Source organism: Danio rerio, chromosome 23 (genome assembly GCF_049306965.1).
Source record: "Danio rerio strain Tuebingen ecotype United States chromosome 23, GRCz12tu, whole genome shotgun sequence".
Classification (NCBI taxonomy): domain Eukaryota; kingdom Metazoa; phylum Chordata; class Actinopteri; order Cypriniformes; family Danionidae; genus Danio; species Danio rerio.
Genome location: NC_133198.1, coordinates 34,189,217 through 34,333,395, shown reverse-complemented (window position 1 = coordinate 34,333,395; position 144,179 = coordinate 34,189,217). Strand labels below are relative to the sequence as shown.

The following is a 144,179-nucleotide window of genomic DNA, read 5'->3' as shown; positions in this document are numbered from 1 at the left end:
GCGCAGCCTCAGGGAAAGAGACGCTCAGCTCCAGCGCTGCCGCAGTCAAATGCAGAAGCTGCAACAACTCGCAGATGACCAGAATCTTGGAGAGAGAGAGGAACTCTCGCGAAAACTAATTGGCACTCAAAGCAGATTGCAAGATAGTGAACACAGAGTGAAGGTAAAAACATTTAAAAAACTAACTAACTAAGTATAGCAATGTCTTGCTTAATTTGTAAATGAATAATTCCCAGAACAAATCCAGGGAATAAAAGTTACTGTGACCGACGTCCACCAAACGATTTCAGTTTTCCTGGAACATGACATCATTAAACGGTGATACTAAATGGTCTTTAATTATTTTGTGCCATTTAATGTTATAGGTCAGTCATGGTTAATAAAAACAAGCTACAAACATAAATCCTATGAACAATCACTAATCAGTTCACTTCACTGTTATGTGCCAAGTGAAAAAAATAATAATTAATGATTCAGTCTAATATTCAAGAAGAGCCCACGGTTACCTCTTTTGTCATGGTTTCTGTCTGACTTGAGATCGCTGTGCTTCTGTCTCCCACTATCCTGATCCAATTACGCTGTTCCTTCTTCTCGAGATCTCTTTTGATCAGGCCCGTTATCCGTTTTACCTGTGGTTTTAAAAAATTAAAATATACATCTCCTTGCCATTTTGAAAATACAAATATTATTTAGTAAGGCCATTAATTATGTTTCGCTGCTCATTGTGCACAAAACAATCACTAAACATTGAGAGTAATTGTACACATAAGAAAGCCTGAAAATATTATTCAGGGCCAATAAACTTGACTTTTGCTTTAACTTGTACATAATGACCACCGTCATGTGTGTGCGCACGCACACACAATCCACTGCTTTTGCTTGCACTTATTCACACTCTCACAAACACACACACACACACACACACACACACACACACACACACACGTGTGTAGGTATTCACTACGCACAAGTTAATGCCAGTTCCATTCAAATAAATACTGAAATGAATACTGAGCACAAAACATGAACATGGACATTTTTCCGCTAAAGGATCCAGCAAGTTCCAGCTCAAATTAAGCATTGGTCCCGGGGATAAGTAAGCAAGGGTTGAAAATTACAAACTGATCAGTAATGTTTGAACTTAATCTGTTCAATTAGAAGGGTCTATGTAAGTATGCTTTTCTTTATATGTTTCTTAAGCATTTAGTGGATCAGTTTACCATGCAAGTTATCTGGGGATTAATAATAAAAAAAAAAACATCATCTAGATCATTACAAAATTTTCTAGTGATTTTGAACCATTCACACTGATTAAGATGTGAAATGCAAGAAAGAATGTAATTAGCACAGAGTTTTAGACGAAAGCACATACAATTTTTGTCAAAATTCATGTCTTAGTGTGTGTTCTTGTAAAATACAATTAGTTATGTAAACAAAGTAATGAAAAACTGTACAAAAGCACGCACATCCTGCGTGCTCATCCAAAATAACGCAAAAAGTGCAAATTAAATATTAATCAAAGGAGGCTATACCAAAGCTCCAAAAACAAAAATTTATTAAATTAAAAACATAGTTTTTAATTTAAAACACAAAGCATGTAACATTTTAAGCCACATGGCTCTTCATTAGACAGACACTGTCTGATAAAGAGCCGTGTGGCTCGAAACGTTACACACTTTGTGTACATTAGGCATTCACATTAGAAAGTCTAGTTTATTTTTCCACAAGCCAAACTCGAAAAATATGGTGATGCCAAACACGAATCTTATAACTATAAATCATTATATTAGATTATATCTAATATACTGAATCATAATCTATAATCTGTGCTATTTCTAAAATGTCATTGGAGTGAATTTATTCCTTTGAAGTAATTATCATAATAATAATACTAGTAATAAAAATAATAATACATTTTAAATAATAATAATTATAACAATAAGATTTCTTATTATATTTGATTAAATAATTCTCATAAATAAAACAGTTAAAATTTATGCTTTTAAAAATCTAAATTAGAGATCTTTTTTTATTTAGCTTTATGAATGTAAATTATTTGTAGGAAAGCACATTTGTGGGAAAGCACAGTAGGAAACGAATAAAAATTTCTCTTACAAATGATTGTAATAGCCAAGATTAAATGTTGCCCTGACTTTCAAAATGTGGTTTCACACTGAAACACACCAGCCACCAGTAAAGGACTCTGATTAGAGTCATATTCTTGATATATAAATGATGTCCAACAAAGTTTAACATTTTACCATTTTAAGAAGTTCAGAAACTGAAATTCGGTTGACCCATTTAAAACACATACACGAAATATATTTAAGAGCTGTGATTGACTGCAGTTACTGATTATGTTGTTTAACATCAGGAATTGGAGAAGAACATGGAGCTGAGTAGCGGGAGCTTTCAGAGGCAGCTTGCTAATGAGAGGAGGAAAACTCACGATGCACAACAGGAAGTTAAAGCACTGCAGGAGGAGGTCGAGAGACTTTGCACTAAACTAAAGGTGCCGAATACTGTACCCAGAACAGCCACACATACAGTAACATGTGATTATGCAGTATTAGACTTCCATTCATTTATTCACAAACTCATCAAACCTGACCATTTTTTAATGTCTTGCATCAGGAGAAAGAAAGGGAGCTGGATGCCCGAAACATTTACGCTAACAGGATGCACAAAGCTTCTTCCAGGAAAGAAGCAGAGAATGGCAGTAAACGGAAAGGTAGATTTGTTAAAGTCCCATTGCACAGCTGTACCTTCATCTAAGGGCTTTCTTACATGTAAACAGTAAGTCCATAATTACTGCATGCAAACAGGGAGTGACTCCATAACAAACATCTTCCTATTGTAATTATATTCTCTAGCTTTAATTAAAGTGCTCTTTTGGATTAGTTAAATGGCTTTGAGATTTGATTAAGAGTGTTTGTTAGGGCTCTGAAGAAAACAGTATTGTTTTGTGAATGTGTTTGTGTGTAATGTATGTATTTTGTGTTAAAGGCTTTAATATAACCAGCACTAAAGCAGTACAGACAGAGGACAGAACATCCTCATTGGATTTCCCATCGCCACCTCCAGCTCTTACCAATAATCTTCCACCTGATGACCAGACTGATGATTACCTTTCTCTGAAGGCATGTACTTGCAAAATGACTTATAAATCACATTCTTTTTCTTACTTTTTTTTTTTTTTTTACCATTTAATTATTTACTGTCATAAATGGTGTATGTAATTGAATGGAAAGTTTAGCCAGAAATGGCAATTAGTTGTTAATTTACTGAAACTTAGGCCGTCCAAGATGTAGGTGACGTTTTTTTCCCCAAAACATAAATGTATTTTTTTTTTTCTTGAAAGTTAATAAACATATAGAGGGCAAACTAAATGAATTTGTTAGGGTGAGTAAATTAACCAAGTTTTCATTTTGGAGTGAACATGCCTTTAATTGTATCTATTGTAGCTTCAAAAGATTAAGTCATTAAATATGCCAGTGCTGTTAAAATCTTGTGAGCTGCCTTGTTGTCTGTCGCCTTCATATGTAGCTTTAATTGTCAAAAGTGACTGATTTTAATATTGTAATGATTATATTGTAAGGATTATAGTAAATGATTTTATATATATATATATATATATATATATATATATATATATATATATATATATATATATATATATTAGTGCTGTCAATCGATTAAAAAAATTACTAATTAATCGCATTTTTTATTAATTAATCACGATTAACCACATTTAATAGACTGAAACTTGTAATTTTGGCTATTCAAATGTAAAACTAATGTAAACGCAAGACAAAAACTATTTAAATTCAAAATATAATTGTTTATTAGAATTTTTGTTTAACTTGTAACACAGATTTCTTCATGTAAACAGCATACCCACAATAAACCATCAAGTTCCTGGCATGACAGCCATATTTATTAAAGAAATTAAAACACAGGCATGTTAATGCCATTTTAATTTTAAAACAATCAATGGCAATAAAGAAAACATTGATTTCTAAGTTGGATACTAAATGGACTGCAAAAAATGCCAAACTACAGGCATTGCAAATACGGAAAATGGAAAATTATAATAATAATAATAATAATAATAATAATAAAGTATTGAATACAAACAATTGTACTCATTGTAAAGTTGTATTGTTGTGAGTTGAGAACATTAATTATAAAGTAGAAACAATTTTGCTCGCGCGCGCACACAGACCAGGGCCGTGCACAGGGGGGGTGGCCCGGTGGCTAGAGCCACTGTCCCTTTGCCCTCATTGGCTTAGGTGCTCCTCTCAGGATGCACTTGCTCCTCACTTTGCGATCGCGTTGCAGCACTAGCTTCTTTAAGGGTCTGTGCACGGGTCTGACAGACAGACACACACGCACAACAACACGTCAAACTTACTGAAACGTTGGAGGGCTCATGCAGAAAGGCATTGGAATGTCTTTGACAGCTCGCGACTTCATGTCACTTTCTAAATACATTTACATAAGACACCAATTCTTCGATTTTAATATGATTAAGATAGTACTCTTATTAAAAGTCTACCGTGTATGCAGCGATTTGATTACCTTAAAGAACCACCGAGTCATGAAATGCAGAGGTTTTTCTTTCCGTTCGTCATGCGGTATTAAATTCCATTAAAACAGAAGTCAAAAGTTAAAAATGAAACGCCTGAAATTGCATGAAACTCTGGAGAGCCTGGTGATGCGACATTAATTGTTTTATACTGAAACTTGCATTCAAAAAGGGCTTCCTTGGTCTTATCCATATTTCTTTGCATGTTTACCACATGTCGGCAACTGCATTAATTGCGTTAATTTTTTTTTTTTTACCCCTTAATTATTTCAAATTAATTGCATGCATTAACGCACTAATTTTGACAGCATTAAATCAATACTTAAAATATTTAATCTATATATTTAATCTAATTAAAATATAATTGAGTTAAATAAAATATAATTTTTATTAAAGTATGATTACTGAACAATGAATTCAATGAATACAGTAAACATTAAACCTAAATAATATTGACAAATTTGTTTCTTTGCTATTTTGTATTTTTTCTAGATTTATGTTGCTTTTCTCTAATTTTTTCAGAGCTTACTGCAAAATTCCTGTAATGATGCCTTATGCGATACCTTAAAATTCTGCCTCTTTATAAGGCTCACTTGGTTTTGGAACAGTACACAAATGTTGTGTATTGAGTTAGAAACCTCTGCACACTATAAAATGTCTCAAATTTGATTCCTCATGAAGAAAAAATGCTTTTAATCAAGTTCCTTCTTTTGATTTGTTTCTTTTATTTTTCATGAAAGACTGATTTGTTAGTGCTTAATTTACACCCTCCCGCTCTCTTTCCGTCTCTCTCCTTCTCATCATGTTTTGTTGCCTATCAATCTTTTCGGCGGCTCACATACCCATGAATTTCTTTGTTAATTAATCTCTCAGTAATTTTTTAATTATTGACTTTCAGGTTCAAAAGCCTACTGTGAATCACAGGGTAAAAAAGGTTGGCCTTGAATGTTTTTCTTTCTGTATCCCAGCATGCAGCACGCAGTAGCTCTACACTGTAGTTTATATGCTGGCTCCCGAACCAAATCCTTACATCTATAATTGATGCATGAAGTGCTAACATTTTAACCTCTGCCAGATAGTCTAAATCAACAGAGAACCACTAGTAACCTGGCTGATTAGGTTTACAGCATGAGTGTCCATGATTCTTAAAGATAATTCTCAATCAATCAGGCTTTAAGAGCAGCTTTTAGACACACATTTATTATTGAATCTCTGATAGTGATGTTTAAATAAAGAATCAAAGTCTAGTTTATCCAAAAAGGAAAATAAGTCATCATTTACTCAACCTTCATGTAATTTATGGTTCATAACGTTCTTATTTTTCTGTTTGTGAAACTCTCAAAACAGCAATATATAGCACTGAATGTATTTTACACTTCAATTCAATGGAGATCTCATAAAAAGATGACACATAACTACAAAGTAGATAATTTTCTCTGCAACTGCTGATGATCTGTATTCAGCTATTTTGTGTTAGGCTTGACATCAGTGATTCCGAATGTCATTGATTTTTGTATTTTTAACCAATGCCAAATTCATGAAGGTGACAGAATGCTGACCATTTTCATTTTTGTACAGCCTATCACTTTAAACGCATGCATAACCTTTCAGTTAGATGACCGTTTTGTTATATCATTTTGTACTGTGTTTTTACTCCAGGCTGACCCTTTGTTTGTCATTTATTTTCTTTTTTATAAAACATGTTAGCAGGATCAGCAAAGCAGAGAGCACAGGACGAGAGAATCGAAGGAATGGAAGATTCAAGAGTTTTGGAGAGAAAGGGAGAAAGAAAGACACATGGAATCTGCAAGAGAACAGGAGAAAGAAAAAGAGACACTGCATGAGAGAGAAAGACAAACAGAGCTGCTGAAAGATGTGGAGAGGCAAAGACTAGATCAAGATCTCAGCTCAAATGAGAAGAACTTTAAAGGAAACAGAGGTAGGAATGTAGAAGCCACCATAATTCACTGATAATACAGCTAAAAGCAGAAGCTCAAGTTTACAGTCATGAATAGAATTGATGTTGGTCTATATATTATAGATATTATAATATTTTATGTACATTACAATTCAAAGTTAGGGAGTTGGAAGATTTTTTTAATGATCTTGAAGGACTAATTTTACAGAGAGGGCTCAGGCTAAGTGAGGTGTAGGCTATAGTTCAATTAGGACATTTAAGTAATTTTATAAATGTGCTTTGAGACAAAACAAAGACACTGATATGTTTTAAAATCAGTTGGTGCAAGTTTCTTTAAATTTATTTAAATTAAAACAGCTCAGACTGGTATTTTAGAATGGAACTAGGCTTAACCCTTGTCTGTAAAACCAGGGGTTCATTCTTGTTATATGTTATTTCAAGTAAAAGTGATACTGAAGGTATGTACAAACTGCCGATATTTTCTTACAACAGTAACCTATTGGTTATATATAATGTACAGTTGAAGTCAGAATTATTAGCCCCCTTTGACATTTTTTATTTTTTTATATTTACCAAATTATGTTTAACAGAGCAAGGAAATTGTAACAGTCAGTCTGATAATATTTTGTCTTCTGGAGAAAGTCTTATTTGTCATTCGGCTAGAATAAAACCAGTTTTAATTTTTTCAAAAACCATTTTAAAGTCCAAATTATTAGCCCCTTTAAGCTATATATTTTTCAATAGTCTACAGAACAAACCATCATTATACAATAACTTGCCTAATTACCCTAACATGCCTTGCTAACCTAATTAATCCAGTTAACCCCTTAATTGTCACTAAGCTGTAAAGAAGTAAAATATTATTTACTGTAATTATTGCAAAAATAAGGCGACACAGTGGCGCAGTAGGTAGTGCTGTTGCCTCACAGCAAGAAAGTCGCTGGGTCGAACCTCAGCTCAGTTGGCGTTTCTGTGTGGAGTTTGCATGTTCTTCCTGCATTCGCGTGGGTACCCTCTGGGTGCTCCGGTTTCCCCCACAGTCCAAAGACATGGTACAGTTGAATTGGGTGGGCTAAATTGTCCGTAGTGTATGAGTGTGTGTGTGTGTGTGTGAGCGTGTGTGAATGTTTACCAGAGATGGGTTGCTGCTGGAAGGGCATCCGCTGTGTAAAATGTGCCGGATAAGTTGGCGGTTCATTCCCTGTGGCCACCCCATATTAATAAAGGGGACTAAACCGACAAGAAAATGAATTAATGAATAGCAAAAATTAAACAAATCAGTTATCAGAGATGAGTTATTAAAACTATTATGTTAAGAAATGTGTTGAAAAAACCTTGAGAAATTGAAAAATCTGTGTGTGTGTGTGTTATATATATATATATATCAGGGCTTGAAATGAACCTTTTTGCTTGGTGGCACCGGTGCTCCTAACTTAAAAAATGTAGGCGCATCAGCCAAAATTTAGTCGCACCCACTAATTATAAGCACCTTTACTACAAGATTTATACAAACATATTTATTTCATTTGAAATCAACACTAATCAAACAAGTAAAATATATATATATGCAAGGATGAGGTAAATATGTCTCAACGAAATCGCGTTATCACAAGAAACCACAGCGGAAGGAACCGCTAACTTATCCAGCACATGTTCTACGCAGCGTATGCCCTTTCAGCTGCAGCCCATCTCTGGGAAACATCCATACACACTCATTCACACTCATACATTACGGACAATTTAGCCTACCCAATTCACCTGTACCACATGTCTTTAGACTGTGGGGGAAACCGGAGCACCCGGAGGAAACCCACACGAACATGGGGAGAACATGCAAACTCCACTCAGAAACGCCAACTTACCCAGCTGAGGCTCCAACCAGTGACCCTCTTGCTGTGAGGCGACAGCACAACCTACTGCGCCACCGCGTCGCCCTATATATATATATATATATATATATATATATATATATATATATATATATATATATATATATATATATGTGTGTGTGTGTGTGTGTATATATAAATAAAAGAAAAAGCTAACTGTTATGTAATCTACACTCTGGAATAAATATGGGGGTGGTACTCTCCAAGTGGTTCAAAGAGAACATTTAGTAGTAACTATAAAGGCCTAAAAGCTCATTTTAATACAACACATGTTTAATATGGACTTTTTAGATACAAATGCATATTTTAAATGTACTGACCCAGCTTTAGTACTGTGTCTGAGAGTTTATTGTAATAGACATGGCCAAAATACTCGTTGCACACATTTTGCTGATTTGATGCAGCACAGAAGTTACAGACATCTTTCCAACATCAAAATGCTTTTTTTGATACAAAATGAATTTAAACAGCCTGTTAGGCCTTAAGACACAGGATTAAGTAAATTGAATAGCCTACTATCCTAAAGAAAATCCGCTCTAAATGTAAAACTAAATAACTAAATATATATTTAACAAACTGTTTACTACAAATTTTATGTAATTCTGCTCAAATGGGAATATTGAATCATTGAATATTAATCAAATGATGGCATTATGCTGCTGTGCCGTCAGCCAATCATTGCATAGCTGATCTTGATTTCGAGGATCAATAGATCTGTCCTTCACAACAATCACAAGCACATGCTGCCATTTCAGATCAGTTCATCCAGACATTTTAATCTGATTTGCAAACTTGTTTGAAGAACCAAATTAGCCAGGGATTAGTTATCAAGATTAAAGGTCTAGAGGCTGCCAAATCATTTTAGATAAACATACAAAGAACGTACCCCAGACAGAGAAGTCTTATCATTATGCAAATATTATTATTACAAATTAAAAAAGGTCTCTAATGTAATAAGTTTTAATATACAATTTAGTTCTGTCGAAATCTAAAATGCATTTCCTGTAATTATGAATGTTGAAAGCACTTAATTCTTTTGTGAAAATTATTATCTTTTTTTTTTTAAATCTGCATTGATTAGTCTTTGTTTCTTCTTCAGTAGGCCTAAACAGAGAGGAGGAAGACAGGAGGATTGGCATGTCTGTGTCTCAAAAGGAAGAAGAGATCCAAAAGCAGCGTGAACTGGAAGAGGAGCAACAAAAAGTGAGAAATCGGGAGATCCAGGACTACAATCAGGAGCGCGTGGAAGAAGAACGTCAGCGTAAAGAGCAGCTATTAGCTAAGATGCGTGAGATTGACATTCAAACTCAAGGTCAGGACTCCGACTTCTTTTCAGATGACACAGGAAGTGTTCGCTCTCCTCCGCGATTGTCTGAGCAACGGAACCACAATGGTTTTTTCAAGTTAACAGAGCCAGATGAAAACATAAACACATTTTCAAGCGGAAGAAGAGGAGGCAGTCTCCGAGCTCAGGCACCCAACGAGGATCTTGATCTTGCTTTCGGCAGCTACGCACCTTCTTTTGGTAAGTCCACCCCACGCGCAGGTTTGGGGACACGAAATGCACAAAATCACTCCCCTCGAGAACTTGATGAAGGGCTGGATCTGGGTGGCCTGGTCAAAGAGAGGAAGTCAAACCTCATGCAGCAGCTTTTTGGGGCCACTGCAACTCCACCTCCTTCAGACCCATCCAGCAAGATGGAGATCCTGAGCCCTCCTCTAACAACACAGTTTTCAGGACGCAGGAGGGACACAGACACACCAAATGAACTAAACATCAGTTCTCTCCCCAACAACAGGAGCACTCTACAAGTCTCAGAGAGCCGACCCGCGGTCAGGGCCATTACATCATTTGATGATGATATAGAGGAACTCACACTCTGAATAGTCAACACTCATTTTATAGTCAGTACAAACAGATATACGATAGTCCTCTGATATTTGATTTTCTGCTCCTGCTTTCTGCTCTGATTAAACAATGTTTAGTTTGCTGATACGACTCTTTTGTAACACCCCTGAAAAAATCATGCAAAGGGACCAAAATGAATGCTTGCCATGGCTTGGATGAAGAAAGAACCCACTGGCTGTTTCATTTTTTAACAACAATGAAATAGTTTAATTAGTTTAATCTCTCCATCGTTCACTCAGTGATTTTAGTTCTGGACCACACGTTTGCCCAAACAGACATTTGCACTATGTGCAATAAAATAAATGCACACTTTGCTGTGCATAGTAGCACCAATATAATTCACCAGCATAATGTTTTCGGTCATGCTACTAGCACATTTATAGTGAAACACCTGTACAAAGATGGAGTTTGATGGAGTTAAACGAGTGTGAAACCAGACCCTGAATCTCAGATTGTAGCAACACCCCTGGTGTAAAAGCCCACTCAGTCAAACTGTAAAGGTGCGGTTGCGTTTACCCCTGCTCGGAGAAACTTCGTAAACAAGATCCAGTCATTCTAATAGTAATTGGTGTGACTAAGTTTAGTATGAGGGCTCATGTCAGTTTACCTTTTTGACCAATTGAAACTATTAGTTTTCTTCAAATGTCGCTACACTGGACATTATTTTGCTTGCAAAATCTCGTTTTTGCTAACAGCACCATAAGATAAACGTCCTAACTTAATGCTGTAAGATTGTATGTTCACACCAAAAACAATACAGCTGAGAGATATAAGTAAATCAAAGCAAAAATGAATAAATATTAAATAATGTATCATGTCTAATTAGGAAAGTTTAATAATAATAATCTGATCTGCCCTAATGTAAACAATGCGAGTGGTTCAAATCAAGAATAATCTACATGTATTAAACATCTTGCGTATCTTCTAATTAAGGTAAAACTACCTCAGTGGATTTGAAGAAAGTTATCCAAGTTGGTTTTGAGCATCTAAGGTTTTCCAAAACTTGCATAATATATATATATATATATATATATATATATATATATATATATATATATATATATATATATATATATATATATATTCAAAGGGTAGCTCAAAGGAGTAGGTGTCTTTTTTTCAGTAGAATATTAATGAAGATTTTTTGCTGAAACTATAGTTTTTGGTGATCCATACAATTCAAGTCAAACAGAGGGGCTAATAATTCAGGGGGGTTAATAATTTTGACTTAAACTTGGTTGTGAGTCAGCTTGCTAGATAAAAAAATAAGTGTAAACTACTTTGTTTTGACATGAAACCTTGTTAAAAAGTTGTGTTCTTATGAGATAACAAGTAACAACTAACAGAAAAACAACAACTTTTTGATTGTAATATGCTAATTAGTTGTGAGTGTAAAAATTGCTACATCAGATTTTATTCGACACGTGTATTTTCATCTAACTTTTTTAGAATAATAAAAGCTTTTTGTTAAATTAAGGACATTTTGTCTGCAATTTGGCAATTCGATTATGATTTTAACGTCTTACTCATTTTTATGCAACACTTCAACACAGGGAGATGGAAACCCAGGAGCCAAAGGTTTTAATTATTTTTTTTTTCCTAAATATGTGTGTGTTATTTTGTTTAGGTTTTTTAAAAGACTCCCAGAGTATTGTTAGCCATTGACTAACATATTTTTGCATCACCCAAAATCTAGATATCAGTTAAAAATCTTCTTTAATGTTCTACTGGAGTTAAAAATAACCTTCATCTTGGCCTGATGTTAAGTAAATTAACAGCAAATTTTCATTTTTGTGTGAACTATACCTTTAGGCCAAAAAAAAAAAGATCATCAAGGTCACCATGTGTCAGTTTCTTTTTTTTTTTTTGACAGGAGAAATATTTTGTTTAATAAACATACTTTTAATTGAATGTTGGCTAAGTTATATTCATGGACCATAGATATTTAAAATGGAATATGCATGAGAGACCAGGACATTCTTTCTCCATGTTATTGCTGAGAAACTCCTGCATGTAAATGAGTTATTGTTCAAGTTGAATTCGCATTATCTTTAGTCTTTATCATTTTACAAGAACATGAGCAGAGATACGAGAGGGTGATCTTAGCTATTAGTTGTCACTCTTTCAGTAGTGCTATGACTGTAACAGAGCTTTGCCCTGTTAGAGAGACATGCTGTGGCTTTGGCTGACTCAGGTCTGGGCTTCTTCTCTTCACCAGTCCTCCCACACAGCACTTTTCACTCTCTCTATACCTTCAACTCACTTTAAGTTCAGTAAATGTTAATGTCAGTTATGTGACAAAGGAGAGACAGTCTGGTTTAAAAGATGTTGTCAGATTTATTGTACATAAATGAGCCAAATTACCTCGATACAAGGCACCTACAAAATATCTGAGCAGCTTATTGTGTTAAATTAACAAAACATCTAACCAAAAGCCAGAATAACTAATAATAGATTATGTCTGTGATGCTATAATTACAAATTTCTGGATTTTTAAAGTTTATTTTAATTATGCTTCCGCTAATAATTATGTATTGGATTGATATTTTGCTAATTAACACAGTCATCTTTATATTTGTACCTTTTTTGTCCACCATGTGATATGTTTTGTTTTATTTACTACCCAAAAGGCAATTGGACACATTATTTTGACTGTAATTGTGAGCTAATAGTGTCTTTATCATTTCTCACTTAGTTTTTGTTCTGAAAACATTCATTATTGGGTGGAAATTTCTTTAGCATTCATTTTTTCATTTAAAAACACAGATGAATTTTGATCTCTGATCACATACTTCACTCTGCAAATTGACTCAAATATAAGAATTGATGTTTTTATATCTTCCAGAGCACTGTAAATTGCTATTGTAGCACTAAAATTGTTCATCCCATAGACATTCCAGTGGCTCAATGCTAAGTTTGTGGCTTTATGTACATTTCTTTGTATTTTGTTTAGTCTGTTAAAGTTTTTTTTTTTAATTATGCGTCCGCTAACAATTATGTTTTGGATTGATATTTTGCTAATTAACACAGTCATATTTATATTTTTACCTTTTTTTGTGCACTATGTGATATGTTTTGCTTCATTTCAAACCCAAAAAGCTTGAAGTAATTGGATGCACAATTTCGACTATTATTGTAAGCTAATTCTGTCTTTATTTACCATTTCTCACTTAGTTTTTGTTTTGGCTTTATATACAGTTGAAGTCAGAATTTTTTTTTCTTCTTTCTTTTTTAAAGATTTCCCAAATTATGTTTAACAGAGCAAGGAAATGTTCACAGTATGTCTGATAATATTTTTACTCCTGGAGAAAGTCTTATTTGTTTTATTTCGGCTAAAATAAAAGCAGTTTTAAATTTGTTAATAAACATTTTAAGGTCAAAATTATTAGCCCCTTTAGGCTGTATTTTTTTGATAGTCTACAGAACAAACCATAGTTTTACATTAACTTGCCAATAACTTATCAAATAGGTATTTTTTAGTGTAATAACTAACAGTAAATTACATCTGTTTAAATTATGCTTGCGCTAACAAATACATATTGGATTGATATTTTGCTTATTAACACATTTGTATTTTATTTTTTGTGCACCATGTGATAGAGCTGGGTAATATGGCGAAAATGAAATCTCAATAATCATTTTCCATATTGAATGATAACGACATAAATATTTTGATGTAAGTTGTTGATGCTTCCAGATTTAAAAACAGTATCCCAACAATGCCTGAAGCCACAAAAATTAGAGGGCCCATTACATGGCATAACATATGTTCAACCGATAAATTTTCAGTGGCTGAAAATTCAGTGCATCTCTAATATCAGCACATTTCTAGATTCATGCACATTATTATACATTTCTGTTGTGTGATCTGCTCTTAGATCGATATAGAGTAAAAAGGCCAGAGCTTATCATTGTTATTGACTTAAATTTGATCACGTTTCGATATAATATAATTTATCAGCACATTCTACATTATCTCCTTTGTTTTGCTTTATTTCTAACCCAAAAAGCTATGAAGTGATTTGACACATTATTTTGACTTGAATTGTAAGCTAATACTGTCTTTTTTAATGGGGCATATGAATGTTAGACCACCAATGCAGGGTTGTTCTTGAGATTTTATTAAATAGTCGTGTTATTTTTAGTGTAATAAGCATTACTTGACTAAATTGTAGTTATTAACTCTTTATTTATAAAGCATTTCAGGGTTATTTTTTAATTCTGATAATAAATACTACACGCGTCATGTTTTATATTGTTTCTCATTGTGACTTATAATGAGGATTTCAGATGTCATTTATAGATGAACTGTTTATATCAAATATAAACACATTTTGATTTCAAAGCACTTTTTATATTTTTAAGACATTGACGAATGTGTTCATTTATTTAAATATCATTCCATTGATATTTCAGTGGCTCTGTGTTGAGTTTGTGGCTTTATTTACATTTGTTTTATTTAGACTGTCTCCTGACTTGTATTGTAGAATCTGATGCTCCATGATCATTCAAATACAGTGTTTTTCTGATGCAAGTGTCTTTGTTGCATCTTTCCACAAGTTTTTGAACTCTGGAATAAGCAAGGCCATTAGTCAGCACATAACATTGTGTATCTCCAGAATCACATAGACGTGTGTGTGTGTGTGTGTGGCTCTCTCCATGAACATGGTCTGACATTAACAGGAAATCTCTGATTGTCTTCTCTCAGGTGGCCGCAAGCTTCCAGAGATACAGTACATGTGTGTTGTGAAGCATGGTAGAATGTGGACCATTGTGAAGTTGCTATAGAATGTCCTCCATTGTAAGTCAGTGGCAGAGATGTGGCCATTGTGAGGTCATTGTGGAGGGATGCTATTGTGAGCTTGTGGTCGAATGCTTCTGTGCATTTAACATTTAAATTACAAGAGCGTCACATGTGGCAGTTATATTAGTTATGAATCAGTTATAGCGCTCTTTAAGAACATAGGTCTAGGTCACATTCTACGTGAAGCATCTATCTATCTATCTATCTATCTATCTATCTATCTATCTATCTATCTATCTATCTATCTATCTATCTATCTATCTATCTATCTATCTATCTCTATCTATCTATCTATCCATCTATCTATCTATCTATCTATCTATCTATCTATCTATCTATCTATCTATCTATCTATCTATCTATCTATCTATCTATCTATCTATCTATCTCTATCTTTCTTTCTTTCTTTCTGTATCTGTCGTTCTGTCTATATATGGTTCTATCTATCATTCTGTCGATCTATCATTCTATTTATCATTCAAGCTATCGTTCTATCTATTGTTCTATCTATTGTTCTATCCATTTATCATTCTATCTGTCATTTGGTCTATCATTCTTTTTGTTGTTCTATCTATCTATCTATCTATCTATCTATCTATCTATCTATCTATCTATCTATCTATCTATCTATCTATCTATCTATCTATCTATCTATCTATCTATCTATCTATCTATCTATCTATCTACCTATCTATCTATCTATCTATCTATCTATCTATCTATCTATCTATCTCTATCTATCTTTCTTTCTTTCTCTATCTGTCGTTCTGTCTATATATGGTTCTATCTATCATTCTGTCGATCTATCATTCTATTTATCATTCAAGCTATCGTTCTATCTATTGTTCTATCTATTGTTCTATCCATTTATCATTCTATCTGTCATTTGGTCTATCATTCTTTTTGTTGTTCTATCTATCTATCTATCTATCTATCTATCTATCTATCTATCTATCTATCTATCTATCTATCTATCTATCTATCTATCTATCTATCTATCTCTATCTATCTATCTTTCTTTCTTTCTCTATCTGTCGTTCTGTCTATATATGGTTCTATCTATCATTCTGTCGATCTATCATTCTATTTATCATTCAAGCTATCGTTCTATCTATTGTTCTATCTATTGTTCTATCCATTTATCATTCTATCTGTCATTTGGTCTATCATTCTTTTTGTTGTTCTATCTATCTATCTATCTATCTACCTATCTATCTATCTATCTATCTATCTATCTATCTATCTATCTATCTATCTATCTATCTATCTATCTATCTATCTATCTATCTTTCTTTCTTTCTCTATCTGTCGTTCTGTCTATATATGGTTCTATCTATCATTCTGTCGATCTATCATTCTATTTATCATTCAAGCTATCGTTCTATCTATTGTTCTATCCATTTATCATTCTATCTGTCATTTGGTCTATCATTCTTTTTGTTGTTCTATCTATCTATCTATCTATCTATCTATCTATCTATCTATCTATCTATCTATCTATCTATCTATCTATCTATCTATCTATCTATCTATCTATCTATCTATCCATCCATCTATCTATCTATCTGTCTATCTATCTATCTATTTTTCTATCCATCTATCCATCTATCTATCTATCCATCTATCCATTCATCCATCCATCCATCCATCCATCCATCCATCCATCTATCGTTTTGTCTATTCATCTATTCATCTGTTTTGAAACCTGTTTTAATATCACATTTTGGTATCATAACAGTTTGTAATGACATTATAGTTCCAGGTGAGAATGGAAAACTTTATATATTTTTGACCGTTATATTTATATTTTAGTTGTGAAAATGTTAATATTAATTGTGTTGTTTTAGCATTGTTCAGATACTCTTGTAGTTTTACAATACAGTTTTACACTCAAACGTTTAAGACTACTTCAGACTTTCAGGCAGCTTTTTTCTTGTTATATCTAGTAAATAAGATTTAATTATTTTTTTTTTCATGTTCATTTTAGATTTAATTTTGCTTGTAATTTTTTACAATTTGTTTAATGTCAACAGCTTTTTATTTATTTTATTTTATATATTAATCATGAAAGTTTTTCTTGTCTATGGTTTTATGTTCAATTATATTGTAGTTTATATTATTAATTTGAAGTATTCTAATTTTCCGTTTTGGTATTTTAAGTTTTGCTTGTTTTGTTGTGTGTTTTTGTTTGTTATGATGTTTTTAATATTTATTTTATAATGAATTATATATTAATTTATCATGATAATATTATGATAGTAATTGTGATGATATTTTCTGTATCAGTTTTAAGTATCACTTATATTATCATGTAGTCATTTTTTAAGTTCCAGTTTCATGTTCACTTTAGTTATAGTAATTTCTATTGTATTGTTTCAATGTCTTTGTTTTATTTATTCTAATATATAAAGTCAAATTAAACAGAAATGAGGTTGTTTCTCCTGGTAATTAGCTAAATTATTTAGCTTATTTAGTTAATGTTTATGTATGTGTAACATTAGTGTGTTTAAACAACCTAAAGAAATCACTGCATTAAAGTCATTTTGTTTGTTTATGTATTTAATTTATCTTTGGGTAAACTTTGATCTTGTATATGACCTGTTTATCATGCATCACACTGTGTATTCCAGTTTCTTAATTCTACATTTACTCCCATTGTTGGTATTTATTTATCAGGAGAGAAAATTGTGTAGAGGCATTAACTTAGGTAAGTAAAGGTTTGTTTTTGTTTTTCTCGACATGAAGCACATTTTCTTATGTTAATAAACAGCATTCTGGTTTTCATTGTACAACGCTTGCGTTTGTTTTGAGGCCGTGCATGCGTTTCCCATACAGCCGAGCGTGTGCTGTCAAGCGTCCATTGGTTTGTCGTCACTCAATGCCCCGCTCACGCGGACCTTTAAACCCACCCAATACAAAGCGAGCTCATTTGCATAAAGAAAGCGCGTAACCAATGAGCGCAACCAGTTGAAGAGCTTTCCTAAATTCAAACCAATGCCCGAGCGCGCTATATTAGCATATTTACCTCACAGACCAATCGCTTGAAGGAACGGCGGTTAAATGTGGACCTAACTGACCAATAGACAAAGCCGAGGGTAGAGTCTGAGGTCTGCATAATATTACCATGTTATTACCAGAGGTGTTTTAGATATTGATCCTGTATCCGCTGGTAGTTAAACTCACTCCCTCACCTCACAGGTCCATACCTGCTTTTCTAATTTACTAAACACAAGTGACAGGAAAATTTGTAAAAATGCCCAAGAGGAAGGTAAGTCGGTTTATACTTTAATATCCTCACACATCCTTGATTTTTTTTTGTATGTAGGAATTTGTAAAGAAATAGCGGCTCGCTTTCCAACGAGCTGAACGTGCGCAGCGTCGAGCAGGTAAAGAGAGGATCAAGTTTAAACGCGGTCGGTTCTGATCCGCGCGCGGGATTCTGGAATCCTGAGAACGTTCGATCATCTTTGCGTTTGATCATCGTCACACTTGCCGATTTCCTCCATGATAGTTGGAGCTTTAATACCCCAGTGTCTCTTTCGCCACTTCGTGCGCACTTGTGCTGAATGTCACTTTGCGGTGATGCTTCAGTCGACCTCGCTCGGAATAGCACAACCGAGCGCTCTGCTCGCGTTCAAAACGCCGGAGAGCTCGCTGAGCTCCATTTTCAGATGTACGTTGTCCATTAGCTCACTTTCGTCGATCGATAGAGGTCCCCATTATTTTGTATAGCCATGTTTGAACCGAAAGGCTCTTCCTCCACCCCCATTGCGGAGCAGCAGACCCGTATGTAACCAGCCGAGCGCTCCGTCAGTCACACACTGAACTCCTGCTCCAATACACCGGTGGTAGACAATGCAAAACACTGATGAGCTGGGCAGCAAACAGGACCTAAATAAGGGGCTTATTTAAAAACAAATTTTCGTTTTAAAAATGGTCAAATGATGCGCTATTGATAACCATCTCCAATCCACCGAGCTTCACCATCCACCAGCATCAATGGGGGCGTCGACTGATGTCTGGCAATACAGGGAATCAGTTTGTTCTTCTCAAGTTGGTGGTGATCATAAATGAGAAATGATTGCAGAGAGTCAGTGTACTGTACAGTCCTCGTTCATCAGGCAGATCGGTCTGCTCTGCTCATGATAGAGGCACTGAAACGCGGGTTTCTCTAGGGGGAGTGTTTCTCCAATTAGAGAGACTAAACAAACAATGGACACTTTCCAGGAATGCTGTTCAAAATAAACTTATTGAACACTAAACATCACTACATATATGTATCTATGTATATACAGTGCTCAGCATATATGAGTACACCTCTTGCAAATCTCTCTTTTAAATTAATATTTTTAATAAGAAGCTTTATAATATTATATTTGTGCAAATAACATTAGATTAGTCAGTACTGAAGCCAAATCTAGAGCTTATCAAACAAAATAACTTAGGATGACTGTCCAAAAACTAGTAGAGCCAAATATATATATTATAGAAAAATATTAAATACCAAATTAAAAAAGAGGAAAAATCAAGAGAAGCAAAAAATTAGAAAAATGTAGTTTAGTAATTTTGTGGTTTGTAATTTATTTTTTTAATATTTAGCTTGAATTTAATTGTATTATCTTTCAATTTCTCAATATGTTTGGTAACTAAAATATTATTTTAATAAATATATTTGTTTAAAAAAATCTGTTTTGTTTAAATGCACCAAAATACGCTGCCTATATTAACTGAGAAATGAATAAAAATATTAATTTTCAAAATGGGCTGTACTCAAATTATGCTGAGCACTGTGTGTGTGTGTGTGTGTGTGTGTGTGTGTGTGTGTGTGTGTGTGTGTGTGTGTGTGTGTGTGTGTGTGTGTGTGTGTGTGTGTGTGTGTGTGTGTGTGTGTGTGCACAGTTGAAGTCAGAATTATTAGCTTTTCTAACTGTTTATTCTTTATAAGAAAAAATACTCAAGGGGGACTAATATTATATAGACTTTAAAATGGTGTATTAAAAAACTGATACGGCTTTTATGTCATCCAAAACAAATAAGACTTTCTCTAGAAGAAAATAAGTTATAGGCAATACTGTGACAATCAGCTTGTATACTGTATTAGCTTATGTAAGGTGCTCAGCATAACTGAGTACAGCCCATTTTGAAAATGAATATTTCTTTATCCATTTCTCAGTGAAAATGGGCAATGTATTTTGGTGCATTTAAACAAAACAGACATATTAAACAGATATATTTATTAAAATAATATTTTAGTCATCAAACATATTTAGAAATTGAGAGATAAAACAATTAAAAAGCAAAAAAAATACAAAAAAAGTGACAACCAACAAAATTTCAACTCAATTTTCAATTTTTTTTCCTTCTCTTGATTTTTCCTCTCTTTAATTTTGTATTTAATATTTTTCTATAACATGTAAATTTATTAGCTGTCATTATATAAACTAACTAACTCCCAAATATTGGTTTATAGTTGCTGGCATACTTGTATTTTTAAAAATACTTTTCATAAATTAAAGAACTGCTTAGTTTTTAAATTAATTCATTTGTTTTTACATCCATGAAGTAAATATTTATTTTGTGTTATTTGGTTATAATCAATTGTTTTTTTATTTTTCGCACTGCATTGTAGCTTTTATTTTTATACTGTTTTAATCACTATTATTTGTTTTATTTAACATTTTGTGCTCGTAGGGAGCTTCATGGTACTAAATTATATTTATGCAGAATTGATTTGTCAATGAAAGGAATCATAAATCTCAAATGCTTTGGAGCACAGAAAACACTTGGCATAATTTTTGCTGAAATACAGTAAAAAGATATACCATGTAGGGATGCACCGATATGGATTTTCGATATCGATAACCAATAACTATTTAGATTTGGAGGCTTATAACCAACATATATATATATATATATATATATATATATATATATATATATATATATATATATATATATATATATAAATAGTTCAAAATGTTATATTTTTATACAGTAAACAACTGATTTTATTTTTAAAACTTCATTAAAGATTGAACTGATTTTATGAACTTAATAGCAGAAGAAAGCAATCATATCAAAATTGCAAGGTGAGTGTATAGATATATTCACGATTTCACATAAATCAGCATGCCAAAAATAAATGATTTATTTTTCTTCGCATAGCAAATTAACATGCAATTTGACTGTTGCATAAAAATAATAGGTCAAATAACAAAACAGGATTTAATTTATAAACAAGTAAAATAAATACATTTTAAATAAAATAAAAATGAAAGAACTTACAAACCAGCTCAAATATTCTTGAATAAAACATGTTACAGTAATGTACATATGTAGAAATGTTTATTGTGTCGAAAATGCGTGTTTAGAGGTGTTTTGACAGTTCCGAGCCATAGTACAAACAAAAAGCTAAATATAGATTGTATTACTTTAGATAATGCAACATAAATTCGTCCCAATTGGCATTTTAGTTTCTTTTGAAACCTTAACTGGTTTAACATGGTTACTTACTGAGTTTTTAATGCACAGCAGTACCTCACAAATAAATGACGGCCTTTAAAGGAATAAACAATTTGAGGTATGCTCCATTATAATGCACTGGACAAGTCTAAAGTTATCGGCCTAATTTTGACATCGGATCAATAATGATAACTTTAAAAATAGCATTTATCGACCGTTAACGATATGGCCGCCGATATATCGTGCATCCCTAATACCAAGTATAAATTTGCTTGGAAATAATTTGTATAAGTAAATATTACAAAACAATCAATAAATTTAAGAAATCAGGAACACGTTTTACTCGTAAACTTGTAAAAATAAATTAAGTTGCATTTAAAATGTGCGGTTGATAGCTCAAAAAGGAGCTTTCAGTTTTTGTTTCAGTTTAGTACTCAGGGGATTAGGTGTCACATTTGTTTCCAGTGCAGTCATTTCTGACTTCAAACAACACAATTGTGACAATTTTAGATTTTATTAGGTCTTTTTGACTTCAAATCATGTCTTTTTGTGTGTGTATTTTGTATAAATGTGTTTTAAACAGTTACTGATATTGGCAACTAGTTAATTTGCAGTTGTAGCTGTATCATAATAAATTATGCTGTGTGCATTAGTAATCACAAAAGCAAACAACCATAGCCAAATTACCATAGACCTGTATAATATCTATGATTCTAAAGGTGTTTGATTATATCAATGAAGTCTGACGAGCAAAAGACGCTTAAAACAAACACGGTGTATGAACTGAGGTGAATCAACATTTGCAATGTACACTTTGTTAAATGAAATGACACAAAACAAACACAAAATGGTGTGTAGAAATATCTGTTTGTACAAATTTTGCATGTTGGTTGTGTCTCTACAGTCACCTGAGGGAGCAGAGGCCAAAGACGCCACCAAAGTTACAAAGCATGAGGTAAATTGCCTTTCATACTCATTTCTTTCTCAAATTTAGAACTGATAACGTTCAGTTGCTTTACATTTTTAGTTGATTTAACAATTACTAGTTTGTAATTCACTGTATGACGAAGATAATGCAGGTGAAATCTCTATATTTAAGATATGAATACAAATAATTTATCACACATATTTTTTGTAAATTAAATATTAAAAACTTTCAAGGATTTAAGATCATGATGAACGTTAAACGAGTCATGACTTGTGAGTCTTGTAAGTGGGTAAAATATGATAGGTTGCAAATGATTCAATGAATCATCCATTGAGGGACTTGCTGCCACTTTCTGGTGTTTTATTTTGTGTGTCTGTGTGTGTGTATTTATTTACACATGACAGTCCTAAACCAGCCACAGAACACGCTCATCTAATTGATGTTATCAAAAAAAAAATACACCAAGATATTGAGGTTTAATAATTAACATGGTTTAGCTCCACCATAGTTGATAAACTTTCTGCACTGTTTCTCTTTCTTTTTAGCCCACTCGGAGGTCAGAGCGTCTTTCCTCAGTAAGTGTCTTTACTCATCTTTTCTTACCCTATATGCTGCTTCATTTGCATATTTGCCTTAAGGGTTGGAGAGTAGTGAAAACCCGTTTTAGGAACTGGTTTGTCATAAATAAGAGCATAAAAAATGCTACCAGATGCCCTCTGGCATTTATAATGTCTAGTATTATCCACCGTTTAGATGTGCTTTAACTGAAACTGTTCTTTCAGTTTTAGTCAACTGCTCTGAAACTACTGTAGCTTTATTCTCATTGTGGCCTTTGTGTTATCTGTTATGACACATCCTTCATCTTGTTTTTTTTCGACTTTCAGAAACCAGCTCCACCTAAACCTGAACCAAAAGCCAAAAAGCCAGCTGCCAAGGTAACAGCTCTTCTTGTTTGCTTTTTGTTTTTAACATCTACATTTTTAGCATTTGTTTGCATGTGCTTTGCATGATTGTTATTTTTCCCCCTGCATATACACTGTAAAAACACCAATTAATAAAATATTGGAAGAGCAAAAATAGTTAAACCAATGTTTTAGTTTTCTCGGCAAAGTCAGTGAAAACTGCATAAGAAAGCATTAAATCAGGGGTTGATTTAAAATTTGTAGACATTTAACATTTTGAACACTGACTGAACTAAAAGACGAATCATGCTATATTATATTTGTATACATTACGTTAGAGTCTAGTTTAGATTACTAAAAAAAAGAAAAGTAAACCAAAAGTCTTTGGAATAAGTTAATTAGAATTAGTTAGTTAAAGCTGCTTGATTTTTTTACAGTGTATTAATGAATGTTAAGCATTTGGGGGAGGTTTTGCATTAAATGTAGCTGGTTTAGTATTCAATTCATCTGTATTTTTCTAGCGCTTTTACAATGTAGATTGTGTCAAAGCAGCTTAACATAAAAGATTATAGTAAATTGGAACTGTGTCAGTTTAGTTTAGTTCAGTTCATTGTGGGTTATCTTCACTGCTGTAAGTCCAAACACTGAAGAGTAAATCCATCGATAGTAGTACTTTTGTAAAGAAGGAACTGTTGTGTTTTGAAATTGGTTTGGGACTGACCCCTGTTTGTGCACAGAAGCCATCCAATGATAAAGCGGTAAAGGAGAAGAAGGGCGGAGCCAAAGGAAAGAAAGAGGAGAAAGATTCTGTGCCCACTGCTAATGGAGAGACCAAGCCAGAGGAGGTGCGCAAACTCTTTTTAGTTGCAAATACCATTGTGTATCCTTTTCAGTAAGAGTGAAGGATGGTTTAGAGGTAATAAACCACCATCTGGTCTTAATAGAGGCGAAAAAGAGAAGTAGCTAATTTATATGAAGAATCCCCAAATTAAGTTTGGCCATAATGTGATAATTTATCTTTAAAATGACCATTCAAAAGTTTGAGGTTGGTAAGATTTTTGATATAAAAAAATGCTTTAAAATAGAAATGTTTAGTATGATTTCCCAGTACTGGGTTGCAGCTGGAAGGGCATCCACTGTGTAAAACATGCTGGATAAGTTGGCGGTTCGTTCCACTGTGGCGAACCTTGAAAAATAAAAGGACTAAGCCGAGAACAAAAAATGAATGAATGTTTAGTATGATCATTAACCTTGAAAAATAAAATATGCATCCTTGCTGTATAAAAGATGTAAAGTAAAAAGATATTATATTTTTAATGTCAATTTTAGTTCAATATGTTTTATTTTTTTATTAAATATTATATATTAAAGGGATAGTTCACCCAAAAATGAAAATTCACACTTAAGTGGGTCCAAAGTTTTTTGAAATTCTCTCCTCTGATGAACACAAAACAAGATATTCTGGAGGATTTTGGAGGGAAAAACAGCCAGTGACATCCATAACAGGAACAAAAATACTATGGGAGTCAATGGTTATTTTTGCCAACATTCTTTACACTATCTTGTTTTGTGTTCAACAGAAGAAAGAAACTCAAACAGGTTTGTAAAAAGTGGAGAGTGAGTGACTATCACTGGTGTACTATCACTTTTTCCAAACCTGTTTGATTTTCTTTCTTCTGGTAAACAGTAAATGATGACAGGATTTTCAGTTTTGGGTGAACTAGCGAGCTGAGGCCTTTGACGGCATCGTACATTTTGCATGAATGTCACCAGGGCTCTCTATCCTTCCTCAAAATGTTCTTGGAATCATCCTCCGGGATATAAATTTGTTTTTTCATAGAACATTTGCTGTGTGAACAAGAATGAGAGCGCAGACATGTGAGGTGGGAAAGAATGACCTACATACAGTACAGGCATGTAGTACATTCTGGAAGAGTTGGACTAAAATGACTGGGTGTATGTTGGTGGCATTCATTTATAAATGGGCTGACAGCAAGTTTGGTTATGAGGATATAGTTTTGCTTTAAAAAACAGGTATATTTCTGGTTTATTTTTATTTTTTTTTCACATTGAATGTGTGCCAACAAGCTTGTAACTTCTAGTCTTAAGCCTGAATGTCTGACCTTTAGAATATGTTGATTTTGTTGAATAGTCACAGTTAGTCTTAAAGGGAAAGTTCACCCTGAAATTAATATTTACCCACTATTTAATAGGGCTGCATGATTCTGGCTAAAATAAGACTCACAATTTTTTTATTATTAAAATAAAGATCACAATTATCTCACAATTCTGTAGAAATAAAATAAAGGTTAATATGAGTCGCCGATTATTGTTATTTTTCAAGCATATGGAAAAACAACTATAATAATATTAGGCCTATGTGTGGGTCTAATGTTGGTTAAAATGCTCAGTTTTGTATAGACTTGGAATTGTGGACTTTAATAAACTTTAAATATGTCCTGGTTGTTATTTCACGAAAAAGTGATGACATCAGAATACAACTATTCATAATTCTAGAGTTGAACTATTATGTTTGAAACATCTGCTTGTCGTTTGTCATTGAGAACATTATTAGACCATTTTCTTGACTGATAAAATGAAACACTTGCCATCATCAGATTCCCTCTTGCATTATATTCAACATTATAAAGACTAGAGTACAGATGTGGCTACTGAGTATGCGCTAGTGAATGAATGTGAACACAAGCAGTGCTACAGTACTGCGCAGCACAGCACAAAATGGTCTAACACAAGAAAGACATGACCAGCAGGGGGCAGTTATGTAACATAGTGAACATACTGAACTGATATACTGTAGCAGCCAGAGCATGTGAGCGGAGCTAAGCAATGTGACGCTCCGCTGAGCATTAGACTGTAGCTATACTGACCCAGTAAACATTTATTTTCATGCACAACACTTTGTGTTCGCTACGAATGAAAAAATGTATTAAATGCTTGTCGTAATCATTCTAATGATGCAATATTTTGTGCGTGATCTGACCGCGTCTTCTCCTCAAATTGAAATAGAGGATTTAAATTCCGCCGATAGGGTCTGTCGATGTTGATCCAAAAGTTTGACCATCGCCGCCATGTTTAGCTCGTTCATGGCGTCCTCGAAGGGGTCAGTTTTCGATTCTTGCTTGCTCTGTTTAAGAGATTTGGAGGTCATGTTTAATCAAAGTGATAATTTTACCTAAAAGTGTTCAGATTTTAAGTTCACAAATAAAGTAAATGGGCTTTAAAAAGTTTAAAAAGAAATGTACGGGAGCAACAAACACGTCTTCTCCATTAGCCCACCCAACCGGAAGTCGCTTGTCATAATCACAACTGTAAAATGTGATATGAACGTTTAAATGTTGTGTGCACCGGTTTCACTTTCACTGCCGAGTGCACTCATGTCATGGCTGCCGTTACTCTAAGGGGAAAAAACACTCATGCAAATTATACGTCCCGTACGGCTCCCAAACTGAACGTTATTTACAACTTTATTACCTGTTATTTACAGCCTATGCAGGTTCTGTTAACTAAAGTAGACTTTATTGCACATGTCCTCTCGATAGTAAACAAACGTCAGCTCATGCGTGATTTCACAGCTGCAAATACGTCAATTTATTAAGACAGAACTGTCATTTTTGAGTGATTAACACCTTATAAATAGAGTATGTGAGACATTTTACCACCATTTGGAGGTGTTCATGTTGCTAAGCACCATATATAAAACAATGTATGTAAAACAATGTGAAGACTTGTGCGACTGCCTTTAAGCTTCTCTTCTAACCTTGAATATATAAATGGGCGAAAAATAGAAAATCAGAATTAAGATCATGTGTAGGGTCAAATCGAGATTGTGATAATTTTTCGATTATCGTGCAGCTCTACTATTTACTCAGCCTCAAGTGATTCCAAACCTTTGAGTTTCTTTCTTCTGTTGACCTCAAAGTGACGTTTATTTATAAACTAATTTCGAGAGGATCTCATCCTTATGATTGCTTGAAATTTACGATCCACCAATCAAACAATTCTAAGCCACTATAAATACCCTTAGTTCCATACCATAGTCATCTTCATTTGAAAAATCACCCCTTCCACCCCTACTCCTCCTTTCCTAGATGGCTGACACGATGGCCCAGTGGTTAGCACTGTTGCCTCACAGCAAAAACGTCACTGTTTCTATTCCTTACCAAGCTAGCCGACGTTTCTGTGTGGAGTTTACACATTCTCCCCGTGCTCACCCGTTTGCCAGTTTTTACCCACCATCCAAAAACATGCGACTTAAGTTAATTGGCTAATCCAAATCGGGACTACAGACATGCTCCTAGTACGTACTTATCTCTTAAGATCAATCACTGTCTGTTCATTAGCTACTACAGCAGGGGAATTCTCGAGATCTACCTAAGCTCAAACTCCCCTCTCGCCTTGTAAATGGGAGGGAGCCTCGGGCTCGAGGATCTTATGAGCTCAGGGCTCTCTCCCGGGACAGCATGCCAAACAAGCTTTATAATCAATCATCAGCTAAGTGTGAACTCTTAAAAGAAGTTATTTTGAAGAAAGTTGAAAACAGGTAACCATTGACTTGCATGGTAGGAATAATATATTCTATAGATGCCAGTGGCTACAGGTTTCTCTTCTTCTTTAAAATATCTTTTTTTGTGTGCAATAGAATGAAAGAACTCAAGCAGGTTTGGAACAAATAATGACAGAACTTTCATTTTTGGGGTGAACTTGTTTTCATTTTCCTTTCTAATATTCCTGTAACCATATGAACAAGTAAACATTACTAATCATTATTATGCTAATATGGTTTATATTATTCTGATCGATATCTAATAATCTTTTCCTGTGTCCCACTCCATGACTTCTCAAACCCCTGCACACACATACACACACACACTCACACACACAGATCTGCGTGTCTCGCTCATCTGTCAGTGTGTCATCATGGAGAAGTTCCGCCCCCTCCTTCCTGTCCATCCGCGGGCAGAGTGAGAGTGTTAGAGTAAAGGGTACGAGAGTTTGAAGACTGCAGTGTGTGCTTGTGTGCTTGTCGCCGTACAATCCACATTTATTTTACCCTCCCTAAATGCAAGATTTAATTAAAGGCTTTACATGAGAAAGATTCATTAGATTGTCTGGTAGCCAAGGTTACTGGAATGTTCAGAGCATGTCTAATCATTTTGATATTATGAATCCACTAAAAGATTTTAAAGTGTGTTATTTCATCAACATCAAGCTTCAACGTCTCCCTCATCGTATTCCATCCAAACCGATGAGGCTTTTGTTCATCCTTGGAACACAAAAGTAGATCTTTTCAATGAAATCTGAGAGATATCTGTCCTTCAGGAGAAAGTCTGTTCAACCAAAATGACTTTTTAGAATGCTCATATTAATATAAATAGATCAAAAAAATGTATTCATATCAGGGCCCCAGAAGAACATTTTAAACCTTGGCACTGGGGCCACTAAAATGTTTAATACAAAATTTTAAATTGAGATGGTGCTGTGCCTGTTTTATTAATAAAAGGACCAGTTTTGCCTCTAAAGGCCATCAGGCAGTGTCTGGCTATCAGTTTGTATCTGTTGGCAAGTAATTTTGGTGTGTTGCGCACATCACCTCTTGATGGCCTCATTAGAAAGCATCTACCATCTGTGAAAGGAAGGACTCTGATTGGCTGATCAGTTATGAATCAGAGCACAAAAACAACACAGTCAAGAAGGAACACATAATCCTGGTTGTCATATCCTGATATTTCCTTTAGAAGTATAAATATGAGTGTTTTGTTTTTCATTGTCCAGACGGGATCAGACGCAGCCGCTAGTTCTTGTTGTTAGCTTGATGTGTCCTGGGCTTAAGAAATGCACAAGTAGCTTAAGTTCTATCTATCTAAGATCTATCTATCTATCTATCTCTCTGTCTGTCTGTCTGTCTGTCCGTCCGTCCGTCCGTCCATCTGTCTATTGTTCTATCCATCTATTTATCTATCCGTCCATCTGTCTGTCTATCTGTTTTTCTGTTTATCGTTTTATCTATCTATCTATCTATCTATCTATCTATCTATCTATCTATCTATCTATCTATCTATCTATCTATCTATCTATCTATCTATCTATCTATCTATCTATCTATCTATCTATCTATCTATCTATCTATCTATCTATCTATCTGTCTATCTATCTATAGTCAAGCCCAAAATTATTCATACTTCCTGCGGTATGAATAATGTCTGAATAATGTCCGGCTTGACTGTATACATCTTGTACTTGTAGATCACGACCACAAATATAATAACCTCACTACCACAGTAAAATGTTGGTAACTTATGTTTTTTGAACTTTTTACTGTGTAAGAACAAAATCCTGAAGACATTTAGTACGATAAAAAATGCACAATTGATTTGATTTGTTAACAATTTTTTTTTTTATAAATAATAATATTATTTAGTTTGCTAGTAGTAATAAAAAGAATTCTTCATAATTATCTTGCGTTTCTACTAATGGTTGTCATTGATACCTCTACAGAATTGCCATAGTACAAATTTGTGATTTGTGACAAGAAAAGCTTTCTAACCTGATCATTGGTGCACAGTGTTGTCCGTTAAGCTGATGTCGGTGTTGGTGTAAACTAAATATCGCTGTTTAGTGTCCATGTAAATGATTGTTCCTGTGAGAGTTTGCAAACTGCTGTCTTTTCTGAACAGAGCTCATGACAGTTCAAATAAATGTTTCGTTCAGCTTTGGTGTGATCTCATAGTACACAACAGAATTTCAACTGCTTATTAGATTGGCAAATCTGTAGTGACAACAGCATGACCGCAAACAATCTTTAAGCGCTGTGCACAGACTTTGAAAAATCACAGGACGCCACATGTTGTGTAGCAATGTGGATAGGCAAAATACTACTTTTTGGTAAAGATGACATCACAATACCATGTGACCAGAAGAACTAGGAAAGCTCTGCATGGAACAACAATTTCAGAGTGTGTTCGTTTATTAGCACTATTAAAACAAAAAGTGGTAACTCTGAGACAAATTACCAGTTAGACTCATCAGATATTTGTGAATTCACCATGGTGTCCTGGTGGCTAGTATATCCTGCAGCTCTGTGTTTATCTACAGTGCCAATATTACACTATTTTATTGTATTTTAATCTTTTTATTGGTCTTTTGTGTGACAATAAAAATTAAATATTGAGAGGTAAACAGTAATGTATTGTCCATTATTAATTCCATCCCCTAACCTCTCATTTATTAACTTAAAAAAACAAGAAATACATAAATACCAAATTAAGAAAATTAAATACAAAAGAACATGACATCAGAATAACTGGATACAGAATATAATTATAATAAAATATAATAGAATATAATAAAATAATAATTAAAATAATAACAATGAATAAAAAAAACCCTTCTGATAAAATGGTAAATGTTACAGGTTGACACCACCGGGTGTAATAGGCAGGCCTTTGCTGTAATCAAGAAAGGAATCCTTATAAAAGACTTTATAGAAGTCTTATAAAAGGACTCTAGTGAGCCAGAGAGTGAGCATCTCGGCTTTTCAAGTCTGATACAGTAAAAAATGTCCTTTATCTACTTGTCATGTGTAGGGATAAGTGTGTTTCTAGAATGCTAGAATCGTGGTAAAGTCAAGAACCTTGCTGTCACGGACTGTCAAATCAGGTTAAAGGGATACACCAAAGAGGGCTAACAAAGGATCAGGTTGTATATTGATTTTAAGGGCTTTATTAAATGTATGAAAAACACCTGACCAAAAGATGACCAACTGTGGACATGTCTAAAACATCCAAAACACAAATATTTGCAACGATTGCAAGCAGAGCTCCTATCTGGAAAGAAATTAGCCAACTGAGCATTGGTTAAGTGAGCGCTAAATAATATTTTACACTGCATCAAACCATGTCTAGCACATAATGAAGAGGAATGCACTCGGGCTAAAATGTTATCCAATAAATCCTCTGTCATAGTAATTCCTAGATCTCGCTCTGAAGTATCTTTAAATGTATCAGTTGGATATTACACCATTTTAACTAGTTTTCCTGTTTCCATGTAGACGCAGACATTTCTTAAAAATGGTTTGCATATGGGAAATTTAAGCAATCCGGAAAAGAAAAAAGACAAACACAGTAGTTGTCGTACAGACGTAGCCTTACTGGCTCTGACAGGAAAAAAGCATATATGTGATTAAAAGCCCTAATTCAGCCTGTTAATTATATAACAGTTGTGTTGCTTCAGTAGAAATGGACTAAATGGCTCAAATCTCTTTATATTTTGAATTGTCAGTGTTTTGGGTGAACAGAGTGGAGACAGACATCTCTCAGATTGGATTATAAACAATCTTCATTTGTGTCTAATGGGTTTAGAACAACATGAGGGTGAAGAAATGACCAATTTTTCATTTTAGGGTAAAACTAATAATTGTTATCGGACAGGTTTCCTGAACATTGATGGGTCTTATCAACACAGTCTATCTACAAAACACTGTTATTATAGAAGTCATGTTAAACCACACAGTTTTCATTCATTTTGACTGAATATACAGAAGCATACATGTAAGAATATGAATGCGCTCACATGTTAAAGTGTGTTGCTGAATTGACTGAATCACTGATTTGCAGTTTGAGGTAAGTTTGATTGTGTTTTTCTGGCACTAACTGAGTGGCTTTGGTTCTGTTTGAATTCACATCAGATCATCTAACAGTTTATTAAGTAAAACATATCAGTATCCTCTCCTCTGCTTTAAACTTATATTCTTCATCTATTGTGTTTTTCTCTCTCTCTATGTATAGGAAACTGAGACGCCCAAGACTGAGGCCGAGGGAAAAGAGTGATTGAAGTTGTTTTCTGGAATAACAGAACTTTTTTTTTATTCCTATCGAGTATTTTGTAAAACGCAAACTTTTTTTTAGACTTCCCGTACTAGATTTCCTTAGCTAAAAGTCGACTCACACTCCCCGCAGAAGCACCATCTCCTATATCTGACAGAAGGAGAGATTCATTTCAAGAAAAACCAACAGTTATTCTTGAACAAAAATTTTCACCAGCAGCTCGCCTGCCAAATGCAGCCACTTGGAACATGTCATATCCTATCATGTTAAAAGCATCCGGATCATCATTTTCCACTAGAGAGCATAGCCTGCGCTTCACGGTTTTACGGCTCTGTCTTTGAGTCTTGTTTAATTGAGTATCTTATAAAAAGTGTCAGAGAAAGGGAGCATTTGAGTAGTAACCACTATTTTTTTTTTTTGCTTTTTTGGTAAGAAGCTCCTTTGTAGCATTTTGAGATTCAAGCGTGTTTTAAAATGGCTGAATTAAACATGACCCTTAACAGTGGCAGATTTCCATAGCAATAAACAAGTGGTGCTTTGTGCTAGAAGGTTAGGAAAAAACTACAAGATCCCAGTCTCAGACAAATGTAAAAGTCCACAGAACTGGTTTGAGATATCCTCTCTGTAAAATGTTTTCAAATAAAAAGATGAATAACCGGTCAGTAGACTCTTGTCTTGGATTTTTTATATTTCACAAGTGCTAGACTAGCTTTATTTCAAAGAAACTGGACATTTTCATTAATTTATGATGCACACATGCTTTTATTATGAATATTTCGATCGCCTCACAGCAAGAAGGTTACCGGTTCAAGGGCCAACTGGTTCAGTCGGCATTTCTGTGTGGAGTTTGCATGTTCTCCCTGTGGTCATGTGGGTTTCCCCCGGGTGCTCCAGTCCAAATACATGTGGTACAGGTGGATTGAATACACTAAATTGGCTGTACTGTATGTGTAAATGCAGGAGTGTATGGGTGTTTCCCAGTGGTGGGTTGCAGCTTTAAAGGCATCCGCTGCTTAAAACTTATGCTGGATAGTTGGCGGTTCATTGCACTGTGGCGCGCCCTGAGTAATCAAGAGACTAAGCTGAAAAGAAAATGCATGAAATAATCATAATGTATTATCTATTTAGTAGTGAAAATATAAGGTTAGCTGGCTTTGCTGTAAAACATCAATATTAGTTCATTTCTGAACACATTAAATATGGATACTGTGTTATTATGCACAAAACATAATTACTAAGAATATGTGTAGACAAGGTTATATTTTATTGAAAAGTGTCCTTGTTACACATTAATTATACATTTAATAATTCTGAATATTGGTAATTACCATGGACTTTGTAAAGGTTTAAATGTCAATTGCGTGTAACTATAATTTACTGTTATCATCATAGTAAGTTCATGAAATAAACACATAAAGAAAAATACATCTTAATACCTAAAAGTGGCTAAAGATATACAGAATGCTCATTTAATAGATATTTATGCCATTGTGTTTCAAATTTTGCGGGTAGCACTGTCACTTTACAGCAAGAAGACCTTGGGTAGTAAGACATGCGCTACAAGGGAATTTAACTAAAATTGTCTGTAGTTTATGAGTGTGTGTGTGTGTGTGAATGTGAGAATGTATGGGTGTTTCCCAATACTGAGTAGCATGCACTGCGTACAACATATGCCGGAATAGTTGGCGATTCATTCCGCTGCGGTGACCATTGATAAATGAGGGACCAAGCAGGAGGAAAATTAATGAATGTTTCACATTTTCTCATTTCATTTCAGGTGCACTGCAGACATGGAGCAACATGAAGGAATTAATGAAGGAATTGGGGCAACATGATGGAATTAAGTTGATTTATTAGTTTTTACAAATTTAAGTGGATTGAACAAAATAATTAATTCATCCCTCAAAAAATTCAGGAATTGTGTTGTTTCAACTTGCTTAATAAGTAGTTTGAGCAAGCACTGTAAAACCCAACAGTCAACTTTATCAATTGAAATGAGTGTAGGTTACTCAAAATGTACTGAAAGTTAATTATACTCATTTGAAAAGAGTTTTGAACTCATTACTGCAGCTTAAATGAATTAAGTTCACAGTACTCATATAGATTAGTTTATCCCAAATGTTTGAGTTGCCTTTACTTATTGGGTTTACAGTACTCAGTTGGTTTGAGTTCTCATCATTTATCGGGTTTTACTGTGCTCAAATTGCTTCGTGTACTCAAATGGATTAAGATCGCAGTACTCATTAGGATTAGTGTTTGAACTTAACCCTCTACTGCACGGCGCAACCATATGGTAACATGATACTCATGTTCATTTCGGTGCCACTGTTTCTTTAAGACCAACATATTATTTTTTTGTTGAAAGAGAAGACCTTAGAGTAGCCAATGACGTGCTTTGGTTAAGTCACATGACATCCAGTGTTTTTCTGTAGCGCGATCTCTGACAGACTGGCGTTTTTTGTGAGTAGTTGCTAAATGCAAATGTAAACGTCAATAAAAACAAAGGATCAAATTATGTGAGATCCACAAAAAAAAATCTGAAACATCACCTCCAGTGAGTTATGATGACATATTCACAACTCAAAAATTTTTAATCAAAGTAGTTTTTTGTAAATCGATCAAATGCGTGTGTTACCAAATGGCAACACTGTGCAATAGTGGAGTTTGCAAGCTAGCAAGGTCAGCTGTGATCTTTTAAGTTGTAACAATAACAACATGAATGCAAGTAATATAATGTTGATTTGTCATATGTTTATGATATTTGCATTATGGATAAAATCTAGTTTTAATGGCAATACTACTTTTGAATAGATATCAATACAGGGAACAGTGTATTAGCGAGCACCGCCATGTTCTGTGGTAATTTAAGGAAGAAAAGGACAGAACTGGCTCTCCTGCAGATGAAAGTGAGGAAGAGATGGGTTTTAGTGACCATAAGAATGATGCAGACTGGACATTTGATAGAGACAGTTCAGGTAAGTTAACTCAGATGCAGATAAGACAGGCGTAGTATAGTATAATACAAACATTGCTAGCTAGTAGCTACATTATTCTGATGCATCTGGATATACTAGACTTGTTTTTAATTTGTTATAATATTTACTGGAAAAATATTTATATTTACTGTATGCTGTATATAAGATAATACAACATAAGGATTGTTTTCAATAATATTGAGCAATAAAGAATAGAATAAATGAAATAAGGAAACTTTTAAATTAGAAATTTCTCAGGTAGATCCTGAGTTGGACGTTGTTGCCATATGGCAACATCATAAAGTACCTTAAAAATATATTTATTTACAATTTTTTACAGCACTTCAAGTTAAGCCGTTTTAAGAAAAGAAAAACAGTCAAATATTATTTTTTACAGGTTTATCATAATGTGTGCTGTAGAGGGTTAAATGGTTTTTTGCAATCAGGTGTCCTCAAATGGCTTGAGTTGCCTTAACTTTTTGGGTTTTACAGTGTGTCAAAAAATAATAGCAACATTTGTACCATAGTGAGTTAACTTTGTGGAAAACTCTTGAGGGTCCAGTGTGTTTGGTCTAAAGCTACAAAGGCCTTTCAGTGTAGTTCTTTATACACAGACACATGTGACTCTAAACACAAACATACACACACACACACACACACTAAATACAACTGCTGATGTCAGAAAGTGAAAGGTCAGCAATGCCACTGGAGGCAGGAGCAGAGAGGAGGAAATGAATGCAGTGGCCGTCCTCGTTGGTCTGGACTGCTGTCTGTATTCAGCCACAGCCAATAGTTCAGAAGCCCTACAGTAAACCAAAATAAACCAATATAATAATCACACACAAGCTATTTATTTCTGCTTCTTTTAAGTAAAGTTGGTAAAACTTTAAAATAATGGTCCAATAGTTTATGTATGTACTAACATTCTAAGCATTTATTATAGTTCAACTTTAACTAATGCAGTAGTTAGTAATGCATAGGTTTTTTGAGGATTAGCCATGTGAATAAAGGGTTTTTAATATTTGTTCCATGTTATTCGAGTGCCTTGGACTGATTTTTGCTGTTTATTCTGATGAATCCTTTACCCAAAAAGCACAGACACGTTATTTAAGCTACCCCTGAGCACTTTTTGTTTGATTTTTTACTAATGCATTATTCAGATCTAAAGTTAATTTAGGTTACTGCACAGTTATTCTACTTAAATAACATTAATGTTAAAAAAGATGTGTAAATACTGTAATAAATGTATAACTAATAGTTTGTTCATGTTAGTAAATACATTTAACTAATGGGTCATTATTTTAAAGTGTTACCAAAGAGTTTCAGATGATCTTTACCTGTAAACCCTGTGGAGCTTCTGGTCTTACTGCTTACTAAAACAGTAAAGGCTGTAATGTAAAATTGATTAAAATGTGGGCAAACTTAATCACCAGGTTAAATTTTGTAATTAATTTATTTTTTTAATCCAGCATTTGTTTTGTCTATTTTATCCATATTTGAAGTGGAACAACAGCGGTTTGTAGAGTCTATAATTGGCAAGTAGGTGATAGATGATTTTCATGAACAGAAAAAGCCTAATGAAAAATAAATACTTAAACAGGTATTTTTTATATTTATTATTAAATAAGGAAACGAGTAAAGATCCCATTATTATTATCATCATTATTTAGATTTATTTATAGAAATACTTTATTTAAGAAGTATACATTTGATCCCAGTTTGCTGCATGATTCTGTATTATTTCATTCATTTCATAATGTATAACATCTATAGTGTTTTATTGCGTCACATTTGCACCAGACACTTTCTTACAATCACTCCATACTTCAAAACAACAAAACATTGTGCCTTTATGAAATGTTTCACACAGGGGAGTGGGCCTGACACACCACCTGTAGAAGCATTCTGCTCTCTATAATTTTTTTTTTATTTAAATCCTGCCTCCTTTTTAGCACTTAATTCTCTGAGCACCAGCAGTTCCTTTACAGAATTACTACTTAGAACTTCTTGTGTGTATTGCCTCTTTTTGCTGAATCGCTGAATGCCTCCTCAATTGTAAGTCACTTTGGACAAAATGTAAATGACTAAATGTAAATGTAAATATATATATATATATATATATATATATATATATATATATATATATATATATATATATATATATATATATATATATATATATATATATATACACAGGAGTTTAATGAAACAGAAAATTGTCTTTTTTTCTCAGTGGTAACACTTTTTTTTATTATTATTTTTTAAATATTTTTAAGTCCAAACGTCTGTATACTTGTTTTCCTTAGCTTAATCATAGTAAGAAGTAAAATTTTCTGCACATATAGAGGACAGATTCAGCATTCACCACAGAAAACTTTGAGTCTTTAACTCAGTTTCTCAAGTGTCATCAACTATCCAAATTTATGACTATTTAATCCAAAAAATACCTACTCAGGATACTATTGTCGGTTTTGTTTTAGAGAAGCTTAAGTAATAGCTAATTTATATGCCAATCAACTATTTCAAATTTATTTTTTAAAATGCAATTTTTTGTTTTAAAAGAAAAGAAAAATGTTTTGGGATTACAATGGAATTTCAACCTGCATTTTTTTTAATCCAAACTCTACACTGTAATGAAATCCTGGTTGCCTTAAAAAAGATGAATAAAAAAGCTGAGTCCATTGAACTATTAAATGAAACTATTATGTTAAACTGACTTAAAACAGCTTGCGTAACTTATTAAATTAAGTTGGAACATTATTAACTTAGTTTAATAAGTTACAATCACCCAAAATCATATGCTGTCAGGACTAATTGATCATTTAATTATTTACAGTGTACTTTATCTAACTCCTCCAAAACAGTTGATCCATTTTTTACCGAATTCAAATCAGATCATCTCCAGGCCATGGCAGAAAGCAAATAAACAAGCAAAAACATGATCATATTTTGTACATCAGCAACATATGGCATGATGCCAAACTGAAAAATCTAAGGTTGTATCTCTCTAAAGTTTTAAAGTAAGGCCTACTGAAACCAACCTTCATGTTGTTGCATCAATTTGTTAAAAGCGCCTCCTATTGGTCAACAGTGGCAGACCAGTACATTATATTGGGTGTGATTTATACTCATAACATTTTAATCATTGTCCTGGCTTGCCATGCTTAACTCGGCCATGCCTTAAAGGGATAGTTCACTAAAAATCTAAATTAACTCATCATTTACTCTCCTCAAGAGGTTTCAAATCTTCAGAGGTTTCTTTATTCTTTTGAACACAAAAGAAGATATTTTGCTAGTTTCTGGGACCCATCGACTTCCGTAGTAGGAAAAAATTACTATGGAAGTCAGAGGGCACCAGCTATCAGCAAAATATCTTCTTTTGAAATATAAACCAAATAGGTTTGCAACAAGTCAAGAGAGAGTAAATGATGGTGGGTTGTTCATTTTTGGTGAACTATCAGCTTAATTTCTGCTATATTTATTATTATTTTTAATATCATTAGTTGTAGTAGTAGTAGTAGTAGTAGTAGTAGTTGTAATCGTTGTTGTAGTAATAGTAGTTGTAGTAGTAATAGTTGTAGTAGTAATTGTAGTATTTGTAGTAGTAGTAGTGGTAGTAGTAATAATTGTAGTAGTAGTAGCAGTAATAGTTATAGTAGTAATAGTAATAGTTTTAGTAGTAGTAGTAGCAGTAATAGTTGTAGTTGTAGTAGTAGTAATAGTTGTAGTAGTAGTTGTAGTAGTAGTAGTTATTGTAGTAATAGTAGTAGAAGTACGAGCAGTAATAGTTGTAGTAGTAGTAGTTGTAGTAGAATTTGTAGTAGTAGTAATAGTTGTAGTAGCACTAATAGTTGTAGTAGTAGTAGTATTTGTTGTAGTAGTAGTAGTAGTTGTAGTAGTAGTTGTTGTAGTAGTAATTGTAGTAGTAGTAGTAGTAGTAATAGTTGTAGTAGTAGTTGTTGTAGTAGTAAAAATTGTTGTAGTAGTTGTTGTAGTAGTAATAGTAGTAGTATTAGTAATAGTGGTAGTAGTAGTAGTAGTAGTAGTAGTAGTAGCAGCAGTAGTAATAGTTGTAGTAGTAATAGTACTAGTAATAGTTGTAGTAGTAGAAGCAGTAGTAGTTGTTGCGGTAATGGTAGTAGTAGTAATAACATTAATAGTTGTAGAAGTAATAGTTGCAGTAGTAGAAGTTGTTGTAGTAATAGTAGTACTAGTAGTATTTGTTGTTGTAGTAGTAGTAGTTGTAGTAATAGTAGTAATAGTTGTAGTAGTAGTTGTTGTAATAGTTGTAGTAGTAGTAGTTGAAGCAATAGTTGCAGTAGTAGAAGTCGTAGTAGTACTAGTAATAGTTGTAGTAGTAGTAGTTGTAATAGTTGTAGTAGTAGTAGTTGTAGTAGTTTTTGTAGTTATTGTAGTAGTAATAGTAGCAGTAATAGTTGTAGTAATAGTTGCAGTAGTAGAAGTTGTAGTAGTAGTAGTAGTAGTAATAGTTGTAGTAATAGTGGTAGTAGTAGTATTTGTAGTAGTAGTAGTAGTAGTAGTGGTAGTAATAGTTGTTGTTGTAGTAGTTGTTGTAATAGTTGTTTAGTAGTAGTTGTTGTAGTAGTAATAGTTGTAGCAATAGCTGTAGTAGTTGAAGCAGTAGCAGTAGTTGTGGTAATGGTGGTAGTAGTAGTAGCAGTAATAGTTGTAGTAGTGATAGTTGTAGTAATAGTTGCTGTAGTAGTAGTTGTAGTAGTAGTTGTTGTGGTAATAGTTGTAGTAGTAGTAGTTGAAGTAATAGTTGCAGTAGTAGAAGTTGTAGTGTTAGTAGTAGTAGTAGTATTTGTTGTTGTAGTAGTATTTTTAATAGTTGTAGTAGTAGTAGTTGTAATAGTTGTAGTAGTAGTAGTTGTTGTAGTAGTAATAGTAGTAGTAGTAGCTGTTGTAGTAGTAATAGTAGTAGTAGTTGTTGTAGTAGTAATAGTAGTAGTAGTAGTAGTTGTTGTTGTAGTAATGGTAGTAGTAGCAGTAATAGTTGTAGTAGTAATAGTTGCAGTAGTAGTTGTAGTAGTAGTAGTAGTAGTAGTAGTAGTAGTAGTAGTAGTAGTAGTAGTAGTGATAGTTGTAGCAGCAGTTGTATTTGTTGTACTAGTAGTAGTTGTAGTAGTAGTAGTAATAGTTGTAGTTGTATTAGTAGTAGTAGTAGTGGTTGTTGTAGTAGTAATAATAGTAGTAGTAGTGGTAATAGTTGTAGTAGTAGCAGCAGTAGTAGTAGTTGTAGTAGTAGCAGTAGTAGTAGTTGTAGTAGTTTTTGTAGTTATTGTAGTAGTAATAGTAGTAGTTGTTGTAGTAGTAGTAATATTAGTAATAGTAGTAGTAGTAGCAGTAATAGTAGTAGTATATGTAGTAGTAGTAGTTGTTGTAGTAGTAGTAGTAATAGTTGTAGTAGTAGTAGTAATAGTTTATTAGTTGTAGTAGTAGCAGTACTTGTAAAAGTAGTAGTAGTTGTTGTAGTTGTTGTTGTTGTAGTTGTAGTAGTAGCAGCAATAGTAGTAGTTGTAGTAATAGTTTTAGTAGTTGTTGTAGTTGTAGTAGTATAAATTCATACATTCTGATTATTGTTATAACTATAGGTTATTATTTTAGAAATATAAAAATATATATTATCTTTACATTTAATATTGGATTTTTCCATAATTCAGGAACTGCATACTTTAAATAAAAAGGCAAGTATCCTATGTTTTACTGATTAAGTTATTATAAGTTACCAAATGTAAACTGTTTTTGAATTCCAGTATAATGCTTCTGTTTGTATTATTTATTATGAAAAACCTACAACAACCTTAAATATTCATATGAATTTGCAGCAATCCAAAAAAAGATAGAGCCATCCAAATGTATACGTTTACCCTTCTAACCTTTGACCCATGTTTGGCCTCTGAACTCGCTGTATGAAATGATAGTCCTGACCTCCAGTGGCAAGAAAACTCACTGCACATTACCAATCATAACACAACCTTGAGCCTGTCTTTCATTTTTATAACAATTACTCCAACATATTTTAAGAATGTGTTTCAGGTTTGTATTTTAATTGAGTCTGTATTCAACTGAGTCACGCTTTCAGTGAGTTTCAGCTGTTGTCTCATTTTACCCCTGAAGTTTTAAGCCTACTCAGCATCACACTCCACCAGATCACCACCGTTTCTCTAAAGTGCGATAAGTTGCATCAGTTTTGCTTAAGTAGCCTCAAAGCCCAGGCTGCTATACTCATGTGTTTCTCAAATATCTGACTCCTTTTCTCTTCCACGTTTACTCTTAGTGTCAGTGGTTTAGAAAGTGTTACATCACCGAATGATGTTCACTGTTAATTTGAGGACTTTTCAAGCAAGGGCACCTAGCAGTTTGTTTTAGCTTTATAAATAAAAATCACATATTACATCATAGTCACCCTTGTTAGCTCAAAAGGGGAAGACAAACCTCAAACTCTTTTCTGATGCACAAGATATTGCAGTATGTATACGGTATGCATCATGTGTGATTGAAATGCAATGTCAAGAAGAGACAAATAATAAATATACTTAATTCATTACAGACAAACAGACACTTTATTGACATTATATTCGTTAAATTGAAAAAATACTTAGAATGTGTTTATTATTCTTATAGTAATAACAACATTACAAATAATATGACTTAATTATAATAATGCATTATCAATTATTTAATGATGTGAGATGAGCTTTAATGAAGATGCACACTGAAAAACCCAACAGTCAACTTTATCAAATCAAATGAGTGTAGTTAACTCAAACTTGACTAAAAGTTTTGAACTCGGTGTTGAGAATAATGGGTTAATTAAATACCTCATTACTTCAACTTAAATGGAGTAAAGTTAACAGTACTTGTATAGATTACACTCTAAAAAACATTGAAGTATTTATTTAACCCAATGGTTGAGTTGGGTCATTTTTTAACCTTTATTGGTTTATTTATTTAATAACTCGACCAGTTGGGTTGAAAATGTTGAATTTCAACAGTCAACTGATTTAACGGACAGTATTAATGTGCTTGTGTAATGTTGTTTTTGCTTTATAACACTCATTTAAGCTCTAACACAATATTGTTTTTTTAAATTAGCTCTCTGTGTGGTGTTTTTTCTTGCCGTTTCACCAGAACTTTTTATTATTGATACAAACGCTCGCTTTGTGGCCAATCTATATTAATAAAAACGCTGTGTCTGGAACTTAAAATGTAGTGGAAATAAATAATTTTTAACATTTTTGAAAACTGTTTGTAAATAACAGTCATAATTTTAAAATTAATTGTAGTACTAGTAATAGTAGCATTAGTAATGCCAGAATGGAAAAAAATAACATGTAATCAAAGCAACCCAATGCATTGAGTTAAAAAAACCTAATGCACTGGGTTGAAATAACCCATAGATGGGAAGGTGCTATATAACAACCTATAGTTGAGTTATATATTTAGGTATTTTTAACCCAACTATTTTTACAGTAGTTTTTATTAACTCAAATGGTTTGTTGCAATCGGTTTCCTCAAATGGTTTGAGTTACATTAACTTATTTGGTTTTACAGTACTCAGTTGGTTTGAGTTCTCTTCATTTATTGGGTTTTACTGTGCTCAAGTTGCTTCATTTACTCAAATGGATTAAGTTCACAGTACTCATTAGGATTAGTTTTTGAACTTAAATAGTTTGTTGCAATCAGGGGTCCTCAAATGATTTGAGTTACCTTAACTTTTGGGTTTTACAGTGTTTAATAACAATAGAAAATAAATAATGTAACAAGTGTATTGTTTATAATTAAGTCTATTCATTAATTAATGGATTGTATTGACTAACCCTAAAATACTTTTTAAATTAAGTTAATTTATTTTATTTATTTGTCTTTTTTTTTTTTTTACTTGGTTCTTAAATATCCCTCTAAAATGTTGGGGATTTTGTCAGATTTAACTTCCCTGGTGATTATGTTAGTATAAACACAATACCATAGCAAACAAATAAGCATAAATGGACGTTAAAAAATTGTTTGGTTAATAATATATAATAATAATATTTCCAATACGGTTGGTTAAAAAATAATTGACTATAACTTTACGATAACAACAGAGCTGGTGGTGTTTAGTTAACATCAATAACAAGTTTAAATACATAGTATTTAGATTGGTCAGTCCATAAACTACAGGTCTGCTCCTCCCGTCACTATTTTTACACAAAGCTACAACTCTAAAGGCCTTTTAATGTCAAAAGACTGTCTCATAAACTTATTTACCATATATAAAGCAAACTTGATGGCAAAACTTCCACTGTCTATTTTAAAGGTGAAATTGTACTATGTATACATATTTAATTGCTTTCAGCATAGACACCAAAATAATATCTATATGTGATTGAACAGAATATTGTGGAGAGTGGCTGGAAATGTATTTGCCTAATCTGTATAACTGTGTTGCAAACAACCTTTTAACCAGACTTGAGCACACGTTCAGCATGTTGTTTCTTTAAAATTGATATGCTGTGTGACACGAAAATATAGAAATGAAATCCCAGATGTCCCATTTTGTGTGGTGTTGCCATTAGTCACTGGATTCCAGTAACTTACAAGGTTTAATTCATTACATTCTCCCTGTTTACTACCCTTCCCCCATTTTACTGCCCGCTCGCTTTTGGGAAAGAAATGGAGGACTTCCCAGTCCAAATCGAAAGCTAGAGAGGGGGTGGGTTCCCTGGGAAAGAAATTTGGTTTAGGGATAAAATGAATAGGCTTTTAATCACTTTACAACCACGCGAAAGCTGTGGTAAAATAGGGTGTTTGATAGTATCTGCAGTTGTGAGAAGAACACTGTGTTAGATCCGAGCTTCGCTGCCTGCAAGGTCGACGGACCGACAAACAAAAGGCGCCATTAAGGCTCAGGGCCCAACATTTAGCAAAATAAGCACAGCTAGAATAAATGGTTAAATTAATGGATAAAACGAGCCACCATTGCCTTCTTTTCCCCTTCAGCGTTAGCATCGCAGCCTCCCTGACAGCACAGTGCTGCGCGTACGTACTAAACCCGACTGCTGTATTCCTGCGCAAAGGGGTTGTGCTCTTCAGAGAGAGGAGGGGGGTGTGGAGCGTAAACTGAAATCCAAAATATTCACAAACATCCCTATGGTTCGTTAAACTGCTCGTTTTAGAATCGTCCCGTCTGGTCAACATCAAACGCCCCGCTGCTCGGGATGTTTGTCCGCATCGATGCATGGCATGTTGTGTGTAAGCGAAGACTATTTAGCGCGAGCGCGGAAGGCTCGAGCGACGTGCCGGGACTACTTTCAGTGTGTGTTGGGTGAATGGAGGCGCAGCTCTTCCTGGTGAACAAACACTGACAACTACAGGGCAGCCCAGCGATACCCGCTTCCCAGAACGGCCACACACACCTTCTCCTTCACCCCCTAAACAACCCTAAACATGGCTGCTGAGCGTAAACACGTCGCGCAGTTGAAATCCGGTGAGTAAAAGGCATTTTAAAAGGTGACGCTGGAATATTTTTATATACATCTGCCTTTCCCACAACGTCCTTCTTGAAAGCTAATGTAGCTCATTCTCCCCCATCTCGCAGAACTGTACTTCCTAATAGCCCGATTTTTAGAAGCTGGACCGTGTCAGGACGCAGCAGAGGTGGGTGATTTTGTAATTTAAGATTGTAAACGACATCCCTGGAGAAGATTGAACCGTAATGTGCGATTTTTGTGCTTTTTTCAGACCTTGATACGGGAGGTTCAGCAGAAGGAGGTAAGCAGCGCGAGCCTCACTCGCGTCGCATCTCACTGCGCTGCACTTCAGGCTGTTAATTTAACGCAGATTTCCTATTTATGCTTTAAAAAACAAACTCGAGCCCTAGAATTGAAGCAAACCTATTTAACGCCGTTTTTCCATTACAGCTGTTACCTAAACGGATTGACTGGACTGGCAAAGAACACCCGGGGAGTTACGAAAATTTGGTAAGGGATCCCTATAACAGAGAGAAAACTTTTTAGAGAGCAAAATAAGAAATTGAATTTCCCGCAATTTTTAAATCAGGAAAAAACTTAACCCGAACACATGGGGGAAAACAACCCCAGGCTTAGAAAAGACTGTCAGTAGCTGAACCCAGAGCCCGGCCTGACCTCGGGGATGTGAGTTTGGTCACAGTGGAGTCCACAAGGTGTAAATAGATGTTAAAATTGATGTAGAAATAAAGAGACGTCATGAATGTGCTGCTATAAGGGGAAGGGAGCGAAGGGAGGAGGGACCAGTGCGCCAGAGACTGAAAGCGGGGCGGGATGGAGGCGCTCTGCTCTATGTAATACAACCATAGTACGGGTAAAATACTGCTTTTTTACCTTAGTTTAATACACTTAAACTAAGCTTGTGGAGAAGGAAGCAACAGCGGAGACGTAGAGGATCTTAGGAAGGTAATGGGATTTTTTAAGTGGCCTGACAGTATAAAATTTAGCATTTTTCGGAGGAAATGTTTTCAGTGCTGAGACTTGAAGCTGATTATACAAATGAGAGGTACAGTTAAATGAATACGTATCGATTAATTTATTAATTACGATATTTAGAGAAGTAAACAAACTATTTATTTGACTGTTTAGGTTTTTTAGTAGCTCGCTTTTCGACGTAGAAACAACCATCAGGAAGACGGCTTGATTTCACATTTGAAGTGAGAGATCCCGAAATATCTTATTTTAAAACTTAGTGTGTTTTGATCCAGCCCCTGTTATGGCCGGCCCCCAATATATATCAGTTGCGTAACTAATAGACTCAGCTGTCTGTTAATCGCACATGCTGCTTGTTACTGCTGTATCTCCGTCGTCTCGGACTGCTACATTGTGAAATTCACACACAATGTAGCGATAATCTGTTACATTGTTTTAGCGGTTGTCTCGCGGCTGATCTCGCCACTAGAGTGTATTATAGTGAGTGAATGCATGCATGCGTGTGTGTGTGTGTGTGTGTGTGTGTGTGTGGATAATTTCACTGGCGTGTGAAGATGTTATAAAGCCCGTGCCTGCAGATTGTGGGTTGTAATAACGCACACGAGACTGCCTGATGTTGGCGCTGTCAATTAATTTTTTTTTGTCAGGACTCGTCCCTCGATCAACATGTTAATGAGCTATGCAATCTGCATTAATTATCACAATTCGTAAAGATAATTAACTAATGATGACGATAACAATATTGAATTAAAAAAATAAATATAAATTCATTACGTTCAACATAATCTAAGGATAAATACATATTTAAAAAATATATTTTTTAAATATGCATTTTAATACCAAATAATGTAGTGATTCAGGATAATAATTAATTAACAAAATTGCATATTGATTGATTTTTTAATTAGTGTTTTAACGCGCTTGTTTAACGTTAAACGTGCATGGACATTTTAAATCATTGTCTAAGCGGTGTGTGCACGCGCTCCTTTCTTTGCATCTGGAATGTGTGTGTGCGCGCGTGTGGACCAATGGGACGACGCTAAATGCAATTAAAGTCACATTAATTACTGGCCTGCCGCTGGATCTGCTGAACAGGCTTGATAAAAGATGCCTGGACTGACGCGTTGCGCAGGGGGAGATGAACATTTTACACTGTAGGTTAGATGCATCTCCAGGGAAGATGTGGAAAGATAAAAAGAGTCTTGTAAAACGGCAGTAACACCGTATTTGTTTGACACGAAGTGTCGAATGTAGTCTCATAAATGTTGTAATTATGCTATAACGTAAACTGGTTTTAATGTGCATTGTCTGTCTGGCGTTTAAATGCGTTTAAATTTATTCTTTATTGTATTATTCAATTAATTGTTGTACTTTATTTTAGGGTGACTATTCATTTAACTACGGAGTGTTATTAATTATTTACACATAGCTACTATATGGCTGGGGTTAGAATGCGGGTTAGATTTATGGTTAGTTGCATGCAATTATGCATAATTAATAACATAACAGTAAATACATAGATAGAACATGTGTAACTAACAAGGACACCTTAAAAAGAAGTGTTAATTTTTTTTAATGTACTTTGATTGTTTACAGTTATTAAACGATGATGCTGATCACTTGTATGAAAGGCTTTTTATTCTTACAATGATGTAACAGAATATTAAAAGTGAATTTTGCCATTGTTATTATATTTTTTTCATAGATTAGTCTCAAGACTAACAGCTGTAAAATTTTTGCGTTATAGAATTGTATCTGCTTACTATAGCAATAACAGTAGAGTATGCATTAACACATGCAATAACATTAAGCAAAAGCCTAATTGTATCCATTTTATATTGTATGTCTTATTCTACTGTTGAATAAATAATTTGATACATTGTACTTAATTGTGTGTAAACCTACGTTTAATTGCATCTCTAATTCATTTTTATAGTTAACTATAATTGCCCTACCCTTTAACCAACACAAAACATTTCTATTTAAATTTTAAATTTTTTATTTTTTATTTTTTAACAGAAATCTGTCATTCAATACAAAAATATAAATAAATGAATGCATGGCAACTAACACTCACATGTTCTGATTTAAGGATATAGTCAGGATAAAAATTATACATTGACGATCGGGCGGGTCAAATTTTTCAGTTATGTTCGGTAATATGCTTCAGTGAACCACATTTGTATATTTAATTCAGTTACATCTACTTTATTAACCAAACTTGTTATTATGTTTTCAGTGTTTTGAGGGATATTAAGTGGTTCTCAATGATATGTGCGATATCAAATGAACGGTGACAGGTTTGCTTTCCTGCACCTATTGCGAGCAAGTGTATAATAAAATACAAACTATGCATCTAGTTTTACAGACACCTGGAAACACCTTTTTTAAAGAAAAGGTTTTGTGAACACTTATTCTGTCTGTTGCTGCTTTAAATTTGCCGGTTTCAAAGCAATAAATTTAATATTTTTGGCACAAACATGCATTCACAATAGTATGAACCAATATGGGGTGGTCAAATGTATATTAAAGTTATCTTTTATTTTAATTAATAATATTATTTAAAATACAGATTTGAGCATACTATTTCTTAACTATTAAAGAGCAGACCCCCTCATACATCTTATTTTGATGTCCTTCAGGGGGGATCAAGCAATAATTAGGTTGGTCAGACCCCTCCAAACCCCCCTGTAATTCGCACCATGGATATAGTAATTAAAGACATGCAAAAAGAGGAATCTGCGATCCTAACACTAACCCTGTAAATTAAAGTAAGCTAATAATGTTTAAAAGTTCAGTTAAATTGTAACTATAACAAACTTAAACAAGCACAGTAAAATAAATGTACTCTCCTGATTTTTATGCATACACTATTATTACAAAATCATTAAGTATAATGAATGTTAAATAAACAATATTGATTTCATTTTATAGTGTAAATAGTCCACACTGGTAATTATAAAACTAAAAATTGCACTTGAAATATGAGTGGGATGTTGAATATTTCATGTGCTCAAATGTCACAGATTTAATTCTGTAGTGGAGGAACAGGGCTTTCAGACACTGAGGTTGAATTACAAAATAACCCTATAAAGTTATACATTTAAGTGCATAGTGTATAGTGGCTAACTTGTATTGCCACTGGTATTGCCACAATTGTAAGTTTGGGGTGAGTAGGATTTCTAAATGTTTTAAAATAAGCTTACCCTGCTCACCAAGGCTGCATTTATTTAATCAAAAATACAGTACAGATTGTAAAATTGTGAAATGTTATTGCACAATAAAATAACTGCTCAAAAGTAGTTTATTATTTAATTTAATAATTTATTCCAGTGATTTTGATGGTTAATTTTCAGCTTCATCACTCCAGTCCTCAGAGTCACATGATCCTTCAGAAATGTAATATTAATTATTATTATTATTAATTATGGTAATAGTAATAAAAGCCATAATGACCAGAGTAATCATTTCATTTGAAATCACAAACCATAAGAAAGCAGTTATTTAAAATTTATATTAAAGTTATATTAGGCTAAAATTAAGGTAATAAACTGCCCTAATACTTGTTTCTAATTGTGTGCACAGGTCAAATTGTACAGGCACATTTCTCCAGATCACCTGTTGCAGGTGTGTGAGCGAGTGAGCCCACTTTTAGAGAGAGAAGTGCCAGCCAGCGTACCTGGAGTCAACTCACTTCTGGGAACCGGACGACAGTCAGTGCTGCGTACAAACAAAAGTGAGCATTTCTGTTAGAAGATTAAATGTATTCGGTTTCTATGTTTGAAGGTAATCAGTTTCATTTAATCAAATTATTATGTTGCCTTTTTTTACAGTATTGATACCATAGCTGCTGTAAATGAATAAGATTTTAAGACAAGATGTGTAAAATTGGGATTTTTTTTTATAGTAGACTAACCTTTAATATTTTATGAATGTAATCTAATGAATGAGTTAGAGATCTACAGTAAGCAAGTATATTAAAGAAAGAAGAATGTTAATTGCTGCCTTCAAATTAAAATAGATTTCATAACAATTAAGACTTAAGCACTATCATGAAGACTGTGACTGGCTGTTATGAAATAAAGCAAAAGCGTATAATTACAAATCGCATGACCACCAGTTTGTTTCAGTGTGCCTAGAGGTTCAGCCCCTTCTGCAGTGTATATTTAGCAACATTCCCATGTGTTTGTTGACAGGTTGTAAGCACGTGGTATGGAAGGGGTCGGCCCTCGCAGCTCTGCACTGTGGCAGGCCTCCCGAGCCGCCAGTCATCTTTGGGAGCCCGCCAAATATTGGTAGGTCATCTCTTATTGGTTGTTGTGTTATTGTAGCACACAGCATTCATCCAACTCAGATATTTTTAAATCTGTTTTTTTGTTAAATTGGTTATTGAAATAGAATATAAAATATAACATCTGATAAAAAATTTTTTTAAGTCGGAGCACTTAGTTTAAATATTTAGACTATTTAGATTTGATTGAATTTAAATCTAGTTGTGCTTTGGTTGAAAGTTGGTGTTTGTTATGGATAAACATTTGATATATAATCTGTATAAAACTGTATTTTTAAAATGCTTAAATGGTTATGAAAGAAGTAGTAATTTGTTGGTAAATTGAGAAACTTGTTTATGTGCATTGTATGTTGGAGCTCTCCAAGTGGTATAACACATTCTAAATATTTACTTTGCTTTTATTTGTTCCTTTGTTTGTTATGCTTTTTATTGAATTGAATATTGAAATAAAAAAATTGGGAAAAAATTAGGGATGTCCCGATTTTTTTGCCCTTGAGTCCGAGTTTGATTTTGAGTATCTACCGATAGCGAAACCCAATCTGATACATCTGTAATACATAAAAAAATAAAGAAGAGCGAACAAACAGATTCAGGATGTTTCTTATTTTTATTTAATTCATCTTATTTTAACATTCAACAACTCTTTTAACAAACAGAGCCCTCCTGTGAGGTAGCTTGAACAATCAAGTAATAAATAACATCAATTCTTCTCTTTTGGACTTTAGTGCAACAGTAAATATAAAAAAAAAATTTATATAAAAACAAATAGCACCTCAACTTAAAACACCCCCCGCGCTCCTCAGGTCGTGCATCGTCCTAAAGCAAAACAACTCAACCCTCCCCCAAATAAATATCTTCCTTATAGTAACATCTGTTTTTATTGTTTGTTTAATGTTTTAAGTGGGCCATTAGAAAAATCTGTTGCGTTTAGCCTTGTGTGAATCTATCATTTCATTCATAATGGGACTAAAAAGGTCTTTAAAAGTCTTAAATTTGACCTGATGAAACCTGTAGAAACCCTGTTACTATATTAATTACAATTAATTATGTGTAATTACCTGCAGCTTATCGCGAATAACCCACATTCTAATCTCAAATAGTAAGTACATACTTACTTAATTAATATTACATAGTAGTAAAATAAATAGTTACATGGTAACAAGGACACCTTAATCTAAAATCTAACAAAAAATTATCTACAACGTTTAGCTTAAATATGTAACTAGAAAAATATGCACCATTTGATTTGATTATTGAAATTGCATGTAAAATTAGCTGAGAAAAAGAACTGAAAAAATAAAAATGTTATTTAGAAAAATGTGAACCATTGATTTATGAATTTTTGTTTGATCATTTACAACATTGTTGAAATTGGATGTAAAATATTTGAGAAATGTTATTTAGAACATGTATTTTTTTAAATGTTAATATTACTTTTAAGGAAATGTTTTGTTCCCGTAATTGTTCCTCTTTTTTTAAAGTCTTAAATGTATTTACTCTCATGTTTTGCTTATCTTGTGTCTAAAAGCGGAAACGATACACAGTCGGAGGCTGAATGGCTCTTATCGGTTGGGTCAGCTGGTCCCCACAGCTGTTTACCAACATATGAAGATGCACAAGAGGATTCTGGGACACCTGTCATCTGTATACTGCGTCACCTTCGACCGCACCGGTCGCCGCATCTTCACAGTAAGACATCTACTTTTATCACTCATTCATTTTTGTTTTTATGTAACATGCTTAGATTTTCTTCTGAAATTGAGGATGTTTAAAATATGTGAAGTAATTGTTTTTAAAATGCTGCATGTTTCTGAAGTTGAAGTGATTATGGATGTTTATGCTGGGTGCCCTCTTTGCTGCTTTTTGAGTCCAGTGTTCTGAAGTGTAGCATTACATCAGGTTATGGAATTTTAATTTGTTCGGCATGTTCAGGGTGCTATCAGACGGCCATGGAATGTATTTGAATGGTTAGGCGACAAGGAGAAGATGCTTAGTGTATATTCTTTTATTTTTGAGTTTTAGTTTTTGCTGGTGTTAATTGGATGGATTTAAGAGTTGACTTTAAAATCAGCTTTTCAAAAGAAAAAGTGGGAAATTAATGATTTTTTTTTAAGAGATAAAAATATTCAGAGAATGATTTTGTTTGAAAGCAAGGAAGTGTTGTTCTTTTTTCAAGGACATGGAAAACCTGAAAAGAATTTGACATTTGTGATTTTCAGGAGTGAATTTGATTGAATTTGAATCTAGTCATGCTTAGTTTATTGTTGGTGTTACGACTTTTAAGTTTTTGCTTTAGGGTTTAAAAGGTAATATTTAAGGTGATAACATTTTGTGGTGAGTTGGTGGCAAAATATCAACACGACAACCAAAATACTGCAAAAATAAGTGAATTTATTTACAATAGTGAAAGGTCAAAAAAAGTCAATAAAGTATTATTTACAAGATCTCACAACATAAAATAAATCAAACAATGTAGATAAGGGTGGGGGGAAACAAGATGTAAGTGGCGCCAAATAAATGAAAGCAATATAACAAAACCCCAAATCTTGCTAACATTTACCCTCTAAACTCTCTAATACAAAATAAACAAACATAACATCTTCAGCGTTTTCACGCTATAACTAAACTACTCTGCCAACCAAAAATACTGAGAAAACTTACAGCGGGTGGCGCTCACTTCTAAACTAGTGTGTTTAGACAGTGGAGTTATCTGCGTGATGCAAAGTGTATATATAAATGGGGTTAATATATAAATAATCACTAAACACTGTGTTTTGACACAAATTTGTATGTAATTGATCATTAAAGTGCTGATTTTAGCCATTTTCACATGAAACTGAGCTTTGCAAAGCAACAAATATGTACAACTGGAAAGGGGGCGGTAAATGATGCAATAAACGTTTTATTTCGATTAATGTAATAATCGTTAGAAGCCAAAATTTAAATTGAAACCGAATTTCCATTCATTGCACAGCCCCACTGGTAATCTACTTACCTCTCAGGCCATCGAAGATGTATGAGCAATTCCATGCAAATGTCAACTTTGCCATAAAAAATATATTTTTCGAAGTTTTTAGTAAATGCTTGTATTTTAAGATTCTATAAACATACTCAAAAATGTCTTTGTCAGTGTTTTCAAACTGTTATATTTTTATTTACCAAAGTCACCCAAGTTTCAATGTCACATCTGTCACATCCATAACAAACCTTTTTTTTCCCCATAAGTGAAAAAATTTAAAATAAAATAAAATCAATAATTTTAGTTCTATAGAGAGCCAACTCTTATCCTTTAAGTTAGCAATATTTTTGGGGGGTTGTGCACTTTAATTCACAGAATTTCTATAGCATGTTGTATACTGCAAACTCACTAACCTTTTTGGTCGCATCCATAACGCATGCTTATTTTCCTCATTTAAATTATAAACAATGTTTACAAGCTAATATTTTTCTGATCCCATAACTCTGTGTTAAGTTGTTTTAGAAAACATAAATAGATGTTTCAATATAATGTTAACATATACTTTCTATGTGAAATTACGTTTTTAGATTTTGCTGCACATGTCACATCCATAATGCTAGAATTGCTCTTATGTAGCGTCACCAGAAAATTAGAGATGTTTAGCTGAAACTGTGGTTCTTGGTGATTCATAAGGTGCAAGTTAAAGGCTACATATCCTTCAAGAGTCAAAGGTATATAAATAAATAATAATAAAAAAACAGATAGAAGGAAAACAAAACAAATACCTGTAGCTCCTGATGACATACTGAGGTTCAGCCTGAATAGTATTTACATCATTATAAATTTTAGAGCACAGAATTGACAAGCAAGGTCTTGAGGACCTTTACCAGATGTCAGTCTGAAGAATGATCTTCTTGTCACTTAATAGTAAATAATAGAAAATAATCATTTTCACAAATTGAAAAGACATTAGGGTATCACCAGGAGCAACAATGATTCATTTTGTTTTGCCTGTATCTATTTTTTTGACTCTCCGAAGAGTAAGGTTTTAGTTAAATACTGTAAAATGCTTCACTAAAGAAAATGCTTCTCTAAGAAAGCAACAGTATAATATTTATCTTTGGATTTCATTACATTCTATTAACTCAAGTAGGCCTGTCGCATGAGCTAATATATCAGCTTATTGCGCAATACACTGACATAACCTCAATCCCTTTTTGGTGACACAATATGTATTGTCCAACATGTTTACATAAAGATAAATGTCAGCAACATTTGATCTGATTGCAGACACAGCCTCTGCCATCTCATCTAATCTCTATAGGAGGTGGCAGCTAGCTCAGGTACATCATTTAGAAAAAATACCCTCTGACGGCTGAAGAAATGGTGAATTTTCATGTTTTCCTGAAAACTACTATTGTTTGGAGGAAGCTGTCCATATGAGGTCTGTTTCAGTGCTGCATTCTCGTCCATAAAAAATGACATCAAAACCAATTTACAATAAATTGACATTCTACATCACCAGTGACAGTTTATTTGAGGACATTTCGGAAATCCAACCTGAAGAATGAAAAAGCTTTTGTCTTTTGAAAATAGGGCTGCATGATATTGGAAAAAATGACATTGCAATATTTTCTTTTTCTGCGCTATATTTCGTGATATAAATTACACATAGTAAATGACCTAAATAACTCCACTTGGAAATAATTGAGATTATTTTGTAGGAGAGTACTTCAGCAAAAAAATAATAAACTATTTGGTGAGCATAAATGTAGATGAATACAGTAGAACAAATATAGAATTTAATTACTTTGTGTTTTACGGTTTTAGTCTAACGGCTAAAGTTGGCGGTTCATTCCGCTGTGGCAATCCTAGGTCAATAAAGGGACTGAGCTGAAAAGAAAATGAATGAATGAATGAATGAGCTTAGTAACAGGTCTCAAAAACACATTTAACTGAAATCTCTCACTCTCTTAGGGTTAAACTTTGCGATGGCTCCACTGATCACCTTTTGAACTGTGATTCCTGGTTTTTATAATCCCATCTTGGCATTGTAGATCCTGCAAAGTGACTATTGCAGATTCGCACATTGCGGTATCGATGTTGAAACAGTATATTGCGCAGCTCTACTTAAAAGTGTTTATGCCTATTTGCATTAATTTGCTGTTGTGTAATAATAAAATAGTCAGAAAAATGTACAATAATATTGCTTATCGCAATAATGTCATTCATTCATTTTCTTTTTGGCTTAGTCTTTTTATTAATCTGGAGTCACCACAGCGGAATTGACAGCCAATTTGGGAAACACCCATACATTTTCATTCACACACGCACACTGTGGACAATTTTAGCTTACCCTATTCACCTGTCTTTGGACTTGTGGGGTAAACCGGAGCTCCCAGAGGAAACCCACGTGAACGCAGGGAGAACATGCAAACTCCACACAAAAATGCCAACTGACCCAGCCGAGGCTCGAACCAGCAACCTTCTTGCTGTGAGGCGAGATCGCTATCCACTGCACCACCCACAAAAATGATTTATTCTGCCATATACAACATATATGTTTATTTTAACAATTTATTAGCAAATGTTTAAATTGACATCAACTAAACAGAATATAGCCTTTAGAAACGGTCTTTTATAATTAGTCCGTGCAAAAGTATTATAAACCTTATCACAGAGATTTACCTTTATAATATGGTATTCAGTTCATTTATATTTTATAATAATGCATTTAAAACTGAAGTAAAGAAACAAACCAAGAACTTTTTGTTTTGTTTTGTTTTGTTTTTTGAAGAACATTTGTAACCCCATCACTGTCATCAGTGGCTACCAATTTCCAACATTTTCACAATCCCAATTACAATTAGTCCTGTCACAATAATCAATATATTGACTTATCGTGCAACACTTAGAGAAGATCTCAATATTTTTGCATTATGTATTTATAAATAAATGTATTTACAAATAATGTTAAAGCCATTTTATAATGACATTTACATTCTACCTCACTGGTGTCAAAGTTTATGGACGTTAACTTAATATGACATTTAAAATAATATAGTAGGACGTTTATTGTTTAGGGTGCTTTCACACCTAGATGTTTGTTTTGGAATCTGGTGCATTTACCCACTTAGCATATGTGAAACACACAATTGTGCTCGGATTCACGCTAGAACAATCGATCCTAGACTGCCTGAATGAGGTGGTCTCGGCTCAGTTGAAACAAACTCTGCAGAGGTTTGGTTGTAGTGAGAAAGCAATACAATCCACAACAACCTATATCAAAGCTACATCAAACCTATAACAAACCTATATCTCAGTGTATTATGGTTATGCAATAGAGAACAGAGAATGATAAGTTGATATCATTCCCACCATTTAAAGTGTGTTTGATGTTGAATACGAAAGTGAAAGCATGCAGTCTTACTGAACTATTAAAACATACAGTATATATATCAGTCTATATATTTTTACCACCCTTGACAATTGAAGTGAGGCTATGTATGGTGATGACTATGTCTGTGGGTTTCACTATTCAAAATTTAAGTGCACCTTTTCACCATAAACTAAAATAACAACATATGACAGCTGAGCGAAACCCAGGAAAATAAACCAAACTCTGACCAATGTGAGGAGAGTTTACTCTCACGTGACTTGTTTTAATATTTTTGGTCAAATTGGGTCCATTTCACAATAACATTTTGTGTCCAACAGAAAAAAAACAAACAAACAGGTTTGGAAGTACTCTAGAGTGAGTAAATAATTAGATTTTTTGGGTGAACTAACCCTTTTAGCAGTCAGAAGATATAAACACTGAAGTACAGTGTAGCAAATATAAATCACTTAGTGCTGAAGCTTTAATTAGATGGCATGCCTCATTAAACCGTATACATACAACCGTCTGCCCACACTGTAAGGAGCTTAAAACAATGTCACTAAACTTTTCAGTGTGCTGTAATAAAAAAAAACCATGAGGACGATAGTGTTAATACTGCATGATCCCTCAGTGGACATGACAGTCTTGAATGACCTGTTGAATCTGCTTGCTCCAGATGTTTGAGTGGGTTTGTGGTTTAAAGACTTGTGAAAGCAGCTGTGGTTTTATGTGTTGATCATCAGGGACTTGCCTGTAGGAGAGTTATGTGTTCACACTGTATGTTGTTACTGTGCTGTAAAAATGCGGTTGTGCAGTTCATCATGGAGAGTACATTTATAGAGTACGTTTGTGATTAGTTTACATGGCTTGATGCTGAGGGTAAAACATAAATGAAGACTTGTAAATGTGGTTTGCTCTCGTGTTTTGAAGTGTCTCAGTATCGATTGCTGTTCTGTTCGGATGTGCCTGAGCCATTCATCATGAGCAGAACACGTTTTGCATGCATTCAGATCTGGAAGTGTGTAGTATTAAGGATCATACTTTGCATTTGTCTTTTTGAATACAGTTTTTATCTAATGTGGAGTTTATTTGCCAATGAATGGCAAATAAACCATACATTGGCAAATAAACTGGTTTCCAGTGATGGGTAGCAGCTGGAAGGGCATCCATTGCGTAAAACATATGCAGGATAAGTTGGTGGTTCATTCCGCTGTGGCGACTCTAGATTAATAAAGGGACTAAGCCGAAAAGAAAATGAATGCATGAATGTTTTCTATGTTGTGTATATTAAAGAGTAGTGGCAGACATAACCAATAAGTGAGGTAAGCAGCCGCTTAGGGTCCCAGGGAATTAGGGGCCAATGCCAAGGAAGCTATATTAATCATATAGCTCTTTTATACAATTTAATATCATATATTGTAAAATCTTACTGTAACTGATTTTAATGTTAGTACTTCTTTTCAAAAGTGGGGGCCTTCATGAATAATGGAACGTCTCTTCTGTACTGCACATGCTCGAGATGTGAGCTCTTCAAAGACACTTTGAGTCTGCCAGCAATCAGAGTCGAGCTGAGGTAGAGTGTGCAAGAGTGAGAATTTTGAGAAACTTAAGGGAAAAAAAGTAGAAATAATCAAACAATGATACAAAGCTACTGTACATCCATGATCCTGCTTTCTGGTCAAAACCTGTCAGATGGTGAGCGCGTTGTTAAGAAAGGGCCTGTTTAAATACAATAGCATTTCTTGAAAAAAAACTAATGGCCACCGATTCACAAACAACAATTATTCAATAGTAAGTATATTTATTTAATAACTTTTTTTTTTTTTTTTTTTTTACAGTTTTTTTGCAGTTATTTATGAAAAAAAAAATCTTCAGATAAAGTGAATATCTAAAGAGACTGTTTTGAGTTTCAGTGCAAGAGCCCTATACCTGGAGATGCTTAGAGCCCCCAAATCACTAAGTCCACCCCTGGTTAAGAGTACAATTACATAAAAGCTTAGTATCTGAAAATTCACATTCTCTTTCATCCTTTTTGGATGATCATGTTTCATAAAGGAAGCAAAATCATTTGAGCTTCTGTTAAAAAAAGACTCACATGATCATTTAAATTGACTTATTATTACATTAGTGACCTGAAATAGGGTAATATTTAACACTCATTTTAGGTTAGTGTTTGTTTTTTGGCATTTGTCAGCAATAATTAGTACATTAGTTAATGAACCAACTATAAGCAATATGTTTTCATTTAATTTTATTTATGTTGATAAATTTAAATGTATATTTTGTTAGTTTGTTGTGCACTGACTAGCAGTAACAAATGCAACCTTTGATTTAAGGAACTCATCACTGGGAAACACCCGTACACTCTCCTTCACACACATACGCTACAGGACAATTTTAGCTTACTCAATTCACCTGTCTTGTACCACATGTTTTTGGACTGTGGGGAAACTGGAGCACCCTGAGGTTAACCCACGTAAACACGGGGAGAACATGCAAACTCCACACAGAAATGTTTCCCGACAGCACTACCTACTGCGCCACCGCGTCGTCCTTGAATAAATGAATAATTCAAATTTTGAATAATTCTAATAAACAAATGGCAAGTAATTGTGCAGTGTTACTAAATTTTAAAAACTTTGGAATCGGTAATTTCAGTATCCCGATTCTATATTTATGAAGAGTTTATACATATTCAGCATATAAAAAATATTTCCGAAAGCTCATGTGACACTGAATACTGGTTGAATGAAATATGTTTTAAAATGTTTAAAAATAATCTAGGTTATTTATTTCCCATTTTAATGATGTATCTTGTTGTTACAGATATTGCATTTTATTTGATTAAATCTAGCATTGTTATGAAGAAGTGACTTTTTAACACATTTTTAAAAAATGTTAATACTAAAATAAAGTCATTTTTTAACATCAGTTAATGCTTTTGCAGCACTTATTCACCTTTGTTAATAAATCTTGCCTATTTCAGGCTGCATTTATGTCTACAAACACAACTTTTGATTTTACCTTTACCTTAAAACAAATTAACATTACCTTAAAAATGGCCATAAACAGCAGTGTTCATTGTTAATTCTGATTCAGTTTACAAATAAAGCTCCATTGTATTACTGATTTTTAGAACATTTTATTGCTTTAATGAAAACACTTCTGATGACTCTGTACGCTTTTGTTTATTACATACTAAAATAGCGAGCAGTTTCTAAAATTGTTTCCTAACACTATAGTTTTGACTATTTGAATCAAACAAATTCAACATTGGTAAGCAAAAGAACTCCTTTAAAAACATTTAAAACTCTCAATAAATTTAAAACTAAGCAGCCATTTTACTCAATATAAAATATTAAAAGTGTAATCTGTTAACATCAGTCAATTATAGTCATCATGAGGTAACAGTGAAAAATCCACACAGAGCAGGTAACAATAAACACATAATTTGAACATTTACTAATACACTATGAAACACATTTGTTAGCACTAGTTAGTGCACTGTAAACTAAACCAGTACCTGATTTTAAATTATACTTCTTATTTATTAGATAATGTTACCAAGTAAGACTTTACACATATTGTCACTAAAAAACAATCTTACCGACCACAAACTTTTGCACAGTAGTGAGCGAGTGTCCTTCATAAGTCAGCGCCATCTCTGTATCCTGTTAGGTTATAAATGAGCTTTTCTTCAGCATTGAGCCTCACTGGAAACTAAAGTCTTATTTTCCTGGTGACTAAACAGATATTTTTAGCCTATGAGCCTTCTGATCTCACGTGGACAGATAATGTTTTGACTGTGAGAGAAGAGCAGAGGTCAGAGGCCATTCACTTGTTGTTGCCCTGTAATCACGGTCACAAAACTTCTTCAAGATTCTGTAGGCATGCATGCGTGTTTCCGTTCAGCCTTTTCTCTGACATTATCTTACTCTCAGCCTGTGGCGGGAGCTTTTGTTAAGCGTCCTGTAAGTACCGCGCATATAGGTGTGTGTGTGTTTTGCTGATGTGTGTTTTTGAGCGTTCACTCCTGGGTTCCATTTTACTCTGCAAGTTTTTAATGCTCCAGAAATGGCTGAACAGCAAGGATTACTCCCCCTCTTTCTGCCTCTCCCTCCCTTTTTTCCCTCTATCTCTCTCTCTGTTCTCTTTGTCTTTTCCTCTTTCGATCTTGGTCTGCATTTCTCTTTCGCTCTGCTGCTTTTTTCTCGTTCTCCTGGCGTAGGGGGGTGTGTCTGTGCGCGCATGTCAAAAGAGAAAAAAGTGTTTCTTTTATGGATTTGGCTGCAAGCCACGAATAAAATCATCTCTTTCATATTCCCGAGCCATTAGCTGGTGTGTCATTGGCATTCAGTGTGTGTTTAACAGATCTTCAGGAATTTTTGCTTGTGTTTGTGTGTGTGTGTGTGTGTGTGTGTGTGTGTATGGCATGGGGATTCTTTTTTCTTTGCTCAGTTCAATATGCATGTGTGGCTTGCTAAAGTCAAAGTTATTTAATTCTTGTGTTTCTGAAAACAACTGCAATTTTTTTGTGTTTGCTAAACGGCAAGCTGATTATCTAAAGAGAAAATCGTCTTTCCATCAAGCTGTGAATGAAAGATGGAGCTGAAGTTCCTGTAGGTAGAAAAGCACATGCTTTTTATGGTGCTCTGCTTGTTGTCATGGAAATGCAAAGCCATGGTGCTGCTTTTTTTGTTAGGTAAAAAGCTTTTTTTATTGTAAAGAATTCATGTTGGACTTGCTAGATGAAGATTTAGATGTAAGACCTTTAGAGGTCTTCTTAAGGAGGTATTAGGATGACAAACGATCTTCTATTCTGAAGTTTTGGTTCAGAATTATTATTTTTTAAAATTCTTTTGAAAGTATTTCATGCTCACCAAGGCTGCGTTGTAACTGTGAAAATGTACAGTCAGTTTTTTTGTTACTATTGAAATCTTTTTTTTTTTTGGAAACCTTGATACAACATTTGTCTGTTTAGTGAAAAGTACATTTGAGGAGACCGGAGCTGAATATTTCTAATGTTTTTGAATAATTCCTTACGCTGTTAAATAAAGTATACATATATAAATACATTTCCATTTAATAATATGTTTAATTAATAATTAACTTCTAATTATCTAAATATATTTATTCAATATTTGTATTAATATTTATTAGGGCTGCACAAAATTGAATAATTGTTATATTTTTTCTTTGCAAAATATATTTCAATATAAAAACAATTTTACGAGGGATGTCCCGATCAGGTTTTTTTGCCCTCAAGTCTGAGTCATTTGATTTTGAGTATCTACCGAGACCGAAACCTGATCCGATACAATTATAATATATAAAAAAAGAATAAAGAAGAGCGAACAAACAGATTCAGGATGAAATTTATTTATTATTTACGTCACCTTATTTTAACATTCAACAACTCTGTTACTCTATCAAGTAAGAAATAACATAAATTCTTCACTTTTGAACTGTAGTGCAACAGTAAATATAAAAAGAAATAGCACCTCAACTTAAAACACCTGGCAGGCAATACCAAGTTTTCATATCTCACAGTTTGCTATGGCAATGCTGTCGTCATCAACTTTATAATATAAAAATTCTGCACGCATTGTTGTTTCTGTGTCTGTCAAGAAAGAGGTCTAACTCTGTGCCTCCGCATAACTATAGATGTGTTTAAAATAATGAAGGTGTGTGTGTGTGTGTGTGTGTGTGTGTGTATATATATATTCTGATTCCAATAGTCTTTAATATAATGATTTTTTTACATTTATCAATTATTTACAAATTTGTTTTTAAACCGTAATCACATTTTAAAGTGTTTAACTTTCATAATGATGACAAGCATTGCATTAGTAAAGCTGTATAAGACTATTTTATTTATTAGAAACATTGTGTACAAGACCATTTTTATGAAAAGCGTCTAATTTTTATGTCTGATCTGAACTCAATTAATGCCCGAAATTATATACAGTGCCTAAAGATCTATTTTAGCAAAAACATTATTGAATATCTATGTTTTGCAAATCATAAAATCTGAAAGGAAAGGAAAGTGTTTTGAGGGGAAAGTAGTCATTACTGTTGAATCATTTATTCATCTAATTGTCTTTATTTGATCTAGTTGCAGTTTGATATATTGTGCAGTGACAGTTGACGGTGTAAATATAAAAAGGGAAATTTAATTGCACAAATTAATGCTAGTCAACCATTGTCATGCCTAATAGTTTGAAAAACTCTATATTGTTGTTCATGTCTTGCCAAAACTTGTTCATGTCCTTCAAGTTTTACACACCGAAAATAACAAACTGTAAAACAAGGAGATGTTTATTTTATTTCTGTGGCAAAAAGACAGTAAAAATAGCACTTATTGTACTATTTTACTTTATGTTTTATAAAAACAGTTGTAGTTCCCATGATTTGTTTTATATTTAATTGTCAGCATATAATTCACAATCATGACAGGCCTGATAATAAACGTATGTTTCATTCATTAAATAATATTCACTGAGCAGTGGTTCTCAATCAGACCAACAACATGAACAAAGACAATTAAATAAATAAAGTACATTTAATTTCATGCTGACTTTATGAATAATATAAGTTTCCAAAGTGGTTTTGTTGAGAATGACATCAGTTTAGTTTTTTCTTGGGACTTAAACTTAGGTAATGTACTTCTTTTGACACAGACCTTTTATTTAATTGTACTCTTGATCTGAGCCTTTGGAATTGAATTTAGCAAATTTCAGAGACCTGAGCAGTATCGGGTTTAGCTTCTGTCGTTTGGCTGAAATCTCTGCATGACTTTAAATCACAAAAACACTTTCTAGTGCATTTTATTTGATTGCAAACAATCCAAAAGACGTCTTCAGTCTAAAAAGTAGCTGATACTAACTGGGTTTGGTGTGTGTGTCCTCAGGGATCGGACGACTGCTTGGTAAAGATCTGGGCGACGGATGACGGGCATTTGCTGGCGACTCTGAGAGGTCACGCAGCAGAGATTTCAGACATGGCTGTGAATTATGAGAACACCCTGCTGGCGGCCGGCAGCTGTGATAAAATGATCAGAGTGTGGTGTTTGCAGACCTGCGCCCCGCTGGCGGTTCTGGAGGGCCATGCCGCATCCATCACGTCATTACAGGTGTGACACATGCTCACATTCACCGCTTAACACTCATGACACACACACTTATGCATGAGAAATTGCTTGTGTGAAGACTTCTATTTAATGTCATTTCTTGCTATTTACTGTTATGAATTTTACTGTGAAATCAGTTTAAATCTTGGCCCTTTTTTAGGTGTATAGGTTGCAACACAGGCTAATTGTGAAAACACACCCCATTTAAAAAAGTACATTTCTGGAGAGCTAGAATGACAGTATGTAGCCAGAGATACGTATGGCTGCATTTAATTTTTAAAATGAAACCTACATGGCGGTTTGATGGCGCCAATGGATTCTGTTTCTTTTCGTGCTACCAGCTGACCGGTTACCTCCATGAGGACCGCTTTTCTGCTGTTACTAGTTTGCCCAGTGGCTCGCCGCATAAATTTACAGACTTGAGACGCAGAGAGAAGTTGACTGCGACAATAGGGTTTAAAGGGTCACGAAACACCAAAACACATTTTTTGAGCTGTTGACATATATGTGTCCCACACTGCTAAAAACACTATTAGGACACCTATATTTCACTAAAAAGTGTAAATTGGTTGTTTTTGCGTTATTTCAAGCAAATTTGTACTTCCGGTTTGAAACGAATTTTTGAAGCTGCGTCACGGCCATGACATAATAGCGTTGTATTCCAGGGTGCAGACTGGGCGTCTGTGCCAGAGTGAGTCTTATTACGTCTTACAGTGTGTTGCATTAATGTATGAGTAAGGCTTGGTTCAAACCAATCAGCGCGCTCTATTGTACAACTTCATTAATATTCATTACTGTCAGAGTGTAGATGGCAGAGACGCCACGTTGTATTGGCAAAACAAGCGTGAAGTGTTGCTTTTATAGTTTTAGTTTGCTGCAGTTAAGTTTCGTTTTCATTTTGTCTCTGTGAGAGCGCAGACTCACGCGTGGATTAACAGTGTACGCGACGCGCGACAACAATAACTTACATGTCTAAGGAGGATTATTGTTTACCTGAGAGCTGTTCTCATCTGCAAACGCTGAGATCCAGATTCGCTTTAGTCTCCTCTTAATAAAGACGTGGCTCTAGTTGCTGGTGATTGTCCTGTCTCTACAGATTTGGTAAGTGAGCGACCAGTGCTCTTTGTTTATTCAGTTCGTATTTTATTCGTATCAAACAAACTATTGCAACGAGTGTAAACAAGTTAGCACTAACAGTTACAACCAAACTATAACCTCGTGTTGGATTTAGTGACCGGAATAACACACGCGGCTTTTTGACGCTACTTGCCGTGTGCATCTAAGTTTCCGGGAAATGCTGAGTTTTTTTTCTCTCATTCACCGTGCGGTATCAAACATTGCATGAAAAATACACGCTTAGAGCAGATCCTCTAATCAAATATCTAGTTTGTCGGGAGGGACATGAATGAATTCCCTGAATGAAAAAGCCAAACTGCAGTTAAAGTCCACCATTTAATAATCTGGCAAATAATTCGACTACAGATGTCCATGTAAACACAGTCACATTGTCCGCTGTGGGTGTGTGTTTTGACTCTGAAATTCAGCGCGCCCAAATAGACACTCCCACACCAAGCCTCTTTTCTTCCTCCGACACTCCCCCCTAAACAGAGCTGGACACACCCACTTTTCTGACTTTTTCCAAAGTAGAGGTGTGAAAACAACCTGCTGAAACGAGGGGGTTTCATGGCCCTTTACAGCCGGCTAAGAATGGTTCCAGAAAGCAGGTAAAACAAAAACAAAAGGAAAAAAATAATAATAATCAAGTAAATAACTATGAAGAAGTGGTAAGATCTGAAAACATGGTAAAAATCAGGCAGCCATGGGGGCTTTTCTTTTTCTGGATTGCTTTTGAAAGCACTGTTGGTTGGGATTAGGGAAGGGGGTGGGTGGGTTTATCGAGCAGTCGGTCAGTCAGTCGTTCGACAGTGGCCTCTGGTGGAGTTATGCAAAAACAGCAGGCGCGAATGACACTCGCAAGAGAAATTTGATATATGAAAAAGCATAGGCAGCAGCCTCTTGAGGATTTACGCAAGAAGAACAGGTGTGAATGACACTCGCGGGAGAAATTTTGGATCTAAAAAATCGTACACACTGGCCTTTGGTGGATTTATGCTAGAAGAGTAGGCACGAATGGCACTCGCTAGAGAAATTTGAGAACTGAAAAAGCGTACACAGTGGCCTCTGGTGAATTTATGCGAGAACAGCAGGTGCAAATAGTAATTGCGAGAGAAATTTGAGATCTGAAAAAATTTACACATCGGCCTCTGGTGGATTTACGAGAGAAGAGCAAACGTGAATGACAATCGCGAGATAAATTTGAGATCTGAAAAAGCGTACACAGTGGTCTCTGGTGGATTTATGCGGGAAGATCAGGCTCGAATGGCACTTTCAAGAGAAAACTGAGATCTGAAAAAGTGTACACTGTGCCCTCTGGTGGATTTACGCGAGAAGAGCAGACATGAATGGCACTCGCGAGAGAAGTTTGACATCTGAAAAAGCGTACACATTGACCTTTGGTGGTTTTACGCTAAAAAAGCAGACGGGAATGGCATTCGCAAGAGAATTTTGACATTTGAAAAACTGTACACACCAGACTCTGGTGGAATCGTGAAAACAAAAACTGCAAAAAAATTAATAAATAATAATAATAAGCTCCTGGGATGTACTGTCCAGAAATGTATGCTGGGGTATGTACCAAAAAATAGCCCAGATTGGTAAATTACAGAGAAAGACAATCATATCCCACACCACTGTTGCATAATGGTGTAAATAGTTGCCGTTATTGTGATTTACTTTCTCTTTGGCTGGAACTTGGACCTTTTAATTCATTATTTTCCCAGCTGATGGCAGAACAGAGTGGTGAAAATAAACAAAGCATCGGGATAAGGGTTTTATGCTATAATGCAAAAATGTAATATTTTATAAGCAATTAACCTTTATTGTTTGAATTATTACTGTGGAAGAGGGCAAAGTTACATAACTGACTGTGACAGCGGAATAGTGTTAAAAAAGCATTAGCTGCATAATTTATTTAAGCTGCAATGCAAGTGCCAGCACAACACTGTATATGTCCATATTATTGCAAACCAGACACTTTTAACTGTGTGTGTACAGTGTTGCTCTGTTATTGTCATTTTCTGGACCTGTTGACTTTTGACTGTTTAAATCAAAATAGAGTTACTTCAATAATTATGATGAACTTCATAAAACGTTGAGTAGTTGGAAATATACTCCACTGTTCAGATGTTTGGGTCAGTTATATAATGTTTGAATAAACATAGAAATTAATAAAGAAGTCTGGGTCACACTTTAATTTAATGTTCAATTCACCCTGATAACAAACCATTAACTAAGACCTTAAGATTAACAAGATACTAGTTAGCAGCTTATTAATTGTTAGTATTAGTAGTTAGTAAGTAAATAGTTGGGTTTAGGTATTGGGTAGGATTTGGGATGTAAAATAAGATCATACTTTATAAGTGCTAAAAAACAATACTTTAAAAATTGGCAGATAATAAGCCATTAGTAAATGATGTGAAATGTTACTTAAACTAAAGTGTTACCAAAGTCTGTTAGGCTAAGCCGTTTTTTTATCTGTAAAATATTAATATTAAGAAGTACTATCATAATTTGAAATGCCATTTTTCTGATGCTAAAGCTGAATTTTCAGCATGAATGCTCAAGTCTTTATTGTTCTTCAGAAATCATAATTTAATGTCTAAACTCTAAGCTCTCATATAAAATGTATAAATAAAAATAAAACAATACACAAAAAAATCTAAATCAAAACAAATTTCCTTTTGATAATTAAAATAAAATTGATGCATTTTACAGGATTATAAATGGCTTTGCTTTTACTTTTGATCAATTTAATTAATCCTTGCTAAATAGAAGTGTTGATTTCTTTAAAAAAAATCTCAACCTTTAATAAAATCTTACCTATCCAACTCTTTGTATGTTTACATCAAATTAACAATATATTTTGGATCGTATAGCACAGACATGCATAGCCTTCTAATGTGTTCTAGTGTGTGTGTGTGTGTGTAGTTTTCTCCTCTGTGTAGCGGCAATAAGAGGTTTCTGTCCTCCACTGGAGCTGACGGCACCATCTGTTTCTGGCAGTGGGACGCTCGCACGCTCAAATTCGGGTGAGTCTTTATTCTTGCACACATCTGTAGGGTTTTAAGAATTGGAGTGTTTTCTTTGCCACCCAGAGCAAGTATTTGAGACCCTTTTTGTATAGCCACTAAAAAGAGAAAAATGTAATTGTAGCATGCAGCTGAAATGTTATATTTTGACTATTAAAAACTTTAAGTTAATTTGCTGACAGCTTTTAATTTTTTTATCATTATTTTTTGCAGAAATGACACCCCTCACCTTTAATAGGCATCAAGAGCCAATATTCTATCATTAATCTATATTTCTTTCTGCTCATCATTGTTTCTGTGTTTTTTTATATGTGTGTGTGCAGGCAGCGACCCAGCAAATTCATTGAGCGGCCCAGACCAGGAGTGCAGATGATCTGTTCCTCATTTAGTGCAGGTGGGCCAGAGTGTCAAAGCTCTTTTCTCACCTTTACCTGCTCCCATTTATCAGTTATCTTTTACCATTCACAGCCTCTCCCATTGGGAACCCATGTGACAAAATGCTTTTTGTTCTAGCACTGAGCTTGTAGTAAAACATGATGTTTTTGAGAAAAAAAGTAGCCACTGATATCCACTGTTGAGACAAAACATCAATAGCTATTTTTCTGTACATCATTCTGTGTGTTCGACTGAAGAAAGCAACTCAAACAGGTTTTGATTGATTGGAGGATGAGTAGATGATTTGTGGGTGAAATATCAATTTAAATGTTGAATGTATTCAAAACAGAACAAGATAGGGCTGTATGATATTGGAAAAATCTGATATTGTGACATTTTATTTTTTTGCAATAAATATTGCAATGATTGCAGTTTCAGTTTGATAGATTGAAGATAGTTTGAATAGTTCGGTTTGACGGTTTTCTGGGAAGTCTAACAGTATTCAGGTTGAGAAATTGAATAATCACAATGCAAAAAATAAAATGCTTTTCTTGCTTTGTTTTGTCTCGTTTCTAGTCCAAATACCAAAAAAATTCTTAGACCAAGTAAAAATATTGTTTACTTTTCACCGTCAGAAAAAATGTGTGAAAATTAAGTTTTTTGCTTGTTTTAAGGAAATCATCTGCCAGTGGGTTTATTGAAATAACCTTGTTTTCGCTTTGAATTGTAGATATTTAGAAAGAAACAAGACAAAAATTAAAAGTAAAAAATGTCTTCTTTTTTTTTTTGCATAAATCATATAAATTCCACACAAATACAGTGACTAAATACAATTCTGTGGCTCCTGGTCAACTGTAATTCAGACGAACATTGCATATCTTTGCGATGTGATTATTGCGAATGTGCACTTTGCAAAATAGATGCTGAAACAAAATATTGTGCAGTCCTAGAACAAGATAAAGTTCTGCCATCAATTACTCATCTTTCCTTGAGCAAAAAAAGAAGATATGTTGTTATTTGGCCCCCACTGACTTCCATAGTAGTATTTTTTTCCTACAATGGAAATCAATAGGTACCAGCAACTAGTATTTAAAAAAAAAAACATCTTTTATGTTTAACAGAAGAAAAAAAGAAAAGAAAAATTTGACAAATTAGAGAGAATAAATGAGGCCGTTTTACTTTTTGGGTGAACTATCCCTCTAAATAAAACACACATTATAATAGCATTTGTTACAAAACAATTCAATTGTGTTTGGAGAAAAATCATGCCTGATTTTATCAGTTATCAGTTATCACTGATCCTTATCAGTGTTCAAAAGAGAACAAGATACAAATCTGAAAATATGCTGAAGTCAGAAATCTGTTCCATTAAAAATTATTAGTAATTCTGTAAATCTGTAATTTCCCAAATGATATTTAAATTTTTCTCAGTATTTCCTATAAAATTATTTCTCCTAGAGAAATTCTTATTTGTTTTATTTCGGCTACAATAAAAACTTGTTTTAATTTTATAAACTATTTCAGGGTCAATATTATTAGCCCCCTTAAGCAATATATTATTTTTCATTGTCTAGACAACAAACCATCATTATACAATGACTTTTCTAATTACCCTAACTTGCCTAATTAACCCAATTAAGCTTGTAAATGTCACTGTAAGCTGTAAGGGGGTTATAACGGCATTTGTTATATAGAAACAAATGTGTAAATGTAGCCTGACAATGATCAGTGCTGAACTGCTTTCCTTCATAACATGTGGTACAGATTTTATATAATATCTCAAACAAGATAGCAAATGAAATAAATTTTGTGAGAAGATCTATATTTATTTATTAGGCCTGTCAATGTCATGCACACAGTCTCGCATGAACAAACAACAAACTGTGATCGATTTGAGACAGCTGTAATATTTAAGAAGCACACTCATGTTTATGTAAATGCATGTTCTCCCATAGAAACATGATCTGAAGTGATTATTCTCGTGTTTCCATTGTTCTGAAAGCTGATAGCAGATTATAGAGTGATGACGGATCGTTTTGGCTTAAACATTTTTCTGCAAAGTGGGGCTATAAATATCTTGTTGTCAGACAGATATCACAGACTTTTTAAAAGAGAGCGCTCGGCACTGCGGGAGCTCTTTAAATACACATTTCTGAAGAAAAAGAAACACTCGGCTGACTTTAGTTCTTTCCTCTTCTGTGTTCACTTGATCTGTTTGAGTTTCTTGCTCATAAACACTCGATTGTGATTATTGGTTATACTTGCATGGTTGAGTCTGCAGGAAAACGATGACAGAACGCTTGCTGATGATGGATTTTGTTCTAGTGTGTGTGTGTTTGTGCGCATTAATGCTGCGTTATTGATGATGATGGTATATTTTATGTAATGTTAAGTGATATTTGATGATTTCAGGTGGGATGTTCTTGGCGACGGGCAGCACTGATCACATCATTAGGGTTTATTACTTTGGAGGTGGACAACCAGAGAAGATATCTGAGCTGGAGTCTCACACTGTACGTAATGCATTTGTTTGCATTTCATATTTGTGTGTGTGTGTGTGTGTGTGTGTGTGTGTGTGTGTGTGTGTGTGTGTGTGTGTGTGTGTGTGTGTGTGTGAGTGTGTGTGTGTGAGTGTGTATGTGTGTGTGTGTGCGTGTGCATGCATGAGTGTGTGTGTTTGTGTGTAAAGGAGACATTTACATCTAAATGTAATGTAAAATGTAATTTAGAGTCTTAAAATTTAGAGTATTAAAATCATGTGGAGGGTAAAGCATGCATAGTGGTGTTTTTCCCTATAAACACGCAAATTAGAATGTGGTTTGTGACTTTATAACACCTTGTCACATGCAGAGTATGAATTAGGGGGAGCTGACCTCCCTAATTAATGATTGATCCCCCTCGAAGGATGTGAAAACAAGATGTATGGGTTGTCAGTCTGCATCTTAAAAACTAATATTACTAATTAATTAATTAAATTTAAATTTACAATGCATCTGGAAAGTATTCATATAGCTTCACTTTTACACTTTTTTTAATGTTACAGTCTTTTTCCATAATGGATTAAATTCATTTATTTCCTCAAAATTCTACACACAATACCCCTTAATGTCAATGTGAAAAAAAGATTTTTTTAAATTGTTGCAAATTTATTCAAAATAAAAAAAGCTGAAAAATCACGTCCATAAGTATTCACAGCCTTTGCTCAATACTTTGTTTATGCACCAATTTGTTGATGGTAGCAATTACAGCCTCAAGTCTTTTTGAATATGATGCCACAAGCTTGGCACACTTGTCTTTAGGATATTTTGCCCATTCCTCTTTGCATTACTTCTCAAGCTCTATCAAGGTGGATGGGAAGCGACAGTGTACAACCATTTTCAGATATCTAGAGATGTTAATAGGATTTAGGTCTGGACTCTGGCTGGGCCACTCAAGGACATTCACCGAGTTTTCATGAAGCTACTCCAATAATATTTTGGCGGTGTGCTTTGGGTCATTGTCCTGCAGGAAGATGAGCCGTCGCCCCAGCCTGAGGTCAAGAGCAGTCTGAAGCAGGTTTTCATTGAGGATGTCTCTGTACATTGCTGCATTTATCCTGACTAGTCTTCCAGTTCCTGCTGCTGAAAAACATCCCCACATTATGATGCGGCCACCACCATGCTTCACTGTAAGGATAGTATTAGCTTGGTGATGAGTGGTGCCTGATTTTCTCTAAATGTAATGCCTTGCATTTACTCTAAAGAGTTCAATTTTAGCCAGAGAATTTTGATTCTTATGGTCTGAGAGTGGCGACACAGTGGCGCAGTGCTGTGCTGTCGCCTCACAGCAAGAAGGTCGCTGGTTTGAGGCTCGGCTGGATCAGTTGGCATTTCTGTGTGGAGTTTGCATGATCTCCCTGTGTTTGCGTGGGTTTCCTCCAGTTGTTCCGGTTTCCCCCACAGTCCAAAGACATGCGGTACAGGTGAATTGGGTAGGTTAAATTGTGTGTGAATGAGTGTGTATAGATGTTTCTCAGAGATGGGTTGCAGCTGGAAGGGCATATGCTGCGTAAAAACGTGCTGGATAAGTTAGTGGTTCATTCTGCTGTGGCGACCCCGCGTTAAAGTTAAAGCCACTAAGCCGAAAAGAAAATGAATGAATGAATGGTCTGAAAGTCCTTCAGATGCCTTTTGGCAAATTCCAGGTGGGGAATGGCTTTCGTCTGACCCCTCTACCATACAGGCCTGATTGATGGATTGCTGCTCTTGGAAAAGTCCTGGTGGTTCCAAACATCTTCCACTTACAGATGATGGAGGCCACTGTGCTCATTGGAACTTTCAGAGCAGCAGAAATTTTTCTGTAAACTTCCTCAGCATTGTGCCTTGAAACAATTCTGTCTCGGAGATTTACAGGCAATTCCTTTGTCTTCATGCTTGGTTTGTGCTTTGACATGCACTGTCAACCCTGACACCTTATATAGACAGGTGTATGCGTTTTCAGGTCATGTCAAATCAAGTGACTTTACCACAGGTGAACTCCAATTAAGCTGCTGAAACATCTCAAGAATGATCAGTGGAAACAGAATGTACCTGAGCTCAACTTAGAGCTTTACTGCAAAGGTTGTGAATACTTTTGTGTATGTTATTTTTCAGGTTTTTATTTTTAATCAATTTGCAACAATAAAAAAAAAATCACATTGTCATTATGGGGTATTGTGTGTAGAATTTTGAGGAAATCTGTTTATATTTAATCAGGTAATACATTTTGGAATAAGGCTGGAACATAAATAAATGTGTAAAAAGTGAAATGCTATGAGTACTTTCCGGATGCATTGTACATATGACCACCTCTATAATGGATTATACCACTGTGAATGCATTATTACATTGATTAATCTAAGCTGATAGACATGGTAAATGTTCATTTTTCTTGTTTGTTTCTACATATAGCCTAAAAGTAAAGTAAAATTAGATGCATAGTTTGTATAGTTTGACCTACAGTAAATAGCTAATTACAGGATATTGTAGGTCAGATTACACAAACTATCCCACAAAACAATGAACAATTAAATGTGTTGTATTAATAAAATAGATGTCATTTAATTTGATTCACTGAAGCATGCGGTACACAAAATAACTTATTGAAAAATTATTTAAGTCCCGGCCAGTAGGCATTTCTGCGGAGTTAGCATGTTACACGATTGTTGGCGTGGGTTTCCTCCTGGTGCTCTGGTTTTTCCCACAGTCCAAAGACATGCACTATAGGTGAATTGGATAAACAAAACTGGACATAGTGTATGAGTTGCATGAAACATATGTTGGAATCGGTGGCGGTTCACTTCAATGTGGCGACTCCTGATAATTTAGGGACTAAGACAAAGGAAAATTAATGAATGAATAAATATTATATGATATAGACTAGTAGTCAAAATTGTGAGATTATTAAAGGGATTATTAAAGGGAAATCTTAGCCATTTTTTTACTCACTCTTCACTTGTTCAAGTAAACACACACAAAAAAAGATATTTTGAAGAATGCTGGTTGCTGGCACCTATTGACTTGCATAGTAATCTTTTCCCTACTTTGGAAGCCAATGGGTGCCAGCAACTAACTTTAAAATAATTTCATTTGTGCTCAACAGAAGAACGAAGCTCATAAAGGTTTAATACCTCATGGAAGAGTAAATGAGATCATTTTTTTTGGGGTGAATGATCCCTTTAAGTTGATTCCACTTAACAAGGCTACACTTAAGACTGACTTAAATCAATACATTATTAGTAGGGCTGGGCGATATGGCAAAAATTAAATCTTTATAGTTATTTTCCATTTTAAACTGTCGATATATATTTCGATATCAGCTGTAAATGCTTCCAGATTTAAAAGAGTACCTCAACACTGCCTGAAGCCACAAAAATTAGAGAGTGCATTAAATGGTGGCTGAAAATTCAGTGCATCTCTAATATCAACACACTTTTACATTCCGATTGTTGCAGATTTCTGCTGTGTGATTGGTTCCTAGATTAATAAAAAGTAAAAAAAGGCCAGAGCTTATCACTGTGATTGACAAATTTGTGTTTGGATGTGTTGCATTAAAGCACCCCATTTTCCTCCTCTCTACTGGTCTTACTATTGCAGGAATGCTTATTGTTTTGAGGTTCTCCTCATGTTTTTTATTGACTTAATTTTGTTTCCTCAGGACAAAGTCGACAGCATCCAGTTTTCCCATAGTGGAGACAGGTAAGCAACTCTATGTGTACATGTGAGATCATGTACGTGTGTGTGTGTGTGTGTGTGTGTGTGTCAGTTTTGTTGGATTAATGGAACACAGAGACTCTTATAATTACTTTGAGCTGATGTTGTCAGCAGAAAAAAGAAACTTGTTCCTAACACACACAAACATGCGTGTCAAATGCTTGCAATAAACTGCAGTACAAGAATTCAAGTGCATGAAACATCTTTCTACTTAAACAACCGGCATGTGACAGTTAAACACACACACCAGCCCTTATTCGGTCTCCGCAAGCTCTTTTATGCTTCTCACTCACTCTATTTTAATGAGCAAATGTTTTTGCATTGGGGGAAGGGGAAAACCGACAGGAGAAGAGGGAGAAACGGAGGAGAGAGAAAGAAGGGGAGTAATAAGACGGAGAGGTCTGTAACAGGTCCCTGAGGAATTAAAAAGATGGATATTCACATGAACAGATTCTTTTTACGGCTCCGGCGGCATCCAGTGTTACGTGTTAGAAGGGGTGAAAGCTCACCAATCATTAGACCTGCAGGAAATACTGTCAAAAAGAAGAAAACTATGTCACAAATAAGTAGACAGCATGCAGAAACATGCAGCACATTGTCTTATTTGAGATTAATGTATTCTGACTCATTTATAGATTTATACTAGTTCAGAGTAATGCAGTCTAATGTTAATGCAGACTTATCATTTCATGGAAAATTAGATCCAGCCACAAACTTTGAGTGTAATGCATTGTTCATATAAATTTTAGGTTTCTTTTTTTGTCTATAAGGAAATTTTTCTTGGACAAAAGGACTGCCGAGCACAAAATACACAATAGATGCATAATATTATATGAAAAAAGTTAACACGAATAGGCAGTTTCCAATCATGCGGTTCTGGTGATGTGCAAAATTCATATGGAGGGCAGGAAGTGAAAAAAACTGAATGGGAGACATAGAGAAAAGTCAGTATTTTTGCGATTTATACCATATTTATAAGATATAAGTAAAATATATAATATATATAAAAGATATTAAAAAAACATAACCACATATGTTGGGCATGATCCTTATATTATAAAGAGGGCCTTAAATATATCTGCCTGTCATCGAGGCGGTAGATACTGTATACGTTACATGAAAAATACAATTGTAAATACTATAGTGTTTGGAAGCATATAGATAATTGCTGGAATTAAACTGTCATAGTAGTTCTATTGTTGCTGTGGTACAACACTGTAGCAATAAATTATTCAATTGACTTCAGTTTTCTACACTACACCATTTCAATGCACAACAGTTTACACTAAAATTACAGTATTTATTACAGTTTATCAGTTTACCATGCTACAGTATTCTGTAGCATTCATTAAGAGTTATACACATTATACACTTTACTATGTGGGTCAAAAACTCGTTTATTATATATTACTGAAGTTTTTCCCCATGCAGATATCTTCTATACATCACAAAATAACAAATGAAAGCATATAAAAGTGTGGACGCATAGTCTACATTATTATTTATTTACTTTTGTAAGGGGGAAAAGTGCTCCACAATAATAACCATCTAGGTTTGTTGCAAGGGTTGCATTTCTTTTTTGTTCGGTCGATAAACTTACCATCAACAAACATTCACAGCTGCTCCGCATCTCGATGTTCACGTTACGGTTGTTTATTCCTCCAAAACGCTATAGGCATGTGTTATTGCAAAACATGACAGACATTTCATTACAGCGATTATATGGCAGGGTACGTTATTTATATTCTCCTGGATTTTTCTATAGGTGTGATATTTGTAGTATCCAATTTTTAAATAACACTTGTTTATTATTATTAACACATATTTAAACAAATAGGCCTGTATATAATATTTATTGGTGCTGTCATATGAACTATCTCGTTCAAAAAAGTTTGTACACAAGAATGAATTGAAAGAATGTTTATTACATGCCACCTTTTCTTCCGTTTTCCAGCCAGTTTCCCCTCTTTATGAGCAAAAACTTTTGAACATCTATAAAAGCTGTTCGTCATTTCTTATATTGGCCGATTTAAACAAATATACAACATAAAACAGAAGCATTTTGATGTTCTGAATGTTCTTCTATGTAGAAGAATCACTTCCTGTCCTCCATTTGAATTACCCGATGTCATGTAAAAACAACCTATTAAAACAGTGCTTTTAAAACGTTTTATAAAGTATTTCATTGTAATGCTATGTGAAAAACAGCCAAATTAAATTGATTTATATCGTTCAATTTATATCTTGTTTTCCAGCACAGATATCTAAAAATTCTAGGATAAAATGGAGAAGCAAAACTGCACAAAATACTAAAACGTCAGAATATGTATCTTAAATTGGACTTTTTTACCTTATTAGCAGGCTGTTTTTATTCTATGAAGACAAAAATTGTGAAAATGATGTGGTTAAAGATGTAAACATTGTGTCTGCAAGGTCTTAAAAAGGCTTACATTTCAAAAACTAAATTTTAGGCCTTAAAAGTCTAAAATTCACTGAAATATTGTGTTGTAAGTTTTACATCATTTAAAAAATGTTCCTAAATGTTTAATGTTACTATTTCCAAGTAAAGCTACCCAATCAGTCACCTGTTAAATCATTTTAAACATTCTAGATACAATACACAACATCTGTTAGACATTTTGACAGCAACCTCTCCAAATAAAATCCCTAATCATGGAAATAAAACTAAAGCAACACATCTCTTTACATGGTCTTCTATTCATACAAAAACTATTTACAGAAGTATTAGAAAAAAATGGCAATCTGCATGTTTACTGGCGATCTAAAATAATTAGATTGCTGGTGATAGTGACATGTACAGCATTTATTAATCATAGTTAAAATCTAAATTCATGCTTGTTAACATTAGTCAATGCATCATGAGTTAACATAAACTAACAATGAACAACTGTATTTCCATTAACTAATGTAAACAAAGAGGAATAAATACTGTAATAAACATATTATTCATTGTTTGCTCATGTCAATGAATGCATTAATTAACATTATCTAATACAGCTGCATATGTGTAGCATATGTAACAATGAGACCTTGAATAAAGTGTTACCCAAAATTTAATAGGCAACCCTTTTTCTTCTCAAAGATATAGGGTGACTTCACATAGAAATAAAAATAACACCACTGTTTTATATGCACATTTGTATTGACCTTATTCTTCAATGCAGAAGAGCGCTCATTTTTGCGATTGTTTTAGAACTTCGAATTCAGTTGGCTATGGGAGAAATTACTAGGCATAATAAACGTCAGAAAATGGTCACACTATTTCTCTACAAACAAATAAAAAATATCAGATCAACATCAAGCAGCATAATGAGTCATTTTTAACATCTAGAAATCAATTGAAGTGAATGAGACTGAAAGTGTCCAGCCAAAAAGGTTCAAAGGGCTGCGCCCGCTCTTACTTGAAATATAAGGTCAATACACAACATGGATGCATGTGTAATAATTACATACTAATACTGAATAGTTTCAGTGCTATCTTTTTGCATACCCTCGGTACATGATCGTTCACCTAAAAAATGAAAAAAGCACCCTCAAACGATCTGAGATGTTGGTGGCTTTTTTCTTTAGAACTATATTAGATAAGAGAATAGACATTAGAGTAGATTTTTATTTGAAACTGTGATCCTCTGTAAATTTATAAAATGTAAGTCAGCAAAAATGAATACCCATGACTTTTGGTGGTCTAATGAAGCAAAACAATCGGTCTATTCAAGAAACTGTATGTATGTTTTTTGAGTCTCAATGTGCCAGTAGCCATTGACCTGTATTTTATGGCCATTTTTATCACCAGGGACCACAGATTCAAATTTCTTCTTTAATGTTGTACTAAAGAAAGAAAATCAATAGTACAGCATATTTTTTTAAAAGAAATTCCCTTTTAACACATAACTGCCTTAGAGGGTAATACATAATAGTTTTTTCAATAAAGTTCCAGCTCATATCCTGCTGAAGGTAAATTCAAATCGGTTAAAAAGTGGAATGAGTTTATCACTGCAATTTGTACCACTTTAATTTTAACTAAACACTACAAGGCAGAGCTGAACTTTTCAATTAAAGCAAATTAAGATTTTATTACAGTGTGCCTTTACTCATTTGCTTTCATGAGGCCTCAGAGTATTTATTGGTATAAGTGACATTTGCCAGCATGAACGTGTGTTTGTGTGTGTGTGTGTGCAGGTTTGTGAGTGGCAGTAGAGACGGCACGGCGCGGATCTGGCAGCTGCAGCAGCAGGACTGGCGGAGCATTCTCTTGGACATGGCCACTAAACTACCTGGGTAAGACAAACATTAATCACCGTTTAAAAGTATGGCTCAATTAATTGTGCATTAATGCTACATTTTGTTGGCTAAACAAGTGATCATTAGCGGCATAATTACTTTTGAGTCCCGTGAGATTAATTGATTTTGACCACATAGAAGCGACACCATTCGGTTTGCCAAGCTGATTGTTTTCTAAACTAAATGAAACAATACAAAACAACAAACAATCATTATATTTGGGTATTTTATCATTTTGTTTTATTGCTTTTTCTCCACTATTTAATGATAATTGGTGACGTTTTTTCTCTCTAAATATTTAATTGTATTTAACCACATATTGAAGGACATTTTTTGATAAAGGCTCATTTTACAAGTCTCTTAGAGTTAAACTTTGATTTGAACCATTTTTTGAATCCATTCAGCCAATTTCTTCTAGCGAGGTCAGTATTCGCTTAGCTTAGCATGCCGAATTAAATCTGATTTGACTAATAGCAATTTGATTAAAATAATAATAAATAATTGAGATAAGTTTCCTATTTAAATCTTGTGTCTTGTGTAGTTACGAAGTGTAATAAGTCTGAGGGAAAATTTAAAAATACTATTTTCTATTGCTAGGAACTATGCTCTCATTCTGGCATAATAGTCAAGAAACTGTGCTGCTGCATCAGGCGCAGTGATATTATGCAGCGTATGAGAATGGGCTACGTTCAGAGGGTCCCATGAAACCTTTTTTTTAAATATAAAGAGTGAAACAATGTCTGTATTTCATTAGTTAGTCTAACACAATTGAACAATATTAAACTAATTAATATTACGGTGCAGAAAAAAAAATGCAATAACACCTTGATCAGATTTTACTTATTAAAAAAAGAATTTTTTTCCAACAAAGGCTCATTGTGAAAACATACCCCTGTATACAATTCTGAAGAGCGCAAATTACAACCCAGGCTCATTCTGAAAATGTACCTCAATATACATTTCTGGAGACTGCGAAATACGTACCATGAGGTACTTTATTTTTGTGCAGTTTCTGTGAATCCATGAGGCCACTGTGTACACTTTTTGAGATGTCAAATTACTCTTGCGGGTGCTATTCGCGCCTGCTGTTCTTGCGTAAACCCACCAGAGGCTGTTGTTGACTGAATGACTGACTAACTTATTGATCGACTGATTGACCCGCCCAGCCACTTCCCTAAACCCAACCAACAATTTTTAAAAGACAATACAGAAAAAAAAAGTCCTCGTCCGATTTTTACCACATTTTCAGAATTTACCACGTTCTCCCTCTGTTATTTACTTGGTTTTTTTTTTTTTTTGGATTCTGTTTTTGTCTTACCTACTTTATGGAACCGTTCTTCACCGGACTCTGTCGTCGTGGTCAACTCCTCTCTACGTCTCAAGTCCCCCGATGTACATGGCAAGCTAACAGGACAAACTGGTTACAGAGGGAAAGCTGTCCATATGAAGGTAAGCGGTCAGCTGGTAAGCGCGAAAAGGAACGGCAATACTGCCCCCGTAGCATTTGTTTTAAAAATAAAATGCAGCCATACATACTTCTGGCTACATAATTCCTGATCTCCATAAACATATATAAGGCTACTTCTAATAAGCCTATGTTGGCAAATTATGTAGCTAGAACTACGTATGGCTGCATTTTGTCTAAAAAATGAATGCTAGGTGGTGGTATGACATTGCAGACAGCTTCTTTTTCTTTTCGTGCTACCAGCTGACTGGTTACCTCCATGTGGACGGCTTTTCTGCTGTTACTAGTTTGCTCAGTGGCTCGCCGCATACGTCGGCAAATTATTGAGACGCTAAGAGGAGTTGATCACGATGACAGGGTTTGAGCCCGGCGAAGAACGGTTGCAGAAAGCAGGTCAAACAAAAACAAAAGTCAAAAAATAAAATAATAACAGTAAACAACAGGGTGAGAATGTGGTAAGACCTAAAAATGTAAAAATCATGCGGCCACAAGGGCTTATCTTTTTCTGGATTGCTTTTGAAAACACTGTAAGTTCAGTTTAGGGAGGCCAGTGGTTGAGTCAATTGGTGCTTTTGAAAACACTATCAGTTGGTCATTCAGTCGACAGCGGTCTATAGTGGATTTTTTGCTAGAAGAGCAGGCCCAAATGGCTCTCGCAAAATAACTTTGAGATTTGAAAAGCGTACACAGCATCCTTTGGTGGATTTGCTAAAAAAAAAAAAAAAAAACATAACTTCTGGGATGTATTTCCCACTGTCCAGAAATCTATGCAGGGGTATCTATTAATAATGAGCCTGGGTAGATTTTTTTTCAATGTCCAACTATGAATCTAAAAAAAAAAAAAAATTGAAAATATATTCACCTAAATTAAAATGGAAATCTAGTGATCCACTGTAGCCATTTAGCCGTCAATTTAAAAATTTAAAAAGTGTTTAGTTATTAGTTTATGGCAGCACCACATACTGAAACACCACAAAGGAATCAAATACTGGTTGTTCATTAAAGCTTGCACCTTTTAGAGCAAGTCATTCTAGACTTATTATTCCAATATAATGAAATGATTAAGATCATGGCCACAAATTGCATGATAATCTTTATACTAATTGTAATATAGTTTGTATAATATAGTTTTTATTTCAATATATTATTTAGTATATCATTGCTCTTGCTCTTGGAATATAGGCCACCTGAAAGCAAAGTTAGAAATGTCATCTCTATTTTTGATCTTTCAACTCTCATTTCTTTCTGTCTTCCTTAGCAAATACAACCCTCCACCTTTAGAGGACAAAGTTACCAAGCTGAAAGTGACTATGGTAGCCTGGGACTGCAACGACAACACAGTCATCACCGCTGCCAACAACCTGACGCTCAAAGTGTGGAACTCGTACACGGGGAACCTCATCCACGTGCTGATGGTAAGAGTGTGAAGATCTCTGAATGATTGATAGGAGCCAGTATGCGATGGTGACTCATGATGGCGTTTTCACCCACAGGGCCACGAGGACGAGGTGTTTGTGTTAGAGCCTCATCCGTTTGATTCCAGAGTGCTTTTCTCTGCTGGGCACGATGGGAATGCAATCGTCTGGGATCTGGCTAGAGGAGTCAAAATACGCTCTTACTTTAACATGGTAAAACAACCAGCTCCACTCCATGTCTTTTATTAGGTCGTAGTGTGTGTGTTTTTGGTCAAACCTGTGTTAACCTTTAGTAAAATCAAATACCCAAAACTGTGTATTGATACTTGAAAATGGACTGTGTTTTTTTGCTTTGGTGTGTGTTTGCGTGTAGATCGAGGGTCAGGGACATGGTGCAGTGTTTGACTGTAAGTGTTCTCCAGACGGTCAGCACTTCGCTTGCACAGACTCTCACGGTCACCTGCTTATATTCGGCTTTGGCTCCAGCAGCAGATATGACAAGGTACTGAAATGTCTGTCTCTGAATTAAATATTAGCTTAGTGCCTACTGCATGCGAGCTGCTTCATTATATATGGAATATCATGTCATGTGACGTCATTATGTTGCATGTTTAACTAAGTCAGTCTTGTCTAGTTATCGTCTTGGCTGTAAAAGCAGCTATTTTACACTTTTATTCCATGTTTTGGCCGGCTGATTAAATAATGACTTACAAAATGATGTTTGTTTTTAATCAGTTAATACACAGGAAATAGATGGTCAAACTCTGGCATTTTAATCTTTGATATGGTATTACGGGCAGTGTTATTCAAACTAAAATTGTGAATACATTTATTTATTTTCAGTTATCAATAGTGTCTTTATATACACTTGAAGTCAGAATTATTAGCCCCCCTTTGATTTTTTAAAACTTTATATATGTAATAAAAATTAATACCTTTTTCATTTTTAATTAATGTTTACAATATAAATCCACTTAGATCCACATATTTGTTAATCAAAGCAAGACTCATTTAAAATCAGAATTATTAGCGCCAATTAGAATTTTTTTGTCTTTTTTAAATATTTCTCAAACGATGTTAAACAGAGCAAGGGAATTTTTACCATATGTCTGATAGTGTTTTTTCTTCTGAAGAAAGTCTTATTTGTTGTATTTTGGATTGAATAATAGCAGTTTTTAATTCTTTAAAAAACATTTTAAGGGCAAAATGATTAGCCTCTTTAAGCTATATATTTATTTCAATAGTCTACAAACCAAACCTCACTATACAATAACTTGCCTAATTACCCTAACCTGCCTAGTTAACCTAATTAACCTAGTTAAGCCTTTAAATATCACTTTTTTTGTTTGCTATCATTATGGCAAAGATAAAATAAATCAGTTATCAGAGATGAGTTATTAAACTATTATGTTTAGAAATATGTTGAAAAAAATCTTCTCTTCGTTAAACAGAAATTGGGGGAAAAAATAAACAGGGGGGCTAATAATTCAGGGGGCTAATAATTCTATCTTTAACTGTAAGTAGATTAATTATTTTATTTAGTTATTTTTTTATTTATTTGCTTCAAATATATTATTTGATTTGGGTTTATTTATTTCTGAAAATTGTATTTCTTTTTAGTAAAATTGTCTTTCTTAAAAAAGACGGAATAAAATTTAATTTTATTCAGGTTTCGTAAGTTGAAGTTTTTCATATAATATCTTTTATCTAATTTATTTAGCTTACAATGATCAAAAATGATGTTTAGTAGTATTTTTTTATAAGTAGATTTTTTTGTAATTGTTTGTTTTAGTTATTAATAATGACATTTCACAGTATAAAAAGTTCTTGCTGCAAAAATGAGGAATGTACTTATAATAAAAATGAAATATAAAATGCACTGTATTAATTAGCCAGTAATTTCTTGTTAAGATCAGTAACTTGTTAAATTGTTTGTGTTGAGATAGTATTTGTCTAAAGAAGTGAAACATAAAACAACTCGCATCGATCACTTTAAATGCTACAGGTGAATTTAGGTATGACAGCATTATGATGATTGGATTTTGAGATTTGCAAAAAATGATAGTATTTACAAGAACATAAGATTCACCTGTCTGTAGGTCACACCTGGAAATTAAAAAAGTAATATTCACAGACATCATAAACATGTACTTACTACACAACAGATGCTTTACATTTAAATGTTTATGTTTACAATATAACGCATAAACATTATAGCTGTGAAACTAATGTAATTGTAAACAACTGGACAGTAATATTTTAGATACTGAAGTCTGTAATATTGATAAATGTAGTGCATCTGTATCAGAAATGAGAATGATATCATCAATTGCTGTTCCATGCAGTCTCCTTCTGTTTGTTTGAAGCTGTGTTGGTCAATATTTAGCTTTGCTCTGTATGTATTTAGTCTGAATGTATCTATTCATGTGTTCCTCAGATAGCAGATCAGATGTTTTTCCACACGGATTATCGGCCGCTGATCCGCGATGCCCATAACTTTGTGCTGGACGAACAGACTCAGCAGGCGCCTCACCTAATGCCCCCGCCATTCCTGGTGGACGTGGATGGAAACCCTCACCCTCCGCGCTTCCAAAGACTGGTACCAGGCCGAGAAAACTGCAGAGAAGAGCAGCTCATACCCCAGATGGGCCTCACCTCATCAGGTACGAGTGTTTCTCTTTGACCTCTTTCTGCGCTTTTACTAGTTAGAGTAATTAATGGTGACTTGTTTGTACTCACAGGCTTCACAAACAAGCACCATCAATCTGTCACTGAGCTGTAATCAGTGTTATTTCTGGTATTTTAGGGCTAAATCAAGTGGTAAGTCAGCAGGCTGCAGAAGGCTCGAGTCCACTTGATAGTATGATCCAGAGACTACAGCAAGAGCAGGACCAGAGGCTGGGCTCTGACAGCAGAGCCAACAGAGGTAATACAAACTCTCTGTTTTTCACATGTAGTTTTGAGGCTATAATTAAATAATCAACAAGTCAGGGGTGCATTTCCGAAAACCATCGTTAGCCATCTAAGGTCGCAAGCTCCATCATTAAAATATGGCGTTTCTCGAATGCTGCATTCCAGTGACCATTCGCAAATTGTGTTGAAAACGTGTGCGGTAGCAAATACTTTTCTTGAGCTGTAGTAAGAAGCAGAGTTCCTGGTTGTGTTCTATTCTGTTATACCCTCTTTGCCCTATTACTTTCCATAGTTCCAACATCCACTTTGATTAATAAAAAAAAGCTTACAGTTATCTCTCTCATGTGTACTTTGCTTTCAAAGTAATTTTTCACAGTTAGTAAACTCCAGATTGACAATTGCGCTCTCTTCATAGTGCACTTCGAAATCATTTAGGCCATTTTGAACGTAGCTGCGACTCAGAAGCTATAGGTGACCTATCATTTACAACAGACATCTGTTACATCTCTAAAACTAGTGAAAAAAAATAGTATTTTTGGACCTAAATGTATTTATGGCAACAAATAAATAAAAGTAGTTTTTACATCATTATTTGACCATATATCTGATTTATGGCCTATATGAGATGAGACTGTATTATAAATTATACACTACTATTGAACGGTTATTTTATAGTGCATTTTGAAGTGCATTTTATAGTGCATCTTATAGTGTTATTTTAATTAAATAAATGCAGCCTTGGTGAGCAGGATAAGCTTATTTTAAAGGATTTAAAAATTCTACTTACCGCAAACTTTGGACCGATAGTGTACGTGCTAGCTATTGTAAGCGGATTTATGTTTTAGAATAGAATATGGAATATTATCCATAATGTTTAAAGGAATATAGGCCCTATTTGTGCAGTTGACATGTTTTTACCAAAACTAATATTAGATTTTGAAAAAATGTGTGTGTGTGTGTGTGTCTAAAACAAAATTATTACAAAAATAATAATTTATTGTGAAAGATGTTATGATGTTGTTTACATGGATGATGGACGTTTTACATCATAATGAATGTGGTTCAAACAACAGATCTGCGAAAGAACAACTAAGATTTTGGGAAATACTTTGTTAATACTTCGTTTGTTTCCCAAATGACGCATCATACTATAGTAGTTTAGCCACAATTTATGTCATTGTTTGGGAAACGCATCCCAGATTAGTGAAATTTCATTACTTTTGTTATCAGTTTAGTTTACGTTTTAGTTATTTATGTTATTTGTTTGGCTTATCTTTTCAGTGCTTCCTTTTCCAGTTAGTTGCATAAGGAACATTTTACAAAAACCTTAATTTTAAGTAATTTAATGGAATAATTTTCAAAAATGTGTTTCTATTTCAGCCTCACTTCATGGAATTTATTTGCATTAGTTTCAACCGGAAGTTGCTGAGACTTTTAGTGCAGTATGTTAACAAACAACTGAAACGGAACATTGAGTAGGGGGCGGGGCTTTTTTTTTGCACACCATTCCTTCATAGTAAACTAATGGTAAAAGTGGTGTGGTTAAGTATCTTGTGGCTGAAGTCGCCAATTTGGTGTCATTAGAGAAGGACCGCCACTCCAAATACAGAAGCCAATGGTCAGACTTTGATTGAAAATGACCAAAAAAAATTTTTTTTTTTCTGTGAATTAACTGGCATGGATTAATTGTTCACTTAAGGAATAAAAATTATATTGAATAACAATGTGCTAGTAAAAAATATTGTAAATTTGGATTTTACACAATAGTAAAAGCTACTTGTGAACAAGCCAAAGTTTCGACAAGTCAAATATTTTGTCAAATATTGTAAATCATGAGTACTTATCAGATGAACCTCTATGAACCAGTTTGGGGGTAATGATGAATATCTATAATGTTGAAACTGTATATCTGCTGTTTGTGTAGGATCTGTCAGCTCTCCCACAGAAGTCACTTCTCCACCAAATGTGGGTCTGAGACGCAGTGGACAGATTGAAGGTGTTCGGCAGATGCACAGTAATGCTCCACGCAGCGAGATTGCCACTGAAAGAGACCTGGTGGCCTGGAGCCGACGAGTCCTCGTTCCTGAACTATCACTAGCCATAGCCTGGTAAAACATAAACATACATGAATAATCCAATAATTGTTGTTAAAAGGAAGCGATAGGTCATAATATTTTTGGGTAGTGGGTATGTAGTGTATATACAAAGTGCATCTTGAGATTCCAAAAGCATTCATTGCAGGATGAAGCCTATTAAAATTCAGCAAGAATGACCAAATAATTTGACATTTTTGAAGAGAGAAAGATATATATGAGATATAAAATAATGAAGTAGTATCACTCAAGTAAAAGTCATGTTTTTTTAGATTTACAGTGTATTATTGTGATGATAAATGTGACAAACAACATTTAACAAACAATGTGTTAGACAAAATAGTGTCAAGTGTTTACTTTTGTTCTGAAATATTTCCAAGTATGGTTGGGTATTGCAACCAGTTTGGTGATTCAGTTTAATTTTTATTTATATGGTTTTGATTCCGTTTGATTCAGTATTTGTGAATTAACAATATTTCATTTAAATTGTAAACAGATATGTAATTCATATTTGTAAATAATGGTTACTGAAACCTTCCTACTCATGAATGGATTACACATTTACATTCATAATAAAGCCAACACAATTATGTTTAATTACATTTTACTTTCAGTAAAACATTGAACTGGAAATTGTCTATAAAACACACACAAACTAAGCACAGAATGTTGTTTACTGTAAAAAACAAAAAAAACAAAACAAAAAACATGGTAAATGTGCAGGTCAAAACAGTATAATAAATGTAACATCATATGACATCAATAATAAATTTCAACATCATCCATTATTTACTTTTATAAGATTATAAAATGTGTCAGATATGACGATTAATTCAGATATAGTAAGAAATAAGAAATCTACTTTTATAAAAGGTTGTTTTCCATACAGAAATTGTGCCACATGTCAGAATCTAGTGAAGTGTAAAGGATTTTTGAATCCAGTAACAGGTTAAAATATTAAAATAAAAACCTACATTACCTGCTCTACCCATAATGCAGTGTATATGTTAAAATGTCTGTGCCTAAAGATATTGTGAATCATGGATTTCGAGTGTATAATGAAACAAATAATTGTATTTTTAATGTTTTGGACTGTGGGAATTTCATTGTATTGACAAAGCTATGAATAAGTGAATAATAATAATTGAAAAGTACAATGGAGATAATGCTTTTACAGGCTTTTACAGGTGTTAGCTATATTGAAATGAAAATTAGATGTTTTAACTATTGAGTAGTCGTCTAACTAATGAGGGAATGTGATTGACTGTGGAGTAAGTGGGTGAAGTGAGAAGATTGTGTCACGCACTGAGGAAGGCATTTTGCTGAACTGCCTGTGTTTTGCATCTCCTAATGTGAAATAAAGCTATATAAAGTAATTATTAAACAAGTGTGATTCATGAGCTTCTGAATGATATTATCAGCAACATTAACGCACCAAAATAAAAATAAAAAACAGCAAGCAGACTTCATTACTTAACAGGTTAAAATAGTGAAGCTTGAAACATGTTTAAAAAACAAAAGAATTTCAATATTCAAAACTGCCGCATAAAACCATTTTCCTTATTTAATTAAATAACTCTTTGATGTACAATGAAGTCAAAATGTTCGTTAATCTATTTTATTTTCATACACAGCTTAAACTCAAACAAGACCTTCTCATATCTTACTTTTTACTGTTTCTGCAGATTGTTGACAGATGACGTGTTGGTGATGCTTCTATGTGTCTGTGTGTTTGTGAATGCAGTAAGCAGGAGATCTGGAGAACAGCTAAAGGAGAGGAGGAGATCAACATCTACAGATCAGAGAGGAGGAGACGCAGCTTACACAGCCAATACCACAGAGAAAACCGGGTAAATCACCATGCTTGATCATAAGTTTGAAAACATATTACTAAAAAAAACATCCAACTAATCTGCCTAATTGAGTGCACAAAATGTGTGATGCAACTTCCAGCTGAGTGCATCTTGATAACGTGTTGCTAAAGCCATTGTTGCAAATTAAATGCATATTAAAGTATGTATTTATCATACCAGCATGCTATAGAAAATGCAGCGGAGGAGGGGCGCCGTCACCAGGGTAACCAGCATAACTACCACACAAGATTGGCTGTGGAGGAAACGAGTCGTCAGAGTGAACCGAACGAGGAAGAACACAGCGCCTCTGAGGTACAAAAACAAAACCTGCAGAATGCCTTTAAATAATAGTTAAGTCAATGAAATCACATAATTAATGAACATTTTGTGAGTTCTGCTGCATTTATTTGATTTGAAATACAGTTATGTCAATTAGAAATAAATATTGTAAAATAAAAATGAAATAGATACTAGCTGTTATCTAATTTAATATATTTTAAATGTAATTTATTCTAAATGTGTTAAAGTTTTATTGGTAAAACTGCCATTACTCCAGTCTTTACTCATACTTAATCCTTCAGAAATCTTTGTAATAAAGCAATTTGCTGTTTAGAAACATTTCTTTTTCTTATTATCAGTGTTTGAAAAAAAGTTGTGCTGCTGAAAACCAGGATGCTTTCGTTTTTTTTTTTTTTCTGAATAGGAATTTAAACAGTGGAGCGTAAAAATATAAAAAATCTTATATAACATTATAAACGTCCATTTTATTAGTTTAATGTAGGCATGCATGATATTGGAAAAATCCGACAATGCAATATTTTGTTTTTCTGCAATGTAAATTGCGATATAAATGAATCAAATTTCACCAGATAGCTTGAATAGCTCTATTTGGAAAGACATTCTTAATTTAAATTGATTGGGTTGATTTTTAAGGCAAAAATAATACAATAGAGCAAAGAAAAGAGTCAAATAAACAGTGCTTTATGGTTTATGGGAGTCAAACTGTATTAAGGTACAGAAATTAAATTATGAAATGTAAAATAACACTGTATAGTTTTCATTGTATTAATAATTCAGTAAAACTATTCTTCATTAAAGTAACAAATGTGCTTTTTTGTGCCTGAATGTTTTAAACTCTCTTGAAATGCCTTTAAAAACATGCAAATTCTAAACTTATGCTTTGCAATGACAAATCTAATGTATTCTCAACTTTTGTGTTGATCAACTATAGTCCCAACTCGACGTTGCATATACTGCGATGTGACTATATCGATATCGATGCTGAAACTATATATTGTGCAGCCCTAATTTAATGCATCCTCAAAAAACTAAAACAGTTAGCATATTGAGTTATAGCTTATATTGAGTTATATAAAACTAATTTTAGGTAGACTGGATATATGCCTGCTGTTTTTATAAATGATATTGAATGTAATTTAGTATTTATGTTTATACATTACTCATTTTACTTTCTAAAACTTTAAAGCTATAGAGCAGGTTTTATATTGTTTTCAGAAACAAAAAGAAAAAGTCTTGATAACTTTAGTTTAGGCCACAATTCACAATATTAACAAACCAATAACTAAAACTTTTAACTGTTTATTTATAGTTACTAAAGTCCTGGGTAGGATTAAGGATGCAAGCGTTTTAGGATCATAAGTTTTAACTACTAATGAACAGTTAATATCTTGATAATAGGCAGGTAATAAGCCAGTAGTTAATAGCATGAGTTGTGACCTAAACTTAAGTGTTACCAAAGGCTTTACTGAAACCTTTTAATGCATCTCAGCTGAAAAAGTCTTTTACAAATACCACCATACTGGCCCTACACATTTGAATGGTATATGTGGCTTCTTTAAGAGAGAAACAATATTCAATGACAGATGATGTACTACATGGGACTTTTCGTCACACATGGATTGTATTAAAGGGAAACGGTTTCTGTATGACAGGTGGTTGAGAAATCTGGTGACACCAGTGGAAAATGAAAGTCATTTCAGAGGCGGTGCAAGTTATTACCTTTTGTTAAAAGGCTGTCATAGATTAATCATTCACTCCACTGAAACGTCTATTGGAAAAGTACATTGGGTCAATTGTGAGTCCATACAGACTTGAGCATTGAAAGCTAAAATGGTTCTAGTTATTGTGGTGATTGTCTTTTTTATTGCCATTCTGTCTGAAGTGTTATTGCTCCATCTGTACTGTTAAAATCTCTGTTAGGAGTGTGAGTGGTGTTTCAGTGTAGCTTCAATACAAAGTTTCTCAGTCTATAGAGCTATTATACCAGATTCATACTGTCTGTATTGTACATTCCTACACCAAATTATAGTTTTCAGCATGAAAAAATGTTTAACAATCCTTCAACAATTATTGTAGTTTGAAGATCTATTGTTTTTACTTGCAGATTAGAAACAGAAAGCATCAGGATTTATTTTTTTAATCAGCAGTCAGCCAGTCATTAGTTTGGATTGCTTGATGCAAATAACACATGAATATTTTATACTCTCTTGTTTTAGTCAATTTAGTGTCGCAGACTTGTTTGTGAATATTTTGTATTTTCCCGGTTGTTTATGCTGCAATTATTTCATGTAATCAGTCACAAGACAAAATGCTGAATTGAGCAGTGACATGGAAAAATGTTTTTCAATTCATCGCACTGGCTTCAAACACTTGAACTTTTCATGCTTTTTAGGGAGAGACAGAAGTAAGACCTCCCAGTAGAGAATCATCAGACGAGGAGAGAGAGGAGAAAGAACCCTGGCCTGATGAAAACAGCAGCTCCAGGTAAACATTCACTACCTTCAAACCTCACAGTGCCATACACTCACTGACCATCTTTAATAGGGAGACCTTTGCTAGGATCAAATAAGACCCCCTTATGTCTGGCATAGATTCCACAAGGTGCTATGAACATTCATAACCTTTATTATGGGCTATATTACATAGTTATGTATAACAGCACTAGTATGCAACACATACAACGCTACAGATGTCAGTTTGGGATGTTTGTTTAGTTTTTTTTTTCATTTAATTACATATTTTACCAGTCCTTAAGCATTAAGCAGTTCAAATATCATGTTAAATTAATACCAAATGGCAGATTTTCAACAGAGATGCATCATGCTCCTGTGAAAATAATAATAATAACTAATAATAGAAAAATAAAATACAGCATTTAATTTGTTTACAAAGGCTCAATGTTTTGTTTTTGGGAGACTATGTTATACATAAATTAATGTAAACCCTTTACAGATTTGTATCTGTATGACAAAAATAGATGTTTCATTTAGCCTACCATGACAATAATTAATGTATTGTTGGAATAAAAGTGAACTGCAATGCCTCCTGTTGCCTAAGTATGACATTTTTGAATGATAAACAAGATGGATAGCTTAAATTTTATAATAACTAAACTAAATGCGGTGTATCTGACGCTTTAATTGATGTATCCTAGTTTAATTTGCATATAGCACAGAATTTGAAGATAGGATTGATATTGGGCCAAATTTAAATGGATCCATTTTCACAAATCAAACAGCCATCTGATCAGAGAAAACGCATGAAGTGACCAGACTGGACAGGCCCAATATCTGACATAATCCTTCCTAATCCACATACGCCAGAGCCACACACATATATGCTGGGTCTGTTTGCATTTGCAGTGATTACTCCAGCGATTATTCCGACTGGACGGCAGATGCTGGAATAAACCTCGAACCACCCAAGAAGACCAGCGTAAAGAAAAAGAAGAAGAAGAACGCCAGCAGCTCTGAAGAAGATGGAGAGAAGAAAAAAGACTCCAAGAAGGAGAGGAGGAAAGAAAAGCCGGACAAAGATGGAGCGCTACCAAAGAAGAAGAAGCCAAAAGAGAAACGGAAGGTTGGTGCATCACTGTGTTTCTTATCTACACACACTTCTTTTTAGACACATTTCTACACACATTTCTTATTAGAAATTGCAAAATACATTTACTAAGTTCACTAGTTTATTGAAAAATTTGAGTACTGCACATGCCTGCATTACAGGACAGTTCTTTGGTTTTTGTCATTTTTTCTTGATCTGTTAATGAGCAGATGACTTCCATTATATATTTGGTGAAATTTTCAATTTAAGCATTTTTGGAATCAAAAGACTTCATGAGATTTCATGCCAAGGAAAGTTTTGTTATTGCATTATTGCATATATTCCGATTGTTGCTTGTTTATATCGTATTCACCTTATTCTCTGTGTAAGAGCGGGCGCAGCCATTTGAATCTTTTTGGCACAAGACCTCTGGTCTCATTCATTTTAAGACTTTAAAACAGATTGTTTTGCTACTTGATGTTGCAACCTGATATTTTCTAATTGTGTTATTCTACTTTGTCTCTATAGTCATGCAAACATTTGTTTGTAGAGCAAGTAGTTTGATTGTTTTTTGCGTCTATTATTCCTAGTCATTTCTCTCATAGGCAACTGAATCAGAAGTTCTAAAACAATCGCAAAATAGAGCACACTTCCACATTGAAGAATAAGGTCAATAAAGCGCTATAGAAATACAGGTTATTGATTTCACAGCTAGTACAGTTTATTGATGATTGAGCACCTTTTAAAATGAATTCACAATAATATTGAATTGATATGACAGTAAATAGATTTCACAATATTTTTTTTATCACCTCCTCATTATATTAATCACACATGCCATCTCATTTAATCTCCCGCTTTTCACTGACACCGTTGTCTCCTTGGTAACCAAGTGTTGGTAACTTTTAAAAAATCACAAAAATTCACAAAATTTGTGAAGAAAATTATGCAAAATCTTCATTCTTATAATTGTCTCTTTTTCCTGCAGTTAAAAATGAAAGGTATTTAGTTTATTGTCTTTTGATTGTATCATCAATTTTTTAATTTCAGATATTTTTCTTGCAGTGAGAATCTATAGATTTCTTTTTAATGGAGAGAAGATTTTTTTCAACACATTTCTAAACATAATAGTTTTAATAACTCATTTCTAATAACTGATTTGTTTTATCTTTGCCATGATGACAAGTGATAGTTAAATGCTTAGCTAGGTAAATTAGGTTAGCTAGGCAGGTTAGAGTAATTAGGCAGGTTATATAATGATGGTTTGTTCTGTAGACTATCAAAAAATATATAGCTTAAACGGGCTAATAGTTTTGACATTAAAATGGTTTAAAAAAATTAATAAACTCCATTTATTTTAGCTGAAATAAAACAAAAAGATTTTCTTTAGAGAAAAAAATATTATCAGACATACAGTGAAAATTTCCTTGCTTTGTTAAACCTCATTTGGGAAATATTTAAAAAAGACAAAAAAATTTAAAAGGGCGCTAATCTGATTTTAACTGTATGAGACTTGCTTTGTTTACCAAATAAGTGGATCTAAGTGGATTTATATTGTAAATAATTGAATAAAAATGAAAAAGGTATTACTTTTTATTACATATATGAAGTTTTTAGTTATGATACTACCTAAATCATTCCACAGATTTTTTTTCACTAAATCCTCCACAGAAATAGCTAAAAATGTCTGCAGATTCTGTCTGGCCCTAAAGTAAAAAACATGTTTGGATGTTGAAAGTTTTTAATTAATGAAGCTAAAATAAAAAAAAAACCCTGGGACATGAAAGCATCATGTCCAGAAAGTTGAACTGCCTTGTTAAGAGAAATTTCGTTGTTAAGAGAATTGATCAGTTCTGTATATCCCTTTATATAAATAATTTTTATAAAAGTAGAAAAAATCTACAGTATTTAATTCAAGAGCTGAAACACTACAAACAATTTAACTTATCCAATTCACCTATAGTGCATGTCTTTGGACTTGTGGGGTAATCGGAGAACCCAGAGGAAAGCCTAGACTCGAACCAGTTACCTTCTTGCTGTGAGGCGACAGTGCTAACCACTGAGCCACCATGTCGCCCCAAGCATATAAATCACATATTATAAATACAATTTTACCTTTACAAAGATAAACATATTGGTATTAATGTTTCTCTCAATCCACAACACATCCTGCAAATACAATGTTATTCGGAAAATAAGAGTAGTATTTAATGTATATAAAAATATGTAATTAATAAACAGTTTTTCAAGCAACAAATCACTAAAATATATATTTTAAAATGTTTGCTTGTATATAATTATTGTGCATTTTATTTTACAGAAAATACACAAACTGTTTTTTTTTGTTTTACTGAAGTGTGTATTTTTATGTCCAGAGGATACCTGAATTGCAGAATCAGGGTTTGACGTTAGAGGAATGGCTGCCCTCCAACTGGATCACTGACACTATGCCACGGAGATGCCCTTTCACCCCACAGATGGGCGATGAGGTAAAAAACAAACAAACAAACAAACAAAAAAAGACAGTCTGCTGAATCATAATTAAAGCATGAAGTGGTGTGGTGTGGTGTTGTGAAACATGATCGCAATATTGATCATCCTGTTGTGTTTGTGAACAGGTGTATTACTTCCGTCAAGGTCATGAAGCTTATGTGGAGATGGCCAAAAAAAACAAGATCTTCAGTATAAACCCTAAAAAACAGCCCTGGCACAAGTTAGAGCTCAGGGTAAGTCTGCAACTGAAGCTAATATTAACTTGTCATGAAACCTTGTCAATATTAGCAGTGTTCCTGCACAGCTCTGATAGAAAAAGGGTTCAGAAAAGTTTCAAGCTGTGGTTGAGTGTACAACGAGGAAAAGGTTTGCATAAAAATAGCAGTATAGCCCTTTCAAATGTTAGTTTTAAATACTCCCGCTGACTCTGGATAAGTGATCAATGTCATTTTAATTGTTTAAAAATACTTATTATTTCCATCTCCATAGACACCAGCTTGTGTTTTACAACCATAAATGGTATGTTTTGCTGGTACTTACAGTCAAAATGATTAGCCCTCCTGTTTCTTTCCCCCAAATATTTCCCAAATGATGTTTAACAGAGCAAGGGATAAAGTTTTAATTAAAAAAAAGACATTTTAAGGTCAATATTATTAGCCCCCTTAAGCAATATTTTTTTTCAATTGTCTAGAAAACAAACCATCGTTATTGTTACAGTCACAAAAGATCTAACTACTGTATATCACTGGAGAACTACAAAGCTGCCACATATATGAACTACAACTTCCAGCATGCACCGCGCACACACCCGTTCATGATCCCGACTAATTGCAAACACGCAGAGCTGAAGCTGCTCAAGGACTCATTACATGGATATACAGCACTTACACACAATGACATGGCTGAGTCTTGTTGTTTCTGGACACTTTATGAAACATTTCTCCTTGCCTTGCCTTGTTTAAGTCTTTGCTTTGATAATTGGTTTTGATTATAGCCGCCGGAACTCACCTTTTTGCCCCTTTTTGACTTCTCTTTTGGATTGCCCACATAATACTGTTTGCTACTGTGCTTGACCATTGCTTGCCTGACCACTCTGTCTAAATAAAGACACTGTACTTGGATCCTCATCTCCATTGTCACTTTCATACTTTTAAAGTTATACAATGCCTTTAAATTGCACTTTAAGCTGAATACTAGTATCTTCAAAAATAACTAGTAAAATATTTTTTACTGTCATCAGAGCAAAGATAAAATAACTCAGTTATCATAAATGAGTTATCATAACTATTATGTTTAGAAATGTGTTGCTCAAATCTTTCCGTTAAACAGAAATTGAGGAAAAAATAAACAGGAGGGCTAATAATTCAGGAGGGGCTAATAATTCTGACCGTAACACTGGACATATATATAGTTATACCAATGCATAACTAACATATACTATAAAATACTTAGCTATACACATAAGAGAGGCTATACAAGTACTTTTTTATATAATTATTTTTAGGGGTTTTTCACCTTTATTATGATAGGACAGTAGAGAATTCAGACAGGAAAGCATTGGGAGCAAAGAGAGGGCAAGGATCGGCAAAGGACCTCGAGCTGGGAATCGAACTCGGGTCGCCGTGGGCACATTGGTGCTATATGTCAGCGCGCAGTACCACTATATGGAGAATGGTGTGTGTGTGTGTGTGTGTGTGTGTGTGTGTGTGCAAGAGACATTTGCACACTTATCTTGACGTCTGAGAAAATCAAAATAAGTACCTCAGCTCTCAGAACATAGTATACATAGAAAGTTTATTTATGCATGCACACACTATACTCTGTTGTTTTACTTCATAGAACTCCATTTAAAAGCCAAAAACGTTTTTTGCACAGGCCGATGTAAAGGGTTAATGCTGTCAACTGATGATCAACAGTCAAAACACACATTTTACCTCTTCCTAAAAGGGAAAACCACCAACAATCTAGAATGCTCATGCATAAATATATGGAAGTATAATATAATATATAATGGAAGTCAATGGGGCAAAAACAGCCACAAACATATCGAAAGGGTAGTCAATTTGAACAGTACACAAGGGTTGATCAAACTGATTAAAAATATTAAGTTAAACTTTGTATAGCTTAACAAATATATAAAAATACGTTAAAGGAACATAAAAAGATCTGTTGTCTTGACTTTGGTTTTATGACCCTGTGACCTGGCAGCATGGTGAAACACAAAGAAAATGACTTGTGATTGTGTGCCTATAGGAGCAGGAGCTGTTGAAGATTGTGGGCATTAAGTACGAGGTGGGTTTGCCTACTCTGTGCTGTCTGAAGCTGGCCTTCCTGGACCCAGACTCAGGCAAACTGACGGGCGGCTCATTCTCCATTAAGTGAGTTCAGTCTGCGTGAGTCACAGGCTCTTATTCAACATGATCTGTGCTGAGTGGCTTTTAACCCTTGCCTTGCATCTCTATTGGTGACTCAGATATCACGACATGCCTGATGTCATCGACTTCCTGGTTCTTCGGCAGCAGTTTGATAACGCAAGACAGAGGAACTGGATGATAGGTTTGTGCCCAAATTGAGTGTTTCTGCTTAACTGTTTATTTATATGGGTTTAAATGGGTCAGTGATACAAATGACTGTGTGGGAGAATGGAAAAGATCTTTGCAAATATAATTTTTTGTAATGTTGTATTTGTGTTTTTCTTGGTTTTATGCATGTTATACTAAGAAAAGCTGCAGTTTTGCTTTAATGACCAAAACTTTTTGAGAATTAAACAGGAATTGTGAAAAAGGTATGTGTCTAAACTCAATTTGACCTGAAATAACCCTTAAAAATTGTCCATGAAATGGAGTCATGCGGTGAACTTTCTGTGATAATTTATGTTTTGATTACTTTTTTTTAGATGACAAATTGGCTTTATTTCTGTGCATAAAAATATAATAATTAAACTTAAAATATCACAGTTTAATACATAAAGGAAAAAACTAAACACAAAATTGCTTCTTTCATCTTTTTAACCATTTGTTTGATTAGAAAAACTTACTTGTGTTGTATGCTTGTTAGGGAACCCTGTTACTTAAATGTTGCATTTACACAATAAAATAATAAATTAGAATTGCAAAGAACATATGCAGTAGAAATGTGAAACATACATATTCAGATACCTCACTATATGCAGTGATGTCTAACTTTACTGTAGTTTTCAAATGGCTGTGCAAATATTATATAGTGCTGTCTTGAGCTTTTTCAGGAAGTGTCACCAAAATCTTTTTCTTTTTTGCGGGGAAAATATTTACAAAGCAAACTTTGATAATGAAAACATGCCAAAGCCATATGACTATCTTGTTCATAAACAATGGTGTCAGGACTTTTTATCTTGATGACACTGACACTTTCATTGACATGAATACTTGCTTTTTAGGAATGAGCTATCCGTTTTTGCAGGTTATCAACTAGGTTTTGCAGTTTGTACTAATTGTTTTGAGAAATGCATCATCTGCAAATGTAAATAGTGTTGTGAGAAATGCACCAAAGTGACTGAGAAAAACTGTAATTAGGGATGTCCCGATCAGATTTGTTTGCCCTCGAGTCTGAGTCATTTTGGATTTTGAGTATCTACCGATACCAAAAGTTGATCCGATACCTCTAATACATAAAAAAAGAATAAAGAAGATCGAAGAAACAGATCCAGGATGTTCCTTATTTTTTTATTTTATTTTATTTGTCACCTTATTTTAACATTCAACAACTCTGTTAACAAACAGAGCACTTCTGTGAGGTAGCTTGAACAATCAAGCAATAAATAAAATCAATTCTTCAATTTTGGACTTTAGTGCAACAATAAATATAAAAAAAAAATCTATTATAAATACAAATAGCACCTCAACTTAAAACACCCGACAGGCAATCCCAAGTTTTCATATCTCATAGTTTACTATGGCAATGTTGTCGTCATCAACTTTTTAATACCTCTAGACTGAAAACATACTCGTGCTTTAGACTTCAAGCTGTTTCTGCAACAAAGTCATGCCGCATTCATTGCTGTTACTGTGTGAAGTCAAGAGAAGTCACATACACTGTGGACAAGAGGTCCTCGCATAACTGTTAAACATTTTTTTTTTAAATAATATGTGTTTTTTTTTTAAGCACCTGCTGAAGCAGCATATACTATTAATGTAGGGATTTAAGAATCTGTGTTGATTCAGTGAAAACCAGACCTTTCAGTATGTACTGGGTTAAAACAACACAATTTTAAACATGTGCTAAACCAAAAGAGCTGTACCCAAAATTAAATCAGTTAGAATACATACACCCCTAATATAAATATGTTTACCTTGCAATTTCTCTGTCAGGTGATCGTTTCCGGGCAGTGATTGATGATGCCTGGTGGTTTGGTACGATTGAGAGTCAAGAGCCGTACCAGGCCGAATATCCAGACTCTCTGTTCCAGTGCTACAACGTCTGGTCAGTTCTGTGTCCATTTTACACATTTTTATACATAAATCACTTCTCATCATTTCACTTCTCTGCCTCTTTGATTTTTAAGTTTAAAGCCAAACAGGGTGTGTATAGAAGCTTAGATAATAATCTTGTGTGTGTTTAGTATAATGTTACAGATATAACAGTAAATGAACTTGACAGCTTTGTGTTAATGTGTGATGCAGCTGGGATAATGGAGATACTGAGAAGATGAGCCCGTGGGACATGGAGGAGGTTCCTGATGAAGGTTTAACATGTTCCTTAAGTTCAACTGGCTAAATAGATCTTTGTCTAGACAGATAGATCCATCAACAAGCTTAAATTCAACATTAAAATCTATATTTTAATTTAGCATGGATGTGTTAATTGTCAAATTTACAGTAAAACTTTAGTCAAATAAACAGTTTAAACCTTAAAGTCTTCACAGGATCCTGAAAACAAAAATTTGTTATGATTTTTACAAAATATTATGCAAATTTAAATACTGATGATTGTCAAAAAAATATTTTATCCAAATTATCATTATAATTATTTGTGAGGAGTCATGTGAAACTGAAGACTGGAAAAATCACATTGAAAATTCAGCTTTGTAACATACAGGGTATCCGCTGGGTCTTAAAATGTCTTAAATTTCAAAAACTGAATTTTAGGCATTAAGAAGTTTTAAATTCACTGAAATATTGTCTTGTTGGTCTTAAATTATTTTTTAAATTGTCTTAATTTTCCTTTGTTTATGTAAAGCTATATTATCTATCCGACACACATCCAATCACCAACAATACATCTCACCAAAACTCTATTCATAACTAATATTATAACCCACTGTCATGCATACATTTACATTTAAATATTTATTTTTAAGTAATCTTAAAAAAATATGTATACAACTAGGGTCTGCTTGTTTTGATACACTATTTAATATATGTAACTAAGGAATTACTTTTTTTTTGACGTTTTTGATGGGGGAAGCACATTTTTTTTGCTCGGCCATTCAAAAAGTTTTAGTGCTTAGCCTTAAATAAGTCTGAAATTACATGGTTTTTAAAAAGGTCTTAAAGTCTAACATTTGACTTAGTGAAACCTGCAGGAACCCTGACCACATAATGTACCACTAAAATTTCAAAAACATTACACAATGTCTCAGACTTTTATAATGTATAATTCAGTTGAAGGATTTGTCATTAAAAAGGCTTTTTTATCATTTACAAAAATAATATTTTAGCCGTTCACTGAACCACCTATGCTAATGCACAAATCTCACAAAACAGAAACGGATGTAAGATTACATTGAGAGAGTGCATAAACTGTGCTAAATATAATAATGTCAACCATATTTAATTAATCTCATAGCACATTAATTTTCACAGCTCTAATATAAGCACATAAGCACACGTCGAGCAATATAAACACCTCTGATTACATACACTGTACCAGACTCCTGGTTATTAGATATGTTCAGCCTTGATAAAAGATCTTGAGTGCACTTACATAAGTAACTGATTGATTTAATTTTTTTAATTATAAATTATATTATATTTAATATATTATTTATTATTATTTTTATATATTATTTTACATATTATTTAAAAGTAATCGAGTATGTTTACCAAGCATGCTCTTTCCCATTGGATGTGGATAATTTTAGGCTTTTATTGTGCTTGTGGTGACATTTGGTCCTTGTGACATCAACAACGCAGGCGAGTTAGTGCTCATGGCAACCATCAGATTGAGAGTATCAGCTGTTCTGATGTCCAGCTGGCTTTATTTTAATAAGCAATACAGTCAGAGCTGTGATAGTGTCTGGTTTTCCTCTGTCTCATTGTCTCTGTCTGTCTGCAGTAGTATTTCCTGAGGAGCTAGGCCTCAGTATGGCTCTCACTCAGGACGAGCAGAAGGCCTTACTGTACAAGCCGCTGGACGGAGAGTGGGGCTCACGAACACGCAACCAGGAGTGTGAACGCATCATCAGGGGCATCAACCAGCTTTGCACTCTGGGTATGGTCTTATTATTTAGCATTAAGATGATATCTGTGATAATAACACTCACAATGCTGTGGTCAGAACTGTATATGAGTCCTTAATATAGTTGCATTCACACACATTTCAAATGTTCACTTATTACATTGAAAGGACTCACACAGCTATATTTTAAGGAAAGCCTTGCCATTTGGTGATCAACCTGTTTGATGTTTTGGATGGAGCTCTGTGAAACTAAGATAGTCAGGGTTTATTTGGTCCTGGAAAACCTGGAAAGGTCATGGAAAATTAACAAGGCATTTTCCAGGCCTTGAAAAGTTTTGGAAAAAACAAATAAACCCAACATGTTTTGGAAAAGTCGTGAAAATTTGTTTAACAAGTATCTGTGTACTTGAATATATTTGAGATGATAATATTGGGTAAATTTTGAAAATAATTTCGCTGGCTGTCTTTTCACAACTCGCAGTTTTAGCTTCACCTCTCTTTCACTCGCTTTCATCGTAATTCAAGAAACATTTTAAGTGTCGTGTCCAGAAACAATCTCTAATAACTACAGAGGTAAGATACTGTGGCTGCTAAAGGCTAATTTATGAGACAATATAATATCATTTAAAACACAAGCAAACATTTATAAAATATTTTCACACGGACAGCAAGATACTTTTTGAATACTATTTTGCAGATGTAAAACTAAATATAAACTACACAGATTGTCACATATTTGTTGATATGCTCTAATAATTTTGAACATACATTTTGTTTAGCATGTGTACATAGACATTACATAAAACATAGAGAATATTTACCTCAGTTTTGCAAAAGTCATGGACAAGTCCTGAAATGTTTATAGTAAAAATGTGTATGAACCCTGCATAGTATTATCTGAATATTTTTTGGGATTTATTTTAGTTGCAGTAATTAAAGAGCAGTGTTTGCTTTAGGATTTTTTTCCAGCTGTGATGGCAGGTCTTTTACACAGATCTTCTTACTATCTTTAACATTATTTAAATGATAAAAGTCGTGAGCTCAGTACTACAAGTTGAGATTGCATTAATGTAATACAAGCACGCGAGTCTCTTTGCTTGCAAACAGTTTGTTGAATAAACGTGTTTTTGAAAAATAAAATAAGCATCTTTAAAATGTCAAAATATGAAAATAACATCTATACAGTGCAATAACACTTAGAAATAATATCTTACAAATATAAAATACAACACATAAACATATATATTTTACTCTTTATTTATTTTTACTTTAATGCAGACAGTATTCCAATATTTCTGTCTTTTTTTTTTTTTTTTTTTTTTTTTTTTTTTTTTTTTTTAAACATTTATTTGTGATGATTTTCTCAAGCTTTAACAAAACATTTTGTACATTTAAAGTTGTAACTTTCCCCCCATTTTCGAACACTGCCGCCGAAATAAATTAGCAAACAAATAAAATTAAAATACAATTACAACAGGAATAAATAAAAGTATAGCAAAATTGAAAATATTGTTAATAATAGTAAATAATTAAATAAATAAAAAATAAAATAAAAATAAAAAATTATATATATATAATAATAATAATAATAGTAAATTAATAAAAATAAATAAATAAACTTAAAAAAAAAATAAATAAATCAAATAAATAATTACCTACAGTACATGTTAATACAAATCAATATTCTGTTACATTTATAGTGGTCCTTTACATACATATCAAACTAAACCATATTGGTGATCACAGTTAAACCTGTTTGCACAGATTTATTTATATAAATCAGTTAAAGGAGAGAGTCTTCCTTTTCCCAAAACATGTAATCATAGGTTGCCATGTCTCATAAAATTTTTGGACTGATCCCTTCATTAAATACTTAATTTTCTCTAATTTCAAATATAAAATCAGATCACACATCCACATTGAAGCTTTAGGTGAAGCTGCTGATTTCCACTCAAGTAGTATTCTTCTCCTTGCTAACAAAGTAGCGAAGGCGAATACATTTTTTTCCTTGTTTGTCAACAATATATTGTGTTCTGGTACCCCAAAGATAGCTAGCTCAACACTAGGTTTTATCTCTAAATTAAAGGCGTCATTTAATGTTTTAAATATTTGTGTCCAATAGTCACTCAACCTTTGACAAGCCCAGAACATATGGAAAAAGTCTGCCTTTTCACTTCTACAACGATCACACACCTCATCAATAGAAGGATATATTTTTGAGAGTCTACATTTTGTGTAGTAGGCTCGATGAATAATTTTAAATTGTATGAGATTGAGGCGTGCGCAGGAAGTGGATCCATTTACTCTACTCAGAGCCTCTTCCCATATATTATCAGGTATTTCAGTTCCAATGTCGTTTGCCCACTTTCCTCTAATTCGGTCAATTAAAGCATCATTTGGAGACATGATAATCATGTATAATGCTGCAATTTGACCTTTAAGAGCAGTAGGAGATTGTAGAATTTTATCCAGCATTGAGGCTGGTGGTAAATCAGGAAAAGTTGAGCTCTGAGCTTGGACAAAGTGTCGGACCTGGAAATAACGAAATAGATTGGAATGTGCCAATTGAAATTTTTTGGAGAGGTCACTAAAATTAGCGAAGGTGTTGTCTATATAGAAGTCACAACATCTAGCCAGGCCTGCCTTCTGCCATTGAACATATGTGAAATCTAGCTTACCGGGAGGAAACAAGTGGTTATTACATAAAGGGTTTAGCATAGAAAAATCAGTCAGTTTATGCTTCTGTCTAAACTGGGACCATATCTTGAGTGTAGAGCATACAACGGGGCTTGAGGAATAATTAGACGGAGAAAATGGTAACTTCATTGTTATTAATGAAGAAAGTGATGTAGAAATACAAGTATTTGCTTCAGCTTTACACCAATCAACCTCTGGGGTATTATACCAACTAACAATTTTTTGGAGGTTAGCGGCCCAGTAGTAACTAATAAAATTAGGAAGTGCTAAACCTCCCTGGGATCTATGTCTTTCAAGAAGCTCCTTACTGGTTCTGGGATTCTTCCCATTCCATAAGAATGATAGGATAGGTGTATTTATTTTATGGAAAAAAGCTTTTGGGAGAAAAATTGGAAGGGATTGAAATAAGTATAAGAATCGAGGTAGGATATTCATTTTTATACAGTTCACTCTGCCTGCTAAGGATAATTGTAGTGCGTCCCATCTCTGAAGATCCAATTTAATTTTACTTAATAGTGGTAAGAAATTTTTTGCATATAAACCTGAAAAACTGCGGGTAATATGGACTCCCAAATATTTAAATCCAGATTGTGAAACCCTAAATGGAAGGGATGTTACATTAATTTGTAAAGCAAGGGAATTGATTGGAAAGCATTCACTTTTAGAAAGATTTAGTTTATATCCTGAAAAACTACCAAAATCAGATAAATTTTTTACTATCTTTGGGACGTTTTCAACTGGATGTGAAATGTATAACAACAGGTCGTCTGCATATAAAGAGACCCTGTGTTCCAACCCCATTCGATCAATTCCCTGGATAGACTGCGAGGATCTAAGCATAATGGAAAGTGGTTCGATTGCTAATGCAAAAAGAAGAGGGCTTAAAGGACAGCCCTGCCTTGTTCCTCTAAATATTGGAAAAAATTGGGAACGTATTTTATTTGTAATAACAGATACTTTGGGATTAGAATATAGCAATTGGACCCAGGCTATAAATTTTGATCCAAAACCGAATTTTTTTAAAACTGTAAATAAATAGTGCCACTCCACTCTATCAAACGCCTTCTCTGCGTCCAGGGACACCACCACCTCTGGGGCCTCCCTGGACGCAGGAGAATACAGAATACCAAGAAGTCTTCTTAAATTAGTAAATGAGTGACGACCCCTTATGAAGCCTGTTTGATCTGGTGATACAATTTCTGGTATGATGGTGTCAATTCTGGAGGCCAATAATTTCGCAAGAATTTTAACATCGACATTTAGCAGTGATATTGGCCTGTAGGAGCTGCAGTCAAGTGGGTCTTTTCCTGGCTTCAGAATAAGTGTAATGAATGCTTCTGTAAGAGACCTTGGTAACTCTGAATTAATTAAAGAATTTTCAAACATTTTTAGAAGAAGTGGAGCTAATTTGGGGGCAAAAGCCTTATAAAATTCCACTGTATAGCCGTCAGGGCCAGGGCTTTTGCCGTTTTGCATACCATTAATAGAATCTAAGATTTCTTGTAGATCAATTGGTTGTTCTAGCATTTCTTTTTGATTTGGGTTAATTGTCTGGATATTCAGGTTATTAAAAAAAGATGACATACCTGATGTATCTCCAAAAAAATCTGAAGTGTATAAGTCGGTATAATATTTTTTAAAGGTATCATTAATTTCTTTAGGATCAACTGTCAGATGTTGTGAGGCATTACGAATTTGTGGGATTAACCTGGAAGCTGACTGAATTTTTATCTGGTGAGATAATAAACGGCTTGCTTTTTCCCCGTGTTCATAAAAATTCCCTTTAGTCCAAAGCAAGTTTTGTTGGGTTTTTTCGATTGACAACTGATCAAATTCTGCTTTGATTTCCACTCTCTTTTTAAGTAGTTCTTCAGTGGGTGATATAGAAAGTTGTTGATCTAATTTTTCTATTGATTCTATTAGTTGTTGTAGTTTAGCATGTTTTAATTTATTAACAGATATAGAGTAAGATATAATTTCACCTCTGATGACTACTTTAAGTGTCTCCCACAGGACTATTGGTGATGTCTCTTCTGAATCATTTGTAAGTAAAAAGTTATCTATGGCCATTGATATATGTTTGTGAAAATTTTTATCTGCTAATAGGTTAGAATTTAATCTCCAATTAGGACGTTGGGTACAGTGATGAGTAAATCGTAAATCAAGAAGCAGTGGTGCATGATCTGATATTACAATCGAAGAATACTGAGTCTTTTCCACATGGGGAAGTAATGTCTTATCTAAGAAAAAATAGTCGATTCTTGAGTATGAAGAGTGAACAGGGGAAAAATAAGAAAATTCTTTCTTTTGAGGAAATAAAAATCTCCATGGGTCCACACAACCTGTTTGAGTCATAAAGGATGATAGAGCGCAAGACATTTTTGTCTGGGATGTTGTTTTTGGATTTGAACGATCTAGTGTTGGATTAATAACACAGTTCAAATCTCCACCAAAAATCAAACGATACGAGTTTAAATCGGGTAAAGAAGAAATTATTTTGTGAACGAAGTTAACATCATCCCAATTAGGGGCATAAACACATACTAGGGCAACAGGGGTATGAAACAGAAGACCCGTCACAATAACAAAACGTCCTTGGGGGTCTGAAACAAATTTAGAAGCATGAAATTGCACCTTCTTATGAATTAGAATCGCTGTTCCTCTTGCTTTACTGTTGAACTGGGAATGAAAGATCTGACCAATCCAGGGTTTTCTAAGTCTCGTATGGTCTGCTAGCTGTAAATGCGTTTCTTGCAGAAATGCTATTTCAGTATTCAGTTTTTTAAGATGAGCAAATATACGAGCTCTTTTGTTTGGTCCGTTCAAACCTTTAACGTTCCAGCTAATAAACCGGATAGAAGACCCTCCAGTCCTATTTGTATCACTCATTGATCAACCTTTGTTTTGTAAAGAGTAAGACCCTCTCTCCAGTACATGACAAGCAGGTAAAAGGAGAAAAAAAAAAAAGAAAAAAAAAGGAAAAAGAAAAGGAGAAAAGAGAAAAAACAAACATATTTGGCAGTGATTCTCCCAACCCCACTGAACTTTACCTATATTTGCCTCAAGAACGGAGACAAATTGCAGGCCCCCACTAACCAACCCCCAGTAATCTCCCATCTAACTTATATCCGTTTCAACCTCTAGAGGGCAACCCAACATAATTAAACATTCTAAAATGTCAAAACGCCAATATAAAGGATAATGTTTTTTTTTTTCCTCAACGCAGTCACTGTTATCAGTGCATCAGTTTCTGTTTAGTTTAGAGCAAAAGCAAAAGCAAAAAAAAAAATTCAAAAGAGTCAACTCAGAAAGCTGTGATTGAGTGAAAAAGAAAACAAGGAAAAAAAAAGTGTTCTAAACATTTATACGTTGGTCGTAGAACTGTTTCGCCTCATCCGGTGTATTGAATATTAAGGTTTCTTCATTAAAAGTCACCCTCAGTCGAGCCGGGTAAAGCAATTGAAAACGTATGCCCTTCTGGTAGAGTGATTGCTTGATGCCGTTGTAAGAGGAGCGTTTCTTTGACAGGGTAGCGCTGAGATCTTGGTAGATTCTGATGATGTTCCCCTTGTATTTCATTTCGTGTCGTTTTGCCCAGCGCAGCAACCGCTCTTTTTCCTGAAATCGATGAAAACACACCAAAAATGGACGTGGTTTACGGCCGTCCGCTGGTTTTTGGCCGGGTGAACGGTGCGCTCTGTCAAGTGTTGGTGGGTTGTCGAAGACCTCCGTGCCCGTCATCTCAAGTAACATCTCAGAAACGAAAGTAACGGGGTCTTTGCCGTTTTCGCTACCTTCCGGAATGTTCACGATCCTCAAGTTAGCTCTTCGAGATCTGTTTTCCAAATCCTCAATGCGATCAAGCAGAGATGTGTTCTGAGTTTGTAAAGTTTTAATAGCATTTTCAGCTGCTGTCAGCCTCTCAAAATTCTCCCCAGCTAGGCACTCCGTCGCAGTCAGGCGGCTCTGAAATCCTTCAACCGATTCTCTTAACGCATTCACGGAGCTTTGTAAAGGCCCGATAGATTCCCGAATCAAGGCAGAGAAATCTTCCCTGATACTAACACGCTGTTTAGTTAATTCAGAAATCAACAGGTCTATGGATACGGATTCAAAAGTTTCTGACGTGACCTGTTTTTCAGCACTGGAGGCGGCGGCGGCCATGGTTGCTAACTTGCTAGCGATGCTCGTGGTAGATCTCGTTGTCGGTGGAGCTGAAGGATGAGCTTGCTTCGGCTTAGAATTACTCATATTTTGGCCGATAATGTTCTAAACAAATCAATTAACAGTAACTGGAAATATTTAGCGTTTAGCAGGTTTAATTTAATAAAGTAGATTGGGAGCCCTTCTTCCACGCACCTTACTCCTTCATTGCTATACCGGAAGTCCTGTCTTTTTTTTTTTAATACTCACAATTTACACAATTTCTGTACTCAGACCTTTGAATGAAAGTGGTTGCCAGTGCTGAACACTGACAGTGTGAACATAGCACAAATCCTTCTAAATAACAATAGCAGCACAACCAATCTATGTACTTGGAATGACTGTTAAAATGATTTTCCACTGGTTGAACAATGCAGACATAGAGAGCCAATGTAACTTAATTCTGCTTTAAACAGCTTAAGAATTAAAGGTGCTGTTATAACATACAGCCGGTTTTTGTGCTTTGTTGTCGACACTGATGCAGTTGTTGTTAGTTATACTGTAGTTCTTTACATAAAAACTGAAGGCACTTTTCCACTGCATGGTACAGCACGGTTGGTTTTGCTAAGGCTCATTTGGGGGCATCCTAGAATCTGGACTTTATAGTACCTCAGGTGAAGTTTTAAGCTAGCCAAACCATTACCAAAACTTAATGCATATACACTGCTGATCACTGATTGTTCTGAGAGAATTGTCACTAACAGCATCATTGGATTTGTGGCATGAAACACCAAACCTGTTATATTTAGTAGGCAGCCACTGCTGTTTAGTTGATTTGCATGACTAAACCTTGTGAAATGGCAGCATTGAGGTCAATAGAAGAGGTCTAGATGTTCCTCTTGTTGCTTGTGAGAAGTAAATCCAGCTGGTTGGATGGTATGACCCGGACTGATGTCACATAAGGAAAGGTGCCACTACTATAGTGGTAATCCCATCCACTGTAAGAGGTGCTAAACTGAAGTGGAAATGCAAACCGAGCTGAGTTGTGGCGAACTGTCACAAAAGCCGTCTCTGAATCTAAATCCACTATAACAGGTTCTTTCTGTCTTCCAGATGTGGCGAAACCATTTGAGCTGCCCGTGGATTTGCAGGCATATCCAACATACTGCACGGTGGTCGCTTACGTCACAGATCTGAGCACTATACGACAAAGACTAGAGAATCGTTTCTATAGGTCAGTGCAAACAAAAAGACAATCAAAGGCCTACATGAACTCTGGATATATTTCTAAAATTCACTTGTATTTGTAATATAGATGGTAGTGAATTTATATGTGCATTTGTTTTTTTTCCTGGTGATGTTTTCTCAGGCGAATGTCATCGTTGATGTGGGAGGTTCGCTACATCGAACACAATGCTCAAACCTTCAATGAACCTGGCGCGTTCATTGTCAGAACTGCCAAATTCGTATCGGACCTCATGCTACAATTTATCAAGTAAGTCAATCATACATGAAAATCACAAGGAAAGTGAAGCAGTAGTACTGAATTGGGATGAGTGGTATTGTATATTAAATATGGGCCATTGTTATTTTATTTAATTGGTGTCATCTGTATTGCAATATCCAATTAAGCTATGCCAATATTTGTGTATTATACGTTTATACTACGTTTGCTATTTTTTATAGCTGAATTCAAGTTACAATAAAAACACGCTGTTAAATTTAATAGTAAGCAAATCTCAAAATAAATATATTATAATACTCACTACTTTTTAAAGCATTTAAGTTGTTTGATTTTAGTTGTTTTTCTAAAGTTCTGTAGTATTTACTTTTTATTAGTATAGTATTTATTATTTTAAAAGTATATATGGTAACACTTTATTTTGATGGTCCATTTGAGTATTAGTAGACTGTCTGTTTAATATCTGTTGATACTGCTGCTAAACAGACATTTATCTGACTATAAGAAACTTTGCAAGTAGAGGTCAACTTAAACTAACCCTAACCTCAACCCCCAACCACAACCTAACAGTCTACTCATAATCTAAAGAGAATTAATCGGCATGTAGATGCAATGTAACTTAAAGTCAACAAACTTATCAAAATAAAGTGAAGTGTGACCATATATATATATTCTAATATCTGCCATTTATTAAAAAAATGTATCTATTCATCATATAATTTATCATTTTGTCTGTCTGTCTTTGTATTTCTCTTTCAGGGACCAAAGTTGTACAGATATTATTCCACTATATAACAGTATGAAGAAAACCGCTTTCTCAGACTCAAGTGATGTAAGTGCCATTGAAACTCACATAAACCACTTGTATGTGAATGAGATTTTATATATTATTTAGCACTTCTAACGAGTTCTTTTACAGCCATGCAAGTACTGGGCATTCATAAACATAAATATGTATTTACATGTAAAAGGTAGTCACCATCATTAAGCCATCACAGGTGACTTTTTCAGTTGGACATTAGTGAAGATGTTTTAAGAGAAGTTGTGGTTCTTGGTGATTCATATGTTGCAAGTTAATGGCTACTTGCACTTTAAGGGTCAAAAAATACAAATAAAAAACATACAGAAAACCGTTCACGAAAATACCTCCTGACTCCTGATGATACACAAAGGTTTGGTGAAATGCAAGAAACTAAAATCATGACTAAGCTGCAAGTTTTCATTTTTGTTTGTTTTTTTCTCTCCCCCAACTTAGGATGAAGATGAAGATGAAGACGAAGAGCATGAGGCTCCTTGTACATCTAACCGCAATAAGAAGGTAAAATATTAAGTTTCCTTATAGTTGCTTCTATGCATTATGCATACACATAATGGCTTACTCAACTAATGTTGTATTGGTGTTTCAGAGGCAGCAGCAGCAGCCCATGTTGAGAAGTCTGCGCAGTAAACCCTCGTCAGACCCTCAGGCCTGGAAGGAGCGCTGTAGAGAACTGCTGGAGCTCATCTTTCAGTGTGAAGATTCAGAGCCCTTCAGACAACCTGTGGATCTGGATGAGTATCCGGTAACACTCAGATGCGCACACACTATTGTAAATTATAGCTTTAGCATCAGACGGGGAATTAAGAGGGAAACTATAGTCAGTAATTATTATTATTTATGTTTTATTACAGTTTTAGTCACTGTTTCAGATCGCCTGATGACTGTTAGATATTCAGTATGGAACTTTTGGGTTTTCTAGAGTTTAGTAGATAAAACAGCTTCTTGCAGAAAAATATTGTAGCCGGAGTTTCAATTTATGGATGAGACACTGACAGATATAAATTAGACCCCAGTATGAACACTTATTATAGGCTCACTAAAACAACAACACAGTTGGTTTCAGGATGTTCTCTGTGATTTATATATATTAGTTAGGTAGGTATTATGTTAAATTAATATGTTAGATAGTAATATCGGAAAATAATTAGATGTTATGTGAAATAAATAAATGTTCATTCATCATTCAGTTTCTTTTCGGCTTAGTCCCTTTATTATTCTGGGGTCGATACAGCGGGATGAACAACCAACTTATCCAGCATATGTTTTACACAGCAGGATGCCCTTCTACCTGCAACACAACACTAAGAAACATCCATAAACACTCATTCACTCACATACACTGTGGACAATTTAGCTTACCCAATTCACCTATACCACGTCTTTGGACTTGTGGGGGAAACTGAAGCACATGGAGAAAACCCACGCAAACACGGGAAGAACATGCAAACTCCATTCACGCGACATTCTTGCTGTGGATGAAAAACCTATATATTTTTTTTTTAATTATGTCAAGTCCTGATCATATTTCACAATATTATTGTTGCAACCAAGCAGAAGAAACCCTAAACCTCTGAATGGCAATGCAAAATAAATTAATTAAACAATGCTTATGTGTTAGTGCTGGAAAAAAAGATAAAAATACTGATTAGGAATAAGACTTGCAGTGCACTGCCTGCTTATATGCCCTGCTCATACTAATACCTCTTTCAGGACTACTTGGATATTGTGGACACTCCCATGGACTTTGGGACAGTCTTGAACCGCCTGTTAGCAGGAGAGTATGACACTCCCATGGATCTCTGTAAAGATGTCCGTCTCATCTTCAGCAACTCCAAAGCCTACACGCCCAGCAAAAAGTCCAGGGTATGAGATCACGTCCAGTTAATTCCCTACAGTATTAATAACACTTTGGCCATCATCACAGCAGTTAAGTTCATGAAATACATGCGGGTTGTTTTGTGTATGCAGATCTACAGCATGAGCCTGCGATTGTCTGCTCTGTTTGAAGAGCACATCAGTTCAATCCTGACTGATTTCAAAGCTGCCCAAAGTTTGCACAGTGAACGCCTCACCCGACAGCGACTGCACACCGATCGCCTGACCAGACAGTCTGTGAAAAAGAGGAGGAGGAGGAGCTCTTCACATTCAAGCTCCGCCTCTAGGTACAGACAGCATCTGATTGGTCATTTCAGAATATGATGTGCTGGTTTCAGTTTTTAAACTTCTGGTGTTTTTACATGAAAGAGGATTTAAATTTCCAACTTTCTGTCTAACTACAATCCTATCACAAATATCATTGATTTATCATTGGCATTAATAAAACTAAGATGCCTTTTTTACAGTCCAGAAAGGAAGAGGCGAGTCTCCTCTCGTGCTCCTCCTCGATTGGACAGTGCAGCTCCACCCACACCTGCTGGACCGTCCCGAGCTCCTTCTTTACGCCAAACACATCCACAGATCAACGGCAAGGCTGAGACTCCCGTTGTACCTGGTCGGACTCGCAGCTCGGCCCGTTTTGGAAGCCCCATCACAGACGTGGCTCCTGCACAATCGGCTCCTCCACCTCTAGTAGAGTCCTCCTCCTCCAGAGTCCTGCGCACACAGAACCCCCACTCCACTGCGGTCTCTAGAGAAAATGAGAGCTCCGCTGTTCCTCCCAGCAATGGAGGAGGAGCCAGAGAGTCCCGCAGGAAACTGAGGACACCTGTCAAACTCACACCAGGTCGGTCAATGCTTCTGTCTGTTCTCAAAATCTGGTGTTTTTATGTGCTCCTTTTTTAAATAGTTCTTTCTGAAATTCTTAGTTATCTTCATTTTGGTAGCTGAACTGCAGAACTTACTTTTTCAACAGACTTGTTTTTAAAAGTTAGCATTGCCAGTTCTAAATCACATTGTCAGGTACTGTCATTTAAACAGGAAAAAAGCATTAAAAATGATTAAATATGTCATGTAAAAACCCTCTTAAAAACTGTTGTCCTTAAAGGATTTTATCTTTTGAAGTCCGAATCTAAATTCCATGGATATGAACAAGTGCCAAGGGTCTGATTTCTTAAGAACACACTCACCAGCCACTTTATTAGGTACACCTTAGTAGTGCTAGGTTGGACCCCCTTTTGCCGTCAAAACTGCCTTAATCCTTCGTGGCAGAGATTCAGCAAGGTACTGGACATATTCCTCTGATTTTGGTCCATACTGACATGATAGCATTGACGTGATCGAGAAAATTGAGAAATCAAGATTCATCAGACCAGGCTTCTCTCTTCTGTTTAGAATTTTTTTTTACAGTTTTCTAATTGTCCAATTTTGGTGGGCCTGTGCGAATTGTAGCCTCAGTTTCCTATTCTTAGCTGACAAGATTGACACCCGGTGTGGTCTTCTGCTGCTGTAGCCCTTCTGTCTCAAGGTTGGACGTGTTGTGCATTCAGAGATGCTCTTCTGCATACCTCGGTTGTAACGAGTGCTTATTTGAGTTACTGTTGCCTTTCTATCAGCTCGAACCAGTCAGGCCATTCTCCTCTGACCTCTGGGATCAACAAGCCATTTGCATCCACAGAACTGCCGCTCACTGGATATTTTCTCTTTTTCTGGCCATTCTTTGTAAACCCTAGAGATGGCTGTGTGTGAAAATCCTTGTAGATCAGCAGTTTCTGAAATACTCAGACCAGCCTGTCTGGCACCAACAACCATGCCACGTTCAAAGTCACTTAAATCACCGTTCTTCCCTATTCTGAGGCTCGGTTTGAACTGCAACAGACCATGTCTACTAAATGCATTGAGTTGCTGAAATGTGATTGGCTGATTAGAAATTTGCGTTAACGAGCAGTTGGACAGGTGTACCTAATAAAGTGGCAGGTGAGTGTACATTTTTAAAAAAAAGTTGTTATTTTGTTATTGAATATCCTGTCAGGGAAAAAAATATTATCACTTTGGAAATAATTGAATAAGAATTTAAATTTCACAGGAGAGCTCGTAATTCTGCCTTCAACTTTATGTAAATGTTTCATCTGTACTTACATGCTCATTCTCTCTTAGGTCCAGTTGATCACAGCTCTCCTCCTCAGAACAGTTTGCATTTGAATGGTCACAGTCAAGTGACTGTAGGAATGGTACGAAGAGGCCGGGGCAGACCCAGATTAGACACACAAATAGAGACGCCGGTGGACACGCCGCCACCTCCACTGCCTAAGACCTCTTCTAAAAAAAAAGAACGAAAAAGCAAAAAAGACACGGAGTCCCCACGACGAAATTTCTCCCACGAGGAGGAGCTTATGTTGCCCACCGGGGATGATGGCGGGGCTTCTTCAACAGCCCAAGACAGTAATCTTTCAGATTCGGGAGAGTATCCGAAAGCACGAGGCAGACCACGAATCACAAAGACGATAGACACTCCAGCTCCTCCAAGCCCCAAAACTCTCCGGCGGAGCAGTCGACGTGGCAACGAAGAGATCACGCCCCATACATCAGGCTCCGCCCAGAGTGAGGAGCCTGAGGTTTATATTGGAGAAGACGGGAGCTCGAAAGGCCAGATGAAAACACGCAACCAGGGCCGAAGGACTGCTTTCTATAATGAAGAAGACTCTGAGGAAGAGCAAAGACAGCTTTTATTTGAGGACGCCTCCATTACTTTTGGGACGTCCAGCAAAGGGAGAGTCCGCAAGCTCACAGAGAAGGCCAAAGCCAATCTTATTGGCTGGTAACATTGCCAACTTTGCATGTCCTCTGCGACACAAACCTCAATCCCGTCCTGTTGGGAAAGGGGGAAACCATTCCTGCTGCTATATCAGACTGTCACGATTATTTGAATCTTTCACTTTTGAACTCTTTCAAGAGTCGCTGCCCCCTGAAATCCCCCACCTTATACCTTTTCTTCCACAAAAAAAAAAACAAATCACAAATGCAGTTGAATACTGATTTTCAAATGCACTATTTTGAATGGCAGTGTGAAAGGTACTGAAACACGAATCCAAAATCCTGATTTCATTTCTCAAGAAAGCACTTACGTGAGGATGTGTGTGTGTGTGTGTGTGTGTGTTTGTGTGTGTGTGTGTGTGTATGTGTGAAATAACTTGAGCTTTTACTCCGTCTTGTTTCTTTAAACTGTTAATTTTATGCATCGTTTTTACACAGTTGTTGCTAAAGGCAACAAATCAAACACTTGTTGGGAAAGAGTCTATTTTTAACAGATCATTGTGGCTGTAAAGCTGTAGTGGAGCGCAGAGAAGAACCTCATAAATCTCTGTTGTTGTTTTATCGGCTTTCTCTCTGCAAGTCAAGATCAGTGGCAGTGGTAACTCACGCATGGTTTTATATAATTAGCAATACCTTGTGCCTTTTCATACTTATTATCAATACATTATGGCTCCTTTGTACTCCCCAGTGTTTGTGTGTGTGTGTGTGTGTGTGTGTGTGTGATGCTTTAGGATATTGAGGTATTCAGAAAAGCGTGTGTTGTTTAACTGTTGCTGGGATTGAGCTTAGTGAGCAGCATTTCATGACCACTGTATGTGTGTATGTGTGTGTGTGTGTGTGTGTGTGTGTGTGTGTGCTGGTTTTGGTGGTTTAACGAGGACATTTATTTGTATAATGACATGGGTATGACCAAGGTATTACAATTATGAGTTTGTTTATTAGGACATGTCCTGTAATTAATAACTGTTCAAAATTATACGTGCACGGGGTCTTTTTATGTTCAAAATTTGCCACAGATTTCCTGTGAGGGTTGGGTTTAGGGACAGGGTTAAGTGATATAATAAGCAGATTATAGAGTATTAATTGCAATACTTTAAGGGAAAGTTCTTATATACCACTAAAACAAGTATGTGTGTGTTGAGTTCATGCAGTTGTTGAGGTGTGTAATGGTCATGACATCATCCCTCCGCACCCAGAATGCACTGTGATCCCTAACTAGAACTTAAAGTGGTTGCAAAAAGTGTTTGGGCACGTATGGCATAGTTTCAAAATAACTGAACGTCATTGCATTAGAGATAGATGTAAATGTAGTGTCTGTTGGAATATACTTGCAGATTACCTTGAATATGTTTGAAATGATCCATTACATGTTTAATTATATTAATGTCGATATTAATTTATAACTGATGATTTGTTAGCCTTTGCAAACACAAAGTTTAACTAGTTTTAGCATCAAAGTGTCAGCACTTTCATATCAAATATTTATACAACACCAACATTTGAGGTCGCTCAAATGAGTCTTTACTTAAAGGTTTTGATGAAAGAATCTCTTATGCCCAATAATGCTGCATTTACTTCATCAAAAAGTCCAGTAAAACAGTAATATTGTAAAAAATCATGTACAAAAATCTGTTTTCCATTTGAATACATTTTAAAATGTTATATATTCCTGTTTTTCAGTCTTTTGTTTCACATGATCCTTCAGTCGAATATGCTAATTTGCTGCTAATGTGTTATGCTGCTTAATGTGATGGAAAACATGGTACATTTTTGACTATTTATTAACAGATGAACAGCATTTGTTCTGAATAGAGTCTTATATAAACAATATAAATTTCATTTCTTTTAGTCTTAAAACATTTACTTTTTATCTTATTTATAAAGCGCATTAAACGACAGTTGTTGACCATTGTGCTGTACATACCTTGGGTTATAAATGAGCAAAAATAAACAACAACATATAAAACAGCATACAGTGCAACCAACATAACCAAAACATCAAATGCATACAGCAGAAACATAGAGAGCCACAATAAGATCAGTTTCATTCCAATTTAAAAGCTTTTTCTAAAAGATGTAGTTTGAACAAGGATTAATACATTAAACCATTAAATCTAACATTAAATGTGTTCGTGCTAAATAAAAAGATGCCATTTTAATAACAACATTAATAATAAATAACCATTAGTAAGAAAAAATCTTACTGATCCTAAACATTTCAGTGATAGAATAAAACTCACTGAATAATAATTGCATAATGACAATTGCATGTTAATCAAACAACAGTCTTAACATTAGTAAATTAGAGTATTTTAATTTTAAAAATCATCTGAAGTCTTTAATACAAGCGGGGTGCATGTCACAAAAAGAATAATGTAGTGACGAGTGTTTGCCAAAACCCGTAGCTTCTCTGTCGCAGACCCATCGTTTGAACCACGTTAGTTATAACGTACAACGCCCATAATGATGCTTTAAACGGGGTGGTAACAACTTCTTTTGAGAGTTTTAGTAATGTTTTCAGTACACTATGAAGGGAACGCAATTATCAAGACAAAGATCGCTAAAACTGAACTGTAAAAATACTTTAAATGCAAATTACACCTAAAAGTGGTGACTTTAATGCTTTTTTAAAAAATCATTCCAAGTTTAAATGTTAGAATGTTCTAAATAAATAAGGCATATGGGGGATAACTGGGAATTGAACACAGCCAGGAACTATGTTTCTAACTACAGCTCCAGAGGTGTAGTTGCAAGCAAACAAGTTTGAGATGCAGTTTGCGAATATTTGTTGTAACAATTCAATTGGTAAACGGAAACTCAACAAACTATGTTTATAATGACGGAACTTGCGACCTTAGTTGGCTAACGATGGTTTTCAGAAACGCACACCAGGAGAGTTGTAGTAGTTCAAAGTATTACCTACAAACATGTGAAACAACCAGAAAGTGACCAGATATTAATAAAATAGTTAATAAAACGACTTTCTTTCTTCTTTTACAGGCATAGTTCAGTCAAAAAAATGTTCCAAACCAGTTTTTCCAAACAAGTTTTTCCTATAGATGTCAGTGGTTTCCAACATTCTTTAAAATATCTTCTTTTATTTCAAACAGAAGAAACTCATCCGAATGTAAGTGCATTTGTTGTTGCTTCTGGTGGTGAACTATACTATTAGTATTAATGCAATGACATCAGTACATTTTCAGATGTTGTCTCGTATGTCCAAATGCTTTTGGCATCACTGTAAACAAACCACTATTAACAGAGTTGTTATATGTGTGTGTGTGTGGCAATGTTCATTGAGCACTACCTGTAGTTTCATCTATCCTGGAGAGCAGGCCTCTTTCTCTGTTTTAGTCGAACTCATTGAACTACTGTGGAAGCATTCGTTTCATTTCACCCCCGATCACACTGAAACACTGTGTTTGATATCTGCCATTCTGATGCATCAGTAGATCCCACAGGGCAGCGAAAAAGAGGCAGCATGCGTGTGGTATTTCTGTGTTTTGAATGTGCCTTGACTTTTGTTTTGTACGTATCTGTATGAACAACCGAGGTGAATCCGGACTCACAATATGCAGTGCAGTCTCTTTCATTAGGGAGCCGGATGATGTTGATTTTGTGTACTTTCAACAGTTGTGGTCTGGGCCATTCATTACGACAGAGCTAATCCAGCCCATAGCTTTAAAACTGGTTTGATGAACCAAAGCCTTTGAATGTGTGTGTGTGTTGGTGTGTATGTGGCTGTTTTATGTGCAGTTGATGCATGTCTGAGTGTCCATTTTTCTGTATGTGCGTTACCGTTTGAGCCCCATGTTTTATTGAGCTGGTGTTTATAATCTGTTGCAACATGAAAACTGTATTATATCAGACTCACGACCCCTCTATCTCCTCTAAACTGCACAGATAGTGACATCTCACAGGCTGATTGATGAAAGATGGATGCATGTTCGTGAATTCTCCGGTCTTTTGAATCTGAAGGTACAGTCACGTTTTGTTTGTGGGGTCAGGGTCTTTTCTTTTCCCACCTCCTTCCAGTCTTATATCCTCAGACGGAGAGGTCTTTCTATGTTAGTTTGTATACTTTTATATAAAGGAAAAAGTGTAAATAAAGACGTTAAATAGAATGTATGTGTAGGGTGTACTGCTGTCACATTAGTTCATACTGATATTTTAAGGAAATAAACATTTGTGTTTCCACATTCTGTCTTGTTTTTTTTATTACATTTTTGCTTTGATTGCAGTTGTGTGACGCCTGGCTTCATCACAGGTAGGAAAAAATGAGGAGAATTATTTAAACAGCAGCACTTCTATTCATTGTAAACAAAAAACATATTCGGGAGAAACATGTAACTCTTCTCAATTTATTTAAAGGAGAGTCTTGGAGCTGCTATTGAAAAAGCTCTATCACCTCGACATTTCAAGCGTGATCGCGGAGCTGTCAAATAGAGTCAATCCTTAGACAGGGTTCATGAATGCTTTTCTTACATAGATTTTTTTCTCTTGTTTCTAGTCCAAATATTTAAAAATTCTTATATCAAGAAGTATTTTCTTGGCAAGTAAAACATACTGTCTTGTTTTCAGAAATAATATGCCAATATTAAATGTGTTTTTCATTAAAACAAGCAAAAAAATGTGCCTATGGGGTAAGCAAAATAATCTAGTTTTTCCCCTACCCCATTGGCAGATTATTTAACTTGTTTTAAGGAAAAACTCACTTAATTTTGGCATATTATATCTTAAAACATGACATGTTTTGCTTGTCTAGAAAATTCTGCTTGATTTAAGAGTTTTTAGATATTTGGACTAGAAACAAGACAAAAAATCTAAGTAAGAAAAGCATTTTTTGCAGTGCATTTTTACTACTAAAATTCCATGGCTTCCAAAACATTTTCCAGAACATTCAACTACATTTTCATGACGTAATGTTTCATGTAATGTCTTCATATACATGATAAATAATAAGAAAAACAATGACGTTCAAATTTATTTCAGCATATCATAGAGCACGCAACAATTTATTTTGTTTCAATTTGTTTTTATATCTAAGTAAAATTGATTTTGATAAAGCTTAAACAGCACTAACAATGTGAGAGCAAGTTTTTGGCCAAGGACAGAAAAAAAAGTAAAGACAACTAACCTATATTCAAGTTAGGTCTGCACAATATATTGTTTCAGGATCAATATCGCAATGTGTGCATCTGCAATTATATAATTATATACTATATATACAATTATATAATTCTGATTATAGTTTAATATAGAGTTTAATCATAATGGAGTAAAGGTTTATCATCTGCATGCATTTTTAAAGAGATTGTTCACCCAAAAATTACTTACCATTTATTACACCCTTGACTTGTTTCAAACATTTATGAGTTTTCTTTTCTTTCTTTTTTTTTTAAATGAACACAAAAAGAAGATATATTAATTCCTATAGTATTGAAACAAGTAAATAGTGAGTACATTTTAATCTTTGAGTAAACTGTCCCTTTAAGGCCTGTGACTGTGTGAACATTTCAAAATTTCAGAGTTGAAAACATCCGGCCACAAGAAGTTTTTTGTAACTTTAATAAAGATTAAATAATGTAGAATGAAGACTATGCAGTGTTGATTAGTCAATATCTGTACCTGAATGATGAATACATGAAAACTATCATTCACTTTTGTCTTTACTATATTTTATTTATCTTTGCTTGTCCTTTATTTTTGTATATATTACTCGAGATTCACTCCTCTACAAAATCCCCCTAATCAATCCAAATAAACCTGTTAAATCATCTGGTGAAATTGTATTCACATCACAATATATATCACAGTAATACAAAATATGGTAATGTCAGATTTTTCCAATACCGCGCAGCCCTAGGTTAAGTATACAGATATTTGTGAAACTAATTTCCATGACTTTTCCAAAACTGTGGGTTTTTCTGTTTTTCCAAAACTTTTCCAGGCCTGAAAAATGCCGTGTCAAAATTCCATGACTTTTCCAGGTTTTCTATGACCGCATGAACCCTACTTAGAGCGAAGAGATCTCACGGGTTGGTGTAAATTAATTAGCTCAGAAATATACCTAGGGGCCAGGCCATGGAGGGCTTCAAAAACACAACCGTTCTTTGTTCTGAATTCTAAACTGGATTGGTATCTAGTGTGGGGAAACCAGTACAGGTGTGATATGCTTTCCTTTTTTTGTGCCTGTTAAAAGCCTGGCAGCTGAGTTCTGGACCAGCTGAGAGAGAGAGAGAGGCCTGACTCACGCCCAGATACAATGCGTTGCAATAATCCAAACGAGAAGAGATGAAGGCATGAACAACCTTCTCCACGTGAAGTTTATTCATTCATTTATTTTCTTGTCAGCCTAGTCCCTTTATTAATCTGGGGTCGCCACAGCGGAATGAACCGCCAACTTATCCAGCAAGTTTTTACGCAGCGGATGCCCTTCCAGCCGCAACCCATCTCTGGGAACACGTGATGTTTATTTATAAACTAATTTCAGGAGGATCACGTGCTTATGATTGTTCTCATCTGTTCCCACATCAGCTCATTGATTCTCCAATCAGATGATTCCTAACTCACTATAAATAACCAGAGTTTTCTTATCTCAATATCTTCGTCTTGAAGAACTCCTCCTACCCACCCCTACTCCCCTCATTTCCAGATGGACGACACGGTGGCCCATTGATTAGCATTGTTGCCTCACAGCAAGAATGTCTCTGGTTAAAGTCCCTACTAAACCAGATAAAATTTCTGTGTGGAGTTTTGCTTGTTTCCCTGTGCTCGCGTGGGTTTTCCCGGGTTCTCGGGTTTCCTCTAACAGTCCAAAAACACACAATCTAGGTAACTTGAACACAATATTGATACCATAACCAAGCTCCTGGCGAGTACACCTCTCCTCAGTCATTCATATCCGTCATTTAGCTAGAAATAAGCAGAGGGGAGTTCTCCAGATCTAACTAAGCTTAAACTCCCCTCTCGCCCTGCAAATGAGAGGGAGCTGAGGGCTCGAGGATCTCATTAGCTCAGGGCTCTCCTCCGGGACAGCATGCCAAACAAGCTTTATAATCAATCATCAGCTAAGTGTGAACTCTTGAAGTCACTGAAAGAGAACAGACTTCAGCTTGCCAATATATCTAAGATAGAAAAGACTATTTTTGACAACCGCATTCATTTGGCAATACAATTCAAGCTCATAGTCAAAAATAACAACAAGACTTTTTACAGAGGAATGTATCTTACCAGGAAGCAATGAGGGATTGCTGTTAGAATCTGAGCCTTTAGACCGAAAACAATAACTTCACACTTGTCCTCATTCAGTTGGAGGAAGTTATTCGCTAAGCAACACTTCACATCAGCCAGACAAATAAACAAAGCCTGAAGGGAGGATTGATCCCCAGATTTTTTAGGGAAGTAGATTTGAAAGTCATCAGCATCAGATAGTAATTTATGCCATGCTTTTCAAAGATTTTTCCCAATGGAAACAAGAGAAAACAAAACAGGCCCCAGTATCAAACCCCACACATTAATTATATGACAGAAGAACAAGAGTTGCCCAAACTGACTGAGATGGTTCTATCCTTCAGATATGAAGAGAACCAATTCAAGGCTATAGACCCAGGATAGCAGCGTGTTCTCTAAGCCAATGAGAATTTCATGATCAACTGTGTCAAAAGAAGCACTAAGATCCAACAGGGCTACCTGAATCAACCTCCAACAAAATGCATTTAAAACTCTCAATAGAGCGGACTCTGCTATGACCAGCTCTAAAACCGGATTGAAACTTATCAAAAATATTATTAACCAAGAAATAATTTAGCTGTACAGACACGATCTTCTCTAAAATCTTTGAGATAACAACAAAAGCAACAACACTGAGGAGAACACACATATAACTAAACTGGAAACAGGTGTGCAACCTTTTAGTAACTGTGGAGACAAAAAATTGACAAAACAGAAACAAAACAAGACATTTCAGCTAAAAATACTTCCCAGCTATATAGTTGGCCACAAATATGATTCATTCAATCATTTTCCTTCAGCTTAATCCCTTTATTCATCAGGGGTCATCACAGCAGAATGAATCACCAACTCATCCAGCATGTTTTGCACAGCGCATGCACTTCCAGCTGCAACCCAATTCTAGGAAACATCTCATTCACACACACTCTTATAAACTACGACCAAATTAGTTCATCCAATTTCCCTATAGTGCATGTCTTTGACTGTGGGGTAAACCGGAGCACCCAGATCAAACACAGAAATGGCAACTGACCCAGCTGGAACTCGAACCACCGACTTTCTTGCTGTGAGGCGACAGTGTTAACCACTGAGCCCCAAGTTGAATTATATTGAATTGCATTTGATGGATACATTTACATTTATTGAGTCCAAAAGGGAGGATTTGTGTGACCCTAAAGTGGTGAAACTGTTTAAAACATTGTATTCAGCTAGATACTGAGTGAAATTCATATTCAATCATCTCTCAGTAGCTAATCATTTTAAATCATGGAAGGATTAATTAGTCTGATATTATAGTCTGACATGATAACTAATATTGAACAAAATGCATTGCATTATTTGAGGGTTAATGCCATAGAAAGATTCAATTATTGATGATAAGCCATTTCTTAGAGAATTGCGCCCTCTTTTGGGCATTAGTCGGAATTGTTTTGTTTAGAAGCTATGATATGGGTATTTGAAATTGCAAAAACCTCGAAGTACCATCTGTAATTTTTCAGTTATTTCATGTTGAAAGCAATAAAAATAACTCATTATTTACCATAAAAGGGAAATTTCTTGACCAAGACATAAACCTGAGGCTGAGACAAATGGTAATATTAGATGAAAATTTGAGATGGCACTAAAAGGTTTTTGCATCTGAACTCTTTATATATTCACAATAGGTGTCCTTCTTTTTAGTGGTCACAAAGTAATTATTAAAAATAAGTAGGTTACCTGCTTAAGAGACTAAGATAATTTAAAACGGGTTTAAAAAATCATTAGAAACATTAGAAATTATAAAAACGTCTGTTGTAAATTTAAAACAATATATCTAGATATCATCTGTCAAGTAGCTAATCACTTTAAATTTATTAAATGAAAGGATTAAATGGAAGTTATTGTATATTATAATGACATAACTAATATTGAACATTGTAACATAAAGGGTTTATGACATAAAAAAATATATAAATATTGATGATAAAACATTTCTTAGAGAAGGGCGCCCTCTTGTGGATTAGTTGGAAAAATCTAGAACAAATATTGGTTAGTTTTTATGGCTATGTGCAAGTAGTCTGACTAAAATTAACGAACGCATTAAGATATAGACCTAGCCTATATAATATGTCTTTAAATAAACTGCAACATTGTGGTAGAAAACTACTGTTATAAGTATTGAAATGTTTTTTTTATAATTTAGGAAATTTATATCATAAAAAGGAACTGAGAAAAAACTAACAAAGTAAACAAACCTGCGCGCGCGGCGGTTCCTGACGTGGCGGCTCGAGGCGCGTCCACACCTCCTCTCGTGGGCCGCCGCTATTGGACGCGCAGTCTAATAATGCTAAACCACAGAGGCGCAGGTGCCAAAACCGAAACCTCCCGCATGTAAATTTCATATTCAGTTTTCAAAGCAACGCTTACACAACGCACAACACGCTAAGAGTTTCGACGATCTCTTCCCGTTTGTCTTTGTGAAGACAGTGAAGTCAGTCAGTGTTGATTTGATTGTACTGAAGTTCTAAGGTAAGATAGCCTACAGTAGGTTAAGATTAACATTTTCTGCTACATGATAGTAAATGTAGTGTTTCTATATTTGTAACTACAACATTTTAAAAAGAAGCAGTAGACTCTGTGCTGATGTGATGTGAAATGTGTTGTATGCAGTGATGCCCCAGCTCACGTCAGGTGTGATCTTGCAGCTGACGCTCCTGCTGTCCGCTTTACCTGCGCAGTATCTCATCTCCAGGTGGACAGGAAGAACCGCCACACAGCGACACATCGCCACTCAGACGTAAACAACACACAAACATAAAACAAGCTTTCATATAGCCTACAGGGGGGTGTGGGTTGGTGTCAAGTGTTTCGGTTATGTTTGTAATATGGCTCAGTGAACCACATTTATAAGCTATGTTTAATTAAATTAAATCTACTTTATTAATCAAACGTGTTATTATGTTTTCAGTGTTTTGAGGGATATTAAGTGGTCGTCAATGATATTTGGGATATTCAAATCTGTGACACTCACAGGTTTGCTTTCCTGCACGTATTAATAGATGACTGCTTGTATTTTTTTATTTCGCAGTTTAGCTTTCATGTGCGAGCCAGTGTATAGAATAAAAATCATGCATCTAGTTTTACAAACACCTGCAAACACCCTTTTTAAAGAAACACTTTTTTGTGAACACTTATTCTGTCTGTTGCTGCTCTAGATTTGCTGGTTTCACACCTATAAATTAATATTTCTGGCACAAACATGCCTTCACAATGGTATGAAACATTATAGGGGTGGTCAAATGTATAGGGAAGTTATCACCTATTTTAATTATTAAAATTATTTAAGATACAGATCAGAGCAAACTATTTCTTAATTATTAAAGGGCAGACCCCCACATACATCTTTAGGTGGGATAAAGCGTTAAATAGAGAGGTCAGACCGGTTCATTCCGCTGTGGTGACCCCTGATAAATAAGGGACTAAGCGGAAGGAAAATGAATGAATCATTAGTCGTGTGTAGTACTGACTGTGTGTATGAGCTGATGAACTTCAGCTTTGCCATCACAGATATAAGGAATTTTTTTTTAAATACGTGATCCATAAAACAATTTATTTTACATCATGAATAAATAAGATATACATTGATGTATTCTTTGTTAGGATATGACAATATTTGAAACTATTTGAAAATCTGGTATCTCAGCATTTAAAACAGAGATGCCCAAAGTAGGGTGATGTGTAAATGAATCAAATTGGGCATCATGGTGGCGCAGTAGGTAGCACGAATGCCTCACAGCAAGAAGGTCGCTGGTTTGAGCCCCAGCCCAGTTTGCATGTTCTCCCTGTGTTTGCATTGGTTTTCTCCACAGTCCAAAGACATTTAATTCAATTCAATTCAATTCAATTCACCTTTATTTGTATAGAGCTTTTACAATGTAGATTGGGTCAAAGCAGCTTCACATAAATAGTCATAGTAACTGGAACAGGGTAGTTCAGTTTTTAGTGTTGAAGTTCAGTTCAGTTTAGCTCAGTTCAGTGTGGTTTAAAATCATTACTGAGAGTTCAAACACTGAAGAGCAAATTCATCGATGCCTAGCTCTACCGATCCTGTACCATACAAGCCAGTGGCGACAGCGGAGAGGGAAAATAACTTCACCGATATGAGAGTGAAGAAAAAAAACATTGAGAGAAACCAGACTCAGATCGGCACGACCATTTTAATTTCTCCGCTAGCCAAAAGTCTTGTGCAGAGCTGCAGTCTTAGCGGTGGAGGCTGAAAGCTGGCCTAAGCAAAGACTCGTTTGTTCCTGGAGCGTCACTGAAATCAGTCTAATGCTCTCCACTCCCCCATAACCACCAGTGCAGCAGCAGCTCAGGATACGGCCTGGTCCCGGATATGAAAACCTCGGGATCATCTTATCGCTGGTCTTGGATCCAATCAGTGACTGCGCATAATCTGAGGACCTCGGGATGAGTATCCCCAGGTGGAAATGGAGAAAAAAAAGAGAATAATTAGCGTAGCTGTTGTTCATAGTGTATATAAACAAGATACAGAAACGTGTGTGGAAACCAGCTAAGTGATGCACTGAGTGTATGCTTTACTAAACAGATAGGTCTTTAATCTAGTTTTGAACTGAGCAAGTGTGTCTGAGCCTCGGATGTTATCAGGAAGGCTATTCCAGAGTGTTTGAACCATAAACGAAAAGGCTTGACCTCCTTTACTTGACTTTGCTATTCTAAGTACTACCAGAAGCCCTTAGTTTTGAGATCTTAAAGAGCGAGCTGGATTGTAGCGAGACAGAAGGTTAGTTAGATAAACAGGAGCTAGATTATTTAGAGCTTTATAGGTGAGACGTAATATTTTAAATTCAATACGAAACCTAACAGGCAGCCAGTGTAAGGAGGATAACATTGGGGTGATATGATCATATTTTCTAGACCTGGGCTGCGTTTCCCGATAACGATTGATCTTAGCACTTAAGAGCGTTTTCTACGAGTCATTTTGCGAACGTTCGTTATTGTTTCACGTGCGTTTCCCAAAAATGCACTTAACACAATTGCACGTAGCCCAGCTTTAAGTGCAACTTAGGAGTCGCTATCCGTTTGTTAAGTGCTGAAATGTCACGCTATAGAATGGCTCGTTATTGTTGCACATGTTATAGCAATCCATATAATTCTTCTTCTACTTGTGTGAATGTATATTCAACTCGAATAACATAAAAAAAAAAATATTTTTGAGCCAGTTTAAAAACATAAATTAACTGGAAATGTCGTACTGTAAAAACACTGTCTTGCTCCAATCTCGCATAAAACTAATTCTAACAGTCCTTGCCGGAAATGACATCAGCATCATTTTCGATATTTATATGAAACCTTAATTAAGTAGAATTATTTATCAATTTCTTTATCAAAAATTGCTTATCTCACATCAAAATAAATAAATAAGTAAATAAATAAATAAATAAATAAGCTCTTACATTTATTTTTGAAAAGTTTAGCCTAATTATCCCCACCTGATGTGCATTTGCTAATAGGACAAAAATATAGCCTACTACCCTCGAAATGTCCATATACAACAGTGTAATTTTTTTTTCATTCTAACATTTATTATGTAATTTTTATTTTTTTCTTTATTCATTATTATTTGTATATTGAATTGTGTAATGTGTAGAAAATATAAATGAATAGAGATATACGTACAAATAAAATGAATAATGACTTTGAAGAGAAGTAAATTGTAGGTGCAATTTGCCGGTTGTCCAGCAGGTGCCCTCATAACTCTGTCTCCTTACGATGCACTTAAGGCTTTACGATTACTCCAGAGCACTCGTAGATCCACTAAGATTTTCAAGTGCTACTTAAGTTACGATGCTTTTGGGAAACAGACCGTAATATTAAGATCAGTCGTACGATCATTTCTACGAACTTCTTAGGCTTACGATGCTTTTGGGAAACGCAGCCCTGGTCAGAACTCTGGCTGCTGTATTTTGTAATAATTGAGGTTTGTCAATAGAGGATGCTGGGCAGCCAGCAAATAGAGTATTACAGTAATCCAGCCTAGAAGTCATAAAAGCATGGACTAGCTTTTCTGCATCAGAGATTGATAACATACTTCGCAATTTAGCGATATTTCTCAGATGAAAGAAGGCAGTTTTTGTGACATGGAATATATGATTTTCAAAAATTAAATTATTGTCTAATATGACACCCAGATCTGTTATAGTAGAGCTAACGCTAACTTTGTATCCCTCTAATTGTAGATTGAGTTGCAAGATCTGCTGTGTACAGGATTTAGGCCCAATAAGTAATAATTCTGTTTTTTCTGAGTTTAAGAGATGAAAATTGTTGGTCATCCAGTCTTTAACATCTCTAATACACTCAGTTAGCTTAGACCAGGGGTGGCCAATCCTGTTCCTGGAGAGGCACCTTCCTGAAGATTTCAATTGCTACCCATATCAAACACACCTGAACCAATTAATTAGGACCTGAACACCACTTGATAATTACAGGCAGGTGTGTTTAATATGGGTTGCAACTGAAATCTGCAGGAAGGTGGCTCTCCAGGAACAGGATTGGCCACCCCTGGCTTAGACAGTTCAGACATCTCATCAGGTTTAGCTGAAATATATAATTGAGTATCATCGGCATAGCAGTGAAAGCTGATCCCATGTCTTCTAATAATGTCTCCCAGTGGTAGCATGTGAATTGTAAACAGCAAAGGGCCAAAAACTGATCCTTGAGGCACCCCATACTTTACTGGGCTGACTTGTGAAGGCTGTCCTATTAATATTCACAAACTGGTAAGACATGCGCTATATGTGAATTGAATTAGCTAGTGTATGGATGTTTCCCAGTGTTTGGTTGTGGCTTGAAGGGTATCTGCTGCTTAAAACATATTCTGAATAAGTTGGCGGTTCGTTCCACTTTGACAACCCCTGATTAATAAAGGAACTAAGCTGAAAAGAAAATTAATGAATGAATTAAATTTTTAAAAATATAAATACTGTCACTTGACGGATAGAAGACTATGCAGAAGAAGACATCAGCGAGCAAATCAAGGCAAAAACTTGTGTAATTCTGTTACAAATCAGATTGTTTCATTTTTCCTAAACAAGTTAGGAAATTACCCATGGCAACTTTATTTACCATGGGCTCACTAGCCTCAATCAAGTTTGGCTTTTGGCCTGTCATAAGAAAAGTTTGGGCACCCCTGGGGTCCATTTTTCGTTTGTGGATTACTCAGTTAGCTGGATTTGGATATTGACGATTTGACACGATCCAGGATCGTTTCGTTCTTCAAAGCTGATCCGAGAGTTGTTGTCATAGCAACAGTTCTGCTAGCTCAAACCTGATCGGAAGCAGGTTTAAATCATATAAACAGGATTAGATCGGCTCAGTTCAAGCAAAGATAATACAGAACGTATGTTCCGAATTCTGATATTTTCTTACAGTAGTAGTTTTATACACTTGGGAATATATATATATATATATATATATATATATATATATATATATATATATATATATATATATATATATATATATATATATAAGTTATAGTTATTAATAAAATAAATAAAGTTATAGTTATTAATAAAACTTATGCAATCTGCACCCCCGAAATGAAAGTACAAAGACTGCCACCTGCTGGTGCAAAGAGAAAACTTATTGATATGAACTTTTTAGATCACTTTAGTAAAATTTGTGTATAATAATAATGCAGAATATGTGACTTTTATGTTTTATGTCTTGTTTTGACAGTTAATATGCCAGTGATTTGATGCTTCACAAAAGTTGCAGATGCCTTTACCAATATCAAAATGCTTTTGTAAACATCCAGTTATTCCATACAGCGATTAAAAAACCGGCTACTATAATAAAGAAAATCTTCTCTAAATGTAGAACTCAATACATTGATATGCATTAAAATACATGATGAATACTCTTGACACATAAGAGTGTAAAGCCTGCCGCTCACAACAAATATGAAAGGTTATTGCGTGTCATATTTAACAAACCGTTTACTGCTAATTTGATGTAATTTTGCTCACATGGATAATTGAATATTAATCAGATGATGTCATTACGCTGCTATGCCATCAGCCAATCGTTGCATTGCTGATCATGATTTCGAGGATCGATAGATCTGTCCTTCACAACACACGCAGCGATCTCAGATGAGTTCATCCAGACATTCTAATCTGATTCACGAACTTGTTTGAAGAACCAAATTAGCGAGAGATCAGTTATCAAGATTAAAAGATCCAGGATCTGCCAAATCATCTTAGATCATTTAAGCGAGGTACGAAGAACAGACCCCTGGTTTAAAATAATCAAAATATTTGGAAAATTTGAACCCTTTACAGTCTAAATGTCTGAGCCTAAGAGACTTCTATACAAGTGTATAATACTGAATTTACATTTTTAATGAACAATGATTTAATAAAGTATTCAAGTCTCTGTATTTCAGATCTGGTGTCCTTTTATTATACTATTTTTATTTAATTTTTGAAATATGGTCTTTTAGCTTCTTTTTTCAGTTCAGGGTAATGTTTTAGCCAAATGCATATAGTTTGAAAAAAATCCGTACATATTGAAATCTTTGAAACAAAACATAATTCAAGTATAAAACAATTCAGAAAATGTGCACTTTGACATTTTGAGAGTGAAATAAACGCATGCATGCAAAACCAAATTTACTCCCATGCCACATGATAAAACATTCATTGGTTTTCCTTCAGCTGTCCCTTTATTCATCTGGGGTCATCACAGCAGAATGAACCAGCAACTTATATAGCATGTTTTACACAGCGAATGCCCTTTCAGCTGCAACCCAGTACTGGGAAACATTCATAAACACTCTTTCACAAACATACACATACAGAAAATTTAGTTTATTCAATTCATCAGTACCGCATGTCTTTGCAGTGTGGGGGAAACTCTAGCTCCCGGAGGAAACCCACGCCAACACTGGGAGAACATGCAACCTTGTTGCTCTGAGGCAACAGTGCTAACCATTGAGCCACCATGTCGCCCTTCATAATAAAACATTGAGATAAATTGAAATGATAATTTTTAGAGCGACAAAAAAGTATTTCCTTTGGTTTAAAATGAAGTGTCACACTGTAGGATGTCACTGACAAGATCTGATTTCTCATATACAGAATCATCGACACATGGAGCACCATGAGGAAATCCTACCTGAACACCACTGTTTGGGTTGACTGGATAAATACATGGATTCCCAAACTACCGTAAGTCTATGCCTATACTTTTTAAGAGTTCTGAATCACTCGGATGCTGAATGTTTTGTTGTGTTACAGGTCATTTGGAGAAGAAGAAGAACAGTACCAAACACTGGAAGAAGCTTTTGCCATTGAGCTGTTGATGCACGATAATGAGCATGGCTACTTTGCAGGTAAACTTTTTAAATGATCTCACCACCAGTTCGTTTTTTGGAAGGTGTTGAGTGTTTATAGATGTTTTTTTTTTTTTTACTTTAAATGTTTTATAAAAGTTTTTCTTTCACAAAAGAAATGCATGTTTGACTACAGTTTAGATGATTGAAATATAGCATTCATGTAGCATTTGTGTCTTGTTTTATGAGTGTCTGAAATGCAGGTTTGTGTACATATAATAAATAAATTAAAGAGCTAATATGTATTTTTGTGTAAAATGACTGATGTTTTGATATATGATCAGTCTCAAAGGATGTGCGAAGCCCCAGACCAGCATATGTGCTGCATCGTGTAGGTGAAGTTGTTCTGGAGACTCAAAATAAAATGATTGGTGTGATCGTGGGCTGGGATGCAGGACTCCGAGCCCCTCCAGAGTGGATCAAAAGAAAGAAATACACAGACACAGAGGTTTGTTAAGTATATTACTGTATATAGTGGTGTGTTCACAAAAAATTTTCAATTATGAAACCATATTTTAGTGTGTTTTTGGCTGGTACCTTGGGGGGTATAGGTCTGTCGCTAACAACTAACACTAACATTGTTAACAACTAACAACTAACACTAAAACTGCTAGGAGAGGAAGTTTGTGTCTAAATAAATTAGTTGAATGCTTTGGTCAAGCGGTTAGTTCAAACTGGCTCTTTCTTTTAGATATGTGGAAAACCATACTTAAAGTTTACAGTATTAATAAAACAGTAAGCAAGAAGTACATAAGATGCAGTTCTGAAGGGTTCATTTGATTCACACTTCAGGTCTGAATCTTCAGTTAACAACTCACCAATTCAAATGATCAGGTCAGAGTGAATCTCGACTTAACGACGCACTGATTCAAATGATCAAGTAAGAATTAATCTACAGTTCAGGACTCACTGATTCAAATGATCAGGTCAGAGTGAATCTATAGATTATGACTCACTGATTCAAATGATCAGGTTGGAGTGAATCTCCAATTGACGACGCACTGATTTAATTGATCAGGTCAGAGTGAATCTACAGTTAATGACTCACTGATTCAAATGATCAGGTCAGAGTGAATCTCCAGTTAAGGATGCACTGATTCAAATGATCAAGTAAGAATTAATCTACTGTTAAGGACTCACCGATTCAAATGATCAAGTCAGAGTAAATCTCTAGTTAACGACTCACTGATTCAATAGATCAGATCATAGTTAACCTACAGTTAACGACCCGCTAATTCAAATGATCAGGTCAGAGTGAATCTATAGATTATGACTCACTGATTCAAATGATCAGGTTGGAGTGAATCTCCAGTTGACGACGCACTGATTTAATTGATCAGGTCAGAGTGAATCTACAGTTAATGACTCACTGATTCAAATGATCAGGTCAGAGTGAATCTCCAGTTAACGATGCACTGATTCAAATGATCAAGTAAGAATTAATCTACTGTTAAGGACTCACCGATTCAAATGATCAAGTCAGAGTAAATCTCTAGTTAACGACTCACTGATTCAATAGATCAGATCATAGTTAACCTACAGTTAACGACCCGCTAATTCAAATGATCAGGTCAGAGTGAATCTACAGTTAGCGACTCACTGATTCAAATGGTCAGGTCAGAGTGAATATACAGTTAACGACTCACTGATTCAAATGATCAGGTCATAGTGAATCTAGTTAAAGATTTGCGGATTCAAATGATCAGGTCATAGTGAATCTAGTTAAAGATTTGCGGATTCAAATGATCAGGTCATAGTGAATCTAGTTAAAGATTTGCGGATTCAAATGATCAGGCCAGAGTGAATCTACAGTTAACAACTGGCTGATTCAACCGATCAGGTCATAGTTAATCTACAGTTAACGACTCGCTGATTCAAGTTATCATGTCAGAGTGAATCTACAGTTAGCGACTCACTGATTCAAATGGTCAGGTCAGAGTGAATATACAGTTAACGACTCACTGATTTAAATGATCAGGTCATAGTGAATCTACAGTTAAAGATTTGCGGATTCAAATGATCAGGCCAGAGTGAATCTACAGTTGGAATAACATCAAAGTTGGAATTATTAAAATTAAAGTTAAAAATAAAAAGTTGGCGTTTCTGTGTGGAGTTTGCATGTTCTCCCTGCGTTCGCGTGGGTTTCCTCTGGGTGCTCCAGTTTCCCCCAAAGTCCAAAGACATGTGGTACAGATGAATTGGGTAGGCTAAATTGTCCGTAGTGTGTGTGTGTGAATGTGTGTGGATGTTTCCAAGAGATGGGTAGCGGCTAGAAGGGCATCCGCTGCGCAAAAACTTGCTGGATAAGTTGGCGGTTCATTATGCTGTGGTGACCCCGGATTAATAAAGGGACTAAGCCGACAAGAAAATGAATGAATGAAAAGCATTATGGTCATCTATTGTTTTAGCGATCTTCATGTTTACAATTGTGCTCCCTTCGCAATGCACTTTGAAAACATTGATGTCATTTTGAACACAGCCTCATGAAAGCTGTAGGTGACCTATTATTTAAAAGTGGAATTTATGTTGCGTCTCCAAAGCGTATGAAAACAAAAAAGCATACGTTAATTCTTTTAATTTATAGTGGGTTATTTAATCAAGATCTGTACCGTATATGACATGGGCCTGCTGGTTACATTTCTGCAGTGGTTTACATGTCTCAAATTGTAAAAGTAGACTTTAAAATATAAATAAATAAACAACATCCTACTTAACAATAATAGTAATTATTTTTTCTTAATTTAATTATTAATTAAATAATGATTATTATCATAATCATCAATAACATTATTAAAGTATGTTTTTTCATTTCTAATAAATAATAAATAGTACATTTCATTTCTTAATAAATAGCCTCATTATTTATTTATTTATATAATATTAGAATACATGTTAGCTTTTGTAAGTGATTTGTTTTAGAATAGAATATTATAATGTTCAACTTCTCAATAATATTAGTTAAGCAAATATAGCCCCTATGTGGCATTTACATGTTTTTACCAAATCTAATATTGGATTTTATTTTAAATGCATGTTTGTGTAAAACAATATATATTTTACAAAAATAAATTTTGGGTTTTTCTCTAAAAAAGTTGTTACTTCACCCTGTTTAGAGCATCATTATGGGCATTTTATGTTATAACTAACGTGGTTCAAGCGATGGATCTGCGACAGAGAAACTAGGGGTTTTGGAAACATTCGTCACTTCATAGTTCATCTTTTCCCGAATGATGCATTGTACTATGATATTTCAGTTCAGCCGCGTGTTACATCGTTGTTTGGGAAACGCACCCCAGGTCAGAGTGAATCTACAGTTAATGATTGACTGATTCAAAAGCTCAAGTGAGAACAAATCTACAGTTAACGACTCACTGATTCAAATGATCAAGTAAGAATTAATCTACAGTTAATGACTCACTGATTCAAATGATCAGGTCAAAGTGAATCCAAAGTTAAAGACTCACTGATTCAAGTGATCTGTTCAGAGTGAATCCAGGTAATAACTCACTGATTCAAATGATCAGGTCACAGTGAATCTGCAGGTAACGACTCACTGATTCAAGTTATCATGTCAGAGTGAATCTTCAGTTAAAGGGATAGGCCACCCAAAAACATTTTATATTGTCATTAGTTACTACCTATTCTTGACCCTTCGCTTGTTCCAAACCTGTTTAACTTTCTTGGTCCCACTTTATATTAAGTGTCCTTAAGTACTATGTACTTACATCAAAAAAATAAATACAATGTACTTACTGTGTTTATAATGTATTTGAGAACACTTGTGGTGCTTTTAAGTTGGGGTAGAGGTTGGGTTATGGACAGGTTTGGTGGCATGGGTAGGTTTAAGGGTGGGTTAAGGTGTAAGGGATGGTCAACAGTGTATTTACAAATGTAATTACAAAAGTTAATGACAGATGTAGTTACATACATGTATTTAATCAAGCTTAAGTACACAGTAAATACATGTATTTACACAATAAGTACATTGTAACAAACTATTAATTTCTGTGAAAGTACATATTAGTTAAGGCCACCTAATATAAAGTGGGACCACTTTCTTTATTCTGTTGGACACAAAAAGAGAATATTTTGAAAAACAATTCATCATTTGCAGCTAATCTAACATATACTGTAAAAGAAGTCCATTGATAAACATGTCTCTGCTTGTAGCTGGAGAGAGCAAAGGACACTCCTCATTACAGAATTCTCTTCAGTGGACCAGATTCCTCATCAATATTGATCGGATACATTCCCCAGTATAATGTGAAGATTTTTCGTGGCTTTGAGGTGCATTGAAATCTTTTTCACCCTCTTCTGGTGCATTTTCTTTATGGATTATAAAGTTTGTTTGGATTTAATCCAGCTTAATCTTTACCAGTGTTTGTGTTTGCTTTCTACAGCTGGACATTGCAACTCTAGAGCATTATTTTTCATACTTCAATGGGGAAACATTTGTCATGCAGGAATGGCTGCAGGAAATCTACCCTCATGACTGAACCAGCACAAACACTTTAAAACCGGAAGTCTGTTACTTTCCATTGACAGTATTGATTCTTTTAATGCAACAAGGAAAAGATCAAAAAGGAAGCAAGTACATTTGAGAGAGTTTTACTATAGGCAGCCCCAAATACATAAACACTGAGTAATTGTACTTATTAAACTTGTTGAATATTTGTGTCAGCTTTCTCAGGGCAGAATAGTAAAAAATTCTATTATCACATTTTTAGAATCATATTAATTTCAAGCATTTGTAAAGTTATGAGAAAAACTAATTGGGATGTCAATTAGTTTAATTGTAGTCTAAATTTAATGTCCAACCGGCCACTTTATTAGGTACACCTTACTAGTACTGGGTTGGACCCACTTTTGCCTTCAGAACTGCCTTAATCCTGCTTTAAGATTTAATATGGCACATGGCGCTGGAAGTAGAAGTAGAAGATGGGTACACTGTGGTCATAAAGGGATGGACATGGATGGACATACTCAGGTAGGCTGTGGCGTTGACATGATGCTCCGTCAGTACCAATGGGCCCAAAGTGTGCCAAGAAAATATCCCCCACACCATTACACCACCACCAGCCTGAACCGTTGATACAAAGCAGGATGGATCCATGCTTTCATATTGTTGACTTCAAAATTCTGATCCGACCATCTGAATGTCGCAGCAGAAATCGAGACTCATCAGACCAGGCAATGTTTTTCCAATATATTGTCCAATTTTGGTGAGTCTGTTCGAATTGTAGCCTCAGTTTCCTGTTCTTATCTGACAGGAGTGGCACCCGGTGTGGTCTTCTACTGCTGTAGCCCATCCGCCTCAAGGTTGTTGTGCATTCAGAGATGCTCTTTTGCATTCCTCGGTTGTAACGAGTGCTTATTTGAGTTACTGTTGCCTTTGTATCAGCTGGAACCAGTCTGGCTATTCTCCTTTGACCTCTGGCATCAATAAGGCATTTGATCCCACAGAAATGCTGCTCAGAGGTTATTTTCTCTTTTTCGGATCATTCTCTGTAAACCCCTGGAGATGGTTATGCATGAAAATTCCAGTAGATCAGCAATGTCTGAAATACTCAGAACAGCCCATGTCGCATCAACAACCATGCCACGTTCAAAGTCACTTAAATCACCTTTCTTCCCCATTCTGATGCTCAGTTTGAACTGCAGCAGTTCGTCTTGACTTTGTCTACATGCATAAATGCATTGAGTTGATGCCATGTGATTAGAAGTTTGCATTAACAAGCAGTTGGACAGGTGTACCTAATAAAGTGGCCAGTGAGTGTATTTTATAATAGTGTTTTCCAACACTGTTCCTGAAGGCACACCAACAGTACACATTTTCAACCTCTCCCTTATCAAACATACCTCGATCAACTCATCAGAACATAAGAAGAGACTCCAAAACCTGAAGTTAATGGGTCAGATTAGGGAGACTTCTAAAATATGTAGGCCTACTGTTGGTGTGCCTTCAGGAACAGGCTTGGGAAACATTGTTTTAATATGACAGTGGATTAATATGCACATGTTGTTTTGACAGGTAATATGGTTTGCAGAATGTGATTAGTTATGATCAAATGTTTTTAGTTATTGTGATATTTATTTAAATCAAAAAAATGAATGATTTGTTGTATAAAACAGTATTGAGAATGGGATAAACTGTGTTCACCCATATGGTAAAATATTATATTTCCTGGCCAAAATATATTTTAAATATATGTTAGATATATGCTGTATATGTATTGTTTAATAAAATCTATTTTTGAAATGGAAATTGATACATTTCTAAATACATTTTAGGGTGATGAATACATTTTCAAACCTAAAGTATTGAGAGGAGATCAAAGTATTTATTATTTAATATGTTTTTAATATAATTAATAATAATAATAATAATAGCATATATGCAACTTATGTATCCTTAAAAAACTGTTGCATACAAAAAATATATCATTACAATAAAAAAAGATTTTGTCAAGTGAATGTAGAAAATTTAAATGTATGATGGGTAAATATATAATATGATGGGTAAAATATATCAAGGAAGCGATTTTAGAAGAAAAGCCTAAGTATAAAACAATTAATGTCGCATCAACAGGCTGTCCTGTGTTTCCTGCAGAGTTTCATGCAAATTTGGGTAAAATATAAATGGTCAAAATGTATTTGTAGAAGATATATTTGTTAATATATGTCTGAATATATTTGACAAAATATATATTTTTTAGGTATTTTGAAAAATATTTGAAAAAAGATTTTTTTACCTTATGGGACTTTTCTTTTTTTTCCTTCTTTTTTCCCCACCACCACCCCTTCCACGGTGTCCTGCAAAGTTTAGTTTAAACCGCAATCAGACAAACCTGGGCTGCCTAATCAAACTCTTAAGCTGCGGTCACACTGGCCTTTTCTCGCCATAGACTTCATGTGCACGTGAATGCGTCAGACCGAAAACACAAGCTTGTGCAACAAGTTTTGCAGTTCTGCGTTGCAAAGTTCAAGCTTGGTAAAGTCTGACCTGCGAATTGCATCACTTGAATGCGCGAGACCAATCGAGGATCAAAACATGACCTCTTTGGACAAAGATTTAAAATATGGAGTCATCGCTCACTTTTTTAAATGTCTAATTATCTTGTGTAATCCTGGCCCTTTTCACAGCGCTGTACAACAGAATTTCGCAGGCTCAAACTCTAATGTGACCGTGGCATATCCAAGCTTTTTAGAAACATCCCTGCAGGTGTGTTGAGGCAAGTTAAGGCTAAAATCTGCAGGACACCGGCTCTCCAGGGCCGAGGTCGGACACCTCTGCTTTTGTAAGTACTTTTTTTGGAAGGACATCTTTTCTTTCTTTTTTTCATTCCCACCATCACCCATTCCTCTTGATGTTTTTCCTGGGAAAACATCTTTTCTTTTCTTTTTTTCCCACCACCACCCCTTCCTCTTAAGTACTTTTTTTTTTTTTTTTTGGAAGGACTTCTTTTCTTTTTTTTTTCCACCACCACCCCTTCCTCTTAAGTACTTTTTTTTTTTTTTTTGGAAGGACATCTTTTTTTTCTTTTCTTTTTTTTGTTCCCACCACCACCCCTTCCTCTTGGACTGCCCAAACTCGGTCCTGTAGGGCCGGTGTCCTGCAAAGTTTATTTTTAAACGCAATCAGACAAACCTCAGCTGCCAAATCAAGCTCTTAAGCTGCGATCACACTGGGCTTTTCTCGCCATAGACTTCCATTCATGTGCAAGAAGTTTTGTACTTTTTTTTCCCCTTTTTTTTCTTCCCACCATCCACCATTCCTCTTGAGATGACTTTTTTTTCCTGGGAAAACATCTTTTCTTTTCTTTTTCCTTCCTTTTTTTCCCACCACAACCCCTTCCTCTTAGAATTACTCTTTTTTTGGAAGGACATTTTTTCTTTTTACTTTCTTTCTTTTTTTCTTTCCACCATCACCCATTCCTCTTGAAAATACTTTTTTTTTCTGGGAAATCGTGGACATCTTTTTTTTTTTTTTTATCCCACCACCAACCCTTCCTCTTGAACTGTCCAAACTCGGTCATGTAGGGCCGGTGTCCTGCAAAGTTTAGTTTAAACCGCAATCAGACACACCTGGGCTAGCTAATCAAGCTCTTACTAGGCTTTTTAAAAACATCCCTGCAGGTCAGGGGCCTCATGTACAATGACTTGCATTGAATGAAAACTAAAACATTTCATTTCATTTCAACTAAAACTCCTGTCATACACAGTAAAAAAATCAGATGTTGAAATACTGCGTATACGGAATCCTATGCATATTCTCTTTGTACATCTGAATTCCGTAAAATTGAGTGCAACATGCATGAGCACAAAACCATTCCCTGCCTCTTACCGTGTATAAATATAGTAATGACTCCACTTTGGAAAAACCAAATGAAAAAGCAATGGCCAAAGCAGGCAAGAAGAGAATCTTCACAGAATGTGAATTGGAGGTGGTTCTATCGGAGGTAGACCGAAGAAAAACTGTGCGAGTTTGTCCTCCGGAATTAATAACAAAAGAAAAAATTTATAATGGGAGAGTTTAGCTGATAAAAATAAATAAATTAATAACTTAAAAAAATAAAACTTGCTGGAATAATATCTTTAAAGTAGGGCTGTCAAATGATTAAAAAATACGGAATTAATCACACTTAATAAAAATAGAAAAAATATTAAATAAAATAATTAACTAATTAACACATGGAAAAAACTCCACGATGCAATAATATATGACACAGCAGATCAGCATGTCACAATAAGATTGATATCCACTGACATGTAGGCTATTGTCAAATGACTAAATATTATCTATAGTAGCAATAAATTCAGGATGTATAACTCGAATACATAAAATAGATGATAAATAAATTAAAACATCATGGAGTAGTCAAGCATAACTAACTTGCGGTGGAATAAATCATGTTAAAAGTCGCGTAATAATTAAAAATCGATTTGCAAGTGTTGATTAGTGTTCAGTATTCAGATCAGATTCAGATCAGTATTACTGCAGCGCGACAGGTCACTACACATGCCACTACCGAGTGACACATGACAGTGAAAACCGACATGCCACCCGAAGTGTCACTACACTCCTTCACTCCGTGGCAGATGCCATTTATATCTGTACGTCAGATGTCGTGTCACTTCATGTTAAAACTGCAGTAATATGGGAAGACTAAAATAATCATCAAGATAAAAAGTATAAATCAAAGTCTTTCTATTGCCATAATTATTAATAGTTTCAGAAACGTAGAGTGTGTACAGTGTTAAAACTCCTATGCGTTTTGCCCTTTACAGTCTATGGTTTTGCCACGGAGTTAACAAAAAGCGCGAAGAAGACATCCGGGAAAGCGTCACGTGTTCGGCATGTTCATATGCGGCGTGCTTTTTTGTCGAGCAGAGAGGTGTTTTTGAACAGTAAATTATGGCAGGTAATTAATCGTTATATCGTGTTTTGTTCACAAACATGTTTTTAAATGTTTGTGAACTGCAGGTAGTTGTCAGTATGTTGCTTTGTTGACGTCGATATGCTGAAAATGCATGTCGTGGCCAAAATGTTTTGAAAGCTGTTTACAATAACAAATCAGTGCGGTTAAATAGATGTGTTTCTTGTCTTAAACATCCTAAAGGATTACGTTATAAGTCCCTGAAACCGAATTACCTATTACATTCAAATAACTTTTGGGCCTGTTAGGATAGGTTAGTCCTGTTCTTGGGAAAAAACAAACAAACACGGAAACCACTTTACCATGTAATTACATTGCAAGTCATACAATTGTAAATATTAAGGCTTTAAGTGCAACATTTTTGTAGGATTTCATTTGGCTCTTTTTGCGTTTTCAAATCTATCATGTTGGTCTTAATGATTCTTTCAGTCAAGTCTTCCCTAGCTGCTTTTATAAACATTTTGAGATGCTTATCTGTTAATATCCTAGTTTTGTGCTTTTGATTTTGTACCTTCTTGCCAGGTACGTGGGTTATTTTTTTATGTAATGCTTTATATTTGCTTTCTCTTATTTTGTTACATTGGTTGGACTGAGTTTTGCATTCTCTACCTCTCTTTTTTTTTAGATAATGTAACTGAATCAGACTATGTACTCATAAAATGAAAGTTTTCAGAAGATATTATTGCTTTAAAAATCTTGAGAATCTTTAGTGCAATGAAAGGTTAATGCTAATGGTAAATGTTTTTATTGATCCTTTAATGCCAGTAAAGAACCTTTATTTTTGAGACCTCTAGTGTCTTAACTATTTCCAAATCAAACACCTGAGATCTGGTGGGTCCTCGTGTTCTTTATTGTTGTTTTTGTTTATCATTACCAGGCTCTTCTGTCTCCTTCCAGTCATATTTGCCTTATTTTCTATAACGAATTAGCTACAAACTCTTAAATGTTTCTTCTAGCTTTTCTGCTAATGGGTTTTCAAAAAAGGCCAAAATGTCTTTTTAGTTAAAGCAAGAATTAAAATCTATTACCAGAGGGGATGGTAAACATTTTACTTTAAAGAGCATAGTAGTCCTGTTCAGTATCAAAAATACAACACTAGATCAAAAAAGTAATGGCAGATCATTACCCACTTTTGTACAGCAACAACCCATAAAATTATATTGATTCAAAAGTGACTTTGTTAAACTTTTTATTATCCAAAGTTGAGGTCCAATGATACATTTCGTTAGTGTCAATAAATGGAAAATGCCAGCTAATAAGTAAACACTGATTATTTGAATAACATGTTCATTAAAGCTGCACACAGTGCTATTCATCAGTATAGTTGTTTTTCATTACGACAACAATGGGAGTAAATAGTGTTATCTTCACTGTGGACTCTTTTCTGAATATCAGTGGTTCTTTATAGGCGTTAACATACATAAAAATGTGTAGTAATTATATTATTGTTGAACAAACTAAAACTTCCTCCTGTTATTGTCCTTAGGTCGCAGTTCAAAGGTGACAAACATGCGTGAAGTGGCAGAGATTAGCGTAGCATCAGTCCTGGGGTGTAGTGTTAGAGGAGAGCCAGAGGCATCCTGCTGACTGCTGCTCCACTCTCGAGATTCCTCCTCACGGACCAACAGCGGACGTCCCAGAGCCTGGCCCAGAATACAGCACGCCTCGCTGGCTTTTAGTCGGGCATTGTCCACCGCTTCCAAACACACACGTCGTCTGCAGAATGGAGTGTTACAGCATTTCAGACAAGGTAAAAAAAAAATTACACTTTGCATATGTGTTTTATAGTAGTTTTGCTTTGTGCCATCTTTTACTTTCTATGCTGCTAGACACACCCCTTTCTGCTGATTGGCCACAAGTGTATTTTTGGATCTGGTCCTACACTGGTCAAAAGCATTTTTCATATATTGCTTTATGTACATTTAAGTCACTGTTTTGAAATGTCTTTAGAAAAAAATGGTAAAGTAATAAACGTAGGGTTCTTTAACATGACAAAAATAACAAAATATAATTATTGAATTTGAGAAAAAAGTTAAATGCACAAATCCTACTATACATATGTATTTGTAGTACTATACATGTTACATTACAGGTTTTTATCTTGGAACACTAGGCTATCATCCGGTTTAAGCAAGAATGGCAAGTTTTTGTTTATACAATCAAAACAAAAATATTATGGTGATGTTTTGTATTTGCTGTTAAAGATCATATTCATACCATGACTACGAATAGGTAAAATAATATAAATCATGCAGGCTGTTAGAAGATGGGAAATCACTATCCTTTGTCTACACGTAACATTTGAAATGTAAAATAAATGAATATAATGAATTCTCTCATAGGTTCATGCCCAAAATGCCCATTGCATAATCTGGCATTCAGTCTGTTCTATATAGTAGGGCTGCACGATATTGGAAAAAACTGACATTGCAGTATTTAAATTTTCTGCCAAGCACATGGTGATATTGAGTATATCTTTAACTCATAAAAAGAATAGCTCTATTTGTAAATTATCATATTTAGGACTTTTTTTATTTGTTATTAAGATGCTTTTGTAGTAGAGCGCATCTGCATAAAGTGTAATAAACCAAATTACAAGCAACAAACCGTAAATACAGTAAAGCAAAGTTACAAAGGAAGTTGATGTTGTGTTTTTTTCTGGGAGTCTAACAGTAGTCCCGTAGACAAAGTGAATAATTGAATGTAAAATGAATGATAAATAAATGAGCACATAAATATATCATTCTTGAAGTTATAAAATTTTTAATTTTCTATGCCTGAATGTTTAAATTGGTTTGAAAGGCATTAAAACACATGCAAACGACACAATTTTTGGTGACTTTGTTTAAACTTTGCAATTACTCATCTATTAATCATGTGTGTTTTAACTCCTACTCCACTATAATCCTGATTCGACATTGCAGACCTTGCGATGTGACTATTGCAGATGTGCACATTGCGATATCAATGCTAAAACGATATATTGTGCAGCCTTACCTTATAGTATTACTATATTACATACGTTTGCATTTTAGAAGTTCATTTGGCACCACTGAAGTCCACTATATGGAGAAAAATCCAGCTAGGGCTGCGCAATATTGGAAAATCTGACATTGCAATATTTTTTTTCTGCGATTTATATATTGCGATACGAATATAATTCACCAAATGTATTGAATAGCTCTTTTTGTAAAGATTTAATTTAAATTGATTGGGATGGTCAAGTCTTTATCTATGCAGTGTGTTTGCATAAATCATAACTAATTACAAGCATATATAAATACAACAGTTAAA

The 144,179-nt window shown here is 34.8% G+C and overlaps 6 protein-coding genes across 38 annotated transcripts in view; 5 read left to right on the top strand and 1 right to left on the bottom strand.

Moving 5' to 3' along the window:
• lca5 (lebercilin LCA5) overlaps nt 1-11,094 on the top strand; it is a 52,834-nt gene extending 41,740 nt beyond the window's left edge. For 8 of the 23 annotated variants that reach the window (XM_073939207.1, XM_073939208.1, XM_073939206.1 and 5 more), the window contains 6 exons: nt 1-163; nt 2,375-2,512; nt 2,635-2,731; nt 3,007-3,140; nt 6,299-6,527; nt 9,495-11,094. The exon at nt 1-163 is cut by the window's left edge and continues 379 nt beyond it. In XM_073939207.1, coding sequence (XP_073795308.1) covers nt 1-163; nt 2,375-2,512; nt 2,635-2,731; nt 3,007-3,140; nt 6,299-6,527; nt 9,495-10,279 — 1,546 coding nt within the window. In that variant the 3' untranslated portion in view covers nt 10,280-11,094. Of the gene's footprint in view, nt 164-2,374; nt 2,513-2,634; nt 2,732-3,006; nt 3,141-6,295; nt 6,528-9,494 lie in introns of all 23 variants that reach the window. The other 15 variants (XM_073939202.1, XM_073939201.1, XM_068219068.2 and 12 more) reach the window with 3 other exon arrangements.
• A 7,099-nt stretch (nt 11,095-18,193) lies between these two features.
• hmgn3 (high mobility group nucleosomal binding domain 3) lies at nt 18,194-32,908 on the top strand. 4 transcript variants are annotated; one of them, NM_001243174.1, is made up of 7 exons: nt 18,194-18,376; nt 22,475-22,525; nt 23,044-23,073; nt 23,383-23,433; nt 24,141-24,245; nt 28,304-28,403; nt 32,205-32,908. In NM_001243174.1, the coding sequence occupies exons 1-7, from the start codon at nt 18,362-18,364 to the stop codon at nt 32,210-32,212; spliced, it is 360 nt and encodes a 119-aa protein (NP_001230103.1). In that variant the 5' UTR covers nt 18,194-18,361; the 3' UTR covers nt 32,213-32,908. The 4 variants fall into 4 exon arrangements, with proteins under 4 accessions (NP_001230103.1, NP_001230102.1, NP_001230105.1 ...); NM_001243173.1 differs by having other exon boundaries at nt 24,138-24,245; NM_001243176.1 differs by lacking the exon at nt 28,304-28,403.
• An 11,665-nt stretch (nt 32,909-44,573) lies between these two features.
• phip (PHIP subunit of CUL4-Ring ligase complex) lies at nt 44,574-119,015 on the top strand. 3 transcript variants are annotated; one of them, XM_021473733.3, is made up of 39 exons: nt 44,574-44,711; nt 44,823-44,881; nt 44,966-44,995; nt 45,145-45,204; nt 49,270-49,420; nt 49,881-49,979; nt 51,504-51,664; nt 63,224-63,445; nt 67,490-67,590; nt 67,914-67,984; nt 70,378-70,478; nt 74,140-74,180; nt 78,396-78,494; nt 81,221-81,377; nt 81,456-81,590; nt 81,751-81,879; nt 83,815-84,040; nt 84,184-84,303; nt 86,215-86,398; nt 88,128-88,233; nt 88,417-88,548; nt 90,929-91,020; nt 91,899-92,115; nt 94,455-94,568; nt 94,698-94,805; nt 96,826-96,950; nt 97,046-97,128; nt 98,919-99,030; nt 99,231-99,292; nt 100,888-101,040; nt 108,961-109,081; nt 109,217-109,342; nt 110,069-110,141; nt 110,565-110,627; nt 110,716-110,871; nt 111,840-111,992; nt 112,098-112,291; nt 112,472-112,851; nt 114,162-119,015. In XM_021473733.3, the coding sequence occupies exons 1-39, from the start codon at nt 44,672-44,674 to the stop codon at nt 114,824-114,826; spliced, it is 5,421 nt and encodes a 1,806-aa protein (XP_021329408.2). In that variant the 5' UTR covers nt 44,574-44,671; the 3' UTR covers nt 114,827-119,015. The 3 variants fall into 3 exon arrangements, with proteins under 3 accessions (XP_021329408.2, XP_021329407.2, XP_073795300.1); XM_021473732.3 differs by having other exon boundaries at nt 100,885-101,040; XM_073939199.1 differs by lacking the exons at nt 44,574-44,711; nt 44,823-44,881; nt 44,966-44,995; nt 45,145-45,204 and adding an exon at nt 45,492-45,657 and having other exon boundaries at nt 100,885-101,040.
• Nucleotides 119,016-124,383: 5,368 nt separating this feature from the next.
• si:dkey-261l7.2 lies at nt 124,384-137,713 on the top strand. 3 transcript variants are annotated; one of them, XR_012398388.1, is made up of 8 exons: nt 124,399-124,559; nt 124,701-124,827; nt 131,195-131,284; nt 131,354-131,448; nt 131,733-131,896; nt 135,619-135,735; nt 135,849-136,243; nt 137,197-137,713. XR_012398388.1 is itself a non-coding variant. In NM_001386508.1 (7 exons), the coding sequence occupies exons 2-7, from the start codon at nt 124,703-124,705 to the stop codon at nt 135,942-135,944; spliced, it is 687 nt and encodes a 228-aa protein (NP_001373437.1). In that variant the 5' UTR covers nt 124,384-124,559; nt 124,701-124,702; the 3' UTR covers nt 135,945-136,450. The 3 variants fall into 3 exon arrangements, 1 of the variants encoding a protein (NP_001373437.1); XR_012398389.1 differs by having other exon boundaries at nt 135,849-136,259; nt 137,392-137,713; NM_001386508.1 differs by lacking the exon at nt 137,197-137,713 and having other exon boundaries at nt 124,384-124,559; nt 135,849-136,450.
• Nucleotides 137,714-140,785: 3,072 nt separating this feature from the next.
• LOC101887148 (hormonally up-regulated neu tumor-associated kinase homolog A) overlaps nt 140,786-144,179 on the top strand; it is a 216,550-nt gene continuing 213,156 nt past the window's right edge. For all 4 annotated transcript variants that reach the window (XM_068216922.2, XM_073939198.1, XM_073939196.1 and 1 more), the window contains exons 1-2: nt 140,786-140,870; nt 142,372-142,635. In XM_068216922.2, the coding sequence (XP_068073023.1) occupies nt 142,609-142,635 (27 nt within the window). In that variant the 5' untranslated portion in view covers nt 140,786-140,870; nt 142,372-142,608. The remainder of the gene's footprint in view (nt 140,871-142,371; nt 142,636-144,179) is intronic.
• Nucleotides 142,058-144,179, bottom strand: part of irak1bp1 (interleukin-1 receptor-associated kinase 1 binding protein 1) — a 3,558-nt gene continuing 1,436 nt past the window's right edge. Inside the window, 1 exon segment of the mRNA NM_001020771.1 lies at nt 142,058-142,601. Within this exon segment, the coding sequence (NP_001018607.1) occupies nt 142,343-142,601 (259 nt within the window). The 3' untranslated portion in view covers nt 142,058-142,342.

Bases quoted from the DNA above. Each gene is read 5' to 3' on its own strand.
- phip (XM_021473732.3), top strand. From the start codon at position 44,672: ATGGCTGCTGAGCGTAAACACGTCGCGCAGTTGAAATCCG. The intron at 91,021-91,898 runs GTAAACATTCAC...TTGCATTTGCAG, and splicing joins GATGAAAACAGCAGCTCCAG to TGATTACTCCAGCGATTATT. The intron at 99,293-100,884 runs GTTTAACATGTT...GTCTGTCTGCAG, and splicing joins GGAGGAGGTTCCTGATGAAG to TAGTATTTCCTGAGGAGCTA.
- si:dkey-261l7.2 (NM_001386508.1), top strand. From the start codon at position 124,703: ATGCCCCAGCTCACGTCAGGTGTGATCTTGCAGCTGACGCTCCTGCTG. The intron at 131,285-131,353 runs GTAAGTCTATGC...GTTGTGTTACAG, and splicing joins ACATGGATTCCCAAACTACC to GTCATTTGGAGAAGAAGAAG. The intron at 135,736-135,848 runs GTGCATTGAAAT...TGCTTTCTACAG, and splicing joins AGATTTTTCGTGGCTTTGAG to CTGGACATTGCAACTCTAGA.
- hmgn3 (NM_001243173.1), top strand. The intron at 23,434-24,137 runs GTAACAGCTCTT...GTTTGTGCACAG, and splicing joins CCAAAAAGCCAGCTGCCAAG to AAGCCATCCAATGATAAAGC. The intron at 24,246-28,303 runs GTGCGCAAACTC...TCACACACACAG, and splicing joins GAGAGACCAAGCCAGAGGAG to ATCTGCGTGTCTCGCTCATC.